We start from the raw sequence: 121,896 nt of genomic DNA on the forward strand, positions 1-121,896 counted from the left end.
AAATACAGTGAGATGCACTTGACAACTCATGGCATTACAGCTATTGAAGCAAGAGCAAAGCAGGGACAAGAAAAATACGTAAATTTTTACAGTGTTTGGCCTTGGAACATTAAATATGGTGCTAGCAAAGCTGAAGCATGGTCTCTGCAAATAAGAAACACATTTTACATGTTTTCTTGTCAAGCGTTTTTCTTCTCTTGATGATCCAATACAAAACTAGGCTGAAAACACTTATCTTTTAATGCATGTTGCATTTTATACAAGCTTGTAATAGTCATAATGATCATGAAAACCCCAGAGTTCAAGGCATTTTTGCACCTTTTTTCTCTCTCATCACCAGGATGAAAATGTAGTATGATAATGCCTTGAAAAATCTTTGTACAACATCCCTGAAGAGTAACTCTGACGTCAGGGTGGTCAAGAACAACATAAGCCAAAAACTTGTGCAAAAAATGGCAGAATTTGATCTGCAAAATGAGCATGAACATCAAGAATGGGTTAACGGAAGCCGCTTTGGAGTTGAGAAGGAGTTTGAAGAATGGATGTGTGAATTTCCAACCCACAACCTTGAATTTACTGCAGATCAGTACATTCAAGATTATGTTGTGGGGATAATTAACACAGACATATCCTCTGTTAAAGTCTTAGCAGTAGTTTTTGGAGACTTGAAAAATGACATTTGCTCAGTATGTACATAGGTGACATATGTATTTTATCATCTCATTCCTGAGGTAACTTTAGTTTCATTTGGCTCCATCACATTTTCCATGTGCTTTTTAGTTCAAGCTACAAATTACCATTTTCTAATTAATGCTAGTCTCTAAACCATTACAATAGTACACATAAATAATGCCTCCCAGTTTAAAGGGTTTGAACCTGGTGATTATTAACTTGAAACAGGATAACTGAATTTTGCATTAACACTATTATTTAGTATCAGGATGTTGTGAAGTCTTTGCTACAAACAGTATAAAAATTTTCTTCTATAATATTTTATTTACTTATCAGTCTTTAAAAATTAATCTATTTACTGAATAATCCCAATTTGCCCTTTCTGTTAATTCAATTACAGAAAATCAAGTGAATTAAACTACATTACAAATATTGGCAGTTCAGTGCTGTAGCATCTTTGGGTGGAACACAATCCTGAGTAAATCTACACTTTTTCTTTTGTCTTGTACAACTCTCACAGACTTGTCCGAGAGTCAGCCCTTACTTTCCTATCCTTTTTCTCCCACTCTAGCAATTGAGATCACTTAAAGGATAGTCACCACTTTTGCTCATACTAGATACAGCTCATGTTCTACTTTAGATTTTCATGTTTCCAATATACTGGAAATACTATTTTTAAAGATATAAGAACTTCAGGATCATCTGTGATTTCAGATGCTATAATGTCACTTTTTAAAAGGTGAGATTCAACATATATTTTGCAACCGTTGTCTTTTGCAAATTCTACAAGCAACTTACTGGGAATCACTTATTTGTTCACTTGAGACATTATCTACTTGACATATTTGCAGTCTATTCTGTTATTTAAAATTATGAACAAGGAAAAGTTTCTGCCACTTAAAACAGTCACACCCCAAGTCCAGGCAAAGTGAGCCCACGGTCCTTAAAGAGCTACCAGAGATAAACAAGCACTGACTACCTCCCCAGTGAAAGAAGGTACAAAACTACACAGAAAAGTGACAAAAAGCAGGACCGGCTCTGTAAAGAAGGTACAGAAGTTAGATGGGAGAAATTAGTAGAAGTGAAACTGGCAGTCATTAGAAGGAACAGAATAAAGGCAGCCACTTAAGAGCATTGAGGAAACAGAAAGGAAGAGCTGGATTAGACACTGTATACTGGTAAACTAGGGGCAAAGAAATAATTAGTTGGGATTGAAGAAAAATTAAGAGCAGAAAAAATGCTGGAGCAAACAGTAATAAATAAGTATTACTTGAGGAACAAGACAAATCTTAAATAAATGAATAATTCAAATCTTCATGAGTAAGTTATTCAGGTCCAAAAATGCATGTGGTGAACAAAAGAAATCCAAACCATTACTGTGGCTTTCACAGTACTGGACTATGACATTTCAAGGAATTCTGGTAAACGATTTTTTTTTATTCAACTTCAGAGAATAAAAATTATCTATAGATTCAACATAAATCACAGTGTTCTACCTTTAGCTGGCATGATACAATGACATACAGTTCTTCTTCACTTCAAGATCTTACTGTGTTTTTATTATTTTAAAACCAAACCAAAACACAACCTCCCTAGATACACACAAACCAACCAACCAAATACACACACACAAACCAACCTTGTTGCATCACTTCTGAAGAGTACATTTGCAGTTTATCAGTAGTTTCATTTGTTAAGATCAAGTGAGGTGAAAGGTACCAATAGAACATTCTTCAAAGAGAACCAGACTAGTAGCTTATCTTAGGTAAACATATGGTCACGTGGGAGAACAGACTACTTATATTTGTAAGGACAGCAAGTGGACATGCTACGAAAAAGATTGAAACAAAAAAATCTAGGAAAAACGATGCAAATACCTTTGTCCTTGTGTACCCTCTAGTGGCTGGCAAGGTTGTGCTGGCCTTACAGTAACTGAGCAGGCAATTTCCTCCACAAGGCAGAATCAGAGTGCTTACCTCTGCAATAATTCTCTTAAATAGATGGAGATTCATAAGATCCAGGTTATGAGCAAGCAAATGTATGGATTATTTGAAGTTTTAAGTTTACAGCCAATTCTGCCTTGTTAGCTTAACCCAGTGAATCCAGGTTTTTCACTTAAAGCATGGCAAAATATATTGAGCTATTCACACAGCAAGGATTCAGGGCATGTGTCTGTGTAACTGTGGCATGCATGGCATGCTGCACGCAAACTGCAGCACCATCGGGAAGGTAAGATGAGTATTAGTTCTCCCCAAGTCCTCTGAGGGTGGAAAAATCCAACACACAGGTTGGAGAGCCACATAAGAGCCAGTTATGTATGAAATAGCAGTGAACATTTCAAGACTACTGTAAAAACACCCTTTAAACTGGAACAGGCTGTTTTGTCTGTATGTGCTGAAGAACTGGATTACGTCAGGGACCAAAACTCGTCCACCATAAGAACATTATGCAAGAAAACAACTAACATTTAATTTAGTTCAGCTTAAACAAACATTAAAGACTGTAATACAGACATTTAAAATAAACCCACAAACCCCCCATCTCTCATACCCAAACTCTCCAACAAACAAAAGCAAAGGTCAGTACCCTAGTCAAGGTACCAAGACCTCTCCATGATGAAGCAAACCCCAAACCACCCCTCATTGTCATGACTTAGCAAAAGGATGTAAAGTGCATTCTGTTTTGTTGGTGGACCATGCATCTGGTGAAACACAAATATTACACCAACCAAAATGAGAATATACAGAGTAGGTTTTTAGCACCTCATGTCTATTTGTCTATGAACTGAAGATGCAATAGCTAGTTGCATCATTTAACTGAAGATGCAAGTCATTAAACAGTATCAGAAGAAACACCTTGACAGCTGCTGAAGCATTCAGGCTTCAATAAATCACTACACAATTAGTGTGAGAGGAAAGTATTTTGAGGCCTATTCTTATCCTGTGCCATGTAAATAAGGTGCTGACACTGCCAACAGTAGGAAGGCACAGAGTGAAGTAGTTAGACTGTATACCAATACCTACACATCATGAGGAAAAAAAATCAAAATACTGTCTTGAAATGACATGAGATAATGCATATTCAGAACGCACAAAACAGACACACATGTCAGAAGCAAACTGAATCCCAGGCCATATGTACAACAGACATCACTTTTAATAAAAAAGGTACTTTTATCTTCAGTACAGTATACAGACAGAGGCATCCAGTCAGTCCTCCAGGCAACTGAAATAGCTTCCCTTCACCAATTAAGAAGTCAGCAGCAAGAGAGCTGGCTCTACTCTACAGACTGCAGGTGTTTTTTCTGCACTTCAGATGCACATCAGAAAGAAGCCACATGATCAGACAGCCTAGGCAGCTCTTTGCTTATTCACCTGCATCATACAGGCATAGGCAGAAACACAAAAATCCTTCTTGCCATGTGTTTACAGATCGAGTTTAAGACAGTCCTTTTTCCATTTTTTAAGAGAACACCTGAACAACTCTATTGCCTGTTGTTCATCCCCATGCCTGAGTTTTGCAATAATGCAGTACTAGCTTGCCATCACTTCCAAAACACTGCAAGAAAACACAAAAACATGAGCTGTTACATTTATTCATGGGCTAGCATATACATGAAGCAAAACCCCTCCCATCAGGCAAAACGTATCATGGAATATTGTTACTGGTAAGAAAGCTCTCCATCACAACAGTAGGCATGACAACATACTGCATGTGAAAGAATGCATTTCCAGAGGCTGTGTGAAGCCACATCTCTTTAGACTGCATTCATACAGATCTGTGAATATCAACTACACTACATTAAATGCAAACTATTACTGCTGAGGGCAGTAACAGATTTCAAGTGCCAGAATTATACAGACAAATCCTGCTAAACACATTTGGAAAGGTTATTTAAGATGAAAGTCACCTCATAGAGGGTCCCAACTTCTTGGTCTGGAGATGGAGCAAAAGACTGGTTTACATATATGAACTGCAACAAAACAAAAGAGAAGAGATGGCGATCTCACATACATCTCATAGGGAATACAGCAGAAACATTCTGTATTCTTTTACAACCTTTACAGCCCACACCAGAACACTACCAATTAGTATCTTCACTTCAGCGTGGAGGGGTAACGACTTCCAGGAGTCACCTCTGTCTGCCCAACCAGACCAAGTCAAAGCAAGCATGCTGATTTCCTTTTCCTGCAAGCTGACCCATTAGCATCCCACACAGAAGCACAAAGTGAACTCACTGGCTTAGTTCTTACTCCTATTTCAAGCATCCAAACCATTCACACTATTCCAGATTTGCTCAATTAGAATTATTTCATTCTTTTTTCAGGTCATCCTTCTCACTTCCTACTCCAAATGCATTTACACATATAGTAGTGACTCCACAGTGTCAGAAAGGTCCTCTGCAGTGTGAGGTAGGAACAGGGAGTGAGGCCTCATGTGCTACTCCCAAATAACCACTATAAAATTCCTATGGCTTTGCTCCTGAAACCACATAGGAAGGCTATGTACTCCTTTTTTTTTTTTTTTCCCCTGAGAAATGAGATCACAGTTACTGAATCAAATTGTTGAGAATATCCATGAACAGTTAATTCCTGAACTATCACTTTTCTCTGAGATACTAAGCCCTGGGAAAGGGAAACCCAGCAAGATTTCCAGGTGAAAGAGAAGGCTAGTGAAATCCTTTATGGTTATATACTTAAATAAGACTCTGCAGACTAAGAACAGAATGATTTCATTTACACTTTAGTTGGCTACTTTAATGAATCTAGCTTTAACTTCATGTCTTAAATTAAAACTTTGAAGTTTATAGATATTAAAACAACAAAAGTTGTGCAATCGTATTTCCAGCTCTTCCAACATTATCACAAGGTCACTTGGGCTTGTGAAGGGTTCCACGGGAGGCAACCCATAAATAATAGTGGCAGTCTGCTGCCCAACTGTGAGCACTTCTCAGCTACCCATTTGAAAAGACAAATCGTCCTATGACAGTAACTAAACTGTTTGAGATGTAAGTTCTGAAGGAAACATACATTCATATTCAGAAGGTCAATCCCAAACACTTTGGACTTTTTCCCAAATACCACATCCGTGTACCCAACTTCCACAGGTGCAGTGTGCACAGAAATGGTTCCCTGATACGCAGCGCTGCCCAGTGGCCACACAGCTCTGCCTGGCAGTATCAAACATGGAGAAATGGAGATAAAAGCCCGAAGGTCAGAGCTGAGTACACCCGGGCTGCACTGCCACAGCTCCCCTCAGTGCTACACTTGGGATAGTTCTCCTGGTATGCCTCCTAAAAGCTTCCTGCTGGAAGCTGCAGCCTGGAATTCCAACAGTGTCCCTGCAAGGTGTGACAAGTCCCGCCCGGCGCCCGCCCGTACCAGCTGCTCGGAGGCCATCAGCTTGAGGAACTTCTTGATGAAGTCCACGAGGCCCTGGATGGTGCGGGTCCGCTCCACTGCCCACTTCTTGGTCTTCATGATGGGGGTGTCGCCCACGGCCTTCAGCAGCACGTCAACTGGGGGGAAGGGACGTGAGACCAGGGCCCGCCCCCGACACCGCCCATTGGCCCGCTCCGCCCGCCCCCCGTCGCCTATTGGCTGGTGCGAACGCCCGTCACCGCGCGCGCCCGCCCCGCCGGCAGCCCCCCCGCCCCATTACTTTTCTTCTTCGCGTCGCCCGCGGGCTCCTCGGTGCCCGGCGACCCGGCCGCGGGCGGCCCCTGCTCGGCGGCCCCCACCGCCGCTCCGCCCTCCGCGGCCTCCTCCCCGCCGTCGCTGCGGCCGCCGCTCTGCGGTGCGGCGGGCTGCTGCGGCTGCTGCTGCTGCTGCTCCTCCGCTTCCGCCATGATGGGGCCGCAGCTCCGCCTCCGCGGGCGGCGGGAAGTGACGACACGCCACCGCCTTTCTCGTCACGTGGGCACGCCGGGCGCGTCACGTGCGGCGCGAGCCGTCCCGCCGGCAGCGGCCGCGCCCCGCCCGGCACGTGGTGTGCGCGCGACCCCCCCCCGGAGACGTGGAGAGAGGAAGAGGAAGGAGGAGATAAAAAAGAAGGAAGGAGAGGAGGAGGAGGAATAGGAAGGGAGGGGGACACAGCACCGCGCAGCAGGCCCGGCCCCCGCCGCCGCCCCACCATGATCAAAGCCATCCTCATCTTCAACAACCACGGCAAGCCGCGGCTCTCCAAGTTCTACCAGCGCTATGTACGGGCAGGGCCGGGCCGGGCCGGGCCGGGCGGGGCGGGGCGGGCGGGGATCGCACACCGGGACACCTGGGCCGGCCCGGCCCTGCCGGCTGCGCTGGGCCCGGGGCAGCGCCAGGGGGAAGTGGAGGTGCTGAGACCGGCTGAACGAGGCTTCGAGGAAAGCTGTTCCTCTAGCCTGTGGTGTTCCCACTGGGAATTGCCCTTCAGTAGCTCTAAAGGTGAAGGGAGGGAGTTTAGTCCGGCAGCAGACCTGGCTCTGAGCTGCTGTTCTGAACGCAGCTGTGTTTTCAGCCTGATGTGCTGTAGGACTGTGCTGTTGCAGAGGGCTCAGAACCTCTGAGATGAGTTTATTGGGACTCACAGGTTCAGGAGGCAGAACCTTTTCCTTTGGAAACGCTCAGTATGCTGTAATAATACAGTCGACACGAAAATGTGATAAAATAGAAAATAATGTTCTTCTGCGTGGGAGAAAGTAAGTAGCAGAGCAGCTCTGAAAATGCAGCACAAAGCACTTGATCTGAATAAAAAGAAAGTGCAGACTCAGGGAACTGAGAAACAGTGTGGAAACTGTTGATTTTGTTCAAGGAAAAGAGATTTAGTTCAAGGAAAGAAATTTTAAGGTAGTGTTTTGAGCATTCTGTATTTCCCCGCAAATAGGCTAAAATCTACACGGTCTGGCCTTGATCATTGAAATACAAGAGAACAGCTGGTGCTTCTAAGAGTTGTATAAGCAAATTATTATTTTTCAGTAGTGCAGTTACTTACTTGGATTTGTGGCCACTTTCTTGCAATTCTGGCTGTTACAGAAATCACAGTTTTTTGAAACAGATGGATCTTACTTCTGCACCTCAGAGCAGAAATGATGACTGTCACACTTCAGTTTACACAGGCTTTGAATTGAAGGAGAGGAACTGATACAGGTCATTCCTATTAATGACTGAATTTGATCCCTTCTTCTTAGCCAATACTGGGAAATTTTAATAGAGCTTTGTGAACTTATTTTCTTTTTTCTGAGTTACCAAGTAGATGTCTTTAGTTTTCCATTTCTAATTTAAAAATTAGAACGGAATATTCTCACCTGCACATAAAGATGTGTCCATGCTCTGTTCTTGATAATTTCAATTGCAGAGCTACAGTAACTTAATAAGTTTCTATTTTTTCCCCTTTTCTTTCTTCTTCCTCCCCCCCCAATGTGCAGCTAGCAATTAAATTCACAGATGAAAGACTTTGGAAAGGTAAACTTGTATTAATATGTAAATTATTTCCATTCTCATTTTCATTCAAATGCAATTGCCTCTTTCTGTCTTCTGTTACTGTTGTGTACTCAGGAGTCCAGGAAGGGAGAAGAAGCAGGGGAAGAGAGGAGTAAATGGCCAGAGGGTACTAGATTTTTCTTGTAAAACCATTCTGCTCTATTACTTTCATAAATGGGCTTTGAACAAATTCTCAATGCTTAGAGTAGGGTAACATGTCTGTATAAACAGAACGCTTTGAAATTTTGAATAGCAAATGAAATTAAGAAATTATGGGATTAAGTGATTTCCCTAAAGCTTTGTGGTGCACGGAAACAGGTACAATTGTCTTGTTTATATTTTTGTGTGTGATTTCAATAAGTCGTTTATTTATGGCTCTTTTAAACTTGTACATTCTTTAGTGTTAATTGAACAAGTATTGGAGGCAAATCTCAACTTTTTTACGACAAGTGGAAGTGTCTCCTGCTTTCTAGACAGATTTATTTGGTCAGATCTGTGAAAGAAGTATTTGTTTGCTTTATGATACCAAAACTTATAAAATGTGTTTAACCCTTTTACCTGATATGTATGAGAATGGAAACTGCATGATATTAAGTTAGTAATATTTTGCAGTTAGGTAGCAAAATAATAATTTATGGCAGTTAGGTAGGAAGATACGTGTACCATCATTTTATCTTTCAAAATACATACCTGTGGCTGTAATTTCAAAGTTAAAGATAACTTTCGGAAGAGTCAGAAGAACTCAGAAGTGATGTTTCTGATTTGTTAACAGTTAAGTTCATGGCTTAGGAGAACCTATTGCTCATGATGCCCTTGTATTTTAAGCTACTTCGGAAAGAGTTATGTACTGTGGAATTTTTCACTTCCCCATGCCCTTCAAGCTTTGGAAAATTTGTTTTCCTCTCTGTTTATGGGTGAAAGTAGTTTCTGTAGCTGCTTAGACTGAGATACAAAAAATTCAGAATACTTGAGAAGGCTTCCAGTTTACTTGAAGAAATTACTTTTCGATGAATTTTTTAAGGAAGTTTCTTAAAACCAATCACTTTTCCACAGTTGTTTCTCAGTAATACATTCTTCTGCAAGTTGTAACTATGGCTTTTGGTGTTGAAATGACAAAAGCAATATGCAACTTGTTAACTGGTAGATTTGAACCTTAAGGGGTAGATAGTTTGAAGCTGCTGATACACTTTGTGTTCTGTTTATTAGCCGTGTGTGCTGTGCCTTGTCAATCCTTTTTAGCAAAGTATGTTTTTTTTCTTAGAGTGAAGATACGCAGCAACAAATTATCAGAGAAACTTTCCATTTAGTATCGAAACGTGATGAAAATGTCTGTAATTTTCTAGAAGGAGGACTGTAAGTATCAAGTTTGAAATAAACACCCAATACTTATTGACTTTCAAGTATTATTACTGCTGATTGTAATATAACTTTTTACAACTGTAATGTAAATACCATGTCACATTTTTTAATACACAAAGAGTGATGCACCAGCTGTATATCTTCTTTAGTAACTGAAGCATAGATATATGTATCCAAATGTGTTAGGCAATAAAACTACTCTTTTTCTAGTGCTGTATCTAGTGCCATGATTGTTTCAGACACAAAGATGGGGAAGGAACAAATAGATGATGTTTCCCTATAATCAAGCTAGAGATTTCTGGTCTCATTTTAAGAGGCATTGGCCTTTGCCATACCCACTGAGAAAATGAAAATATTTTAGATCTGGCAATTTGGCTTGAACTCCTAAAATTTGAGTGGACAGCCTCTGATAGTAGGGTTCCTTAGCCTTTTTATCAGTGTTTGGGCTTGCTATATAAACCAGGAAGAAAAAAAATAGGTTTTCTATGTGTTAACTAGTACAATTTCAACCAAGACTTTTAATTAATATAGGAAAAGCAAACTAGGAGGAAAGCCAGACTTATGTGTTGTGTCTCAAGAAGACAGACACTAAATATTCCTTCTTGAATCATCTAGGTGGTTTTTTGAAAGTGGTCTTAGTTTAGTCAAAGTGAAGAAATTCTGAAATGAAGATGTGCTTTATTTTGAGTTATTTATTAATCATCAAGAGTAAATAGTTTAAAAGCCACCTTCTAGGAAAAGGGGTCATAATTGTTGGAGAAAGCTTATGATCTCCAGTGTGTGACAGACATTATCTTAATCTGTTAAATATTATAGTTATGGAAACTTATGATTACTAAAGGTTAGTCGGCTGACACCTAGATTTTCTGTGTGCAGAGTCAGTTGGATGCTTAGCTGTAGCATGTCAGCTATGATATCTTTTTTCTCGATCAAGATGATTCTAGTTTTTTTTAATCACTATATTTTAAATTGAAATTGTTCTTTCCTAACTATTTGATCATTGATATGGTGATTCTATCATTAGGTTCTTGGAGATGATTTCAAGTTGGAAACAGGCTGGCTTGAATTCTGTAAGAGAAAGAAGCCATTTAGAGCTTTTTAAAAGAATCATAGCTGCTCAACAAAAATAAACTAAGACAGAACACAGATCTGGCTTTCCTCCTACTGCTCAATTCTAGGGTTACAATTTCAGTATATTTTTTCAGTTTTTTTTTTCTATGGGGACAGGGATCACTTTATAGTTTGCAGTTTACCCAGAGGCTGCAACAGTTTATATGTGGAACTGTATGTACTGAAGTGTATGAAAGAATTGGGTAAATAAGTCATAAAAGAGGAAACTTTAATTGCCATTTCTCTCCACTTCCCTATTTATTTGTAATATTTTTGTCTGATAAGTAAACATAGTTTCTGCTCTTCAGGAATGAAGGGTTTCCCTTCCCTTCACTGCCCCCACTCCCATTCCCTGCCAAGCATTAATGTGCTTAAGCAAAATGATCTGTAAGATTTATTGCTCTTTTTATTTTATTTTTATTTATTTATTTATTTGTATTCTTTCCCTATGATAGAGACAGAAAGTAAAGGGATGAGTTATGGTACTGGTGATTCATTTCTGGTGCAGAATTAAGGAATAATTATGATGTTCATGGCCATGTAGGTTCAGCCTAAAAATGTTTTCATTTCTAGATGACCAGGCCTCATACAGCTCAAAACAAATGTCAGTGAACTGATGTAGATCTCCTATTTAAGTGCCTTTTTTGGGAAGGCTGTGGCAGAAGAGTGGAAGAACATACCTCTTAAGACCTCTTCTTGTTCAGTGACTTGACAGTTAGTGAGTCCATGAAAACGTAATTGTTTCTGTGGCTGTAACATTGCATCATAAAATATTGGTTGTAGTACAGTCTTATTTCTTATGAAACATTTTATAGCACAAGTGTTACATGTTCTTGGTTATTAAGTCGATCATAAACCCAGTTTAAGGCTTTTTCTGTAATCCAAATGCCAATCTCCATTATAGTTTTCTTTTTCTGTTGATGCTCCTCTGAGAAGGGTAGGGAAGGATTCATAGGCATACACTCTTTTAATCTGTAAAGCAGATTAATCATTGGACAGTGCCTGCTAGTGTGGAATGCAAGTCCATTTAATACCTGTTTATGATCTGCATGAATTGATTTTAATAAAAAGGTTCTTATGTTGATGTTATCCATATGGGTAAGAATAACTGTGTTTGTATGGTAAATGTAACTGTCTTTTGGAATTATATCACAAAATAAAAGTAGTTATGATGTAGTTGGACTTGGGAATGGTCCAGGCTTTAACAATAGGACTTCTATTAACTGAAATAACTGTGAGGATTTGCCCAGCTTATCCTGAGATGCTAACTCAGCTTTCCTTTTTTCTTTCCTGTTTAGATTAATAGGTGGATCTGATAACAAACTAATTTATCGACACTATGCCACCTTGTACTTTGTCTTCTGTGTGGATTCTTCAGAAAGTGAGCTGGGTATTTTAGACCTCATACAAGTAAGGTTTTTTGCTGCTTTGTGGTTTTGGGTTTTTTTTCTTAGTAGGTGGAATTCAGCTTTGAAGTACCTTAGAACTTAAATATTTAACCGTGCCTTTTTTTGTAATATTTGGAAGTGAAGGTCACTTTCACACTTAAACCATACCTGAGTATTACTTTTAGATTATTTGCAGATTTCTGGGCATTGAAAAAGGTGTTTTCCAGGTTGATGAGAAAGTAAGAAAACTTTGGAACCTGCTGAACACAATCAGGAGCTATTTATTGCCTTAGCTTTTCAAGGCCTTGTTTTGGCTGCAGGTAAAAATGGTGCAGATCAAACATTTGCTAGACAAGTGTAGACTATGAGAACCTTGATACATAAAGCCCCATATATATATATGTGTTTATGTATACACAGTCAGAGAAACACACACGCACAGATAGATAGATAAATAGATAAATAAATATTCAGTACAAATGTATAATGGATAAAAAACCTCATCCAAAACCTCTTTGGATGAAACTTTCCTTGTGGCTTATGAGGTTTTTGCAGATACACCTTGGAAAGGGAATGCAAATGATCCCCTAGGTGTGTGTTCTGCACCGGGGGCTTGAAGTGGGTAGTGGGGGTTGGTCAGGAAAAGAAGGCTCATACAGGTTCTTTCTGTATCTCACTAAGAAAGGCTCAGTGATACAAATGGCTTAATAACTGCTTAATAGAACAGAATAAGATGAATGTAGATAGTAAATCTTACACCCCTTCAGATGCTGGGGATTCTGTGCTCAGGTGGCACACAGTGGAGCCCAGGTGGATTTTCCAATGGTGTGCTTTGCTGAGCAGATCCTGTGCATGGAGAGAAGCTCTTCCTTTTTTGGACCTTTGAGCTATTATATAATTTACTCCCAGGAAAACAACTCTTCCTAAAGGATTTTCTCAGGAGAACTTCTTGCTGCACTTTGAGGTACAGGCAAGGCCACTGAAGTGTCACGATCACTGGTACCAAGTGGGAGCTGCCTGCAGGCTCCTCTGTCACAGTGAACTGGCTGAGTTTATTCCTTAGCCAAGGAATTTGTGTAGCACAGCACAGACCTGTGCCTATTCATGTTGTGTTATCTGTGTCACTAACTCCTAAATATGCAACAGTTTCTTGATCAGGATCAATACATACCACTCTTTGATCCGCTACAGTTTATCATGCCGCAGGACATTATAGGTTATAGATTACATTAATAAAATACAGGCCCAATAGAGCAGACATGGCTGTTCAACATCACTAACTCCTCAAATACAGTGTCTTCTGCAAATCATATATGATTTGTATAAATACTTTATTTTTCTAACCTGCATGATTTTGTTTATAAATCATACAGTCTCACCGCAGTACCTGTAGCTGTTCAGTGTTCCTAAATCATGGTAATTCAACCATTCGATTATAGGGTAGAGTATACAGAGATTAGTTAAACGTTTTCAATTTTCAGTCTGGCTCACAAGAAGGATCTGTTTAATCCTCTTAGCAATAGCAATCAGAATTAAATGTATCTTACACTGGAAAAGTGCCCTCAGAAAGTTTATTATTACATCTCAACCCCATGTGCAATGCAGACTGGCAGTATATACACATACACATCCACTCAAGCAAATAAGCTTTGTTTGCTTTTTGTTGGGACATCTTTGTTTATTGTAGTTCAGAGACAATGCAGGTAACACATCTGGACTTTTTTATGAATCATACATATAATGAATTGTTTAAATAAGTAGATATGTAGAGGATCAGTTTGTGATGGAAAATAAACTGGTGATATGAACCTAGAAATCAGTATAACACTTAAGAGTTTTCTGTCTTGTAAACTGAATAAATCCATAGTAGATTAGACTACGTATGACAGTCTGCAGCTCTTTTCATCATGAAGTTGTAATTGTCATATAATTTCAGTATTCAATAAAGTTGTAATACTTAAGATACTTCTGTGAAGGCCAGTTGTGTCACCATTAGGTCAGAGCTGTTTCATAGTTAAGTCGTCTTGACTTGGGCTTAATGAATATGTATGTAGGTATGCCTTACAAATCGTAGACTGCCTCAGATTTGATACTGTGTTCAACTTGGATATCTATGCTTGAACACATAAGGCAAATTCATGTTGTTATTTTTTGTCCATTTACTTTGTTTTTTTTTTATATAAACAGAATTTTCTTTTTATTGTTTTTTGCTTTGTTGGTTTGGAAGATAGGTCAGCATCTCTGCTATGCTTGTTTTGCAGTCTTCTGGAGTCAGTGTAAATTATGTCATGAATTGTAGCTCTTTCAGACTCTTTTGTGTTAATCTGTGAAGTATAAGGTTTTAGTACATGGAAATAAAATACATAAGAAAATATAACTAGCTGTAGACTGCCATGAGGAGAATGAGGGACATTTACTATTACATTTTTACGTTACATTTACCTAACTATCTTATGGGCCCAAAAACTTACGTCAGCTCTAAGAATTTCTGAGTGTCTTGGCCCGTTGCTGTACTTTGAAGACATGAGGCTGTGAAGACAAACAGCAGTGGCTGTGAGATCAGTCTTCTGTGAAAATTTCTGTAGAGTCTTGCACAATAATGTTGTTCAGTAAGATGCATGAAGTGCAATTCATGTAAGATGTTTTTCTCAGTTCTTAAAGACAAAGCATCCTGACCAGATATGCTGCTTTTTGTGCTAGTTAAATAAAAAAGAGTGAGGCATATGACTGGGATGAGAACTCATCATGGGCAGATTGGATTAATTCTGTCCTCAAATTTGCCATTGCTGTTTAGCTAAGGAAGAAGGAGGGGATAATCTTGATATGATTCACCCCTGTTGTTTTTAGTTCATCCTTTGTACTTGCTTTTGATATTTGACATTTTCTATTCCCAGATACATTTAATTGATTAGATTTTCTGATTTTTCTGCTAGCCTTGTTATCTTCCCAATATTAATGTATTTTTTATTCCTTTGTTGTGTTACTTATTTTAAAAAGAAGCCCTTTATTGTAAAGGTGGCCAAATAGAGAGAGCTCCTGGCTTGTATATATCCAGTAACGATTCAGTGTTTTGTTGGTGTAGGGTTTTGGTTTTTTTTTCCCCCCTCCCCTTTTTTTCTTTTTACTTACATGGAGATGTGCATGAGTTTTTCTTTGAACTGTAAAAGATTATAGTTTCAAAAATGAAGCACAAGGGGGAGCTAGTAATTCATTGTGTGTGCATCCTTATTTTCCTGCTATTTGACTCATTTATTTATGTTACCCTTCCAATATAACATTACAAGGTGCATCTGAAGTGATGTGTGTGGAGGATACGTGTGTCCCAAACCAATTGATATGTTTTCTCTTTTGACTATTGATCTACAAGTCTGCAGCATCTGAAGTGATTACTAAAGTACTGAAATTCTATCACTGCTTGCCATAGCATGCGATTCATTTGACTCAACTAAAATTATGATGAAAGTGGCTCTAATTTTATTTACCATCTTGATAATTGAAGGCATCTTAAAATAGGCCAAGGATGTTAGTGTAAAAAAAATCTGTTTTACCTTACAGACTAACACTTTAAAAGACCAGTTATTCATAACAGATGTAAACGTTGTCACTGCTGGCTTTACTCTGAACTCTTCATTTTGAATGGAAGATTGAGGGAGTTTCCAAAGTTTCCATGAGAAATCCTTAACCAGTGAAAAATCTCTCTGAAGAATACTCAGTGCCAGCTGATTTCCTTGCTTAGATTAAAAAGCATTTGTTGTGCATTACTGGTCATGCATTGCAAGCAGAGATCTGAGAGTTCATTCAGTATGGGATGGTATTGCTATGTAATAGGTAAAGGTTTAAAAGTAGCCATTGTAACTATGAATCAAGTGTTGTTATAGAAGCCCTAGTTACTGGAAGAAGGTCACAAAAATAAAACTTTTGTAATGTTGATGCGTGAGCATGCATGCTGCTACTAAATACAGGTATCTGTGGGGAGCTTTTTTTAAGACTTCTGAATTGGTTTTAATATGTTCCTTTGTTTTCCAAGGAGCTAGACAAATGTTGAAGTCAGAGTATGTGAATTCATATGCAAACTTGGGGATATATATGAGGTATATTTTCTTTCAAAAATAGTGTCAAGCTGGTAGCTCTTGTAACTAAAACCACTGGAGGAAGCATTTAATTTACACTCTGTTTCCATACTTCTTCTTGCAGCTAATATCAAACAGCACTGTCCTTGTAATTGCAGTCTCCTAAGGTACAAGGAAAGTAAGAGAACATCTTTGGTCATTTGTCTTGCTGCACACGGTTGTCAAACATGTAGTTGTTCTGCTTAACATATAAGTTTTTCTGTTTGCTCACATCCCTTCTTTATCGAAGATTGTTATTGCCACAGCAAATTAACAAATTCTTTAAGAAAGAAAAATCTGCTTTGCTTAGCTTCAGTATAAATTAACAGAAGCATATTCATTTACTTAGTTAACTTGTCAGTGAACCTTATTGTCTTGAGTCTGCTTCTGAATATGCTCCATGTTCCTAGTTTTAAATTACAGATTTGTATTTTGATATTAAATAATAGTCCTTTTTCTAAACACATGTACTTTGACTTTAAAATGGACATCGATAATAGTAGTAATAGTAACAGCAGGGTGTGATCCTCTTCTCTTTTAGAGTATAAGTAGGATCTGAGAATCAGGGACTCAGATGTAAAAGTAATCTTTATGCATATGCCAGGTAGACACCTGGGAATGGCGTATGTCAAGTAAACCCATTTCACTGGATCTGTAGACATAAGTACATGTCTGTAGAAACAGGCCTTTATCCACAAAGAATGGTGTTGAATGGAGTTACATCCTACTGGCATCTGGTCACAAGTGGTGTTCCCCAGGGCTCAGTGATCTGGACGAGGGGATTGAGTGCTCACTCAGCCGGTTTGCAGGTGACCCTGACTTGGTTGGGAATGTTGATCTGCTGGAGGGTAGGAAGGCTCTGCAGAGGGGTCTGGACTGGCTGGATTGGTGGGCCAAGATCAAGTGCTGGATCCTGCCTTTGGACCACAACATTCCCCTGCAGCACCACAGACTGGGGGAGAGTGGCTAGAAAGCTGCCTGGCAGAAAAGGACCAGGGAGTGCTGGCCAACAGCAGCTGACCATGAATCAGCAGTGTGCCCAGGTAGCCAAGAAGGCCAAAGGCTGGCTTGGGTCAGCAATAGTGTGACCAGAGATCATCCCCCTGTACTTGGCACTGGTGAGCCTACACCTTGGAATCTTGTGTTCAGTTTTAGCCTATCACTACAAGAAAGTCATTGAGGTGCTGGAGGAAGTCCACAGAAAGGCAATGGAGATGACAAAGGGTCTGGACTTCAAGTCTTATGAGGAGTTGCTGAGGGAGCTGGGTGTGTTTAGCATGCTAAAAAAGAGGACTGGGGAGATCTTATTACTCTAGAATTCTAGAACTACGTGAAACAGAGAGGTCTGTTTCTTCTCCCAAAGAAGAAGTGATAGGACAAGAGGAAACAGCCTCAAATAGTGCCAGGGGAGGTTTAGGTTGGGTATTAGGAAAAAATTCTTCCCTGAAGGGCTGGTCAGGCATGGAAATGGGCTGCTCAGGGAAGTGATGGAGTCACCATTACTGGAAGTGTTCAAAAAACATTTAGAGGTGGTGCTTAGGGACATGGTTTAGAGCTAGATTTGGCAGTGCTGGATTAACTGTTTGACTAATTTATCTTAGAAATTGTTTCCAACCTAAATGAATTTGTGATCTATGTCAGAACATGGCTTCTGACATGGCTTCATTCCTATTCCTCTGGGCCTAGGCAGTTTGAAATCTGGTTCATCTCAAATACTAAGGTGGGATTAATAAATCATGTTGAATAAAGAATCAAAATTAGGTGTTTATCTTCCATATTGCTGCTTTAGGGTTTGGGTTTAGAATTGAAAAAAACCCCTGCATACAGTGACAGCTTAATAAATAATATTAAATGCTTATTGTGAGAAAATGGTTCTGAAACATATAAAACTGAGATTAAAATCTCCAACCAGTTGCAATTTATCTGTTTGTCATTAACAAATGGTCAGTAAATTCTTACAGAAATTCTTTTTAACTTCTAAGGCGCTAAGCTCTCAAACTCAAACTTAGAGAGGGTTAACACATCTATGTCTGTAGGAGTTATCCCATGCATAAAGGGAACTGTGCTTATACCTGTCTTAAGACTGGAGTCTTTGTCAGCACTCACCACAAGCACATGGTGATTGGCATTCCAGAGCTTAAGGAATGCATGTACAATCAGCATTTCATTGTCTGGCCTAATTGGATACTGTGGTGCTCTTGGTGTCAAAACAGGCAAACGTGAGTACCAGAGAACCTGTTAGTGTGCAGCAAAGTAGTGTACAGTCCGTATCTGGCAGGGAACATCGGCGGCTGGAGTTCAGCAGCTGCTCTGATTTTTCTACTTTGTCCTCTTATATTATAGATTCAGGGAGGGGTTATAAACTGCTAGACTTTTGTAAATTTGTGCCTGACAGGATCAGCAGATGTGACATTAAGACAGCTGCCTTTTTCCTTGGTCCACCCTGAATTCAATGGGTCTGAGTCAAGTGAAAACTGCTGTACTGCTGGAAGCAGTAATGTTGACAAACTTGTATGATGCTGACAGTTTGCATTGCACATGCCTGTGTAGCAAAAGTTAGCAGTAGTCTGGTTAACTGGGAGATACCTGCAAGGTAGTAATTGCTAAAAATAGTAACAGTAATAGAAAAGCTGACTTTTTTTTCTTTTTTTTTACTTAATAGTTGGGTTCTAATGAAAAGGGAAGGGACACTTTGAATCACAGCTGAGAAAATTGTAGCATTGGTGATGTTACTGTTTTTTCAAGATGTAACTTTTCTAAAACTTCATGAGTTTTAGCAAAGCATTGACATAAACTGGCTTGTGTGTACAGTTGTGACCTCTACGTAGATAACATTCTGTTGACATAATAATGTTAACCACATAATTTCTGTAGATGCTTTTAATGCCTTAAAATCTGACCTTTGTTTAATTTCTGTACTTGCTTTTCTCAAACCTCACACTTAATGAAATTATTGAATTTTTGTTAAAGCTTGACCTCTGGCTTTTTTTTTTTTCTTTACAGGTATTTGTGGAAACACTAGACAAATGTTTTGAAAATGTCTGTGAACTGGATTTAATTTTCCATGTAGACAAGGTACTGTGATGACCTCCTGTAATATATTTGTCAAGTAAAATATTTGGTTCAGCTGGTATTTGGTATGAAACTGCAGTGATTCTACTTTCCTGAGATCTCAGTGAAGCTGGTGAAGGGTCTAGAGAGTAAGTTTTATGAGGAACAGCTGAGGAAGGTGGGGTTTAGCCTGGAGAAAAGGAGGCTTGGGGGGACCTCATTGCTGTTTACTACTACCTCAAAGGAGCTTGTAGCAAGGTGGGGCTCAACCTCTTCTCCCAGGCAGCAAGTGACAGCACAAGAGAAAATGGCTTCAAGCTGTTGCAGGAGAGGTGTAGGCTGGACATGAGGAAGAATTTCTTCACTGAAAGGGTAGTCAAGCATTGGAATGGGCTGCCTGGGGAAGTGGTGCAATCACCATACCTGGAGGTGTTCATGAAACGACTGGATGTGGTACTTCATGCTGTGGTTTATTTGACATGGTAGTGGTCTATCAAAGGTTGAACTCAATGATCTTGGAGATCTTTTCCAACCTTAATGATTCTGTGATTTATTTATCAGTGAAATCTAGACCATTTCTGTTAAAATATTATTTTTATTGTTTGAAAGCTGTAGTGGAACCAGTGGAACATGTCTTTCTGAGGAACAATAAAATAATGTGGGAGATTTGCATAATAATATTGCACATTAAGTTGTAAAATCCAAGACATCTGAATATTCTTAGAGTAGGATTAGTTTCAAGAAATAATGTATTCTATTTTGTTTATGGTTAGGTATTGCATAATGCAGAACTGAAGTTACTACAGGTTTTCCAGTTAAGGTTGGCACTTGACTTTCATATGCTATGATTATGTAGCTTAAATGCTGTGTGGATCTTTCTGTTCCAAATCTCAAACAGACTTTATGTCTTTGTTTCTAAGTATTTGGAAAATCTTGTTTGAATGTTCCCATCTATAAGGAATAAGTGTTTTATTTATTAATCTAGTTTTGAGAAATGATGTTTCTATAGTAATCTTTCATTTAAAAGGACTTTGACATCTCTTGGTGTAATATCTAAAATGCTGAGCATGGAATATATAGTATTTATTCCTTCAGTTGCATTTTGTGCCTGCCACTGCTTTCAGTGCATTCACCTTTCCCTATCTGTGAACATCTTTTTGCATCAACAGCAAAAGATGTCAATGAAAATTAAGATAGAAAAAGTAGAATAAAAATCATACCAAATCAAATGTCTGAAATGGCCATTTCAAACTGACTCAGTTTGTTTCAAAATCAGAAACTCCTTTGGGAAGAAACACTTGTACCTTGACCAGACAGAGAAATGCATGTGACCTTCAGTTACTGTTTGAACTGATACATCGCTAATGAAAAGTCATTAGGATTTCTAGTCTGACTGGAACATGTTGGATATTTCCAAAATGGCAAATTAAAATACAAACCAATTTATTAGTGGCTTATATATGTGAGTCTTGGAGCTTAAAGAACAAAAATACTGCAGTCGTTTTGTGGGGAAGAGTTTGGTCTCTAGCTGAAGGATACTTTGGTTGATATGTACTCCAAACTGTTGCTTTGTAACATGTTTCATTCAGGATTATTTCTTAACACAGTAATCTTTTACATTTTACAGAAGAAACATAGAGAACTTAGGTGCTTCAAAATATTAAATTTCTTGAAGAATATTTTACTTTCTGTTGGGTGTGAGATGATACTTCCTTCTTGAAATTTATTTGTCAAATTGAAGAATTTTAACAGTTTCATTTTACTAAAAATTTGATTTACTAAAACCTAAAAATCTGCCTGAGAATCCTATTAAATGTTTAGACTAGAATTTTCAAACTCTGAGAAAAATGCGAACTCTAAATACTAGTTAGATATTTTATTCAAAGTAATCCGATTCCACAACAAAGGATCAGTGAAACCTTGAGTTAAAGAAATTTTGAGCATCACGTTAACGAGGGCAGTGATTTTTTTACTTGATCATAGATCAACAAAAGAATACTGTACTGAATACAGTGAAAAATAAAGAGAGCTGAACATCCGTTGTAAGGCAAGGCTGCTACCAGCTGTACAGTAGCATTAGTTGTGCAGTTGTAACTAATCTGATGTTGTCTCTATGCTTTCTTTTTTTTCCTCTAGTTTAAGTTCATCAGTGTTCTTGTAGGTCTGAGAACAAAACAGGAAGATGTATGTGTGAGAATGAAATTATAGTATTAAATTTCCTTTAAACTGCTGAAGCAGTCAAGAAGCAAAATGCATTGAGCCTTCTGAGTTACAGCACATTAACTTTCTCTCATCAGATATTTGTGGCCTAGTGTTAATGTATTGCAAGTGTGCAAAGGGGGGAAACAGCAAATGCTGCTGCATGTTTGGTCTAGACAGAATCTTACTTGTAATGGAGTAATGTGAGAGCTTTTTGGGGTGAAACCTTTCAAATCTTTGTGTTTTGAGTGGTCTGGTGTTGAGAAAAGTGAGGATTGGCTAGCTGATTTGGATAAGAATTTTTCTGTGTTTTCAGTTTTTGATGGAGCTGTAGAAAGTGGCTTTCTTGCCATTCTCTTGCTAGAGCTGCCTAAACACCAAGGAATACCTTTCCTGTAAAAAAATGATTTGGCATGTGAAAGAGTTAAACTATGTAGTCTCAACAGCTGTTACCTCTCTAGTAGCGTTTTGTTTGGTATTTCTATAAGAAAACATTTACCTTCATCAGGCCTTTATCATTGTACAGGATCCAGTGATGTCTGGGGTCAAGAGAGATGCTTATGCAAGGAATATTGGTATAGTACTAGAAGTTCATCTGAAGAGTGGAATATTGGTGGGAATGAGATAGTATTTCTAATGTGCTATAGCAAAGGAGGATTTGGGGTATTGGCTAGTGTAGTTTGTACATAGAAACAATTTGGATTCTCTTTAAAAATCATCTGTATTACAAGGAAACAAACAAACTTGCCATAGCTGAGCAAGGCATTTTCCAGAAGGGGAGGAGATTTATTTCAGTCCTGTACTGATTCCTACACTGAGTCCAGGAGTGTAATGCATTCTGATGGAAAAGGCATCATAGAAAGCTATCCTAAGAATATTTTACAATTAAAATAATAGAATGCATTCAGTTAGGGATGTAAGGAAATACTTTTATTTTTTCACAAGCTTTTTGGCATCTGTTGAAATATCCCTGGGAGTATCATGATCTCTTCCAAGAGTTTATTATCTGACCAGAACAGTAAACCCAGTGAATCAAATTGCTTAAAGACAAGAAAATGTGTTTGCTAAATTTTCCTGGGAGAGTTTTTTCTTGATGCATTCCTTCCCCCGTTTGCTAGGATATGTGTTTATGGTTTTAGAGAATACGTGGAACACAAATAGGAAGTTCTGTTGATTTTTGTAAAAACACCTCAAAATTTTTGTTACAAAAGAGCAATTTCAGATTTTGAAAAGCTGATGTTCTCAACTGTCAGATCTCTTTTGTAATATGAGGTCTATTCCCTGTGCCTTCAGTTTTTCACTTAAACACTGTTTGGAATAGACTGTTGAAGTGTATTTTGCACTTTGTTGTCACTTAATGCTTTTTTAGTTCAGATTTTTTTGTTTAGGAAAATAATTAGTGATTTTTTTCAATAAGAAAAATGAAAGTGATGTGTATTTGCTAATTATGTATTTACAATGAAAAAATAAAGAAAAACCAGTTAATATTAAAAATTTTTGTCTTGCTGCTGCTCATATATGGGCAAACTTATGTATTTAAGAGAAGGGAGTCAAAGGATTACAATAGTTACATAACAGTATGGGTCATAGCTGTGATATACAGATTAACAAATAAAATTAATGATATACTGTTATTTAGAAAATATTCTTCTCCCTTAAAAGAAAAATGGGGCAATTCAAAGAAAATGGTTAAACTTCTTTAAAGCAATCCATGCTTTAAACATTTTTAAATACTATGTGTTAGTCTTCAATATTGCATACTAAAAGTGTGAAAAAATACAGAGAAAGTATGATCCAAAGTATGAAAGAGTTTGCATGGAGGAAAAAGTTAAATATTCAAGATATTGGAGTCAGAGAAGCAAGAAGTATGTAGAAAAAAGGTGTGGGAAAACCAGAACAAGCCTGAAGAAAATGAACAACTGTGTCAGAAATAAAGAGCAGTGGGATATCAGATAAAATCTCAGGAAGTTTGAAACAAAGAAAATGTTTTTTTGTGGTTGATAACTAAATTACAGAATGTCACTGTTCCATTTTATCATAGATACCAAGAATATTTTAAGTAGGTTCAAAGGTAATTAACCAAAGAAGAAATTCTAACTGAAGCTATAAAATGCAATACTATACCAAGAAGCAGCAAGAAGTCTGTGTTTCAGAAATCCTTAAGTTGGAGATATTTGGAAGAAGAGAATTTGTATCAGGATAAGTACTACTGTTAAGATTTTTTTTAAGTCTCCACTGGTGAATCACTGAAAATAGATAATAAACTAGAATAAAGTTTTTCAAGTATGCATCATCATAGAATCACAGAATGGTTTCAGTTGGAATGGACCTTTAAGATCCAATAGTTCTAACCCTCCTGCCATGGACAGGGACACCTTCCACTAGACCAAGTTGCTCAAATCTGCACACACAAATATGAATACTTCCAGAACCAGGGCACCCACAACTTCTCTGGGCAACCTGTGCCAGTGCCTCACCATCTTCACAGTAAAGAATTTTCTCCAGATATCCTATCTGCCTTCTCTTGTCTAAAAGCCATTCCCCCTTGTCCTATTGCTATATATTCTGTGAAAGTCCATCTTCAGCTTTTTTGTGGGATTCCTCTATGTAGTGGAAGTCTTCAGGAAGTTCTCCCTAGAGCCTTCTCTTCTCCAAACTGAACAACTCTCAGCCTTTCCTCATAGCAGAGGTCTTCCAGCCCTCTAATCATCATTGTGACTCTTCTCGACTTGTTCCAACAGGTCTACATCTTTCTTGTCCTGGGGGCCCCAGAACTGGATGCAGAATTCAACTGAGGTCTCACAAGAACAGAGCAGAGTGTCAGAATCACTTCCCTTGACCTGCTGGCCACGCTGCTTTTGATGCAGCCCAGGATGGGGTTGATTTTCTGGACTGCAAATGCACATTGCTGGCTCATGTTAAGCTTCTCATCCACCAATGCTCCCAAGTCCTTGTCCCCAGGGCTGTTCTTGGTCCATTCTCTGCCCAGACTGTAGTTCTGCTCAGGACTGCCGAGACCCAGGTGCAGGATGTTGTACTTGACCTTGCTGAACTTCATGAGGTTCACTCAGACCCACCTCTCAGGCCTGTCCAGGTCCCTCCAGCGTCATCCCTTCCCTCCAGCATGTTGATGGCACCACACAGCCTTGTGTCATCAGTGAACTTGCTGAGGGTGCACTCCATCCCACTACCCATGTCACTGACAAAGATATTTAGCAGCACCAGTCCCAAGGTTCCCTGAGGAAGCCTCTCATCAATGGTCTCCACTTGGACATGGAGCTGCTGCAACTCTCTGAGTGTAAGCTTCCAGTTTTTTCCATATCCATCGAGTGGTCCAGATGTCAAGTCCGTGTCTCTCTGGTTTAGAGACAAGGATGTTGTGTGGGACAGTGTCAAATGCCTTACACAAGTCCAGGTAGATGAGGTCAGTCACTCTTTCTTCATCCACAGTCTCTGTAATCCTGTCGTAGAAGGCCACCAAATTTGTCAGGCATGATTTGTCATCAGTGAAGCCTGTCACCAATCAGCTCGGTATTTTCTGTGAGCCTTAGCATAGTTCCCAGGAGGATCAGCTCCGTGGTTTTGCCAGGCACTGGGGTAAGGCTGAGTGGCCTGTTGTTCCCTAGATCTTCCTTACTTCCCTTCTTAAAAATGGAGGTTAAGTTTCCTGTTTTTCAGTTGGTGGCAAGTTCACTGGACTGCCATGACTTCTCAAATATGATGGATAGTGTCTTAGCCAGTTCCCTCAGGATCCGTTGATGTATCTTATCAGGTCCCATGGACTTCTGCACCTTCAGTTTCCTTAAATGCTCTTGGATCCAATCTTCTCCTGCAGTGTGCAGTTCTTCATTCTCCTGCTCCCTACTTCTACCCTCTGCAACTTGGGTTGTGTGGCTTGACTATTGGCTGGTGAAGACTGAGGCAAAAAAGTTATTTACATCCTGGCTAACTAGGTCTCCTATATCCTTCCTGAGAGGACCCATATTTTCCCTAGTCTACCTTTTATCACCAGTGTACCTACAGAAGCTTTTTTTGTTAACCTTGATTTTGTTGGTCAGATTTACTTTTGTCAGTGCTTTGGCTTTCCTAACCAAGCATAATTTCATAATTTCAAAGCATAATTAGAAATTTCAGTTTTCATATTTTAAAGCAACTTGGATGATGGAAAGGCAAATGTTATGGTATATATCTTCTGGAATATGAAAGACTGTGAAATATCAGAAGAACTGCTAGGCGGTAATGTTTCTTTATGACTAAGAAGATTAAGGAGGGTGTTTTCTTAATGTTTTGATAGAGAAATACTAAGATTTCCTCTGTGAAGGAGTATGCTTTAGGAAAAAAAATTATATTCCTGCTGTTGTTTCCATGTAGTATTTGTAAATTTGCTTATGCAGTCTCAATTATGAGCAAATTTATTTGTGAGAAGCTGTATTCAGAATTGTATTCGTTCTTCTTCTTCACTGCATCCATCATAATAAGGATAGCATCAATAACTGCTGAGGGCTGAATGTTGACAACAGTATGCTGCAATTTTATATAGTTATGGCATCAGTGCTACAGCTGGCTGGAAGCCTAAAGTTTGCCTTCTACCCCTTTTTTGTCTGCAGAGAGTGCTCCCATATCAGTTCCTTCTTAATCTGTAGTTTGCTAGCATGTTGCAGACTTCTTTCAGAGTTTACACTAAGGGGAACTGATGCCTTGGTGAGATGCTTACTTGAACATGTAAATCCAATTCTTTCTCTTGGTTGTCAAGAAGTGGTTGCCTTGATCTGTTGTTGCAGTTGGGCTGCAACCTTACTTTTATTGTCTGTGGTCTATGTGCTCGAGAAGCCTCTTTTTTTATTATTACAGTTCATGTTTTTAATTCTTAGAATCGTGGAATAGTTTACGCTGAAAGGGACCTCTGAAGACCATATAATCTAGTTCTTATTGCTTAAGCTTGGCTGCTTCTTGAGTTTATGTGTGCCTCCTCATAGAAAAAATTCATCAGATAGGTTACATCATAGAGTTGTTCTCTGAACCGTCATGCATAACGTGTACTTACTGTAGAGACCTTGTACCAAACTTTGTGACCATCATGAGTGGTAGAGATGTGTTGTCTTCTAAATGCTGTTAGTGGTTATTGTTATTTTTTGGTTAATGAAAAAACCAATACCTTTTTTCGTGTATATATTTTATAATAGTTCCCATATTTGAACATACCCATTTCTTTAATGTCCTCAGCTGCTTTATATGGTCCTTCAGTTCAAGGTCTAGCTGTCAGTCTTAGTCCTAGATGCTGAAGTCTCCATATTTCTGGTGTAGCTCAGGAATGTCAATTCTACTTCCAAGACTAATCTTGGTACCCATGATGGGTGAGCATCATCTCTCTTCCTTTACAGGTGTAGCCCAAAGTAGTTTTTATGCCTCTATTTGTGAGTAATTAATTTCATCTCGTAGAACCTGCTCCCTAGGAGTATTACTGCTATTGATGCTAATTTGAATTTATGTCCATAATCATTGGATAGAAAACAGGAACTGAAAGAAAGAGGAATGTGAAAGTTTCTTCTGGCATTGATAAGTGAAATGGTGTAGAAGATGAGTTTGTAACAGATATGAGCAAAGAAGGTACTGGAGAAAGGAAAATTAAGTTGTGAGCTTTGTTCCCAAATGGTTTTAAATTAATTGCTAACATTAATTAAGTGATTTACAGAATATATGTTTTCCTGCATTGAGGAATCTGAATAACATCTCTCCAGATTGCGCGTAGGATGTCTTGCATTTTTAAATTCTCTTTTGGTCTCTTTTAGGTCCATAATATATTGGCCGAAATGGTCATGGGTGGAATGGTTTTGGAGACCAACATGAATGAAATTGTCACTCAAATTGATGCTCAAAATAAACTGGAGAAATCTGAGGTAAGAGTGATGCACTGTGTAGTTTGTAAACTGTAAAGTGGTTGTAGTAAGTGCATGCTATATAATGCTATTTGTCCTTCACTAGCAAACTATGTAGTATAAACTGCTTGCTTATAATGTCAGAAATTTACGAAGTATCTGAGGATGTTGTACCTTTCATCATAAGTAATAATTGCTTAGACTCACTGCTGATTAGTTTTTGCTATTTGTATCTAATAGCATTGTGTGCCATTGCTATTGAGATACTTCTGTAGTTGTCTTACAGAAACCCTTTATTTCCAACATGTATACTGTGCTGGACTACTGACTCTAACAAAATAAAATTAGATAAAGAAACAAGGTCTACAAAGTGTCTACAAAGACTACTGTCTGCGAGTATGTTTTGAGAACCTGAAATAAATGACAGCAGTAATACTGCAACACAAAAAAGTAAATCAGGCCGAAATGGACTAGATAGAATTTAAAGCCCAGTTTTAGACCCTTTAAAGTAAATATGAATTTTGCGGTTTTGGCAATCTGAACCTTTGGTGTTCAGTGAGTGAGAAAATTATATTCTCTATATACCTATAGTGGTCTGAGTGAGGGAGCTCACGTAAGTTGTGGGAATCCCTTTTCAATTCAAAAATTGTTGAACTTGTGTTTAGGAAAGACACTTAGACTAAGAAAGGATTTTAGAATGACTTTAATTATGACACAGAATATTATTGTTCCTTTAACGTCACCAGATATGCCTTAGAAGCCAAAATACTGCTAGTACATCTTAGCTAAGTCTGTGTTTGATTCTTATTGATGAGGGTAATTCCACAGAAGAGCACATCATCAGATTTTCAAAGCATAATATTAAAATTTCTCAACAAATCTTTGCTTGAATTGGAGACTATTTCTAAAGTTGAAGTCAGGTCAGTAGACTGAAAGTTTGCAGGTGGCATAAATATGAACTAAGTGACATTTTAGGAGATGACCCAGAGAACTTCCTTCAGTTTTAACTGAAATGCAGCAGAGAAATGAATTCTTCAGCTTTTTTTCTGGTACTGTGCATACTGTTCTCCTAATTCTGCAGTCTCACACTGTGCCACCTGAAGTTTTTTTCATACAATTAATTGTCTGTTTTACACAACTTCCAAATTGTATCCAAGAACAGGACAACAATATGTGAAAAACAAGAAAAAGCTAGGTATTGATATGATATAGTACGTAGCAATATGCATCTGGAAGTACTGCATTGTAGTTTTTTGAAGATGTCCAAAATGTTCATTTTAATATTTTTCTCAAATTTGGAGTTATCCTCATAAATTTTTACTATATTTGAATAACTTCTGAATACATTTTTTTTTATTTGCTGGAAAAGTAGCATAGTGTTCCCAAAAGCTGAACTCACTGAGCAGCTGTGTCCTACCATGTATTATGTACATATTGGTTTTACCCGAAAGCGCTTAATTACGTGAATTCTGTTACCAAATCAACTGTAGCCGAGTCTCTGACTGGTCATCTGAAACACATCAGTTCAGTGCAGCCAGCTGCAATACTTTGCTATTTACTATTATTCATCAGTAAGTCATTCTTTTAAAATACTTTTAGCATAAAAACTTCAATTTGGAATGTATATAAAGCAAATAGCAACTTGTTCTTTTACACTCAGCAATGAATTATAGAAGGTAAAGAAGTAGCAGTGATAAATTTAAACACTTGGTGACTAGGATGGAGTAGAACATTTCACAGGCTGCTCACAACAAATACTTTTTTTTTTTCTTAGTTCAGTGACTGTTTCTTTTCAAATTTAACAGTTACTGTAATGCTGAGATACATCAAAATACCTGGTAACTATTTCTTCAAATCATTAATCATTTGTTTCATATGTATCCACAGAAATTTCCTGATTGCTATTTCTTTTCCTTTTGTCTTTTTGATCAAGGTAGTAAATCTTCCAGTATGTCTTTCCTGAACACATATTTTCAAGATACAAGTAAATCCATGTAAATCACACTCAGTAATAACTTAATAAATTTTGAATGCTGGTCACTAAGAAATCAAAACTAGTGGATCTTCTTAGTTTTCTTTAATTTAAAAAAACGGATTATTTTTAAAATTTAGAAATTATTGATGTAGTCTGTAGTTTATAGGAATGCCTCCTGTGCTACAGAACTGTGGCTTTAGTCTCTTTGGCTTTTAGACCTCCATCATAGTTCTTGCATTCATAAAGCAGCTACTTCAAGGGTAATTTGCCTTTTCTTTTATAGCTGAAGTAATAAAACTAATAAAGTTGTAACTGAGTTGCATTTTAAGAAATATTTCAGTTTTTATTGTACCCACCTGGCTTCCAGTAATATACGGAATTTAGCCATTTGACATTAGGTATTTGTTTAGTTATGCACTAGATTTCTAATTAGGCTTTCAGTTAGAATTTAGTGAAGAAGACTGAATATATTTAATAAATTCACATATATTTGAACAAAGTTATCAGCTCAAAGAATTTGTTAATGCTTTCAACAGAGATTAATTGTTTAAGCCACTATAAGGGAGTCTCTAGCTTTGATTTGTGATTCAGCTCTTATATTGCTTGGATGGGCTACAAAGGAAACTATTTCTACCCTGAGAAATGTTGTCTTAATTGCATTTCCCTGCCTTTCAGTTTAGTATTTATCTTTGAATGGGTTTCTGGTCAATCCTTCTAGAACCAAAGGATTGTTGTGTAAAGGGAGGGAATTTTTCGGGAGAGGGGTCATTGGGATTTTATTCAGGGCCTCTGGAAGTATTGTAGGTAAACCTGGGCTACCTCTTCTCTATTTGGAGTATTCAACTGCGTGTGATTTAGACTTTTAAGTTGGGCCTCATTTTTTCCGAACCTCCTGATCTTTTCTAGCTCTTTCCATTCTTCTCTCTTACAGACCTTTATCTTTCAGTCTCCCAGACAGGACAGGTAGACAAAGGTATTGCTGACTTTTAGAAAAAATGTACTTTTAACAAAAAGGGAAAGCAAAATGATGTCAAAGGCAATAAATTATGTAGGCCAGACTCAAAAATTATGTGTAAAAATACCCATATTAGTCCTTGTAGCCTACTTTTTGTGCTAGTTTCTTGTAGTTCCCTCATCTTTTTATTGGCTATAGTGTATTTTGCTAGCTTTCCATTGACATCATATTTTTTATTTTGTTTCTCTTCCTGCATTTTAGAATTTAACTTTTCTTTGTATCATTGTTTAAGAAACAAAGGAGTATGAACTTGTGTGAATATTAACCAAAAACCCCACAAAATTAATCTCAATAAAAATTGAACACACAAATAACAAAATTATTATACGATGACATAGCTTTGTCATTGGGACAGTCTTGTCACTGATAATCTAAAATAAATAATGTGAACTCTTTTGCTTAACCATCTAGTATTTCCAAGTGAAAACAAAGAACTTTTACCTGCTTGCAAAAAGAAGTTTCAGAATAACCTTCAGATGAAGGAAACATTAACCCCTACCTCCCCAAAACCCACAAACCCAATAGTTTTATACATAGAGAATAAAATTATCAGTGCAATTTGTAAAGATGACATAGACATACCGAAGTTGATTATCCAACCTTAAGTATATCAAACATAAAATGAGAATGGCCGTCAGCATGTACTCAACTTCAGATGTACATTTGCTGTTGTTAAAATCTGAATCACTGGATTTTGCTCCAAGATACCTTGGTAACTGTAGTCACTGAACGTGAATATTAACAAGGAACAGAAAAAGGAGGAAAATATATGTTTGGAGTTCAGTTTATGGTCATTGTCACTTGTCATTTGTTGTTTGAACCATTGAGTTCAGCTCAACAGTTTGAATGTCAGTCAGTGTTAATGGCAGTACTTCAAAATTAATTTCCACTCATTTTAAGTCTATGTGTATTCAAACTGCAGGTATTTTAAATAGGTAGAATCTTAAGCAGATGAAGTTTATGTAATTTATGAATAGCTTTGCTCTTTTTATGTGATCTTTTTAGGATAAAGTACTGAAATACCTTTAAAATTCAACAAATATAATTCTGTAATTGGATTTAGTGGCACTGAGTTGTAAAAGCATTAGTTAAAAGTAGTTTTGGGTAGTATGCTACAGCATAATTTTGAAGTATGCTACAGCACATGAAGAAAATCAAGCACGTGATCTTTCTTTGCCTACTACATCAACACTTCTAACATATAGTCTGTATTTCATTGGTAACACTAGGGAGCTTGATTCGAAGATTTTGGTTTGGTTTCTTTTTTGTTTTTTTTTTTCTTTGTGCAAAGCTAGTTTTCTTTTTCTATGTTTTGCTCACACATATTCTGGTTTTATTTTTGGGTCTGGCAATGAAAAACAAACAAAGAAATAATTAATCATTCCCATCCATTACTCTTTTTGTGATTCAAGTGCTTAAAATTTCTAAGAGTATGTCTTAAGTCTTCTTATCTGTTTGGCCTCATTTTGATATACTTGCAGACTTCATTTTGGTTTTTCTCTAATTATGTTCATTTATTTAACCTCATAAGCAGGGGACATGATCATTCCTTTATATTATGTATTGCATCCTTTCATGATTTCATAACCCTGCTGCTTTGAAGTCATACTTGTTCTGAAAAGAAGCATTGCTCTGAAGCATCAGCAGCAGAGAGGTCCTGGTACCTCCAAAATGTCTGGAAAAGGGTGGCTTGTTGTGCAGAGTGTTAGCCTTCATTATTTTGTTTTCCAGTAGGCTGTGTATTCTTATATATTAGTGATAGCTAGCTTTGTGTAGAGTTATTTGGGATGACAGTTTGAATATTTTTTTTGATTTGTATGTGCATATTAACAGTGTTTGTGATGTGCAGCACTTTTCCCAAATGACCTGAATTTCTTTTTAAAGAGTAAAACCAAGGTTGCTGGGTTCACTTTTATATGAAGTTATCTGTGGGACGTTATGAGAAAGGATGATGATAAGAACAAAGAAAATTGATTTCTATAGTGATTAACAATGAACTAAGTAAATTAATGGCAGCTCATATTTCTCACTTGATAGTCCCGGACCAGTATAGTAAAAGTTCTGTTATTAAATATGTCTGTTTCAGTCTATAGAATGACATATTTTTTTTTCGTATATGTTATTGCTTTTTCACTTTAAAAGTGTATGAACATGTTTACAAGCGTTTTTTGCAGTAATGGAACTTGACATTTTAACGTGCAGCATTTCAACATAAAAGCACAACCTTCACTAACAAATTAAATTGAGAGTACAAAGCAGCTGCAGCAAAAATGTGATGTATTGGCTTATTGTAATACCAGCTGTATGCAATTTGTTTTGTATTTCTGAAATTTCATTAATATGTGTTAAGAAGTTTCATTTTCACTTGCTTCAGTCATTTGCTCTCTGTGACAGACAATTCATCATTCACTGCATGTTTAAAGCTTGCTACATGTTTTGATTTTATTCAAGTGAAACAGATTTTTTTCTTTACACCTTACCAACTTACCTGCTGAATTATGTGTTAAGAAAGACAATTGAAGCTTGTTGAGTTCAGTGTTAACGATGATGGCTCTTTTAATCAGGTACCTCTAGAAAACTCTTAAAAGGCACAGAGGGCTGGAAGTAAATATGGTTCACTTTGTGTACAAGAAATGATAAGTAAATGGAAGGACTGCGTACTAGTTCACTGTTAGACAGTCTAAAAAAGAATGCTAAGGAGTTCAGATAAAGTAGCATTTGAATTGTATTAGTTATCCAGCTTGGGAGTGCAAGTACTTTTCAGTCTTTTTATCCATTAGACATTTTTTATGAACTGTTTACTCTCTCTTAGAAATACTGTATTGTGTTTGACAGGGTTGTATTAATTGTGCTAAATAGCATTCTACTGTGCATATTATATGTACACTGTTCTACATACTCACTTAATACAGAGAAGTACAAGAGAAGAGAATGTAATAGTTTGAAAATCTTTACTCCAGCATATGATAGTGAAAGACAATCTTACTATCAAAGAAAGAGGTAATCTGACACTTGTAGCAGTTTTGGCAGGGATGTATGCTGATCCTGTTCCAAAATGGCCCTCATGAAAAATGACTATTGGAAGTTGTGACTGTATAGGGGGGTGGAAGGGCAATGGTCATGTCAATTGTGGTATTTTAAATAATTCTCAATTGTGTCTCCATTGTATCCTATGCCTTTGGGGCGGGAGGCAGGGACTGTAAGTCTGTATAAAGAGGATAGCTGCAGGTAGGTAAAAATGATGACCAGTTATACTAAAACTGTTATTTGTCTATTAAGAATAAATAACTTCCATTAAATTAGGGTAAAGAATCTCCATCCTAGTCACCCAGAAGGCATCTCTCTTTTGAGTTGCCAGCCATGCCTGTTTGTGTGGACCATGTCCATCACTTATGATATTTTTCCAATTTCCCATTGTTTCAGTTACAAATTGTATAATTCATTGCTTTTTAGTAGTATTTTCATCTTCTCAATGGAAAACAGTTTACATTGCCCCACTTTTGATTTTGCTTAAATAACTTTTCTCCAGTTACTGAATATAGAATTTAAAAGATTAAAAGCATTTATTGTTTTATCTAATAAAACTTCACTGGTAGTTACATCTTGATTTGAAGTTAGTATTTTCAAGTTCTCAAATATAAAAGAACAGTGTTGAGCAGCTTCATGCCTTCTGCACTGTTTTTTAATAAATAGTAAGAAATTGCAATATCTAATACTGCTCCTATAAGATATTGCAGGTTCAGGGATACAGGTTTTGGATACTTGTATTTCTTAATGCTACTACTGTTAGGTCCAGATTTTCCCCTTCTTGAAGATACTGCAATTGAAAGAGTCTCTGAAGTGAACAACTTGATCGACTTGATGATGATAAGGGAAACCAAGGAAAAAGAGGCTTTGAAAATACTTTTTTGCACCTTTTTAGTTTAACTTAGTCTGGGCTTCTGAGAACTGCTAACTTGGATTCTGTCAGGGCCAAAGTGAGAGTATTTGATTACATTAGAGATATAAGTTTCCTGAGCTTTCTCCGCTACACCCACATGCTTTTCGCAACTTTGGCGTGTCTCATAGAGGAGTGTTTGGCAGGGAAGATGTTGTTAGTAGATGACTCATGGCTTTCTGGTCTCTGTTCCCGGTACTGGGAATCCTCCTGTGACTAAGATCTAGGGATTTGTGATGCTTTAGCCTTTCCACGTGATATAAAAGGTTTAGTTCAAAATAAGAAACTTTAATCAGTTTTATTTTGACTATGGGTTATGTTTTTGAAGGGAAAAAGAAGAACAGTAAGTAGTATTTTAAGTGGAAATCTTACGTCAACTTGACCTTACATTTATTTCTCAGAGCGGTAGAAGGGAGAAAATATTTTTTTGCACAGCCTTTAAAAAGTAGAGTTGTTATATGAGAAGTGTATGGGATGTCTGTCTTCTTCTGAGCAGTAGTCTAGGTGGACACCATTGAAGTCAAGTGTACTCCTCAGTAATTTTATCAGGTAATTCCAATGAATTTCAATGAAAAGCAAGGATCAGAAAAGGTTATACTTTGAGCGGTAGCCATCTACCAACACTTTTCCATAACCAAATATGACACAACCTTCTCTAAGTTTTTCTTCTTGTTTTACTGTATTTCTTGTTCAGAATTATTTTATCTGCAAATGCACTGGTTTCTTTAGTTTTTGACAAACTTTTAATAAAAACCTTTCATTTATACAAGTTTAGTTTGGTTTTTTTAACAGTTTCTAGCATGTTGCTTTGTTTCTTGTGGATTGCTCCTTTTTACTGGACCTGCAAGATGCTACACTCTAAAACTGTAGTAATTCTGTAAATTGTGTAGTGGTTTTTATTATTTTTGAATATTATTAATCCTGCTTTTAAAATACCAAAATAAAAGCTAATTCTTTCTACATATTCACATAATTTGGAATATGCTGTTTTTTCTGCAAATAAGAGCTTGGTTTTTAAAATCTTCCACAGTTCTTTTTTCTTGCAAGAACAAAAATTATTTTTACACTTTTATGGCAAGCCTGAAGTAAAAGCACACAGCTAATTATAAATGCACAGAGAATCTAAACTTGTAGGGGAAACATTTCCATACTTAAAATTAGTATTATCTTTTTTCACATCAAATACAGTAACACTATTTAGGCTTTTTCTAGTAGTCCTTAAAATAACAAGGTTTTGGAGAGGTGTTCTTCTGAAGCAATAAGGAAGGATAATTTTCTTTATGTCTTAAGGCCTCTGAGCTATGAATTGTTAGCATTTCATAAGATATGCTAGTATGTAAACCTGGCAGTGACTTTTTCTGAAAGAGAATTGAGTGGAAGTCAATAATTCTATATTGTAAAACTTCTGTGTTTATACAGAAAGGCTCTAGCTTTGCATGAAGGGAGACTACATACGGTAGAGGGCTTTAATAAGAAATAAGTACTATTTAATTTAATTTAATAGTTTCATTAACTGGCATAACCAGGCATAATGAGGTTGTTATGTAATGTTCAAGTATGCCTGAGGGCTGCATATATTTTAGTGTATAACTAGATACTGTGGGACAGCAGATCATTCTAGTTGTTTGTAGAAATGATCTGTTGGCACAACTTTTATCACCCACAAATACAAGGTGTTTATCCTTTTCATCTTTGACTAAGCCACTTTGAAATACCTTTTACATATGTATATATGTGTGTGTGTGTGTGTGTGTATATATATATATATGTAGTCATTGATTCGACTGACATTCAGCACCTTGTTACTTTGAGGTCACATATTCTGAACCTGTAACCAATGTTAGTCAACAGTGAAACATGAACTTTTAGAATAGGTAAGAGGCAGACAGCACATTGGACATCCGGCATCAAGATTGTCTGTTCTAGAACGTGCACATTACATTGTGCTTTGATAAGCCTCCTATTCCTCCCCTTCATACTTTTCCATCAAGTTGACATTACATGTTTTACCATATAAAAAGGAATATGTGAACTGTTTTCTCTTTCTGGTTTAATATTTCCAAGTAACCCATTTCATTCCAAACACAATTACCATCTAGTCTTTCTAACTGTGTTACCATGGAATTACTTGAAAAGTTAGTTGTCTACTTATATTGCTAGTGAATCTTCTTGTTACCAACTTTCCTGACTTGCATTTTTCCTCACTTTATATACAGGCTGGTTTAGCAGGAGCTCCAGCCCGGGCTGTTTCAGCTGTAAAGAATATGAATCTGCCAGAGATCCCAAGAAATATTAATATCGGTGACATCAGTATAAAAGTACCAAACCTACCCACTTTTAAATAACATGACTATTCCAGGTAATACCAAGGAAGAAATGTAATAGAGATTTACCGCATAATTGTTTACTAATAAACGTGTCTAACTTTTACTATTTGGATAAAACTCAAGGTACTGCATAGATATAATCTGAAAAATCAGTGTGTGGAGTTGAATGTTGCTTTTGTCTTGTTTGTAAAATTAAAGGAAAGGGGTAGGTCTCATGTGATTTCTAAATTACATTCCTATGCCCTTTTAAGGCATATCACTGTGTCTCAGCTGCTGCAGTATTTTTGGGAAGTATTCAAGATGTTCTTTACTTTGTATAACCTATAATACTGAGGTTTTTTTGTATATTCACCAAGGTCTATAATTAGTGCATTCTTTAACTACTTCTGTTTGTCATGATTATTTAAGATTTAAGTGCAAATGTTGCATGAAAACGTTAAACTCATGTTTTGTTTAAATAAAATCATAACAAACTGGACTTCTAAATACCTATTTGTCTGAAGTCTACTGTTTGCAATAAAACACCTATTTCCTTTCCATGGAGCCAATTGCCTATATATAAATACTGTTGTAGCAGGCATTAATGTTGTAGTTTATCTCTGAAGGGCTTACACAGGGGTATTGTGTTGAACATATTGGCTCTTTACATTTCTCACAAAAGCTGTTTGTTATTATTCTGAAGGAAGAAACTGCCTTTACTGAAGATCTAATTACTTCTGTTTACATATAGATGTTGATACTTACACAGTCTGATAGACTTTCCCTGATGGTCTTACTTTGTTTTGGGACAAAGGGCCTCTGTGGTTGCTCTGTGTGTTATGAGAAGCACAGAATGGGCTGAAGAGATTGGGCAGCTCAGATCTGTAAATGTGAGTCTGTCAAATAATGGGAGAAGGAAAGGCACTTTGGAAAGATAAATGGGGATACTTTATTAAGGCTTCTGTGCCTGGTGACCTTTGTGATTCTCTACTTCCCGAATTAGATTTATGAGATACATAGTATTGTCAAGACCTCAGAGAAATCTAAGTGCTATCACCTCTGTGTAAGTTACTCAGCTCTTAAACTCTTCTGTGATTTAAAAAACATAAAGGGGGATAGTGATTGTTTTTTATAATCATGCTCTTAAGCTCTGTGTGATGTACAAGTCTGTTTAAAATAATAATAAAAGTATCATTGGGATATTTAAGAATTCCTCTAAAGCCTTTTTTTTCCTCAAAAAAGTATTCTGTTAATACTGTATATAAAAATACAGTAGTATTGTATCAAGGACTGCACATTTCAGGACTAGTCTGAGAAGTCTTGCATAACTTCAGAAATTTGGATTTGATGTAAACCAAGTGTTCTTTTCAGTTGAATGTTAAGACAAAGCCCATGAGATAAACTTTGAATCACATCACTGTGAATCACATAGTAACTAACATTGGTGCCCCTTGGGAGCATTTGGCAGAGAAAAAGAAAGAAAAATTATTTTTTAATTAGAAAATATGATACAGTCCAAGGAATTTTAATGTTTTTCTTAAGGCAGGGGTGGTGGTGGGGAACAACAACTTCTTATATATTCTTTGTATTGCATTTAGAATGCGTCAAGTAACATATACTGTTTTTAAAATGTTTTTGAAAACAGAGTTGCTCTTTCCATACCTCTTGAAATGAATATTTATTCTTCTGTGTCAGCTTTCTTAGTTTGAAGCTTCAGACAATTCAGGTGGCGTATAATTAGTAAACTGCCTCTTTATCATTTCTGCTGAAGAAATTAAGAGAATTAAACACACAGGCTTTTTTTTTTCACCTATGAGCTATTCTTTGCTATTCCCAAGTTAGACAGCTTACCTAGTACAAATCTGGAACTTATAATTTCACCTGCTTTTGCCAACTTTTGTTTTTCTTATTAATGCATGGACCATGTGACATTCAAAGTAAAGATGTTGAAAATTTTCCACATTGTTCCCTGTGTGAGGATTTAGTTAGTTCTACTGCCAAAGGATAAATAGGAAATTTTGAAACATTTGGTGCTCTGACCTACAGAATGTTCTTTGGGATATTCGTGAAAGGACCTCACAATTTTGGAAAGTCTTCGAAGTCCTCAATTTTTTTGTCTCACTTTTTTCCCTCTGGTTCATTTTCAAATTTGTAAGCTTATGTAGTTAAGACATTTTACATTCCTTGTAGAGAAATATTTTCTGGTTTTATTTGAATCAAACATCCAAAGTCTTAAAGAAAATATGTCTGCATCTTGACATGAAGCGTGTTTCAGGTTAATTTCTCACTTCTCATCTGTCAATGGCCAGGCTGTCATTCATTTTAGAGAACTGGGTCTTTGCTTTTAACAATTACATGACCACTTTAAACTCTTTTGTTTTAATTTTGTGGGTTTTGTTACTGTTGTCTGTGCTACTTTTCTCCAACCTGACATGTCTTCTACCAGAAAAGATTCTTCTCTGGACAGCCCTTCCATCGACACAGAGCTTTTCAAGGAGCTTCTCTGTTTGTGACAAACCAGCAAGTATTTAATTGTGAGGCTGTAGCTTACAGCTGTTGCTTCCTTACTAAGAAAATCCTTGCATGGGAAGAAATGCTTTATCAGATTTTTCACAGTAAAATAGCACTCCTTTCAAAGTGAAATTCTCTCTCACCCTCAGAAGAGGTGAGAGCCTCTTTTCCTTAGGTAAAAAGCACTTTTTCCTGAGGTAAACAGAGATAATATGACAATTTGGGCTTCCTGAGTGTATCTGAACCTGTGCCGGGAGAGTGTCTTTAGTCTGACAGGGGAGATACTGTCCTCTTACCATGTCATTTGACACTGCTGGGCCTTGAAGTAAAGCCTAACAGAGGAAGGTGAGATACTTGATTGATAAAAATTATGAAAATGGTATCCTTTCTCTTTAACTTTTAGGGCTTGTCTTGTGTTATATTCAAATATATATAGGCTTGCCACAATGCTGATCTGCTTTTGTTCTTCACCTTCATGAGAATGATGTGCCTTTTGAATTCTTTCTCCTATTTCATCAGTTTCCTCTTATCTACCGCTTAGATTTTAAAATGGAAATATGCTGTGGGCTCTAAATAATTAAGCTCTTGATTATAAATTTAGACAGTTTTAGTGCTTTTATAAAAGAAAAAAAACATGCTTAGCATATACGTATTTGTGTGTGTATATATATGTATGTAGATATATATAACATCAGTCATTTGCACTGGATGTCGTTTAAAAGGAGAAAAGGTCATCTTGGGTCATATTTCAGCTGCAGAAGACAAGCAACTAATTTGCAATACTCCACCTCCGTAGGGCCTGCCTTTTAAATGGTGGTTATCAGGGTACCAGCATGTGTAAATGAATCACTGAAAGCCATTTTTTCCTAACTCTAGGCATCTCTTAGAACTGCAAGATGGATTTTTCTAAAAAAATAGAAACAGCAGAAAGGATAAAATTTCAGTAGGGTGAGTAGGCGTTATCATCTGCCTCCATAGGCTTGAAACAGAACAGCTAGTTTTCCTACTGGGGCAGGGGCAGTAAGTACTGCTGAAAAAATCTTTTGACTCTTTTTTTGTTAAAAGGTAAGTGTTTCATGTTGGCAGGGAATGCTGTCTGTGATATCAGCAGCACAGACAGTACAGGTGCTGTGTCTCCTCTCCTCCCTGAATAGTGAACCACTGTTTTGAATATATTTTGGGAAAAGGGAATATTTTACATTGCAAGTGTATACAAAATTCTCCCTCTTAAACAGATGTTGCTGCTGTGATTCATTCTGCTTGACAGGAATTGGTGCTGCTTTCCTGTGAGTACACATTTGACCTTTTCTTTCTAGTAGCACATTCCAATAACTGCTAAAATTAGTCCTGAGTTTTACTTAGGCCTCTAATAGCTGAATGGGAACTTGGCTAGTAGGGCATACTGAAGGAACTGGAAATTAAAATGTCAATTAACATCAGATAATTATCTGTTTGTAGCTATTAAACAGAGCCTAAGTCTTGCAGAAAATATACTTCTCAACTTCTGCAGAGAGTATTCATAGTTTTTACTAGGAGGAAGAAAAGCAGCCAAGTACTGCCAAAACTTGACTAAAGGTGAACAAGTAATTTCACAAAAAATAATCCTTTGTTATTTACGGTTATGATTATCATAACAAATCATAAATCTCTCTTCCTTTCTCCATTAAGGGAAATGATCTGTCCCTGAGGTTTTTGGTGTTCAGTGATTACCTCAAAATACTGTGGTAATGATTTTGCTTCCAACCTGTGGGTGAAAACACAAAGATAGTCTCACTGCAATGTCAATTTAGCAGCCAAATTTCTTGTCTGTAGAGGTTTTGGCCCTGTGACACAGTAGGAGTGTGGTCTGACTTGGGAGGAACTGGAGATTGAGACGACCTCTCTTTTTATGTCTGTGACTGGAGTCTGGGGACATTTGAGTTGATCTGGCATCGATCCCATGAGGCAGATTGACAGGCACACTTGAGAACATATTCCACTGGTTTCCTGCCCAGTTTTGATCTTCTGAAACTGAGCAGCACACCAGGCCTTTCATGTCCTGTTCTGAGCTGGCTCTGCTGTCCAGCCAGCCAGGACTGCAGAAAGAGTGGAGCAAATTCCTCTCCAGATTCTTTCTGAACAGGACTATAAGCATTTTACCAGAGCTGGATATAAGAACAGGCCAGTAATGATGATTGTGATGAGCTGCTTGATGGACAAGTCTGTGGTCTCACTGTTTTCTGTTAGATTTCACAGATCAATCCACAGGCCTCTTCTCTGAGCATTTTCAGCACTCAACCAGGAGAGTTGCTGTGGGACGCAAGTTGAATTTCACAGCTTCAGATGATTGCAAGGTTAACTGCATAACCCAGGTGTTTGGTAGTGTATCTGCATGATCAGTAGTCTGTGTGTGCACCTAAAAAACTTCTGCCATTGGTGTAGCCATGGTACGTGGCACCTGCGTCTCCACTAAAGTCTCACCCAAACAAGTTTGACCAAGCCATCTGCAAAAGAGAGAAGCAAAACTTGAAATAGCCTTTATTATTGTAAAGGCGTTTGCTTTGCTGATATGTGTCAGAATAGCAAACGTGGTGATTAGGGACATGGACTTCACGTGATGGTGAGACCAAAGACATTTATTAATTATTTCAGTAAGCTTTTTATGCCTTTTTCACAATTGGCTGTAATTGTTCATTCAGGCCGCATGTGTGTCCTTGCTGCTAGCTACAATATTATAACATTTTTACCTATTAGCAACATTAGTTCCTTTCATCCTTTGTTCGAGTTCCTCTTTCTGCCCTACGGAACTGCTTCTCCTTACTTTTCTCATGGCTTCCTTCCCACCAGAGTGACAACGTCCATTTCTTGCTGTTTTCCCATATTAGAAATCCCTACAAGCAAAGATCTTTCATAATTCAAACAGCCATCCCATTCCCAAGTTATGGGTGCTGTTTCAATTCATGTTCGAAATTGTTTGGATCACCCTAGGACAAAACTCATAATTCCTTTTATTCCTGAGACACTCTGACATCTCGTGTCATTGCCTGCCTGCATCTCTGTACAAAGTCTGTTTCAACAGCGAGGGCTGTCTATGTGTCTTTCTTTTGTGTGTTTTCAGGGTGGGTATCATCACAGATACCTCCAGCAAAGTCCAGCAGGGCATATCCTGGCTGCTGTCCCTCTTCAAAGGATTGAGCACTCATTCATGATGTGCTTGCCCTTGCAACATTTAGATTCAAACTGAAAGACAGTAGGTTTAGATTACATATTAGGAAAAAATTCTGTGCTGTGAGGGTGGTGAGGCACTGAAACAAGTTTCCCAGAGAAGTTGTGGATGCCCCTCCCTGGAAGTGTTTAAGGCCAGCTTAGATGGAGCTCTGAGCAATCTGGTTTAGTGAAAGGTGTCCCTGCCCGTGGAAGGAGGGTTGGAAACAGATGATCTTTATGGTCCCTTCCAACCCCAACCATTCTATGATTCTGTGAATATGTTGCTATATACAACTGTGTATATACAGGCATCTGCATCCTGGCTCAGGTTTCCCTTGCTCCTTTAAAATCAAGGACAGGTGACTGTTGGTTAGAGACAAGGCCTTATGTGGACCTGTATGCTGGAGTCATAGTGCAGGCAAAGGAAGGAGAAAGAAAGTTAGTGCAAGAGCCTCTTGCCAATGGATAACTTGAGTTTGTAGTATAGGACTGAAAATCTGAGGAAGCCTCTTGAGGTGTTACAATTGTCCTAGGTCGTGTGAGGCTACACAAAAGGCCTGAATTGCAGCTCTTCGGCAAGAGGTGTTATTACCGAGATGATCTTCAGGAAAAAATCAGCAGGTAAGAACAGAGAGAGCATTTTACAATTTAGAGTCACGCAGGAAATCAGAAGCAAGATAAGAAACAGTACTCGTCCTTTCCGTCCTGGCATCAGTGCAACAGATTCCAAAAAGCTTGCAAGTATTACCCCATTAAATGAGCCTCCTTGGCTCAGGAAATTTAAGTTCTGCGGAATCTGTTACAGCTCGTTTAAGTAGTTTAATGCCACTATATATATTTTCAGTTTGTTAGGTTGCAGTTTACTAAAATACTCATATCCGAGCTCTGTGGGTTAGCACAATATGAATTAACACATGGCCTGGCTGTGTCCCCTCCCAGTCCCTTGGTCACTCCCAGCCTGCTGGAAGTGGGATGGTGTCAGAGAAGTGGGATGTTAGAAAAGACCTTGCTTGGTGCTGTGACAGCACTGCTCAGCAGTAGCTGAAACAGGGGTATGTGGTTTTGTTTGCTAAAACATGGCACCATATGTGCTTCCATGACGAAAATCAAGTCTATCCCAACCAAACCCAAGAAAATAGTAAGAGAGTTAGTGGGATGAGAGAAGACAAGGTGGTAGGATAGTAACTCAATAGGACTTTGCATCATGCACGAAGTCATTATTTTAAATTCATTCCTAACTAAGCATAGTGAAAGGCTTCCTGCTGAATCTCACTTAGGTTTTCCAGGAGAGAAATATTGTGGAGAGGCCTTGGGCAAAAGAAATTGGTAGTTTGCAGAGCAGCTTAAAAAGGATGCTACCTAAGAGAAGAGCTGTAAGGAAAACAAAGTATAAGGAAAGTTGTAACAGGAGCAGCTGAACAGGTATTTTTATAATCTGAGGATAAAAATGTGACAGAATTGAGAAATAATTTAATGAGTTAACTGATATTTACATGAAAACAGACAAGCCATTGCAAAAACAGATCTTTTTTTGGGTAAAGTCAAAGGCAGTGAGTTTTAAACTGCTAAAATATGTGTGTTTTTTCTGACAGTGCTGGTTAGTCTAATTTTACTTTTCCGACAAACATTTATCTAAAGGCAGCGTGGGTCGTGAGGAATCACTATCAAAGAAAGACAAAAAGCAAATGGATTTGAATCTGAGAAAAGAGAAGACTTGCTCTTTCTTAGTAAGTGCTATGTAGTGTGTATATACATAGTAGTGTTTGTGAACATAAGAAAGTATTTACACTATGTTTGTGCACTTTCTTATGCAAAACAGTAATAGGGCTGCTGGTGGAGTGAATATTCAAGGTGTGTGATGGTAACAGATGAGTTCCCTAGTCTCCCCTTTCTCCTAGCCCCATTCTAGCAGTACTACCTATTAAGTAAATGACAGGCTAAAAGGAGCAGAGGGTTGGATTCCTTCAGCATGTATGTTAATTTCAGTGCCAGGAATCTGGAATTCCAAAGTGATACTTCCTCTTCAGAAAATTTCTCTCCTGCTCACCAAAAGAATGAATAGTATTCCACAGTCATTTAGTTTGCTTGGCACCATTTTTTTTCAATTTTTTAGATATTATTTAGATTTCTAAGAATATAAGCAACACAAAGCCTTTTGATAGAAAGCAAAAATGAGAATAACCAGTTGTTTCGTACTTCAGAGGTGTATTTAGCAATTCTTCTGTTATATCTTCTTCTCTGAGCTTGACTGTAGTGGTATATAACATCCACTCACTGTTTGATGTGCACTGTGGCAGTCATACCTGTTTCTTAGGAGGACACGCTTCCATAATTCCAAATGTCTCTCCTTGTTCTTTCCACTCATCATTTCTTCCTCATCATGTTTTATCAACAAAATTCCAAATAGCAATTCAGATATGCTGGGAAGATTGCACCATTTGAAAGGGCTGTAATTGCTAATGGAGATGACAAGAATTATAAGTGAATTTTCAAAGTGGAGGCACTTCACTCACTTCCTCCCAGGCTAGTCCTGTGGAATGTATCTTCATTAGCTGGAGATAGGTGGAACATTAGCACCTGATTTCTTTAGAAGAGCTAAAGAAACTGCAGTCTCCAGTGAGCCCTTCAACATTACTGTGTGTGAGAGTCCTGCAAGGGCTGAGGATGTGCTACTGTGGCTTCTGGCTGCAGACCCACCCCACACTGGATGGCAAAAGCAGGGCTGTGTCTAGACAGCAGCAGGGAGGCTGAATGCAGGATGTTTCAAGTTACAGAGAACAGTAAAGAAAAGGGAGACAGTCCATCACCAGAAGACATGCTAGTGGCTTTTCACTTATTTAGTCTTTATATTACATTTAAATATTGTGCTGAAGGTTTGGGAGTTTCAGTGACATTTAATGGCCAAACAAAGATCTGTTTAGCACACAGAGTTTTAGCATGGGCCCAGTGCAAATGCAGTATAATATGATTTTGTTTTGTCCCCGAGTTAATTATTACACCATATATTTCCTTTGCCTTAACAAAATTGTTCTCTTTTCCCCTTCTTAGTTTCAGTATATAAAAAAAAAATCTATCCCCTCATTCAGGGTTTTTGTAGAGATAGGGTTGCTATCAGCAGCAGCAGCATTATGATCAGTATTGTTGTTATTATAGATTTAGCAGATGAGGGTTTGGGGGAGGCAGTTCAAGTGAAACATTGGTTTATAGGTGGTCCAATGGACAGCTAGGGTCCACAGGTTCACACATGGGAAGACCCTCTGAGTCACTGGCTCACAGCACAAGTGGGGAGCTGCAGCTCCCATCTAGCTTTAGCTGGAGAGGCAACCGTAACTCCAGTGTTTCTACATGAGAACCATTGAGCTTCCTTGCCTGGGAATCAGACAGGAGTTTATTTTTGACACAATCCATTAGTTTAATGGATTCAAATGAAAGAAATAGTAAACTTCAGGATTGGAGTAGAAACTGGAAAGAGGAGTTTCTTGACAAGGACAGGAAGGGAAGAAAAAAACCAGATGACTCACAAATGTAGGATGGGAGGGTAGGAATAAAAATGCTACTGTAAGACTTTGTGGCATGAGGTGAAGTTTGTCAGAGGACTGCCAGATGAGAAATTCAGGAAGGGCTGTGACTTTGCTGCAGAGTCATTTGACTGGATGAACAATATGGATCCTGTCAAGCCCCTGGGGAAAATTATGGGGGAAATTTTCAGACCGCTCTGAAATGTCTTCTCCAGGTGGATAGACTTTTCCACCATAAATGAAATCTTAATACCAAACACACATTTATTCTGTTTTGTGAACACAGTAATTGCCACAGAATAAAATCACTTTTATTCATGTTAAAGAATTTGCATGAGTTATGCTAGCGTATTTGCCAAAGTATACATATCCAAATGGGAGCTATAAAGCTTCTTAGCCTTGGAGTGAATGTGTAAAAATTGTGTTGTTTTTATTTGTGCATTGATTTAGTATAAACTTACAGTTAAATGGTATTGCATGTGCCTTTCTGGTTATGGAACTTCTTGGGTGGAGGGACTAGCAGAGAGAGGAATGTGAATCAAAGAAGGGCTCTAGGAGTTATTGCTGATGCTTATGGAGGAAAATGGGTTCTGATATATACTGGAAATTCATTAACTTGTGGCATTTCTCAATTGTCTCTAAGTGTGCAGGAATGGATTTAAGAGGGAGATCGAGCGATTGATAGATAGATAGAAGTACAGTAATTACTTTTTCTACTACTTCTCTAAACTCTTTTTATAACTATGAAAAAGTACTTTGTCCAAGATGAATAAATTATAGCCTTACATGGCAGTTTCATCAAGGCACCTCTGCAGTGTAAACATAGAGTACCATTGCTTGGTGACCGAGGAATAATCCCAACTGTCATAATTAATTTGTCATGATTTCTGTGCAGCTTAAAGCAACAACCCCTCCTCATGCCCGTAAAAAAAAAAAAAAGGTACCCACACAAAACTTCTAATTTAAGTAACCTCTCTTCTCTTTCCTGTATTTTTTACTGAGCAGAATCTTACAAAAGTAAAGCACTCAGAAAGTTAGAGTTCTCGCTGTCTAAAATGCATTTCTAGTCTGAAAATTCATTTACCCCTAATGAAGAAGTAATAGCATGCAAAAAATCCACCCATAAGAGGTAGCAAAGACCATTATACTTAAATCCCTCGGGTTTATGTTTTTAAGTTTGTTTTTTATTTAAATTTGTTCTCTTGTGTGTCCTTTTCATTATGACAACAGCCTTGAAAAATTTTTAAATGTTTTTGAGTTTAAGGTGATCTGAGCAGGTGGGATGTTTTCAGATCTACTTATTTAGTAGTATACTTGTTAAGCTCTGCCACGGTCAAGCAGTCATACCCCTTGGCACATCCAGCAAGGACTGCATTACTTCCCTGGGTAGTGCTTTGCAGTGACAGTATAAATGTCCTCATGTAAGAGACATTCAGGATTGTGACCTGAACTATCCCAACTGTGCTGATCAGCGAATGCTGGTCTGTGATCAACTGTGCTTGGGGAAAGGAAGAACGACAAGCAACTGTTTTTTGAAGAGGTTGTAGAACTTCAGGCGCACAAAACTATCTTATTAACCCGAACTCTATTGTGACTCACTGATGTAATTAGAAACACACTGTGTTTATTTGTATCCCTAAAACTAATCAGCTTAAATTGCTCCTCCTTTAGGAATATTAAGGTCCATCTCATGTTTCAGTGGATTACAATCAGAGGCTAGTATTTTCATGCTCAACATCATTGTTTACTTAGAAATGTCACAATGACCTACCACGTAGTAATTCCCAAATGTAACCACTTGTAAATCAATACAGAGCAGTTTGTTTATCTGGAGAGAGCAGTGTCGATTCAACAGATTATGAATTTTGCAAAATAAGAGTTTTATAAAATAAGAGTTTTGTAAAATGGTGCTTAGTTGTGACCAAAGCTGTTAATGAGTGAATCAGAGTTGACAGGAATTTTTGCTGACAGTTTTTGCTGCATGCAATTATTGCTTAAAACCAAAGGAACTACCAAAGCAGCACTGGTGCATGGACAGGTGATGTCCTGCACTCAAGCAGTAGTTCCAATAACAAAATGTTATTCTCTACTCTGAACTTCTCACTCCCTGTTTCTTTGCAGGAACTCTTGAAAAATCTTGTATTTCTCCTTGAATGGAACAGGAACAGTTTTCAAAGTTGGAAAAGTTTGCAGGCACTCCTCTTAAACACTTCTGAACTGCAGTTGTCTTGATACTATCTTCCTTAATTTTACTAGCAAAACTTAGACAATACCTGCCAAGTCATATTCACTAAAGATGACTTACAACATTTATTTTTATCATACATTTTCCTAGTGAAACACAAATGCAGGAGTTAAGGTAAAATACGGCATCATTAAGACCTGGATCATGAGGAGGTTACTGGGGTTTAGCAAGACAAGATGTTTCAAATGTAGCCATTTTGAATGAACAGTCTGAATCAGACTTATGTAAGAAAGTCATGTATGATAAACAATTTTTCACTATTAGATCCTAATGATTCACATCAGCCCACAGTGAAGGTTTTTCCTTGTTATGTATTATTTCCTTGTATGTTAGTATTTAGAAAATAAAGGTGCATTTTTTTCGAGTTTTCACTCTTCAAATTTTTTTCCAGTTTTTGTGATTGTGATTGAGACTGATTGTGTTGGTTGTCAGTACATTCCCTATTTTATAAATATGTGATTTTGAAATGCAATACATTACAGTGCTTACTTTAGTGTAATATAACTACTCCACCATAAAAACAGTTTGTTCCCCCAAGATCCAAACAAACAAAATATGTTCTGTGTTTACTTCATGGGTTCAACCACAAGAAATTTGACCTTTACTTAATTTGCATGGTTTTTCTCTGTTTGAAAACATGCAACATCCGACACATTCATCTAACTTGTATTAAAACCTCTATAGAAGATGATTTTTTTTCTGTATTTAACATCTCAAACTAATAGAAATGGAACATTTTTATTTTCTTTATAATGCAATAGCAAAAATGTAATATTTTCAAAAGGTAGAGAAGATTCTTTATTTCAGGTGGCAGTTAATATTATACAGAGAGAAAGGTGCCTGTATTTATAGTTACCATTATTTGTTTATCTAAAACATTTCTTTATATTATTCTTCATATCCCTTCAACTTAATTTAAGTTATGAGGGTTGTAGGAAGAGGTTACAAGCCAGACTATTGATTTTGCCACTTTATACAATCTGAGGTTTTTATTCCTTAGTCTTTGGTACCAGGAAATGACGGAGAGAATGTGTGTTTCAAAAAAATCACTCTAGTTTTAACAAAATATAGAGCTGAACTTTTCCCATTTGGGGCTCCACTTAGAATCAGTGGAAGCCATAAGTCTGTATAGCCGCACGTTGGGAAAGAAACCAATAAACCTGCAAATTATGTTTCTAAGGCTGAGCAAAAACCAGCTTCCTTGACATTCTTGCACCTCAGTGGATAGGACTGTGAAAGGAACAATGGAAAGTAAAAGCTAGATCTTGCTGTGAAGCTTTATTTAACTGAGTAATTTTTTGACCGAGTAAGGGGTTATGCAAGTTTCATGAAGGGTCTCAAAAGTAAGATGAGGTGCTGAATCCCATGATCAAATTTACCAGTGTTGTTCCATGCATTTTTTTACTCTTTAGTATTCTTCTGAGACCTCTGTGATTCTGGAAGCCTTTTAGATGTTACAGTTTGCACAAACTCCTCTAAAAAGTGCCAAGATTATCAAAGACTGGCGAAGAATGATCTAAACATATCTGTCTGTCTCTCCAGGGTAACCTCAATGACAAGTTCAGCATCATTTTGAAACCACAGACCATATCAAACCACAAATCATAACATTCCTAAGTGGTTCAAAATATGGCTGTGTGTGCAAAGACAAGAAGGTCCATAAGACCATATTTAAAAGCCATTTGAACTCCTAACTACTGTTGTCATAAGCAAAGGTTCATTAAATAGCTTTGGACTTCTGCTTTTGGTGATATTTTTTCTAGGAGCAGTTTGTTTCCAAACAGTAAAGGTCTCAGAGAAGCAAAATAAATTGAAATTCTTTCCTTCACAAAGAAAAACCCCTGTCTGTAATCTGCCCAGCTGTAGGTAAATGAACTAATGATAGGCTCTGCCTTAATGTAAGGAACTGCAGCGCTCCATCCACCTACTTACTTTGATTGGTTTCCAGAGTTCAGAAAAAACAAAATGTCAAACATGATTTAAAACAAGGAGAGAGGTTTGGAGTGCCTTTCTGCCACCTGGATTTCATGGCCCAGTTTCTCCAGTGAATTTAGAGAGCCAGGCTTCTGAAAGTCTATCCACCAAAGCAAGATAATGCATGGGAAGATAATCACTAGAGAATGCTGAGGAAAGAAACAAGGATTAAGTGTTAAAAAAAAGCCCAGCAACCAATGCCTGGGTGAATGCGTTTTCCTGAGCATATCACATGGCTGAGTATACCCTTGTTAACCACTCACTGGCAAGATGCCAACATCCAGGACACCAAAACAAGTGATTCTTAAAGGTGCTGCATACCCTGAGGCAGCTACTACCTGGTGCTTTTCAGGGTTCCCTAAGCATCCTGACTTGGGGTTTGTTCCCTTGCCAAGCTGACTGACAGTTGTGAAGGCAAACAAAACGTAGGTTGGTCGGAGTGTCATGTGAGTACATTGGATTTTGAGCAGGGTAAAGGTGTAGTAGTATTTCTAGTCCTAAATTAACATGAATAAATCTAAAACAATTTATTCTAGTTGCAAGAGGGATGGAGACAGGTGCACAATAATCTCAGTTTTCCTGTTAAATAGAAGTAAATGAATGACTGCAAAAGGGAGAAATTATCTCTTTGGGGTTTTTTAGGAGTGGGGAGGCACTTACATGCTGCAACAGGGACATTTTTCTCAGCTGAAGCCTTCCTTATTTGGGATTTGTAAATGTGTTTGCCTCCTACTTCCCACGCAGCTGGACATGTGTGTTGCCTCCTGGAATTGGAATGATCACCCATTCTTATCCCAGCATTTAGCAAAGCATCACTTTTGAGCAGCAGTATCTTAGGACAATTCAATCTATAGAAGAAGACAACCTATATTAGAATGCAGTTCCTAAATATTTTACCAGTTTTGAAAATGCTATTAGAGTAGTGACGTTCCTTACGCTTGCTGAAACATGACAAGTAAAACAGTAGGAAAGACAAGTTATTCCATGAGCAGCAGAACTAGTGAAGCCTGATTTCCTTCAAATCTGTGCACTTTGCTATCCAACACCACTCCCTGGAATAATTCCCTTCCACTATCCCATGAGATATGCATCTCAGTAACTCGAGATCTTCCTGTGCTCACAGCGTTTCCAGTTCAGCACTCGCCTCTATATTCTTGGCTCTTTTTCCATCCCCTGTGTCTGAGGTAAGGGGAGAAATACGAGCTACAGTTTGGAATGAGCTAGTGAGCCAGGCAGTGCCACATGCCAAGGGGCCAGTCAAAGCACATGGGATGGATGGCCTGCCACCCCATGCCAGAGGGGGTAGGGTATAGCAGTTCTCTCAGCAAGAATACTGGATTCTGTTTTCTCTCTCTGTAGATACATAACATGTGGATATTTAAATATCTTTGAGATGTCTGGTTTTGTCGTGCAGGCTGAAATGGATCAACTTATTCAAAAGTGAGAAGGAGAAACTGAAAAAGCTTTCTTCCAAGGACAGATATACTGATAATACTAGTAGCAATATCTGCCATTTAGCACTGACAAATATAACATTAGCTGTTTGAAACATCTAGATGGCATGTAATGATTGTGGTATAGAAACTCAAATAAATTAAAAAAAATATTAATCTAGTAGAGTTTTTCAATGGCAATTCAATAGGTATGAAGTTTAGCATAAAAGCCAAAAGACTGCCACCTCATGTCATTGAACTGGAGGGTTCATCTATACATTGGTAAATGGACTCAGTGTCTGCTCTTAGTTCCTTAGTCTTAATTACATGATATATAAAGAACAAAATTTGAGCTCTACAGGCTCTTTTCTCAAAATTTTTGAACTGTTTAATAGAGTAACCAAATCTGTCTGACTTCCCAGAAGAGTATTATTTAGCATTGGATAAATGTATTTAGTGTTTGGGAAGTTTTATTTGTTTGCTTCACTCAGCCGTGACAACTGTATTTTAATAAATGAACATTGAAGTAATTTTTTTAAAAAATTCTAATAGATTGTGTTTATGGGAGTTCTGATGCCATAACCACATTGAATATGTTATTATCATGAGATCTTCATCTGCAGAGGAAAAAGAGAAGTGTATTTTAACCCTTCCATGAATACTAATCCTGATACTTCTTGTATGAATTTATTTACTCCCATTATCTGTAATTTTTCTTTCGCTATGGATTCTCATATAAGGCAATGGTTCATTTTAAGTCCTTTCTGCTGTTTCTTGCTAGGACTTAAAACTTTACTTGTATGCTTTATATAATCCACATCACTATAAGTTCTGTGACTTGATTACTCTCAGGAGGTCTTTTCGTGTTGATCATATTGGGAGAGCTCTATTCATGTGACTAAGGTAATTATATTAAAATTTCAAGAAACAAGACTCTATGCTTTGAAAAGTGGCTATTTTAACTGGATCCAAGAGTATAAACTATTCAGTAGAAGTAAGCTCATATAATGTAAACATAAAAATAACTAACTCAAAAGATTAAAAATTATGCTTTTCTTACAGCTCACAAAATAACTTAATAATTGCTAATACAGCTGGTATAGATAAAATGTGTTTCTGATTCAGTTGCTTACCATTTTTGATGACAAAGTTACTTATACAGACAGCCCTTTGCCATCAAAGAAGTTCAAAATCATGCATAATTAAATATCTATCTATTTATTGTGAAGAAAATTAAGTATCTATCTATTTCAACTAAAATACTTGATTCACTCTCTGAATAAGACTACAGCAAAGTCTGCTACTCTGTGCAGGTGAAAAATTCTGTTTGTTTTTCCTAATCCTCAGCCCTCCCGTTTTACTCTCTTCCCTTTTGTATCAAATACAAAAAGTTCATTTGTCTTTGAAAAATGAATGGACCATCCATGTCCACTGTACCATTTTAGTAGCCTTTAGTAGTTTGTAGTTTTAGTAGCCTCTAGTGATTACTTCTACTCGTTATTTTTCAGTAGTTTTAGTAGCCTTTAGCTATTGTTCCTACTCATTATTACCTTGCCTTACCTGCCTGGAGAGAGGCAGCTGCTGCCTCTGTCTGTGTCATAAAATGCTCTTCAGAACAGATAGATTTTACCATAACATGACATTACTCCTTTATAAAGTCTACACCTAGGTTTTGTCATTTGTGCATGATGGACTTTCAGATTGCTCACAAGTCTGAGATTCTGTGCTGACTGATTGTGCTAAAGGGTCTCCTGCCTCCCTTCTCCTGTCTCAGCAATCCATTAAAAAGGGCAAGTGTAAGACAGATAAGCCACAAGACGAAGTGGAAATGAAAAGGGTCTCCTGAGAGGAGTTGCAGCAACAGGTGCAGTACAGAAAGTGTGAAAGGGTAATTTAAGACAACAACCTTGTGCTGCTTCTCAGCTTTTTATAGGATTTGGAGCATGCAAATACATCCCTAAACAGTATCTCTGCTTTTCCATGACCTTTGAGCATAGAAAAGAATTGCTGGCCTGTGCCCTATAACTGTGTAGCTTAACTATGTTTTGATGTGTTTGGCTTTATTGGTTACTGAATAACAATAAAAGATTGCAAATCTTGGACTAAGTTTTCTCCCCAAAGCTCTCTATTCCCATGATACCCTGTTTGCAAAAGCTTCTACAGCTGAGACCACATCTTACTCTCACTTGTCAAACCAAGATAAATTAACTGTGGGATCACTAAACCCAAAGGGACCTCCTGTCTTTCTTGGTATGAAGCTGAATGAACCTGATGAACTACATCAGACATTTTATTGGAACAGTTTTCAAGTGTTTTCTAAGTCTTCACATTTAGAAATGGGCTGATGTCTGTTTTAAGCAACAACAAGTTAATATAGAGAGAGCCAAACAATGGGCCATTTGGGATGCTCCTGTGGCAGTATATGCTGTATAATCTTTCTGAGAAGTTTGGGCATGCAGCTGGTTTATTTAAATGTAACTAAGACTGGGGTGAAGTTCTCTCTGTTAAACAGCTTAAGATGATAAATGCTAAAGTGGTAAAACACTAAAAAGTATGGTTCTGGAACCAAGTGTTTTCAAGCACAGAGAGCGTCTGTGGCTGTTTCACTATATCCTGTCTCTCAATCAAAAACAAAAGCTTGCTATGGCCTATAGATTGTGCAGAAGCCTTTCCAACCGTTCCATAAATCCTTTCCATTTTTTCACATACAGATGGTTTACATTTTCCATTCTCTGTTATATCTGCAATGGGATAAAGTTTTTTATCTTACAGTGACTTCAATTGAAAAATAAACATCCGTCCATTACACCATGTTTCTTCAGTTGAGAAAGGATCTGAGGAGACGTCTTAACGCTTATTACCTTTGCCTTAGAAATCTTAGGACTATGTAAACCTCTTTGACATGAAGTACTCATTGTAGGGTCTGCAAGAGCATACAATAAGTTGAGAATCAATGATAATTTATGGGGTGTTCCTCCAGCCAAAAACCTCAAAGGTGGGGGATAATATTTTTCTCTTGACTCTTCTGGGCTTAGAAGAAATTGTAATATTGATGTAATTGAGAAAAAGGTGATTTGGTGCCTTTCCCATTGGCTCCTCTGAGGATGCTTTCTTTGTTTTAATGTTTTTATAACAGACAAGTGCCTACTTCAGCCAATGCTGCCCAGAAATGGGTGTAGCTTCCATGCACATAATTAATTCATTAATTTAAAAGAATCTAAACACAAAATTTAGAAGGCAAAATTGTATCATTTGCAGTAATTTGGCTTTATCCCAATATTTGTGTTAAGAATCCAGGTTTGTTTTGCTAACCTAGGGTTTACTCTAGCCTGTCAGCCCTTGAAGGTCTGGATTTTAAGTGGGAAGAGTACCATGCTATACTGTTACTCAGAAAATGATGCTGCACAGGTATTTACAATATTTACATGGACTTTAGAGAAGCAGGTAATTCATTAAATATGAGTGGGAGGCAATTAACACTTCATCACTGCTTCCCTTCTTCCACTCTCTGTATTTCCTCTTTAAGGGGACAGAGGGGGGTTCATGTTCTTTCCTTTTGCTCTCACAGACCAGAACTTTGGCTCAGCACAGGAGGGGGTGCACAGCTGTACGGAGGTAGGAATAAATAGTCAAGACTGAAGGAGGACATGAAATTTTAAAACCAGTTCTGCCACTAGAGACATGTAAGATGAAATTGCACCTTCCACAGAGCTGAAGATTTGCTAATGTACCAGAAGTCTCACAGTGACATTCTTGCTTGTGTGTCTCACATCCCCAGAAAGCACGGAATAAGCTGCAGCAAGAAATCCAATCTGCGAAAAATTTCCAGCATTTCAACATATTTTTCTTTTCACTTTAGTTGAAGGGTCTTTGCTGAACTCTAAATGCTTCACTTTGAATTTAGAGCTTTTTAGATATTTTTCCTTATCTTTATAGTATATATATTTTAAGTAATCATTTTATTATATAACTGTTCAAAATTATTTTATTAGAATTACTGTAAATATTTTTATAATAAGTATATTAAATTTTACTCAGTAAATTAATTTCAGGAGTTAGGAAATTATGTTCAGGTATTTAATTGTTGTTCACTGTTTCATAATTGATATTATATCAGATAATATGACTATATAAAATTAAAATGTGAGCATTAAAAGCACACCTAAAAATTAAAATGATTTTGAAATTATACAGTCTGATACTTTTGCAATGGTTTGCTTCATATTAACTCAACGTGTTGCTTTCATATTTTTCACCAAAATTTATATTTCCTCTTTGCCACTGAAGATATACACATATTCTACCACTGCTATGTAGAAAGATTTGCCTTAGTAAGTGTGCTGACTAACAGTTGTACCCATGAACTTTTATCTGCAGTGAGTGAGAGTAAATCTGAAGATTCAGCATTGAGTATGCCATCTCAGTTTTGAGAGGCTCTTGAGAGTAAGTAAAGAAACAACAGAATTAAAAAAAAAAGACAAGAAGAAGAAACTATGATACCAGCATGGTGGATGTAAGCCCCTGGTATTATTTTACTGTTTGCAATCTCTGTTGCTGGGTTGTTTGGTACTTACCTATTATGCTGAACTGCAGCAATTTGTCCTCTTGCACAGCTTTTCTTCTTTTCATCAGACGGTTCCAGTGAATTGCATGGTCGAGATCTGATTCCTGAGGCTGTTGAAGGGGCTGGTCCTTTCTGTATGGTTGGGTGCTTACTTAGCTCTATTTGTACGTTTTCTGTTACTGCAGTCATTTTGTTGTAATCAGTTTTAGACAAAAGAGATTAGATACTTTTGGAAGCAACCACAAAGACTTTCTAGTTTAATTAGAGGTGTGTATATTTGCATGAAACTTTTATTGTAAAAGATGTAACATTAGACCTTTGCTGGTTTCTCTTTTGGTTTTGAGGCATCAATCTTTCTACAAACATTAAAATATATAATGTAAGTAAGCAAACAGATGTTCAGAATTTCCTCTTTTATTTCTACCCCTCCTTTTGGAACTCTATTGTTCCAGCTCTCTGATTATTTGGACCATTCCTTGAATTCTTGTTTTTAACTTAAAAATTCCAGAAATGTTGTGCTGCTTGTCTGCATCTTTCTTCTCAGTTGCAAACAAAATCACTTTGCTGACAGTACTTACAATACAGAATAAGAGAATCTGTAACTGCCTGTAACCAGCTGTGTATGTTCACATTCAATAATTTTTCTAATAGTAAAGTTTGTGCAAAAGATGTGACATTTTTTAAAGCTATCATAAGATCTATTTCAATATCAGCCAGCAGAGAAGTAACAATGTGTATATACTTACAGCAGTGTGATGCCAAACTTTTGAAAAGGGTTCGTCAGAAATTTGTGCTGTCTCAGTTGGCAATATCTATGACGTTCCTCAATTAGAGATATGTGGATGCCTTCCTTTGCCATATAACGTTCATACTTTGCCATACCTTCATCCCATACTTCTTTTGAAATCTGAATTTGTTAGTCAGTTCCCAACACAGTGTCTCTTTCACCTTCTGCTGATTTCAGGAATGCTTCTTTGTTTGACACAACAGTCGTGGCAGTGGCAGTGTTGGTGTGACAAACCACTACACCAGCCATGCTGGGTACCCTCAGATTTCTGCATGTGAGGCATTTGCATCTGGCAGGTTTAATGGTTCATGGGGCAATAGGCTCACTTTTGTTTGTGTGACCTGTTGTTTCCTTCAGACTGCTGGTTAGTATCATTATTTCACAATTGCTAGGTAGATAGTTTGATGATAAAAATTTTAAGCTGCTTTTTGGTACTGGGTATATCAACAACACTCTAATGAGAGTTCAGGCAAGGAAAACTGATGGCTGTGGAAGTGGAAGATGTCTCCTCTAGGAGAACTTACAGCTTGACCCTATCTTTCCTGTGCAGTGGTAGCAGTGGATTAGCTGAGCTGTATGTGCTGGGGTATTGGCAACCTGCTTGAATCAACCCTTTCTAATGGTAGTAAGGGATACAGCACAGCAAGAGAGATGGCATTAACAATAAGCACAATTATTTGGCAAAAGTTAGCTTGTCTGCTAGTTTCAGAAGGACAGTCCGGATATTAAATGAAGTCACTGTTCCCCATGGTGAAGTCTTTAGCTCTTGCCTATTATGATCATATCACTTTGTTTAGGGATGACACAATGAGTTTGGGAAGAGTGCTGAGATAATTCCTGGGATGCACTCCAAACTTTATTATTTCTGCTACATACGACCCGCAACAAGGAATCATTAGATGTTTGAAGCAATCCCAGACTGCCATTTTATGATACAATAAAATACATTTATGCAACTGAATTATCTGTTATGTGAGAGAAGGAAAAGAATGATTAAGCAGTATAACAAAAGTGGCATAATGCCAGGGATTTGGCTCACTTGATTTTTTTAATAAATACCATTGTGTTAACAAACTTTGAAAATATTCCCAGTTTGAGACATAACCCCCCCAAAAAGTGAATATATGCAGTGAATATATTCTGGTTTTGAGATGGAGTCCTGAGTAGCTGCATTTGGTTCAACAAATTTATTTGGGATATTTCCCCTAATATTCCTTTGAAAAACTACTTATTATTGTAGAAGATTCTGTAGCAATAGAATTAATCCCATAATGTACCAAATCTGATCATGAGGATGTAAAGAAACTGAGAATGGAGTAAACCACTGTAATGTGGCGTTCATTACAGAATTTAAGGGGAACTTAATCACTAGGTTTACTTTACTAAAGGGAGAGAAGACATATCAGGAGAGGCAGGTACTGAAGAGGTAATGGAAGGCGTAAGATGAGACAGCTCTTTCTTTGGAAGGTGTGTTGTCCACTGTGCTCTGAGTTACTTTTTACACTTGACAGCACCTTTCTGGCCCAGAGAAGTAGTTAAATACTGTACACCCATATAACACCAAATTAATCGCATTGCTGTCCATACTCATTTCCTGACTAGCCTGCACCCACTCTGTATCTTATGACAGCATCAAATAGGAATTATGATCCAGAAACCTGCATAAAGGACTCATTGATAAGAGATCTGCCTTTTGTGCTTCTCAAATCTAAATGAAGACAGGATGATAGGGTTCAACATGTGAGGTTTCTGTTTATTTTGAAATTAGATTGGACAGATTGTTGTGAAGGTTTAGGTTCTACTATATTGTTGTTTGTATCCAACTTTAAGAAACTACTCAGAGCCTAAACAACAAAAACATGAAAAGAGGAGTAAGAATGAAGGAGAATAGAACCAGATCTCTTAGAAGGGTCAAAGTTTGCATTTGGAGTTATTAATGTTTTGCAAAGTCAACCATCCTGGGAGTTCAAGAAACATTTATAATGGCTAGTCCACCCTGTATCACAGTGAAGGAAACTAGAAAATGAAAACAGAGGTTTTTAGAGCATGTCTACTGGATGATGTTATCATGATTCGTCAGATCCACCTATGAGTTTTGTGAATCCCAAATGGTGCCTATGAAGTGTTCATAATGAGCTGTCTGTCTAAACAAGTTCTCAGGGACTAACTCCGTGTTAGCAACATGCTAAAGTGAGAAAAGTGGTGGACAAAAGGGGTGAATAGAACTCAAAGTGATTATTTTGACCGGTGCTTCTTCATCCTTTACAAAGTCCATACTGTTCTTGCCTATCAGTAAAGAACAGAAGTTAATCTGATGGAGTAAATGGGATATACTAAATGAATATAAGACAAAAAAAAGATCTCTTTGTTCAATATAGGTGAGATGTCTCAGCCTTTACTTTTGCCATAGCTGGGGGAAATGTTTGCTGAATATACTTTAATGTAACCCATGCAAAACAGGGACATCCCAATTACATGTTGTGTGTCATTTGAAATATGTTATCTCCATCTAATCAAGATGCAGAGAAAGCAAAAGGGGAATCAGCAAAATGTGTGTAATATTACACTACACAGTGGTTTCCAAAGTTTGCTGCAGTAGAAGTCCAGTGCTAGTGTCATTTTTTGACGGCCCTGGAAATATTCTCTTGACTTCCATCATTCATGCTAAAATTATTCTGTGTTTTTGTACTTTCGCTTTTCTTGTTACTCATTTCTCTGTATTTTGAAATGCCTTGATTTATGGAAAAATACCCTACCAAGGCTCAAGGTAGCTATAAACTCAAGATGTTGCATGTACTGTCTATGCTGGGCTTTATCTTTATTGAGAACCTTTACTAAGTGTCTGTTTATAACTTCTGAGGTGGCATCAGCTGAAGGAGAGTATGGAACAGTAGTCAACTGAAAGGAAAAGGGAACACTTTGTTCTGTTACAGAAAGAAACACTTCAGAGTTCATATTTTGTTGGCTTATACACTATTTTGTGCACGTGGTAAGGGAAGAAGTCATGCAATGAGGGACTGAGGGAATATTAAATGAGTTGATGGATTGAAGAGGTGCTTGAAAGGAGTAATCAAAACCAGGAGGATTTGTTACTTCAGAAGAGGAAATACTACAAAGCATAGACTGTTCATCCTGGACACTATTTGGAACATGCGTAAAATGGGTGTGGGTTTGGTAATAAAAGCTGAGCCTGCTTGAAAAACTTCCAGTAGCTTCCCATGAGGTTCGTAGAACAAAAGTTATTTAAAATTTCCCTTTTGTAAGTGATCCCATGATAATCCTGCTCTAGATATGCTGGACATCTGCTTGAGCTTTGAGATTTATTTCTTCTGCAGGGGGTACAACATGGATCTTGTGGGGTTCAGGTTTTAAGTTCTGATTAAAATTGCAGTTGTGATCATAATTCCTTCATTCCTATCAGAAGTGACTCCAGGAAAGACAATTAAGACTCATTCATAATGTTAGGGAAAGGAACTGAAAATGTGTGCATATGTCCTATTGTTGTCCATTATTGTTCTTATGCAAGAGCCCTTTTTTTTGTCACTGGAGCACTGGAGCCTCCCCTGGAAATGCCTCCATCCATTTTCTTAATTTTGCCTTGTACTTTGCTAGATCTAGGTATTAGAGTGATGCTGTTGGGAGAGAATGTGATCTTCTCAAACTGTAAGAAAATACATGATCTGTTCAGTTGTCCCTCCAGAACCAGGTGTGACTGATGTAAGGATAAGGGTAGTGCATGATGCTAGCAATGAATCCATGGGAAAAAGTGAGATCTAGTGATGTGCTGGTATTTAAAGATGATTCTGAGTCAATATGATACCAGAGCGGTAAAGGAAGTATAGTGAGTCAAAGAATTCCTTCAAGATATGAATGAAACGAGTTTGGGACAACTATGGGACAAGGACTAAAGTTCATAAAAAATACAACAAGCATTTTTCTGTCCAAGTAACTGAGTGGATTATGTGATTCCCAGAAGTCATTAGCTGGCAATTTAACAAGTAATACTGGTGTGTGATGCAGACAGACGTGGGAGAGAAAGACAGGTGGCTTGTTCAGTTTGTTGTGGAACAGCTTCTCTTTATGCCAAGTTGAAGAACAAAATTTTCTAAAACCTGTCTGAATGGCTCACTGTGTGAGGTCCAGTCATCACAGCAGTTCATCTCAAATGCTTGCCAGGCAGTGGGAAGGGAAGAATCGCAGGGCCTCCCTTCTTTTGAGTGGCTGACACTACAAAACCAAGCTCTTCTCCGATGTTGGCATCGAGCTTCTCATAGCCTGAAGTTTTAAATGCTTTGCCAGGATGCCCTTGCTTTTTCCTTGGTATTTGTTTTTGTTTATCTGCCTGCTATGCTTCCCTCTTTTCTTACCTTGAAGCTAGATTTGCTAATTTCGGTGAAGAATGTGGCTAGCAGCCCATTTCTCTACTTTATTGATGTCAATCTGTTTTCAAAACAAATTAGTAACATACATTGTGTGCACCTAAGCTTTCTCAGGTTGAACTTGCCTTAGTTTACAGTCATGTCTCAGTTGTGGTATTTTTTTGACATAGAGACTCTGCTTCTATCACCTCTGTAGCAGACATGAAGAATTTGGTGACGTGTCCCTCTGTCCCTCATAGAGATTTGGTAATTTCATGGCTTAGGTTGACCATAATGGCACAAGTTCCCCATCTTGACTTTGACATAAAACTAGTATTCCTACAACTTAACTTCAATCAGTCAGAAATTATCCCCTGAATAAACTAATGGTACAACCTGTTGCCTTCTAGCCCCTGTGGCTTTCTGCCATTTCTTCACACCTTGCCATCAGATGGGAGTTGTCCTCTCACTGTTCCTCGTATCAATATTGCCATCTTCCTCAGAAGTGCATCCTGACTGTGCTCTCCTAAGACTTTTCCCATATCACCTCAAAAACCATCGCAGCACACTTAGGCACTGGTGACATGGATCAGCCTGCAGTCCCACACAACTCTAGAAAATGAAAGATCAGAAATATTTCCCCTACTATATTGTTGTCACTGAGCTATCCTCAGAGGCGTCTACTATGTCATTAGTCCGGCAAGAACATCTGTAGCTTTTTAAACGCAGACAAATGAACAGAACTGTTGTGTTGGGGTTTTTTATTTGTTTGGTTTGGGGTTTTTTTGGTTGGTTGGTTATTTTTTCATTAATAGAAGGAACCATTCAGAGGTTCATCCACATCCTTTATTCTGTTATGATCTTTTCTGCACTAAAGACAGGGTCTAGTAGCCAGCAACATTATTATTTTACACACATTCATTTTAAGTGAAAAATGTATTCCTATCCTGCTGTGAGTAGGGACATCCTATTTCCTATTCTATGTCACATTCTTTGTAGAAAACTGATTTATACCAGAATACAGGGTAAATTCCCTCCATGGGTCCATCCACACAAACACAAAAGATTTATTACTTATAATTCATATATTTTGAGACACTTCCATGACCATGATACATGTTTTCTTGAGACAAGTTACATGTCACAACTACAGAGATTTGCCAAAAAATACTGAAACTCTTTTCCAGCTAATCATACAGGCTTCAGAAGAGTTTGGGTTTTTTTCTTTTCCTTTTATTTTTTAATCATCTGATTGGATCAGAGCATTTGGAGACGAGATCAGATTTAGGGTTTGTCAGAGCAAACCTGGGAAGTAGAAATGGAGAACTGCACTGGGATTGCAAGCTGCACCAAGACAGGAATTCTAAATGGGTACTGTGTTCTGAGGTGCCAGAACAAGATACTAGAGGGTTAAACTGGAGACCTGTTTTATTCTATTAATAAATCAGGCTCAAACTGTAGTACATTTCTGCCAAAGGGCTGCCAGAAAGAGGCCCTGGAAAACAGGCTGTCTAAGGTCTGCAGGGATGTACAGAGCTCTGGCCAATTTGATCACAAGTTGACATGTAGCCACATTCTTCAGTGAAGCACAGGTTTATTGGACCAGTAAGGAATTGGAGAGTGTTTTGTGAACTTCTTCAAGAAGTATATCTTGCAAAATACGATACCCAGAATCTAGGGATAAAGACAACCTGTGAGCTTTAAATCTGTTGAAGTCTTGAGTGTTTAGGCCTCTGCCAGCATGTGAATTCTCACCAGCAGCCTTCAGGTAGTAGTTTGACTAGTTTAATGAAGATTTTAATAGGAAAAAAATATGAGGAAACAATTGCCCTCATTTTTCAGTATTTTTTTAAAATCTGACACATCATAAAATGTGGCAAACAGTTTATGAACTAAGAGGACAGATAAAACAATATTTCAGTATGTAAAGTATAATTATTTTTTTTAAGATGACAAATCAGTGGAGCTTGCTGTAGTTACACAGTAATAATGCTCTGTTGCAGAGCTAACTCCCAGCACAGAAAAAGCTGGCAGTTTCCTAGGACAGCGGACCAAGAAAGATTAAGTTGGGATTTACAGATACAGTGATCCTAAAGAAGTGGATCTGTCGAGCAAAGCAGTTGTTACAGAGGGCCCAGTCCCCAAAACATGTGCATTTCCAGGGAGTTAATTTTGGAATAGCTGTAGTGCCCTGGACCTCTCTCTTCTGGTGTCCTGGACCAAATGCCCATCAGTGGTTGAAGTGCACAAGGTGCCCCTGGCTAAAAAAGTCCTGACTAAAGACTGAGCACTGCCCACTGCTCTGGACAGCTGGGCTGGCTGGCACCTGCCTAGTGCAGATGAGGAGGTTACTTCCAGTAGGAAAAGCCATTGCTTTCTCTTCCGCTATCCTTCTCGTGGTAACAGGAGAGCAAGCTGGATGCACAATGGTTATTTCCCTTTCAGCGCCCCTCTAGGGCTGAAGTAAGCTTTGTGAAGCATTTCCTGTACTTGGCTGTTGCAATCTTAGGTTTGCATACCATCCAAGAGCCCTACTTGCAACAAAAGCAGATGAAATGAGAGAAGATCCTTGATCCAACTCTGTTGGTCCAACTCCATGGGTGAGAAAAAGTTTACAGTATCTCCATACATGAATTCTTCAAACTTTTACTTGATATTCCTCCTAGAGAGCTGATAATTCTCAGTATGAAAAGCACTCAGGAGACAAATTCTACGTTCCTGGTTAATTTCAGTGAAGCTCCCAGAAAAATGATAGGTATCTGAAAGCTTGTAAAACACGTAATAAGGAGGGCCAACAGCTTTGAAAATGTCTACTGACCACTTCCATACAGCCTGATTGAGCACAAGCCTGAAAATGTTGGCATATTTGGAAAAAGCTGATATTCAAGTTGTTTTAAGTGCAGTAACAATCAGAAAACATGTAATTTCACAAGAGAAAAAGTAAAATGATGTCTAGAGCAAAGTTTTGTTCTGTGCAAATGCCTACACTCATCCTTTTCTTATTAAATCCTCAAAAATTTTCTTTCAAAACTTCATTCCAGTTAAGAGTGCATTGTTACAGTAGGGTTTTTTTCTTGCTAAGCAAACTGGTGAAAATGTGATACATTTCTTTCCCACACATCCTCAGTAGCAAGACTTAGTTTATCAGTCCTATTTACCTGCCACAGCTTCAAAGCCAACTGATACCCACTCTACAAAATATTTCTTATAAAACTGCAACCTCCTTAATTGTCATCTCCTGCTCATATTCTGGTTACTGGTTTTCATGTCTGATGCTCTTAATTCTTGGTTAGTTTTCATACTGTTCTGTGGATCTTCTCATGTTCCCTGGAGATGCTTTCCTGACCATCCCTGAGAAGGAGGTGGTTATCGCATGTACCATACCTTCAAACAGGGCTGCAGGCCATTCTAGCTTCTTTGGTCCCTCTTTCGAGGGAGTCTTCAGCAGCTCTGAGTGTGACTGTGCTCATTTTGTTAACCCCAAGTTTTATGTTTAATCACTGTTCCATTTTACCCATACCATTTAAGGACTACTCTGTTATCTTTCACAAGCAGAAGTACTCAGAGAAATAGCTTTGTTTTGCTCCAGTTGCTGTGTTTTCTCCAGTGGTGAGAGCTGTTGCTGCTACCTACCTTTTGCTGTACCATTGCATTGATACATAGCTCCACAGAGGCAGTCAGCGAGGCCCTGGCAAACAGCTCACAGCTGGTCCATCAAACCAGAGCAGAATTTACAAACAAATTTGTGCATGATTTCCTTGCCTTCCAGACAGAGGATTATCAGTGGCCTGTCAGTCTGAAACACCAAGCAACATGTTTTAATTAAAGCACAGGTAGAAAATATTCATTTGTATGTATATATATATATGTATATATATATTCAATTATAGATCAGACATTATTAACAGTAATGGTAACATTTCAAGTAGGCTTCCCTACATACAACTTTTTAATTAGACGGAGAACTTGCTATGGTGAAAGCACTTTATTTGCTCTCATAGTGACCACCATGCAATGACATCTCACTCCAAACCATTAATCTGAGTTTTCAATATCATGCTGTTTGATGATATTCTAATGCTTGGTCAAATTTGCCCATTTTAAATTGGAAGTCTTATCCACATTGCCTTTCTGTATTGCCTTGTACTGACCAGTTAGAATAGTCATGTCAATACAAGTCCAGCTCCATATTCAGTTGCTACTGTGATAGCTTGTAAACTTTAAATCTGACAATTCTATAGGAGTTGTAAACAAAGTTTCAGGAATGCTGGTCAGCCTTGACTGATTGCTGGAATTGCTATACATGCTATCACTCAGAACTTCTCAAATTAGATTGAACAAATGACTAGTAATGTGATTTAGGGAAACATCTTTCAGCATAAAAATTATTTTGCATTGCTTAAACACATTATTTTCCTTTTTCTTGGCATTCAATACGTATGATTTATGATGATATCACAATATTTTTAATGAAAGCAATACTATTAGCCTGAAAAATCTTGAGAAAGTTTAAAGAAGGGTCACTATAATATTTTGCTCTTTGAAATATCATGTCAAACTTCCTGGTCAGCTGCTACATGAAGTGCTGTTTACCTCACTGCACCTGAATGGATAGTAGATCCCATGCTGTCATATGTAACCTTTTTCTATTGTTCAAAATTTAGTGGACATCAATAGGACTTTGAACAACTAGTGAGTATGGCAGACCCCGTTGCCTATACCAAGACAATAAAGTTTGCCAGATGCTTTGGCGTCCTTCAAAGCAACAGAGCTGTCTGACTTCTTTTATAACAGGTGATTTGTTTCTACCGTCATATATGTACCAGAGCCTTCTTCTGACTTAAATACAAGCCTCCTGTTTCTGTCCAAGGTCAGGATTTTATCTGTGCTATGGCCCAAATAAAAAACTGTGCCTGACTTTCTGTTGCCAGGGTGCCTGTCCTGGCCCAGGACCTCCTGCCTCTTCCAGGAGCATGTCATTCAGATGTCTAAACTTTGCAACTAAGTTCAGCAGAAGGGATGAACTTTTGCATCAGAAGCTACTCACATTTAGTACTGGATGCAAACTATTTTCCCATGGCTAACATTTCCTGGTATGTATGTTACCACCAGGAGAGGGATGCCTTCACCCATCAGTTACTTTGTGAGATATAAATTATTTTATGGGAAAAAGTAGCTAAACAACACTTCTTAAAACATTTATTCTAAGTTATAACTATTGTGGGTTTATTGTGTGTCATTGGAGGAAAGGAGCAAGTTTGAATTCTCCATTGAAAACAAGAGAAAATAAACTGTTTTATAGATATGAACTGTAAACTTTAAAACATATCCTGCACTGTTAATAAGGGCAACCTTCCCATGGGGTCTACACTACTTACAGGCTTATCACTGAGTGGTTCTGCTTGTTTTCACAGGCGTGGAATGAAATGCCTTGGTTTTAATGTTGCCTGTGCCTTGTTTTGAGGTGTTAAGTTGATGAACATGGCCTTACTGAACCATGTTGATGGTGTACTCAAAAAATAGGAAAGCAGGACATTGAAATCCTCCATAATTTTCTGCAATATCTGTGCTCTTGCCCTAGAAATAGTGAGATAGTGATCTCTTCTTGCTGTCACATCCTTCTTTGCAGTGCTGTCCTTTCTCTTCTGGTATTTCTGGGAGCTCGTTCTTCTTACCTGGTCTCCCTATTGTGTCAGCTTCCACGGACTGGCACAACAAACTGTTTCCCAGAGTTACAATGACAGTAAGAGGGAAAAGATACTTTCCTAAACACCTGAATACATCTTCTGTGAAGTCTTTTAAGCGACATGCAGCAGGTCGCACCTGGAGGGTGGTCAGTTCAGGGCTGCAGGTTCAGTGACCTCCAAGAAGTTTGCTGGAGACTGTTGTAATGTCTTAATAGGAGAGCAGTATAATGGATGTTGCAAAACATGCTAGGAGAAAAGGGAGGGGCTGCTGATGTTCAAGATGAAGAGTAAAGTTATGTAAGGCATGTGCAAGGATGGTGGGTTAATTGGAAAGAGTACAGAGGGCTGAACCAGAAAAACAGAAAAAGATCCCAGGGTGTGGGTAGGGAGAACTGGGGTAAATTAGAACAAAACGAGAAAAGAAGCACAGAAACAGAAACATACAAGTCAAATTGTGAAGGGAAAAAAAGAAAAAAAAAAAAAAGAAGAAGAGAGGCCAGCACCAGAGGACAGCCTGTTGGAAATCTAATGGACATCAACAGCAAAGACATTGGGGCAGGCAGCATATGAGGCAAGAAGAGTGGGAGAGAGGCGACCAGCAAGACAGGCTCTCAGAGAGGATCTCCTCCATCCCTCAAGTGACAGGAAAAAAACCAGTCTTCTACTGGAACAAGAAATTTTCATAGTTCAGTGACTCAGACCTGTAGCAGCCAGATCTGCTGTACCCAGCATGAGGAAAGCAATACTGTATTCTGTACAGGACAACAGGGAAAGTTATCTCTCTCAATTAACAAATAAATTAGCAAGAGAAATAAGCTTTAGTGCTGGTTATTGAGGTGAATTTGCTTTAACTCCAATGACAAAACAGACTGCAATACCTAATCCAATGCCTCAATTCTGCAAACAGAGCTGTTTGGAGTTGTGGGTGGCTGTTGTGTGGACTGTAAATCCAAGGATATTGACTTGGGTTCAAAACAATGTGGGGGGTTGTGTTTGTTGGTTGGAAGAGAATTACAAAAAAAAAGGAGGGGAACCTGGTTGTAATCCAGATTACAAAGTGTCTGAGACAGTGGTACACAAGAGCCACTGTTCTGGCTTCTGCTCCCGTTGGTACATGGCTCATAGTGATTTCAAAAAGTAGCTGCAACTGAGAAAAATCAACAGGCAAGTTTTACAAGGTGGCAAAGGTTGCATTTTGCAATCCGGCTGGCAATCCGTCCCCAACTGGCAAACCCTTTAAGTATGTGTTTAACTGGGAAGACAGGATTAATCCTATTGATTGTAACAGGGTTAACTACATAGGTACAGTGCAGTGATGTTTACAGCCTCAACCAAACTACGCAGAGAAGCGAGGCTCTAAACGAGGACTATTTATTAAAAATCCACTTTGGTCGTGCTTTTATGTACCAAAGATTTTTCAGACTCGATCTTTTAACTTGTAGATTTCCCTCAAGAGCTGCTCCGTTCTAACCACAACACTTTGCGCATCTCAAGCAGTGACCTTCCATTTTCCCATCCTTCCTCTTGCCATGGTGGTGAAAAACGTAAGAATATGTGCGGGTTTAGTGTTTTGTTTTTTTTTTTCCTTTTCTGGCCAGTTCGCGGGCAGGCCTCATCTCTAGCTCGACGGTTGCCTTCGATGCTGGGGCTTTCCGCAGCCCCGAGCCACCGCCCTGCGCTCAGCCTCGGCCGGGAGAGCCCAGGTTCGGTCCCGGCAGTGCCGCCTATCCGGGCAGCGCCGTGATCGCTCATCCGCGAGGGGTACTCGGCATCCATCATCACCCGTCCAGCATCGCCGCTCAGCCGCGACTCCCTTCACATCCCCTCTCGGGCTTTAGGAGGGGCTGCTCGGCTGCTCGGGTGCTTGCCGAGGCAGTCGGGACGGGGGCAGCCCACCCCCCCGGAGCAGCGCTCCGTGGAGACGCTTTCCCAGCACCGCGTGGGAACCCATCTCCCCTGGCCCGGCGCGTCCCGCCCTCGGGCGCGCTCACTCCCCCGCCCCGTAAGTAGCGGCGGCAGCGGCCGTCGGGGCGCAGAGCGGGGATGGGGGCCCGCGGTGCCGGGCTGTACGTGGGGCGCAGGGCGGCCGCCCTTGGGGCCGCGCTGCTGCTGGCGCTCCTGGCCGCGCTGCTGGCGCTCGCCGCTCTCTACGGGCGCTGCCGGCAGGAGGAGGCACCGCCGCCGCCCTCGCCCGCCGCCCCCAGCACCCCCGCCCCGCCACCGGCTCCCACCGCCGGCCCCGTCCGCCGCCTACCCCGCCACCTCCTGCCGCTCCGCTACGAGCTGGAGCTGTGGCCGCGGGTGCGGCCGGGCCAAGCCGGGCCATTCTCCTTCAGAGGGCAGGTGAACATCACTGTGCTGTGCCGGCAGGACACGGACGCGGCGGTGCTGCACAGCGCCGGGCTCCAGAGCCGCGGGGCCGCCGTGCGCGGGCCCCTGCCCGGGCTGAGCGCCGCCGTGGAGGTGGCGGGGCTGCGGCAGGAGGAGGAGGACGAGGTGGCGGTGCTGGAGCTGCGCGGGCGGCTGCGGGCCGGGAGCCGCTACGTCCTGCAGCTTGGCTTCCAGGGCCTCCTGGAGGACGACCTGGTCGGGCTGTTCCTCACCCGCTACACCGACCAGGGACGGAGCAGGTAGGCGGCGGCGGCCGCCCCGCGGACTCCGCGCCCCTTCACCGCGGCAGCGGAACTCCCACGGTCCCGCGTCGAGGCCGCCCGTGGCGGTGGAGGCTGCGGGACGCGGCTGCAGGAGCTGGCACAGAGCTGGCGCTGAGCTGGGCGGCACCGGGGCGAGCTGCTCGCTGCCCGGGCGCAGGAGAGGCGGCCGCTTCTCGCCCCTCCCCGGGAGAGCATCGCAGGATGCAAAAAGCGTGCCAGAAACTCCGGTCTGTGCTCCGGGATGGTCGCTCTCCTCTCCGGAGAGCCTTGGCCGTGCTGCCCTGTCTCTCCGTCGGCAACTGACTTCCCCCGTAGCACCGGCTGGACAATTTCTGGTCTCGCTTTCAGTGCCTTTGGCAGCGAGGGGGGCAGACAGTTCCTATGCCCAATTCCCGGGAGCCGCAGTCCATCTCAGAAACTTCATGCCGGCCCCACACATATCTGTGTAACAGCGACAACTCCTCATTTCCTCAACCTGTGTCTGTGAGGAGGACGTCTTTGTCAAGAATCCGGGATTTTGTCGATGTATTTGGGCATGAGTTTAGAGACGCCGATCACATGCAGTTTCAGAAATAAGGGGGAGTAGGATGAGTGACTGCTTTAGACATCTGTACTTTGTAGGTGCTATTCGCATGAAGTTGTTTGGCTGTCATCAAACAATCCATGATTTCCGTAGGGAGTGCTATTAGGATGCTTTCCTTTTCTTTTGAACTGCAAAACCGGTGCTGGAGCTGTGTGAGCTAATCAAGCAGTCAAAGGTCTAAAACATATTTTCACCCTCAAAATGATGCTTGTTTATCTTTTTTTTTTTTTAATTTTGGATCTTCCCAACATGAATTTCATTCTCAACTTCTGGACACGAAACTTGCTGAGAGAAGTGAAATTTAAGATCAGAATTTAAGTACTTCTAGTGGCAGGCAAGTTTCTCAAAATAGAAGTTTGAAGAAGAGACAGATAAATCACTCGTTTTAAAGTTATTTCATTTTTAATATTTAAAGCACCAAACAGTGAGTCGAAAGGAAAACTGGAGTTAAATTTAAGTATTCTTGTCTACCACCCTATCAATGAGTCTACTAAAATGCGTGGGTTCATAGGCTTCTTGGTTGGTTGGGTAATGTAATAAAATATGCAGTTACTTTCAAGATCCATACATGCAAGCCTCCATATGAGTAGTTGTAATATGAAAACACAAAATGAAGTTGATAATTTTTTTGAAATGGAGAAAGACTGTGTGGCTTTTCTGCAACAAGTTGGCTTTTCAGCTGCCAGCTCTTGTATAAATCTCGATACCAATGTCTGCCACATCTGGAAAATGTAACTTAGATGGACTTTTTTTTTTTCTTTTAACAAAGAGGAGATAAGTTGGTAAACCTTAGAGAAAAATGCAGTAAAGTAAAAAATATTTTAGGAAGCATATTCTGTTTTTCTCCAGTTGCTGTTTCTTCATTCACTGATTGTTCTTCATGGGATTATTTGTGCAACTTTTGAAGAAAGGAGAATCTAGAACAATTTACTTAATTTACATAATTTTTAAAGAAAGGAACAAACCTTAATACTGTATTGGTATGCTTTCTGATGCTGTATTAATTCAAACAAGTCCTATGTAGGAAACACAGAATTAGATTATGACATTTTCTGATTCAGACTGTATAAAATTCAGAGTATCTGAGGAAAAAAAAGCTATTGTCAGCTGCCACAGTAGAAAATAAGAAAAATTTTTTTAAATAATTCAAATAATGTGTATAGCTCAATTTCCAATTGTTTAGAGAGTTTATTACGAAGGTCCCATTTCGTTCTTAGTTCATCATGAAGCACTAATGAAATGTGAGACTACAGTCTGGTTAAAGAGATCACAGTGGTAGTCAGACAGTGGAATAAATTAAAGGAAATCCACTGATGGCAGATATAATGTATAATTTTTGTTACTTGTTTGTGCACCCATTTCTGATATTTTTGAATGGATTTTGCGTAATTTTTTGCTCTAAAAAAGGCTTTCTCTGAATCGAGAGTATATAGTAATATCTTGTTATTTTTCCTTCACTAAGAATTAAGTCACCACTTAACCAGCCATTTCCTAATCTGATAGGGTCCACTAACACTGAAGGGTTTTGCATTCTTATTTTGGAGGAAATAGGTTTTGAGTGATATGTAAGCTCTGTCAAGCTATTAACAATGGAAAAAGTTGGATTCTAAAGGATTGCATAGATCAGGAGTGCTTTAAAACCATTCAGTGCCCTTTGGCTATCAGTACAAAGCCAGTTACCCAGCTACTGTTCTGCAAGGAAACCTCCATCTCCAGCAGACTGTCCCATAGCTTTTCTAAAGTGACTTGTACCAGTCTTCAACAGACCTTCAGGGTCTGCTTCCTGCAGAGGTTTTCTGATTTCAGCACCTCACTTAAACTGCCAACTGTAACAGACAATGTGACATCTATCTGTGGTCATGCAGACTCCTGTATTTCTTGCATGCACTAGAAGTCTTCGTGGGTTTTGTAATTTGTGCTTGTGGAACCCTAGAGACCTCTTGTCTCAGAAGAGTTTAAGCAGATAAGTGCAAGCTTTTGGTAGACACCTTGATCCTAATGAGACGTGAAATCCCTGAAATGTTTGTTCCATCTGGACTTTGGCACTGTCATATTTCTCAGTCAGATATCCCCATTGCTCTTGGTAGACTGGCAGAATGAGCGAGTTGACACAAACTGTCAGTCCCTGTCTTTTTTTGAAGTCAGAGCTGTTGTACACTGGCAAGGTGGTTTCACAGAAACAGCTATTTTCAGAAGTCCTAACCTGACCTCCATGGAAAACATAATAAACCAATTTTGCTGAATTTTCAAGAAAGAAATTTTTAGGTATCAGTTTGATCATTGATGACTGCATATGTTTTACTGTTGTTGACAATTTGTACTGCCCACCTGATCAGGTCTTACACACAAAAGATAACTCTGAAACATGGGAGCACTTGTTATGGATAACAAGCAGCCCATGTCTCCACTGCTTGCAGGAGCAAAGGAAGTGAAAAGGAAAGATGCTCCCACTTCTCCAGCACTAAGTGTTTGAAGGCTCTCCTGTTGAAATGAGGAATCAGTATTCTGCATATAGCTGTGATAGTCCATACCAGGATCTGGGTAGGCAAAAAGATACAGAAACCACCTTTGCTCTCCTTCTCTAGCACTGCTGGCTCAAACTTACATGATGCAGGAGTTTTGCTTCTATCGTTCTGCACAGGGATCTTGCACGGCCGTGGATGAGCTCGTGGGTGCTACTCCAGGATTAGAGGGTTCCTGTGGGGTGTACGATGAAGTGCAGGCTGTATGCAGGTCACTGTTCAGGTCAATGTTTCAAAATCCTTTGAGAATTTTACTTGGTAGCCACTCTGCACATGCCCCGTGCAATTTCTGTAAAATACTTGACTGGATAGGGCTGGTATTAACAGGCATCCCAACACAATATCCAAACACAATGTTTGCACAGATTTTTATCAGTTGCTTCTGCACCAATTCCTAGGATGAGAGTAAAGGGGTTAGAACAGCACTAGTACAGTTAATTTTGCCTCAGAGCAGAGGACATGCAGTTCTTCTTAGCTCTGTTTTCTATGACTCTGTGAGTAAGACTGTCAAAGGAGTGAGACAGAAATCAGAACAAGTAAGATGTGTGGTGTTTCTTTGTGTTGCATGTTAGTATCAAGCACTGTTCACCTGAAAAAAATGTTTGGGTGTTGGGGACAAGATTCTACTCACTGTAAAACTCCATTATTTTTAGCCACTACAGGGTTTGTTTTACAGTTTAATTATTTTATGTTTGTAAAAATGGAAGAAATTAAATATAAAAGATGTTAACACAAATACCAATTATGCTATCAGTATGAAAAATAACTCATGAGAAAGCATTTTTAGAATGTCTCCTTTTTTGCATCAAATAAAACATTTCATCTACAATTATCCTGTTTATTAATCAGGTGAAATGTGATCTACTAGGCGTTCATGTACTATGCAGAACGTATTCCTCATTTTCCTTTTCTTTTTTCAGACAGTAACTGAAAAAAACCCAATATGAACCTACATATACTACAATTTATGTGTAGTATAAATTGTCTAATATTTAGGCTAAGAGATCCTTTTATCTGTTTGTTTCTCATTGTTTGAAAGTATCATGTGGAATTACATGATCCGTATGAAAAAAGAAAATGAAATCTATTTGAAAAACTGTAGACTTAAGGGAGGGATTAATTTGTCTTCTTGGGCATTGTTAGACTTTCTAAAAAAATTATTTCCTTTTGGGCAATTTGTTTTGTGATAATACTGCAGTGTATTAAAAAAAATTGCTAGTGATTCAGTTCATGCTAATACCTTCACCTTGAAAAAAACCCCAACAAACAAACCAAACCACAAGAAAAAAAGCTCCAACTATTGTCTATGCTGACAGATTATATGAGGTAATATGTGTTTTAAACACCAGTTATTTGTGTAATATGCATGAAATATTCCTATTTTTCTTTTTTATCTGGAGTCCTGCTGGAAAACAACATTTAATATGTCCTCATACTTTTTTTTATCACATTGCCTTGGTCACAATATGCTATTTTGTATTCTTGAACAAGAATTTCTTGAGGGCAAATTTGCCAAGTATCTGCATTGGTTGCTGCCAGTACAGAGCCTCCAGAGGGAGTGATGGCACTGATGTGGGGGAATTCACAGTCATGGACTTACTCAGTGTTTCCTAGAACCAAGCTGCAATTGACTGCACAAAGGAATGAACAAAAGCATACTTTGCTCCATGGGAGGAAGAAGATATTTTCAGTGATTGACTTCCTAGATGAAGTGGCCTATCACTATTGCTGCTCCTGTGCAACCCTGGCAGAAGTTTGTCACTTTCCATCATTGGACAGGATAAAGGAGAAGAGGTGCTACTTCTGTCTCAGGTGGAGCTTCAGCTCATTTGGCAAGGCAGCTGGTGGCTGGTACAGCACAGATTTGACTCTGCAGGGAATCAGGTCCATAAAGAAAATCTTCCCTTACCAACAGTCAAGAAGTCAAATACAAAGTGCTGCTCCTTCTCACGCTATTCCTCACTTCAAAATAGGCATTGTGGTCTCAATAGTCACTGTGCAACAACATACTCAGTATGGGTTCTTTGGTCATGGGTTATGTTTATAGTACAGCATCAGATATGTCTGTTAAATGCAAAATGTACCATGTTTTAAGAGTGTAGTGCTTTTACACAGTCATCTTGTTGATATTAACTTAGTTCCCCCAACATCAGCAATGTGGATGCAGATGAGGCAATGGCACTTTCAGCACTGGGTTATTTGATCAACCTTGAGCAGAGTTAAATAGCACAGCTATTAAAAATGCCAGCACTTGGACATCTTTCAAAAGAAAAGGGGCCCTAGTAGGCCAACCTTGGGACCTTTCCGGAAAGCACTTCTGACTTTGGTCAGTGAAAGCAGGAAGCTAATGACTCAGTACCTTGGGTTAAATCACACACAATACAAATGATGCAAAGCGATCAAGTAAAAGTAAATATCAATGGAAAGCTGATCCATTAATTTCAATTTCCAAAAAAAGGATATCCTGTAACAAGCAACCTTAAGTTTTGGACATGGTTCAGTGCTACAGGTCACAATTAGTCGCAGTCATGCTTGTAGGGTAGACCTGATTTGTTACTCCACTGTGTAGTGCAGATCTGACTCATTACATACTGCTACTTAATGTATGGATGCTATCTTGATGGCTCCTGGCTTGTTTGGGATGTCTCAGTGCTAAGAATAAGCATTTGTGAACCTGGTGTGGATACACTGTTAGGGAACACCTCAACTGCAGATGAAAAACATTTGCCATGTTAGTATTGAGGTCACTGAAACAGGAGATTAGGCCATGCTTGTGTGCCCAGTTGCTGGCTACTACTTGGCTAACACATATAGAGCTTTGAGGAACATTGCACATGTATTTTTAAACATTCTTGATAAGGATGCCCTTACGTGAACAGCTCAGATGTACAACTTTTTGAAACTTCTGCTGCGAGACACTGTGATTTATCTTTTGATTCCAGCGAGTGTGTGTTGCAGGAGAAGAGTCAGAGATCACTCCAACAGATCTATCCAAGTAGTTTATTAAGTTCTAATCAGTAAATTTAGGTGTACAGATGGATTGGTAGTCAGTGCTCTGCACTAAGGTACACAAATATTATTGTGTAAGTTTCTTATACATATCTTAAATGTTGCATGCATGCAAATATGTCACCAACTCATTGATGTCTGGTGTCAGACAAAGGGTCTTTCAGCCTCAAGGGTAACCTTGAGAGGCATACCTCCTTGAGGGGAGATCACCACTCTGCAGACAGGTGCTATGGATGGAGAGTTCAACAGACTCTGATAGCTGCAGATATTTACAGTAAAGTGGTTGATTTGTGGTCAGTTTTTCTGCTACTGATACGCTTTCCTCCACTTATCAATCCTGTCTCCATCCAGACCTGTAGTTTTGATTTGCTGCTGAATTCTTAATGGCAGTCTCACACAGCAGGATTAACTTTGGTCAGATCTACTTGGTGAACATCAGACTGGACCAAAGTTTACTTAGGTCAAATAGGACGAGTGCATCCATCACAGTATGCCGCAGAGGCAACTGAGGCAAAGCTCCTTTGCATAAGGTACAAAAGGGTCCTTTTGAATATTTTCTGGTTTTGCCAGTGTACTGGGACAGCGTTGATGCTGTTTTCACAGGGGTTCTTCTCTATTGGATTTGACAGAAGGATGCAAGTGCATGCATACACAGTTCACTAGCAGTTATTACTATTTTTTATTAAAATATACCAGTAATTAATTAACAAGAATGCATGCATAAAGGAGAGCAGCAGGTGTACAGAGATATTCTAATCATGACAATAAAGTTGGGCATTGTATCTCTTGAGCACTGGTCTGCTGTGTGCAAAACTTCAATCAATTCTGTCTTAATAAACAAAGTAGGAAAGCTCAAATATTTAAAATATGATATCCGGAAAAGGCCTGTGAGGGGGAAAAAAAAATCTAATTAAAAAAGACTGCTTTTCTCCACAAGCATCCAAACTGAACTGGTTGTTGAGCACACAGATTTAGTCATGGCTTTAAATAATAGGCAAAACTTTTCCAAATCTTCATATTTACATGATTCACTTCCTGGTTTTTCTGATTTGTTGTCTTTATGTGCTATATATGGATTTTGATGAGCTGTAGCATGCTGGATTAATCTTACTTGTATTTTTAATACAGTATGCTCATTGCCTCCCAAATGGAACCAACGTATGCCAGGAGAGTGTACCCATGTTTTGATGAACCTGCCATGAAGGCCACATTCAATATCAGAATTGTCCATGACCCAAGCTATGTGGCTCTTTCCAACATGCCTGCTATTGGTAGGTAAACAGCAAGTCAACTTAAGGGTTTTTTTCCCCTAAATTACTTTTTAAAAGGGTGCAATTTATCTGAGCAGACTATGTCATCTGATACAGTGTATTGTCCACGTGCTAATGTCTTCAAAGGGCACACAAAATCTATGTCTATAAACTTAAACATTTGGATACTGTTATTCATAATTAATGTCTCTGATGGCAATAATTCCATCAAATAGTTTTGTTAGTTGTGATGTGCTCTCCTCTGGCTGCTGCAGGCTGCATAGGGTTTGATTCCTGTTATTTACTGCTTAGTCAGTGTGTCTGTCTTACGTGTGACATCTTTTTAAAACCAAATGGCATCCTCAAGTATTCAAGGCCTGTATTTGTGACATCTAGGGATTCCTTTAATTCTAAGTAGATTTTAAGACATATTTACAACATACAAAAAATTGTTTTCCCAGGTGGAGACACTATAACCTCCTGTGTATATGAAGAATTACAAAAAGCACACTATAACGCTCTGGAGATGCTACTCCTGACCCTTTCTGGGATCTCATGTGGGATGTCTGTGGGGTATAAGGTTCCAAACAAACTCTCTAAGTTAGTGTTCCTACAGAAATCTGTTGGGTCTTTTGTCTTCTTCCTAAAAGCTCTTTTTCTGCAGTTCAATGCCATGAATCTCTATTTTTCAACTAAATAATTTCAGCCATAAAAAGTAAGTTTTACGAGATCTGCATGGAAGATAAGTAACTAAGGAATATAGATGGGGTCTCAGTGAGAATTGCCGGAAGCATTTTCTACCCCTGAGAATCCTGTCCATATCCTTCTTATTTAGAAGGAAGGTATCTGATTTAGTATTTCATAATTCTTAGGCACACATGTATTTGAATTATAATAGATCAGATTTAGAGATATCAGTTTTAGAGATATGCAGCATGGAATAAAATGTCCACGTATTAAAGCTGACACAGTTTGATATCCTTCCAAGACTTCATTTAAGAAGCTTAAGAGTGGATTTTTGGTGTTTGCATGGAAGGTCACAACTCTGATACATGTCAGTAGCAATGAGTCTGGCTGCTTTCCTTCTATCAGAAACATATGAAGTTAGCACAGGAATACAGCATATTGAAGAGAGGGGTAAAAAAACATGCAGAAAACATAAAATTCCTTGTTTATTATGGATGAGCATTGGTTTGAATATTTTTTGATTTTTTTCCTAGGTGTATCTGAAATGAAGGATGAAAATGGAAGCCTATGGACTGTTACCACATTTAACACTTCACTGAAAATGTCGACTTATTTGACTGCTTTTGTGGTCTGTGATTTTGATTATGTCACCAGAACGGAGCGGGGAAACAAGGTAAATATGAGGCTGCATAACACATTATAGCATTTTACAACAGAAGCTGGCTCTGTGGTGCATCATGTGCTTTAGAAGATACCACAAAAATTAACTGTGTTTTCCATTCCCAAACTATTTGCTGATGTGGCAAAACTGCTAACATTTATCCTGTAGATATTTCTGCAGAAACCTTTCCTTTAGGACAATTAGTTTATTGTCTTGTCCTGTTCATTTCAGACAGCTGCAGAAGTAGGTATGGGCTGTGTATGTTAAAAATTTGGAGCAGCTACTCTGCAGAAAGTACTGGTCATAATTCAGGGTCTTCTTACTTTCTTAGCTGTCTTAGTTGGAAAAAATATCAGTTTCCACTGCTGTGACAAAACACTGATGTTTGGTGCCTTGTTCTTCAAGACCCCTTGAGGACCACCACCATGACATCAGTAAGAGTAACACTGTGCTCCAAGCATTTTGTATACTAGTATTTTAACCTTTTATTCAGAAGCGGTCACATTTTTTTTAGCCTTCAGAAGTCCCTGTTTTGTGTTTGAAGCTTCTTCATCTGTGAGTATTCAGTTTTGCTCTTACTGTACAATGGCCAAAGCTTCTTGAGAGAAGCTGTAAAAAAATGTACTGTGTTGGCACCAGTTGTTTCTCTTTCCTTCTTTTGGTCAAAGTCAACAGGGAAAGATATATCAAGTTGTTCCAAAATAAATAGTAAATTCAAGTATACAGCTATTAAAGGTAGCATTTACTTGATCTCCTTAATAAATGAGAAAACTGCATGGTTAGTTCACCGTCATCCTACTAGAGAAAGGTGGGACAACATGAGAGGACAGTGCACAGATCACCTAGGAAGCACAGTACTGGCTCTTTTTTAAAGTGAAGATTGGACTTGGTATGTCATACCTGTCGCCTTCTGTCTTGAACATGTTGGATGCTTACAGTTATGACGGTGCCTTTTTCTTGGGCTGATGTGTACTGACAGTAGTTAGCAAAGCAGAGCATTCAAACGAGCTTTTATTCAGAGGGAAGAGGCACCACCTGTGTTCTGTGACATAGAGGAAGACAGTGTTTCACCCCTTGGTTTTAGACGGAGATACTCAGTTTATGCCTCCACAACATTTGTGTGAACATAGTCATTTGTGCCTATTTTTGACATTTCTGCTAAGTAATTTCCAATCTGAAGCAGGGATGTTGTAACTCAAAGCTGATATGAGGATTAGGATTTTAAGATGTTTAGGTTTTGCAAATTAAGTGATCTGGTCTTTGAATCTCCTCTGAAGCCTTGGCTGAAAAGAGGGCCTCAGAGGTTGAGGACACCGCATTGGCTGAATATGCTAATTTTTTTTTCCCTTATAAATTAAATCCCAGTGCTTCCCAACTGTGCTCTTAGCGTTTGGCTGTGCAGCTTCTTGTGAGACCATGTATAGCACTTAGATGCAAGAAATGTCGAGGTTTTGAGCTGATAGGCACGTGGAGGGGGTCTTTCATTCAGAAATGTATGGTGGAGACAAACCTTTTCTAAGCCTACTCCATCACTCTTGAGCAAGGAGCTGTCCTTTCCAGTACAAAACAAAAGGGCAGAGGAGGGGAAAGCTTTGCTTGTGGTCGCAGTTTCTGTTACTCAGAGGTACAGATGTTCTCTGCTCAGATGCCATCTGCTCTCCTTAGCAGAGAGGGAGGCCAGTGGTCTGTTTCAGGCTGTGAGAAAGTTCAAGAGGAGAGATGTGTATCTTTGGACTGCAAACACTCTCTAGAAGTTCATTTCTCTCTCATTAGGTGGGCTAAAAGAGAGCTTATCACCCAAACTCACTGGCTGGCATACATTGGCTTAAGATGTGTGATTCTATATAGTTTTACAGTATTTTCCACTTAATAAAAGAAAAACTATGAGATTGTTTGTTCCAACAACATATAGTTGGATTCAAATCTTCATCCTTTCAAAGTACCGGAACTCTCCTAGGTTTTAGCAGGAGCATGTTCTTTGACACATTTTGTTAGGTCCAGTAAAACTTGGTTTCTTTTAAAGATTAAATTAAAAGCTTCGTTGCATGATTTGGTGTGGACAGACAGCATTTTTTCCAACAATGATTCACAAAAGAGAAACAAAGAGAATGAAAATATGAGGGTTGTTTAAACGAACTCTTCCTTGTTTTATTGCAGATACGTATTTGGGCTCGGAAAGAAGCAATTGGAAATGGATATCTTGACTATGCTTTAAGTATCATTGGTCCAATATTTTCATTTCTGGAAGATGTACTTAACATCAGCTACCCTCTGCCAAAGACAGGTGAGATGACTTATTTTCTGAAAGGAACAAGAAATGGCTGCTGATGATATACCATTCACAGAAGCAATGTGTTCTTTTGCAGTATTCTCCTTTTACAGCTTACTACATTCTGTACCATTGAATACACCACCTAAACTTTAACTCACTGAATTTTCCTTTCTGCATCATGGCTTTTATTAATCTGTAACTCAGCATTCTTACTTTCACATCCTACTCATTCTTTTAAAGCATAATTTCCTAATAAAGGGGCAGTTGGGACAACAAAGTGGGTAGAAAGAAGTATTTCAGTCATGTGGCTATTTCTGGGATGCATAGACCATAACATGTAAGGATGTTGTAGTTCCTATGTCCTCCTAGTAGATCCATGTTTGCTCTAATAACATGTGTCCCCCCAAAGCATTCCTTGCTTTTTTTGGTATGTCCCCCTGTCTTACCTGTGAGTTGTGTGTATGTTCCTCCCGCACGTTCCTCCCCAGAAAAAAAGTCTCCTGCAGAAAAACATTGTTTCTGCTTAAAATGGACAACAGATAAGTCAGTTAAGTCAAATTTCAGTCAAGAAGGAAGGATGCTATCATGTAATTTCACTGTAAAGTTTGTTTGTTACTTGCACTTGGATTCCCAAGCGTTTCAGCATGAATATTATGGGGAAATGGGCTCTTTTATAGATATTAGGAAAATATTGGGAGCACAGAAAGCAATTCTTACTTGAAATGAGTTTTGAAACTGTCCATGATTTTAGCAGATTACAGGATTGGGGGGAAAGAATTTCCTTCTTTTCTTGACTGAATAATTTGCTGACTTGTCAAATCTGTATTTTGGCACTTGAAAGAAATAAATGTTATTCTGTGTAAATGTATTATCTCCCAGTGTATTTCTATTAACTTGCGGAATTTCTCACTACCCTTCTTGTGAAAAATATATTATATGCAGTCTTCACTTCTTAATTTTTCTGATCTTAGTAATCATACAAGCTGCTCAAGGGCTGTAGATGATATTTTTTCATGCTTGTGTTCTTTTGTTTATCAGCAATGTTGACACATTAATTAATTAATATAAAACTATTACAAAAATGAAGTAGAAGAACAGTATGGTAGACTTCCTGTTAGGAAAGATTTCAGTTTCGCAGAAGGCTGTAATACCATTACAGTCCTGACTGTAATGCCTTGGAATATCCACTGGATTTCCCAGTGTCTTTATTAGAAGTTTTGCCTAAAAATCAGTAGGATTAGATCAACCAAGAGTAGCTCATTGTAAATGCTAGAGATTTCTTTTGCAAACTCAGAATGTGAGATTAAGAATAAACACATTTAAAATCAGGGATGTTTTAGGGTTTGTCTTCACCTGATTTTAATGCAATTATAAGGTTGCCCCAAGCTGGCTGGATGAGGGCTGTCTCACCAAAAGTGAATTACTTTTGCTGTAGACTCAAGGTGAGATGTAGCTGAGATCAGTCTGCCTGTGCTGGGGTTCAGCACCATGCTTTCATTACTTGTCTAGCTTTTGGACTGGAGCTTTCTCATAGTTCCCTAATTTGGAATACAAGCTTGTGTCAATTTCTAAATGCTTGGTATACTTTTTCCAGATTTTGATTTTTGCTGCCAAGTTTAAACTCTTTAAACAGTCTCTTCCTTTGAGACCCTGATTTTTTGTCCAGCTCTCACATTTGAACTGGAAAACTGTTCTCTGTGCATAAGGCAGAAGGGCAATACAGAGGTAACAGTCGTATTGTGTAAAAAAAAGAGATGATGTTTCTAAGGTGCCTTTCAAAGAAGAGTAGAAAGGATATCTCTACTCACACAACTGAAAGAGCAAGATTTTTTTTATTATTATCTGTTGCTAGGCTGAAGATAAAGATAAGTGTAATCTTCTCCAAACATGGGAGAAACTCAAGTCAGAAAAAGATTTCTGACAGCCATCAGTGAATATATTCTCTCCTAGCCTTCATTTTCAGTCAGAACATTTGCATGTACAAGATACAGTACAGATCTGGGCTTTGTGGGAATTTATGTGGCTTCCTGAAAGAATGGCAATCACAGGTGAAAAGTGTGACAAGAAGAAACTTCAGAGACCATTGGCAAATTTTGACATAATACCACAAAGAACCACTAAAATGTAGTATCCTTTAATTGGACGTTGAATCAGTGTGAGAACTAAAATCATGTGATCCCTTTATTTTCAAAGTGTTAAAGATACCTTTTTTTTTTTTTGTCTGTTTGAATCGATTTAGATCTGGTTGCACTGCCTGAGTTTGGAGCAGGTGGTATGGAAAACTGGGGGCTAGTGACTTTCCAAGAATCAACATTGATGTACCTCCCGAGCGATAAATTCGCCAGCAGAAAGGCAATGATTGCCTTAATTGTGTCACATGAGCTAGGACACCAGGCATGTGGTAAAAAATTCTGTGCATTTATTTATCTATGATATTCTTTCCTTCCAGTTGCTGATGATGCAGTCACTGATTAGTAGAAGAAAATAATTACTTGATAGTAGGGGGTGTGAGCACTAGAGTACTGAAAGCCTATTTAATCGTATGTTTCGCTGATAAAACAATATTAAAAGCAGGTGCTGTCATATTACAGGCTGTACACATTGCACAGGACTCACTGATACAAAACTGTTAATGGGCTACTTGTTTTTTTCTTACACAGGACTTGAATACCACTCAAGGGTGTGGGGATAACACAGTACTCTCTCTATACAGTATACTTACTACTTTGGTGGGAGAACTATATGGAGTTCGTCAGTATTTTTTGTAGTGGCAGTGTGTGTGCATATTGCAAAAAGTATTTCTTTTTCTGTAAGAAAAAGCCTATGGTATGATAGAACAAAATTAACATGGAACTGTAACTGTATCTTTGTCCAGCTTTCACAGAGATTTTCAAATTTTTTCTCACTTGATTTGAAATGATAATGCAGTTTCACTTCTTTATTGACTATCTTTAATTTACTGTTTTTTGCCTGAGCAACAACTCTTTGCACTTGGTCAACAAAGCTAGTAAAAGAGTTTAGCTTGGCTAGTGCACTTGTATGCCTTTCTGACAAGGTCTGTAACTTTTCAGATCTTCAGATGAGCAGTATTTTTATTGTAGACCTATAAAATAAATGTCAATACTTAACAAAACTCCGTTTTAAAATAAAGTTGTAGTTCAGGTTTTTAAGAATTAGTAAATAAAATATAAATCAACAAGTGATCAGTTTTTGTTAAATATGAACTGCCAAATATGAGTACACAGCAGATGTTGTGGAAATTTTATACTTGCCAGGATAGGGATTTGCTGTTTTTGGAAATGGTTATTTTGTTTACCATTCCTCTGACAATTTCATTCTGTTAAGAACATGGAAAAATGTCTTTTTAATTGTTTGATAAATGCCTTACTTTTAATCATAGCCTGAAATGATATTTTAGATATTTAAATTATATTGACAAGTGTTTGAAATGAAATATCCTTAAAGAATGACATAAAGCACTGAGATCCACACTCCTGGTATGAAATTGTAGATGAAGCGATTTAAAAATAATTGCCCTGAATGTCTGACTTTTTCGAAGGTACATGTTTTCCTACTGAATTTTCACTATCTGAAGGACTATTCAGCAATTTATTCAATTAACATGTACACAATAAATAAAGTTACTTCATCATAAGTATGTGTACTTAATCTGCAAAAAAATGAGAAGAGCAGACCAAGGACACTTTGAGATACTTTTTCTTTCTATTTAAGTGGTTTGGAAATCTGGTTACAATGAACTGGTGGAATGATCTGTGGCTTAATGAGGGACTGGCATCTTACTTTGAGTACCTGGGAGCTACCTTTGTTGACCCCAAGCTTTCACTGGTAAGTACTAATGCTTACATGCAAAGTTCCACCACGTAACAAAGACGTAGGAGATGGGATTTAATTAAACAGTGTTATTAGTAACTTAACTCCAGTAGGTCTTGATTCTTCCTTGATAAGTTTCCATCTGTTGGGGGGCCATGACCATACCCAGCTCTTCTACAGCTGATGCAGAGGACAGGTGGACAGCTGTGATTCTGCAGTGACAAGGAGCTGGTGTTTTGTGCTGGATCTGTCATGTAGCAAACCCAGATTTCTCTCCTGGGTCCTGTTGTAGCTGATAGTTTGCCTCCCTGCCTGCCAAGCTCTTTTCCAAGCGTCCTGTGCCTCAGGTATCTTTATGACACAGTAATTAAGGTGGTTTGTTTTGAGTCTGTTTACCCTACTGGGTCCCTGGATGTCTGGTTGTAGATAAGGCAAATATAATGCACATAGCTAATCCAAGAGCAGGGTAAAATTCCTTCCTGTTCTGCCCAAGTGGGAATAAGCATAAATCCTGTAGTATATTAGCAAAATCCATGCATTGTTAAACTCTTGAGACAGGTGGATAGTTGCTGCTAATTGCAGTCATGACATGAGGTGCACTTGCCTGTGCAATCTTAAATGTCTATATAGTGCCCTCAGCTTCCGAAGAAAGGAAAAGCCTTTAATACCACTGAAAAGTGTAAAAGCCACCAGATTTTAAATTGGAAATAGATTCTTGACTTCTTTTTAATTTTAAACCTTTAATTTAGAGGTTTGCCTTTCTAGAAATCAACAATTGACATTTGTGTCCATAAAGTAAACTTTTATATTGGGCAGTAATTCTATTTGATAAATTACAATTAGGTGATGTGCCTCTAGGAAATCCAGAGTAAATCACACAGGTGTGAGAATACAGGTCTTTCTTGTGCAGTTTTGTGGGCCATATACATTCACAATTACAGAATGGCTGAGGTTAGAAGGGACCTCTGGAGGTCATCTTGTCCAACGCCCTTGCTCAAACATGGCCACCCAACAGCCAGTTGCCCAGGACCGTGTCCAGACAGCTTTTGAATATCTCCAAGGATGGAGACTCCATAATCTCTCATGGCAACCTGTGCAAGTGCTCGGTCACCCTCACAATGAAAAAGTGTTTTCTGATGTTCAGAGAGAACTTCCTGTGTTTCAGTGTATGCCCGTTGCCTCTGGTCCTGTCACTGGAAAGGGCCTGACTCTGTCCTCTGTGCAGCCTTCCTTCAAGTAGATATATACATTGATAAGATCCCTCTGAGCCCTCTCTTCCCCAGGCTGAACAGTTCTGGCTCTCTCCACCTTTCCTCATAAGAGAGATGCTCCAGTCCCTTCACCATCTTTGTGACATTTGCTAAGCTCTCTCTAGTAGCTCTATATCTTTTCTGTACTTGGGAGCTCAGAATTGGACCCAGCATTTCAGGTGTGTCCTCATCAGTGCTGAGTAGAGGGGAAGGATCATCTCTTTTAACCCGCTGGCAGTATTACTTCTAATGCAGCCTTGGATACCATTAGCCTTTGCTGCAAGGGTACATTGCTGGCTCATGTTCAACTTCAAATTGAACTCTGAAAATAAAATTTACTGGCTGTTTACAAGGAGAAAAGTTGGTCAACAACTTTGATGCCATTAATTGGAAGACTGTGATCTTCTCCTTGGAAAAGAAGTGCTCAAAGTGGCCTACAGTGTTTAAAAAAATTGGGTTTCTGTCTTTATCTTTGTAATTATGTTATTTTCCATTCTGTCTTAAGACAGCTAGGGGAAACTGAATCATCATTTGACAAAAAGACAACTTCGCTGATTTATCACAAAATCATAAAAGAGCTTGAGTTTGAAAGTAACTTTAAGATTGTCTAATTCCAATGCTCCTGACATGGTCAGGGACACCTTCCACTAGTGCAGGTGGCTCAAAACCCCCTCCAACCTGGCCTTGAACAGTACCAGCGATGGTACACAACTTCTCTGGACAACATGTTCCAGCCCCTCACCACCCTGACAGTAAAGAATTTTTCCCAAGATCTAATCTAAATCTCTCCTCCTTAATTTAAATTTTTTCCCTTTTCTCCTGTCATTCCTGTGTCAAAGGTTGCTTTTCCTCTTTTTTATAAGTCCCCTTTAGGTACTGTAAGGCTGCAATGAGGTCTCCTGGATGCTTCTCAGTACTGAACAATGTCAGCTCTCTCAGCCCGTCTTCATAGAAGAGGTATTCCAGCCCTCTGATCATCTTTGTGGTCCCACTCTGGACTTAGTCTAACAGATCTATGTCCTTCCTGTGCTGAAGACCCCAGTGCTGGCGGCAGTACTCCGGGTGGGCTCTTACCAGAGCAGAGTAGAGGGGCAGAATTACCTCCCTTGACCTGTTGGCCACACTTGGACTGAGGCAGTCCAGGATGGGGTTTGTTTTCTGGGGTGCCAGTGACTCCTGTTGCCTCATACAGCTTTTTGTCCATGAGAACCCCCAAGTCCTTCTCCACATGATGGGTCTCGGTGGTTCGTCTCCTAGTCTGTAATCACATCCGGGATTACCCTGACTCAGATGCAGCACCTTGCACTTGGTCTTGTTGAACTGCATTAGGTTCCCATGGGCCCACTTCTCAAGTTTGTTCAGGTCTCTGTGGATGGCATAACATCCTTCTGTTGTGTTAACTGCACCATTCAGCTTCATGCCATCAGTGGACTTACTGAGGTCACACTCAATTCCTTTGTCTGCGTCATTGATGAAGTTACTAAATAGCACTGGTCCCAAACCAGAGCCCTGAGGGACACCACTTGTCACTGATCTCCATTGGGACTGTGAACTGTTGACCATGGTAGATGGCATTTACTCCTGAGGAGCCATTTTCCCTCCATATTTCTCACTGGGTGACAGCAGAAATGCCTCATAACTTTGGTACCCTCAGTAGCTTAGGTTTTAGGTTGTTGGTTAGGGTTGCAGAAGGAGAAACATGGAATTTAGGAGGAACGTGCTGGCATATTCGTGGCATACAGATGTAAATGAGATACAGGCTTTCAGTTTTCAGTATTTGTTCTGCTGTTTAGTATAGTTGACTTATTTGTCCTTGAGCATTACACTGTAACTGACTTTGTCAGGCCCAAGCCCACAGTATTCTCAGATGCAAAATTTTCTTTAATTACTGATGTTGCATGTGGAAAATGTTAGGATCAGGTATGTTGTCCCTTGTCCTTCATGAGAAAGTTAGAGAGTGGGGGAAGAGGATCATTCCTTGCTTATGGACAAACGATTTGTAATAGTGCTAATTCCATGTTGTCTCCTGAGAATTAGTATCTTCTGATCAGCTCACCTAGATTTTTCTTTTTCTTGCAGGATAAAATCTTTTATGATCATGTTGTGCAACCTGTCTTAAGGGAAGACAGTGAAATAATTCGATCACTGTCAGAGAGCGAAGACAAGATCAAAGGATCATTTTCTTTAACATCTCTGTTTGACAGCATCACATACAACAAGGTTAAAAAATATAAAATTCTTTCCATTTCTCACAGATTCTAAATTAATAGTACAAAGTAGGTTTGAGAGGAACCGTTGAACAGAACTGTTTTGTCATTCAAAAGTCGTTTCTGCTGTACGCACAAATTTATTGGGTGTTGTTATTTATTTGGCTACAAAGGAAATGGTGGAAGCATCTTTAACCTCTGTGAAATATGAAGTGTAGGAGTAGCCTGACTAACTTCTCTGAAATACAGTTTGAAGAAATATTTCAACAAAAATTGCAATAATAATTCTTTTTTTTCTCATGCTTTTTTTTGGTTTTTTTTTTGTACTCCAGGGAGCTTCTATAACCTGGATGCTTTCTGGTTTCCTGACTGAAAAGTTGTTCATCAGAGCACTTACTGTAAGTTTGAAAAGAAACCCCCTCATCTTGATTTATGAGCTTGAAAATGACAATTGTACACATTGCTGTTTGCCTTGCTGATGGTTTTCATTGAACCCTCATGAATTCTGATGCTTCTCTTTGTTTCTGCACAGTTGTATCTGAAAGAATTTTCCTTCTCAAATGCTAATCAAGATGATCTCTGGACCCACATCCAGATGGTACTTATTTTATATCTCTAGAATTCTTTCTCTGGTGTTTGGCACAGTCCAAATTTGGGGTATATACTATTTGTAGAAGGCTGCACTAGAATGTGACTATCCCTAGTGCAGTCTTTCTCTCACATGAAGTTTACTTTGCTGATTTTTTCAGCTAATGTCCTCTCAAGTGCTTATTTGTCTGCTTTACTGCACCTGAGATCAGTGGAACTAAGTACAAGGAATAGAGAGATGAGATGGGGAGGCTGAGTTTTGAGTTCCATGGTGATTGCATAAGCCTACGTGAAATTGCATAGCCTGTTGTTCTGGAGCTTAAGTTTTGTCAGATCAGAGTGTGTGATGTCCTGGGCTTGATGATCAGAGATGCTGATATGTCACAGATCCAGCAAAGTTTATACTCAGGGCAGCAGCTCAGCATTTCATTCTTTGATGGTTTTCACAGAAATCTGATTGAGAACACAAATCCTAATAATAGGTTTATTTTTTTTAAAATCCACTTTCCTGTTCCTCTAAAGAAGGCTTCTATTGTGTTGTAGATGCTGGCTTAAGTTAAGAATGAGAGTCCTACAATTTCAGATGTGCAAGTTTATCACATCTCTGAAACCAGTGAAGACTGCATCAATTCACACTAGTTTGGACTCTAGTTCAGTATCTTTTTCAATTTGTCTTCACTATTCAATTTGTTCATTAGGACACTTAAAAATCTTTGTGTTCTGGTAGCTTTATTTGAAAGAAATTAACAAATCAAGTCTGTCATAGCCATACAGGGGTTGTAAGTGTATTAACACTAAAAAGAGAAAAGTTAGCAGTCAGGTTACAGAATGAGAAATATCTCAGTATTTCATAATTCCTGAAAAAGGCTTATGCTGTCTTTATTATAATGTCAAAAATGTCCTTGGGACTTTGTTACATTTATTTTTTGCATAAGCCAAAGACCATCAAACTGCTAAGCAGCTATTTTCTCTGGTATGTTAGAACAACTCTCAAAGTGTTGCTGAAGAAATGTCAATAAGTAGCTGTTTATCATAAATATTTCTCATTCCTCTTTCTCTTGCAGGTCATAGATGCACAGGATGAAGTTCAGTTGCCAGCATCTGTAAAGCAAATAATGGATTCCTGGACATGCCAAAATGGGTTTCCAGTTTTAACATTAAATATAACCACTGGAACAATCACACAGGAACAATTCATTAATAAAAAGAATAGAAGGAGTACTGATCCTAACAAGTATGTTTAGCTTGTGTTTTCCTTGTATGCTTATACCACGTTTTTTCAGGAAACTGTTCAGTTAGCACATTATGTTTTGATGATCTGATTTTTTTAACTTGTTGATTTACTTACTTGTTGATTTTTCACTTGTTGTGAGCCGTTAAGTAAAATCTGTTTAAGAGTGGACCTTGCAATAGTTCAAACTCTGCTTGTTTTGCCAAAAGAGTGCTTTCCTCTGGAATAGTGACTTTTCCAGCCACATAATAGTAACAACGAACACAGATCCTGAATATGTTACAGGCAGGATTTTTGCTTGGCATTTTCTTCTTTCCTCATCCCTCAGGTCTACAGACTGGGAATCTGGATGAACCATGCTGTAGCTTCTTTCCAGTGCACATGTTCCCAGCCTCTTCCTCCTGACAAGGATAAAAGGGTTGCGTTTAAATACTTTTGTAATTGGCCCCTTTCTCAGAAAGTGCTGATAACTGATGTGCAGTTTAGAGCTCCTGTCAGTGAGCATTGCTGAGTGCCTTTTGAAAGCTGTGCTGCTTGTTTAGGTGTCTAAAAATGGTGATAGAAGGAGCTACCTTTGGTGACCCACTTTGGAAACTCCTGGCTAGAGTTTGAACGCTCACGAAATTCAGCAGATGACATGAGTATTGAGGTGCATGGAAGGAACCAATGAGATCACGTGGGGGAAAAGTGTAAAGGTACAAATAGGCAAATAAATTTTGACAAAAGCCACAGAATTTCCTTTTCCTCCCAAGCTCCAGGAATTGCAGAGCATTAGTCCATCCAGTATTTTTGGTTATCTCAGATAAGAAATTCCAAGTTACAATTATGAAGTCCTTTACAGTTAACAAAAGCAAATTACCAGGTGAATGTAAGAAAATTCAGGGCATGTATTGTGGAATATTTAAGGGGTTTGAAGCTTTCATCTGTTTCACCAGGAGCTTTATATTTCATCAGAAAAGAAATTAGAGTTGTTTGAATCACAGTTGTGTTGCTTGCATGGGGCTTTGTTTTAGTAGATACCCTTCTGAAAAGCAGCTTTAAGTTCTCCAGAAATAGGATGAAGTGTAATAGGTGAGGACAATTACTGCCTGAAGAGGGAAAGAGAGCAGAGAGAGACAATGCTATTCAAATACCTAGCATTGAACAATATTGTTGATATGAGTGCCTATTTAAAGCCATGCTAAAATTCCCTTATGATGAATCTAAATGCTGACCCAGCATTTAGTACTACCATCTGATGAGGTTTCATGCATCAGAGAGGAGACAAGATAGATGGATATTCTTGTAACAAGGAACTAATTTGCAATGCCATTTAGCATGAGCTAAAAAGGGTTTTTTTAAGCATAAGATTTAATCTTATTATATCTTTTTTTTTTGTTAAGTAACACATGGATTATTCCTATTTCTTGGATGAGAAATGGATCATCACAACCCTTAATGTGGCTAGATAAAAGCAGCAGTGAGTAATGTATTTGTTTATACATTCTAGAATCAAACTAACAAAACCACTCCAAACTCTTCTATAAACAGAGGATATATTTGAATTTAATAGGGAGATAAAACTTTAATACAGAAATGTTTATCTTTATCCATTGTGATGATTTTGTGTTACAATACCAGTAGATTTTCAATTAGGTCAATATAATGGGGTTTTTTCCTATGTTGCATCAAACTTCAATGTATGTTTTTAATAATATGGTACAACACATATTATGAGTAGAGATTTCCACAGTAATTTTGATTTTGTCATTTTTTTTTTACGTAAATTCAAACTCCTAGGACCTCAGGCTTCTGTATTATTCTTACCCCAACAGATTCCATTGATGTTAATGCCAGGTTTTGAGTATAGATAGGATTTCAGCTGTGAAATACCAGAAAATTTTCAGCTCATGGAGTAGATACAAAACTGAAAAAATTAAAACCAGCTGTGGGAAGTGACTCAACATAATTCCACATGAATATCTGTAACAACAGAAAATTAATATTTTTAACACCATTTAATTTAATTTGTTTATGCAAATTAAATGAAAAAATACTCATCAAAAGAGTAAGATGTTAAAAAGTTTAAAAGTCTTATATTAGAAAAGTGAGTTTATGGGCATCTCCAATCAAATAAAAAATTCTGTTCTTTCCCAACTCAGTGCTTTCCAATAAACAGCTATATTTTTTATAGAAGAAGAAAAGAAGAAATGTAATCTTTAGAATGGGGTAATCATATTCTTTGTTAAGTCAGCCCCAGACTCCTTCAGGTTTTAGATCAGTTACAAAGAGATGCAGAGACTAATGCATTGGAATGCTTAGGAAGAAAAACTACAATACACTATGTGTGTATTGCAGCTCTTCATCCTCTGTTTGCAGTGGTTAGAAGTTAATTCCCTTCTTTTTTAGATAACAGGATAGCTTGAGTGTTCATTAATTTCATAGTATACAGACAAGTAAATAAACAGAAAAGGGATGTGCACTTCTCTGAATACAGGATGAATCCTGTGATACTTGCTTTGTCTAAACATTGAGGTCTCAGCCTTCTGTTCAGAATAAAGCAGTGCTGGGTCTAGACTACTCACCAGTATTGACTTACTGTCTTAAGAGTTTGTCTTCTCAAATCAGGATGACTGTAGCCAGTTAAACCAGCATTTGAATACTCTTCTGATGAGGCAGCTTAGACCCTTCAAGGCTTCACTGGCTCTTTGAAATGCACTATCTGTTTTGATTTGGATGTCCATTTATGTGAATACTGGTAAGATCAGTTATTCTGTAAAGTATGGAGCACTGTGTTTTAGAGCAGCACTGGGAGCAACAGGTGTGCTGAGGGCGCATGCCCTACAGCAGGCATGAGAGGGTATTGCTCCCATCCAGAGAGTTTGTTCTTGGGTAAATTTTCTGAACTCTCACAGCTGCCTATGAGCTAAAGGGTAGGAGCAAAATGGGTCTTCAGCCTCCCCTTTGCAATTTCAAGGTGCTCAGTACCAGAGGAGTCAGTGGCTAGTTGAAGTTCTTCCGCTGAGCAGAGCAGAGATCACAAATGCACTGAGCTTTCGAGGGGTTCTCTTTGAGTCCAGCCTCAAACTCCCACCTCAGATCTCAGAGGAGCACCAAGTCTAGTGTTTATAAATGCAAGACAATTTAGTGCTTAGAAAATAAAATTATATACTCTAATGTCACTTCACAGAAGTGTTTCCTGAAATGCAAGTATTGGAGTCAGAATATGACTGGATCCTGCTAAATGTAAATTTAACTGGATACTACAGGGTGAACTATGACCAATTAAACTTGAAAAGATTAGCACACTTGCTTGAAAATGATCCAAAGGTAAGATCGTGTTTGTTTTCTAAGCTTATAAGAAGACTCTTTCCATGTATTTCTTCTTGCAGTTCTTACCCAGAATCACATTGGTGAAAACCGGGAATAATGAGAAACTCACATATTACATAAGAAGAAATGATCCACCATTGCACCACTAAAGTCACTGGCAGCCTTTTATAGAGAAGTGGACAGGCCTAAACAGTTTCACACAGGCATGAAAAATAATTTTACATCACATTCTATCTTAAAAGTTGTCTTAACAACTTGTGGTTCTTCCAGTCTCTTCAAATCTGGCTCAAGGAGTTACCAGTATGAATGTGTAACTGAGCTTCATCTGGTATTAGGCAACTATGGAGAAGCAAAGCTGAGAGAAAGCTTTTTATTTCCTCATTTCTTCAAACCACAATGTTTCTGCACCGAAATTTCAAAAAAAATCCTCTGGCTTAGGTTTTATATGTGGGGGGGTTTTTTGTTTGTTTGTTTGTTTTTGTTTGGGGCGTTTTGTTTGTTTTGTATGTGTGTTTTGGTTTTGTTTTTTGTTTTGTGGAAAATGTTTTTAAAAGTTCCAATCAATTCTACTTGGGCTCTTTGAGTCTTCTATAAACACTAACTCAGAGTAGATTTCATTCCACCTCTGACTTGCCACAGACTGAACTGAAAGTGAAAGCGGTACAGAACAACTGTGACTGTATATGGCATTGCTCAGCATCCAGTGTTGCCTAATCTGACAGTGAGACGAAGGTCAGGTCACTGGTTTCGGCAACAACAGTAAGAAAATTTAACCTTTCAACATAATAGTAATCAATGCAGTCGGACTTCTCTAGAAAGTTTGGACATGATCAGAGCGCATTAAACCTTTCTACAGCACACTGGCTTCCTTTCCTATAGACTTTTTTCTTTCACAGCAAATCTAAGTCAGCAGGAAATTAGGTGGGTGCAGACTTGGAGCCATTTTTTGGCACCACGCAGTCTTGTAAAGACATAACTATAGGTCTGATATGAGGTTCATGAATAGTCTCTTAACTACAGGCCTGGTGACATTCAAGCAAGGCAGTCAGGTTTCAAATAGCGCAGGTTATTAAATGCAACATATGCAGTTCTTTTGAATTGCTAATGATAAATGCATTAACTGCAGAACAGCTGTATATAAACTAACAAAACGATTGCAATCACAAGCTTAATTTCCAGAGTGAAAACACTTGGTGTGGCCAAGGACGCGAGCCTTACCAAAAGGTGTCCCTTCTGGGAAGAATGGGGAGGATGAACAGTCTGTCCCTACAATTTTGTGTCAGACTCTCATTCCCCAGTTAGGTGGGAAATCAGGGTACATTCTATACCTTATTAACTACTATTGTGCAAAGTGCTGTAGGTGGGACTGTGGTCAAACTGTCTGTTCTTTGTGGGAATATTTCTTGGTAGGAAAGTGTTCTTGGTAGCAGTTGTGCAAAAGCATCCATTCTTTGCAGTTGTGTTATACAGAATATTTCTTGATATCAAGAAGAAGAACGAGATCATGCAGCTCCTGCCCCACTTCACATTCATCCCTGGTGGATGGCAACACAAACCACCTGACCTCCACCCAGTTTCAACACTGCACATTGAGCTTTGCATTTCTGCCCTGCTTTATGCTTCCAGCAGTCAGTGGTGGGAATATTTGCTCAAGCAGTGGGCAAGCTGAAGGGGCATGGAATAGGGAGGAGACAAAGAGGACCAGTAGTCCTCAAAAGAGCATGAGCTGTAGGCAGGTTCACCCATGGCTGTGCCTTGGTCTTTTAATTCATGATAGTGCGAAACACTCTGCTTTGGACTGAATACCTATTCTGAATTTACACCTCAAAAGGATAAAAAGAGTACCAAAGTTATATAACTAGGATATTTTAGGAAATGTGTTATTTCTATACTTTATTTTTATGACAATGTGCAAGTATGAGGGGTCTTGAAGTTCTATGCTTGATGTACTGTAGTTGTATATTTATATATAAAACTATATTATGTAGCTTGTGTATATATATAAATATATATATAAACACAAACATCTCTAAAAGCACATAAATAATTTCAGCTTAAAATGCAGAAGCCATTTTGTAGACTTACTTTGACTTAGAAAAACTGCTCGGGACTTGTCTTATCCTTCTGTAACATAGTAAAGCTTTTTTAAACTCTTAATGACATGTTTAGATCTACTAATACTACGTGAATGCTTTCTGCAGGCTATTCCCGCTGTCAGCAGATTCCAGCTGATAGATGATGTTTTCGTTTTGACAAAGTAAGTATGTTTCGAATATGTCACAGAAAATGATTAAACAACATGATTGCATTCAAGATTGCTATTTCTTTCCCTCATTCCTATCCATATGTATCTCGTAAGAACAACTGCTTTGACAAAAGGATGAGGGAATTATTTAATCCCTTCCTTTGTCAGTGCTAAGTGATTTATTTCAAAATTTCTTTTAACTTTTGTTCCAGATCTTAGAAAATTATTTTAAATAATGGCACTGCCACGAGTTCTTTAGGGACTAACCTGTATTTGCTGTAACCCAAAAATTATTCCAAATGTAGATTCTGAATTTTCTATAATTTATTCTGGGATATCTCAGCTATGCTGCTGTACTGCATCACTCTTAATACCTCATTCATTTCTGTTGCTGATGCATGACTTGGTTGTTCATGTCCATGGTGCCAGAGAGGTCAGCAATATTGTAGGGAGCTGAAGAAGCATTAAGTGTATCTGTGCCTCAAACATACCAGAGGTCCCAAAAGCGTCTCTGAGTGACCTCAGAGACAAGGTGGCCAAAGCATACTGCCCCCCTCCCTTCAGGTCCTGTCGAGGTAGCTCTGAAAGGAGGAAGTAAAAATTCCTATTCCTTCTCTCATACAAATGTCCTTTCTCATGAGAGCTCAAAACTGGCATTTAATTAGGAATGTAACTGTGAAGTATAGAAGTATCCTCAAATGTGTTTGGGGTTTTTTGTTTGGTTGGTTTTTTTTTTCCCACATAGGTTTGGATATGTTGAGATTGAAACAGCACTTGAACTAACAAAGTACCTTGCCAGAGAAGATGAACTCTTCATATGGAATATGGTATTGTTAAACCTAGTACCCAAGAATTTGGAAAGTACACTGAAGAACTACGAAGTATATCCACTTTTAAAGGTATGACCTTTTTTGTTAGATAGCAAAGATACTAGATCATGTAAATACATCAGTCTAAAATTAATGCTTTTTAAATTCTCAAGAATGAAATGATGACTATGATGTACCAGAATTCTTGTCATTCCTTTTGCATGATTTTGTCAAATTGTTTTTTTTTTAATAGGAGGAGGTACTTAATTGTGTATATTAGTCAATTATAAGTATTGAGCAATTCTTAGCATAAAACAGAAATATATTTACATTCTTTACATTAAGCTTCATTCTTGGGTTTTGTAAAACTGGGAATCTGGAAAATATGGCTATCAGTATTAAGTGAAAGGACTAGCACTGCTGTGTATAAAGGGCATACATTGTGTTTGTGCTCTGTGGTTTGAACTGCCTTTCAGCTCATCTTCATGGAGAGAAAGAAGGAATTGGCTTTGGATACTAAACGAGACGATTCTCTCCCATATTTGACTCCCTGAGGTCATACTGTCATATTAATTTCCCTGACTTCTATTTGAAGATTTCACTTTTGTTTAAAGTACAATCCCACAGTATTAGTTCTCTTAAGTTCTAGAAAATAGAGGTAGGTTTAAAATACATGAGACTAACAAAGTACTTCATGTCGAGAAGGTTGTTTTCTTTTTCTCTGAGAATGAGTATTTGTTTTCTTTCTTAATGATTTCAAAGGTCCTAGTAATGTGAAATGGTAACTTGCCAGTTTGAACTGATGTACAGGTTTATTGAATTTTAGATCCACTTTTTATTTTATTTTAATGTGCTGTATTGTCAAGAAATTAATAGTGGTAAATATTTAGCATAAATCTGAGTATATAAGAAACACAGAAAAATAAAAACTTGCATCTAAATGAAAGTAATTTTTCTTTCCCTTCTTTTAAAAGAAATACCTTTTAAAGAGAATGTTGCCAATATACCATTATTATGCAGGTTTTATTCATAAAAATATTGATGCTTTGGAAGATGACTATTTTGCTCAGTAAGTATTTTGCTTTTCTCAAAAGTTTGTTCTAGTGTGATTGGATCTGATGCATTGCAGCTTGCTTGTGTAAATTTAAATACAAGATACAGGAATAATTCTCTAATTAATGTGAACGTAGCTGACTTGTTATTTTTACTGTCCTATAAGTGTGTATTAATTATGATGACACCTCCAATGAAAATGCAATATCAGAATAGGAGCATAAAAGATGATAGTTTGAGGATCTGAGTGGTAGCTTTTTGTTTATCAGAGAAGAGGCTCAGCAGGCTGCCACTAGTTGGAGCAAAACCGACAGCAGTGAACTTAAGATATAATTTATGGATCAATCTGTAAAACTTTAAAATACTTCATTTTGCAAGGCCACTGCTGCCACTGGCTTGAATATCAGAATGATTTTCTTAAAACCAGGACCTTAAAACTAGCAAAGAAGATATAAACCACACAAAAAAATAAGAAAAAAATATAGTACATTTGTTGCCTCACTAATATTAATTATATTAATGTCAGGAGTCCATTGTTGACTGTTTGATTATTTTATTAAACCTCAGCTGTTCCTAGCAGAGGTTCTCTTGGGTTAATGACATCATGTACTGAGACTGTGGTAGTCAAACACAGTTCAAGTACTCCAAATGTGGAATGCATATCTTTTATTCTTACTATTTTGGTTTCCTTTCAAGAATATATTTGGAAAAACTTTTTGCAACAGCGTGCTGGCTGGGCCTCCAAGATTGTTTGGACCTGTCAGGTGAACTGTATGCTAAGTGGATGGACAACCCTGAATACAAGTAAGAATGTTGATTTGTTCTTAGAGGTGTGCATGCCTAAGTGAGCTGGAAAGTTAAAGGGGGGAGGCAAAACCAGAAATGCCTTTGTACACTGCTCTTATTTCTTGACATAATGACAGAATTTAAGACTGTGTCACCCCCAGCCCCCTTCTCTTCCCCAAATCCCAGCTTTATGATGATTTCATAATTACTGCTTTTTCCCTAGACTTTACAGGCTGGAGGATGCAGATTTTGCCATGAAGACCAAAATCTGGTTAGCCATGTAACAGGTGAACCTCATATTACTGCTAAAATCCCATCTGGTCCAGTGCCTTTGCTGCAATACAGCCTTAGGCTTATCATGTATATAAACTCATCTTCTAAGCTTCTCTTTGCAATACTGAGTGAAATGGTGTTTGTATGATACAGACATCTGCCCATGGTGAGCTCACCAAATTGCCTTGCATGTTCTCTGTTCAAGTAAAGAGGTGTTGGGAACAGCTGTCAGTTCTTATGTTGTTACTGGAGCCTAGTGGTCAGGTGCCTGGTCTGTAAGAGTGGAGTCTGGACTCCACCAGAAATAATCTTTCTGTATTCAAGTATTGCACGGTTAAAGATTTACAGTATATTGAAATTCTTATTCTCTTTTCCTCCCTTTTCTTTTGATGTCTTTCTATGCAATTGTCAAATAGTATTGGCACTGGTGAGTGAATATTTAAAGTCTATTTTTATTTGTTGTAGTTGGGATAAATATTTTGTTGTTATTTGCATCTCCATTGATATACGTAGTTGGCTAAGTAAACTGAACTTGTACTTTTAAGTTTGTGTTTTTAAAATAGCTTCATAGTGATCATCCTCATAAAAACCCAGTTGAGCTTTGCAGTTAGACCGAATATTTAAACAGCCTAAATACATTCTGTTACTTTCCAGAGAGAATATTCTTATTATTGCACACTAGAAGCAACAATATTATGCAGAATTCTCAATCTGTTTTCAAAATAGTCATTTATCTTCTCCTGTTAATAATATTTGAGGGTTTTTTTCTGGTGGAATGCTACATGCCTTATTTGTCTTGACAAGACAGTCTGTGAAATATTAGTATATTGGGGGTTGAATTAGATGAAGAATATTAATTTTGGTGTCCTCCTTAGCACTGAGATAAGTACAAAAGGACTTTACAGGTCTGTAAGTGTGGAGAAAAATGCAACTCTGAATTTTGTTAAGAATAAAAAAAAAGACCACGTTTTAAGGAAAAAAAAAAAAACAAGAGGAGATAGGACCCTTAGATTTCAAGTGACAGGTCACAGTTACCATGGAGTTAAAGAGAATTCCATATGCTGGGTAGGAAAGGAAAAGGGCACAATACACTTTTGACTCACATTTCACAGACAGATCCCTTTAGATGCTTTAATGTTCTCCATTTTGAGAGCAAATTCATAATAGGACACTACAGCTGTTCAGCCAAAGGTGGAACCCAGTAGAATTTTCACATCTGTGGAAGGGAATAATGCTTTTTGTTTTAAACTGTGCAATTGACTTTCAGCTAAACATCTCCAAACAGTTTCTGGCAAAACTTAACTGGACATGTTACAGTGCATTTTTATCTGTTTCATGAAAATAACAAGCCAAGAGCTGTGATTCCCAGCCAGTTTCTCAGTTTTACTCTTTTTTTAGTAGTATAGTGGAACTTGCTTAATTAATGTTTTCTCAGTGGTGCTATTACTGGCTTGTCTTCTTCTGACAGAAGGAAATTAGCCTAGAGGGAGGGACAGTGTTGCTGTACATTTTATTTATTTACTAAAGGTTCCCATATTCTGCTGTCACCCTCAAAAGTTCAGAAATCACTACATCACTTCTGCATTGGCTCCAAGAAACAATGTAAAATAACCTACCCTGCATTCCAGCAGCTTTTTGTATCTTCCCTAAGGTCCAGAAATGAGAGAATCCTGGCAGGCCAGTAATATCAAACCATACAATCACTCCCGGGAAAAATATCAAGATTAATAACTCACATCTTTCAAGCTCCAAAGTTCCTTTGTACTGTACTGACTCTGCTTGGGAACTACACAACATAACCACTTCAGGGCCATCATAGATGTCACCAGCCAGCAGACCATTGTCCCACAGCAGGCTGCATGTTCAGCCTGCCTTGAATGCTGAACATCGGAGCTACAGCCAAATGATACACAGAACTTGTCTATTTGCACTTGAACTACAACAACTTTACACATAGTAACCAAAATTTTCCTGCAACTATTGGAATCGCTGCAGTTGCAAAATAAATAGATGCACTTTGGGCAATAGAGCTTTACTCTGTTATTACCTTACTGTGACCCCTTACTGCAACATTATGAAATGATTATTGAACAAATTACTAGATCCTGTAACTCAAATAAGATCTGTCATAGAAGGATTCATCACAGGACTATTCTTTATCCTATCATAACCACGCAATCTCAGTAAGCATCATTCTTGCTGGCAAACTCCTTACATTACAGCAACTATCTAGGTAAATGAATACAAAGTATTTTTTGAAATAAATATTAAATCTGCCCCCACTTTCTGTTATTATGCCAGTGAAATCCCCCACCCACAACAGGACTACCAAAATCCCTGCATCTTGCATTTTCACTTCTTAACTAGTGATGTCTGTCATTCAAAACACCCAGCTGTCTCCCTCTTTCCCACTAGTCCTTCATTTCCAGAGTTTATAACTTTTTGCTTTGAAGATTGGTTTCATATATCCATCCATCTGGCTAACATTGGCTCTCTTTCCGCTGACATCATCCTCATTTTCTCTAGGATGGTCTACTGAAACTCAGGAATTTTTCTCAAATTGTATTTAAATTTGAAATTCTTGTTTCAAATTTTGGGCCTGAAGACTGGCTTTTGTGACCAGAAACTTGCTTGTTTTTCCAAGTGTATCTCCTGATGGAAGATAGTTTTTACACCTCTACTTACAATCTTGGTCTAATGTAATGATGAGCAGATTAACAATATGCTATTGAAAAGTTAAATGTTTTATTTGTAGCAATGGGAACTATTCTTCTACAGAGAATTAGTCCAAAATACCATTAGTTGGAACTGTTTTCAGATAGCCTGCAAAGTAGAATACCGAAGTCACTGGAAAGTGTTGACAATGTCTTAATGTCAGAGACACATCATCACCACAGCAGAAATTTTCTATTCAGCCTTTGTGCATGGAGTATTACACTGATCACGTTTGCATTCGGTTTCTGTTATGAAATTCATTGCCATGTTGAGGACTCTCCCCTGGGGTGGGTGTAATAGGGGACTGCCTGTTGCATGGAGAAATGTCCCTCTGTTTCCATTTGTGCTGCAAATGGACCTTCCTACTAGATGCATTCACTGAAGAAATTTTAAAAAGGCATGTCTGGGATGATGCCATTTCCTAGGCTGTGATGGGAAACAGTGGCATCGTACAAAAAAATAGCTTAGTTCAACAGTCCTAAAAAATGTGGAGTGTTTTGGTTTTCCTTTAAACTGCATGCTTTTTCAATACTTAAATAATGAAAAAAAGCAATCAAATTTCCCACCTTTATTTACATTGTTATTTTATATTTTCATTCATGTCTATCTTTTAACTGTAAATGAACATTTGCTTTCCATTATGCATTAACAACTGGGTTTGCCTCTACAACAGTACAATATCTTTTAATCTTACTTTGCCTTGCAGAATTCCCTATTTAATTAGAGGAACAGTGTGCTGCTATGGTGTTGCTCTGGGAAGTGCTAAAGAATGGAATTTTGCATGGGAAATGTATACCCATACTGACTCCACAGAGGACGATAAAGACATCCTGCTCTCTGCCATGAGCTGTGCCAAAGAGTCATGGTTACTTTACAGGTGACCCTGATCAAAGCATATCTCTGTGTATGTAGAAGTAAATAATAAGAACATAAGTACCGTGCTGTGCAAATCTGATGGAGGTTTGTCTGCCTCAGAAGTATGTGTCTTGTTGACCACTGGACGAATCATAAGTTTTCTTATGGAGCAGGTATAATAAACAGGGCAAACATAAATAAATGATCCTTCTGCAGATGCAACAGCGGTGTCATGTTCAGCATTGGGCCTGTCTTCCATCAATATATCTAGTGACCTTTTTGAACTAAAATGAATTATTTTGTGTTGGTTTTTAACTTGAAACCCATGGGCTGCCCACACCCTATGCACCATAAGAAACAGTAATTATAATTTGCTTTGACATTTTTCCTTATCATTTATGATTTTACATAATTTTCCCCAACTCCTTCACTTCTGCTTATTTTGTTTCCAAACGGAAGTGTCATAGCCTATTAGCCTCTGTGCGGAAGCAAATTCACCCAGGTTAAAGGCAAAGGTGCAAATAGACTTAGCTTTTCACCATTTGAAGTGCAAATTCAACTGAAAACTAGTGGGGTTTTAAATTTCCAGCTTCGCAGAGTGATAGAATCATGTGATATGCTGAGTTGGAAGGGGTCCATGTGGGTCATCAAGTCTACCTCCTGACTCCATGGGGGGCAACCAAAAAGTTAAGACAAATATCTAAGAGTCTTGCCCAAATGCTTTCGGAACACAAAGTTTGGAATACAGTGTTAATTTTCTTTTACTGACATCCATCTCTTTATCAGTAAAAAGATTCTGATGTTGAATTCTCTAATCTGTCATGTTTACATTACCTAAAGCATTTGTTAAAAGATGCAAATTTGGCAATGTAATGATGATCATCCAAGAGTTTACATGAATTCCATGGGTCTAAAGCTCTGGAAGTAGCAGAGATTTTACTCCTTCCAGCCACCTGCTCTAGTGATGGTGGTCATTTGAAAAGACAGAAAAAATATGCCTGAGATTAACGCAAGAAGTGTTGCAAAGAGATACCCCATCAGCTATGCTGATTTCCCCCCTAACCTATGATCCTTTATTGTTCAGGGAGTCATGATGAGCTGCTTCCTCCCTGTGCCTTAGTAGCCGATATGCCAATTGGGTTTTTTCAAATGCCACCCTGAAAGTTTTTTGGGGTGCTTCTCCTGGCCCTCAGAATGTTTTCTTCATTATGTTAAGCGTAGTGGTGGCATGCAAATGGGAGAAACCCAGCTCAACTACTATACTCAAAAAGCAGCTGCCTGCAAGACCTTATGAGAAGAATAACTCTAGAAGTGTTCCTTTGAAAATAGGAGCATGAAAGCTGTGAAAGATTGAGGCAACAAAGAAAATACTTACCTTCTCAAGATATTCAGGCAGTCACTGCCACTGACATCACTGGCTGGTAGTTCTTATAATACTTCTGGAACCCTGCCTTAACCCCCATGAAAAAGCTTCTTCCTGGGTCTTCTTGTAGGGAACCCTTATAAACAGGTCACCTCTGTGTAACAGTGTGTCTGCCGCCATACTCTCTAGGCTCCACCTGTGTCACAGCAAAGTGAACCTCCTGAAAGTGACAAGCAGTTTGCCCTTCTTTGGCTTGTCTGGTAGGAGCAGTTACCTTTCTGTAACAAAGATAAGAAATGCCTGTATGCCCACCTGGTATGCTATGCCCTCACTTTACTAAGACATGAAGAGTTAGTGTGCAAGAATGGGATTTCACCAATGTTAAGGACAAAACCCAAGTTGAACACACAGCTCAGAGTGACACCAACTTTGGTATAACCTTCCACATGCTGATATTTTTTGAGATATATTTCCAGATCATTGGCATGATCAGCAGCAAGTGACTGGTGCATTTCTTACCTCCTTTTCTATCAGATACTTGCAATATGGACTCAGTGATACATTATTTTCTTCTAACTGTACTTCAACCGTCATCTTAAATGTGGTGGCTAAGGATATTGGGCATCGTATGGCCTGGGAATTTGTTACTGAAAATTGGTCACTTTTAAGTGAAAGGTAAGTAACCAGCTTTGGCTTCCTTTTATTTCTGTGGCCCTTTGGCTTCTTCCTCCATCTTTATGTTTAAGCTGTAAAATTCAGGTGCAGATTTTCCTTCCACAGGTGGCTATTTGTAATGATTGATTCAATTTCTAAAGTGTGCAGAACAGAGTTTTCAGAGGATTCAACTACAATCATGGCTTAATGTCAAAGAAGAGCTCGTGTCAAACATAGAACGCTTTAAAAATTAGTCTGTTCATGACTGTTTCAGTGCTTTTAAGTGTTAGGTTCCTTGGAAACTCTGACTCTAGAAATGGGTTTATCTACTAGCGTTTCACAAGCATGGGTGTAAAATGATGGAATAAGATCGTAACCTCTTTTCCAAAGAAAGTAGGGATAGATGGGGGATTAGAGCATGCAGGTCTGCAAGCACTGCTAGGACAAACTACAATATTATTCCTTGACTTAAGTCCTAATCCACCTCCAGCCTACCTGCACTGCTGTAGGTAAACTGGAGGTGAGGTTGGGCTACCTGTCTTGAGCAAAGCAAGTATTCTGATGTCTGTTTGAAGACTCCCTCTCTCCTTGGCACTGGTGAAAAGCAGTAGGGCTGTCACAGAGTACATTCCAGGTGCTTGGTGGCAGAGGAGGTCATTGTGATCCATCAGTGGCAGCATAACCAAAACCAGCCACTTTGTACATTCAAATGTGTAACTTTATTGCTAACACTAGGAAAGGCAAGCTGTAGCAGATTTGCATCATACCAACAAAGCTTTTCTGTATTGATGAAAAATTTGCTAGGAAATTGACCCATTATTTTCAAACTAAAAGAACAGTGCGAGTTTATTTATACACCATCCTCAGATATCAACAGAAACACAAACTGGTTAGAATCAGTACTGCTTAGCCTTTCTAGCTCAGTTTGGCTGTGTGGGTTCACAATATCAGTAAAAATACCAGATCTTACTGGGAAATGGAAATGAAGGATAATTATTGTGCTTCATCCTGCTCAAATGTCTAAACTGAATGTTAACGGTATTTCTTTAAAAGGGAAAAAGAATACACAATTACAAAGTTCAGCTTAGTTGGTATCTGCAACATAGTGAATAATCACTAACTAGTGTAAGTATTTTCAAATGAGATGAAATTTAGTATATTTGCTAGCATGCTGTTTGAAGGACCTTTATCTCAATTTTGCAGATATGGGCAGGAATTGTTGCATGATGTATTAAAAGTCATGGGAAGATTTGTCAATACAGATGTACAGATCCAAGAGGTAAACCAGAGAAGCTTTATTGCCAGTTTTAACTTTATTGCCAGTTTGTAAATACAGTTTTTTACATCTCTTGTTTTTTAAAGAAATCATAGGACATAATTTTGATGTGTTCCAAACCTTCAAGTTTGGAGCTGAGTCCCAATAAATTCTATCAAAACTATCTCATTTTTCTCTATAAAATCTATCTGTAGAGATAACCTTTGCTATGATGTCTACAGAAAATGTACCAAAGTTGGGCTGCTGGTGCATTAGGTTGTCATACTGGGATCTGTTTAATTTCTCATATTGTTTGTTCACCGCTCCCCCCCTATATTTCTTCACTATTTTTCAGTACTCTCTTTTCTTTTGCTTATTAGACTGATGAGAAAGATTTCTCGTTCTGTGAATGTAAAACAGGCAGCACAAGAGGATTCTGCTACCCAACTAGTCCTAGACAGTGTGGTACCAGTGAAGTTGGCTGCATTTGAAAGGATTTTTAGAGGAACAGCAAAAGGGCACATTCTTGATATGTAAGGAGTTTTCCAACCGTAGTGTAAATCAGTAAGCTTGCCCCATCCCCTCTTTAGTCTCTGTCATCTCCTTCTTTTCTTGCACTTCTGTCTAAAGCATCTGCCAGGCACTCAGTTGCTTGCTGCAAGTGAAGTTATGTGAACTAAGCTCATGCATTTATTTCTTCAGTTGCAAGTTTTTTATAATGCTACGCTGGAAGAGGACGAGAGAGAGGCTACTACTCTGCTACTGGAATCTACAAAATCTGAAAATATTGAAAGGAAAAAACTACTAATCAAAGTTGCCAGCTGGTTAGAGAAAAATGTAGATGATTGACTTGGAAAACAATTTCCAGTATATTTTAAAGCGTGATTCAGTATCATCTGAGTATTCATTTTAAGCTGTAATTAAAGATAAAGCACATTTTTATGAGTTCCGTGGTTGTTTTCCCATCTGAAAAGTCAGGCTAAAATAATTCACATAGAAAAGAAAGATTCAGCAAAAGAAAGTATAAACATATTTGCATATTATATCTAAATTAATTTCCTACTGGATGAGATTTAGTAGGGATGCATTGCTAATGATGATCTAATGTACAGATACAGTTCTAAATCCTTCATTTTTTCTCAATATCCAAATGAAAGGTGTGGTAAAAGTTGGTGGCAAAAACATATGAGGAAGATGGAAAAGGTTATATTCCGTACTTCTGTTGAGCACACAGGTTTGGAGAGTGGTAACTGAGAAATGCAGCAAGGGAAGGAGAGGTGCATGGGAGGAATCCAGGACAAGCTGGGAAAGCTACTTTATTGCAAAGAGAGTTGGAATGAAAGGAAGTTCATTGAAAATGAGTATGAGGACATGGATTGGAGTCCAGGAAATGAACTTTAATAGTACCTATGAGGTCTGTGCTACGGGATGTAATTGTGAAGATGTGCATGTACAGGGCGATTTCCAGTGAAAAAAGCTGAGTCATTGATACCCAGGATGCATCCAGTAGGCCCTGGGGCAGAAAAAAATACATTTGATGAAAAAAGATCAGCTTTTTGCCTTAAGTCCTGCTCTCTGCCTTGAGAGTGTGGAAGTCAAAAGTTACACTTGTTCTTCCTTTACCGCATCCATGTGTGACAGGGCAGCACACTTTGGAGCTGGCAACAATGCATGTCAAGCAGTTCCCAGTAGAAACAGAGACTTAGCGCTGTTTAAGACAAGGTTCAAGGGTACCAGCCAACTTCTCCTCTGCACCTCCTGACATAGTTGCCCTGCTGCCCCATTCTGCCTGCATCTCCTTTCAATCCTGGCACCCTAAGAAGCCTCCCAGGCAGATGAGGAGAAAGCAGCTGGTTGTGGGGCCTAGGTGGCCAAAGTGCAAGCCCCATGCCTCCTGGCTGCATGATGGCACGCATGGATGAGGTGGGTGGAGCAGCCTTCTGCTTCTTTCAGGGTTGTTCCAAATCCCAGAAGGGTCAGTATGAGGTAGGCAAAAGGAATGGGGACTAAAATGCCATAAAATGAACTGAGATGTGGCCTTGCCACATTTCTGCTTTGCAAAGACTCACAAAATACAAAAAATACTGTCATCTCTGCATCCCCTGGCCCAAAGGTGAAGGGGGTCCTCTGGAGCCAGGTGAGATGGATGGACCCAACCCCTTGGCCAAACTAACAGTAGTTTGGTTAAGGCTCCAAAGGCAGGAAAGGCATAGACCATGACTTGGCTAAGAACGTCCCTAGTGTCAAGCTGTTCTCTGATAGCCCACGCAGGAACAGGGTGACATGGTGAACGTTGATGCATTTGAGCTTGGAAACTGGAACATCCAATATGTGACTAACACAATAGCAGGTGGTTCTTCCAAGACTCATTTGTCAAGGAACACAGGGAGCTGTAGATACAAGGAGTCTCAAAGTTACCTTTTCCATCACCTGTAATTTGGCTGTGAGCCAACTGCTTTATTCCATAAATATTACAGCTTAAGAGAGCCTTCTCTGAGCTCTCCCTGCTAAGCAGCTTGCTGCATGGGGTAATCTGCCTTGGAGGTGGGACACCTCTCAGGTTGCTTCTAGAGGCTGAAACACCCTTTACCAACCGCTTTGGTAAATGACCAATATAGTGCACAACCCTGTATTATAGCACACTAAGATTTTGCATTGGTAACTTTGAATCATAACTCTGTGCAGTAAATAACAGAATGAAACTTGCCCTTTGTTAAGTTTTACTTTTACAATATCTTAGTTCAATAAAATCACTACTGCTGATACCTCTGGCAATGGTTCTTTAAGTGGTAAAAATCTTCCCCATGACAGAGGGACAATGGGTTCCGGTCTTTTGGAGGTTGTTGTCTGTGATTCTTTGTGACGGGATTTATGAGACAAGGACATGAGTGGGGATGGGCAGGTTGACTTTGGCTATCCGTGAAATACCCATCCTGATGCTCTCCCACTCCTGAACAGGATGCAGGGAGAAAATGAGGTGAAATAGCTCATGTAGGGAGATAACTTACCGATTACCATCAGGGGCATGTTGTGGTTTGGAAATGGTACTCCCCAGTTTAGTACTCCCACTGAGACTCTCCAAGCCATGTGCCACTCACTCACTCATTCCCTGTTCTCCCTCCCCTTCCCACTGCAGTTGGCTGGTGAGGAGAGCTGGAGGCAGAAAAAGGTGAGATAAAAACAATTTACTGGAAACAGGAGTGAGATAAAAATACCAAACAGTAACAGCAGCAATACTAATGACAGAGGGTACAAGAAAGAGGCAAAAAGACACTGGATTGCTCCCTCTGCCTTGCTACGCTAACTCAGAAGGGACTCCCTTTTTCGCTGCCCCCCTTGTGAGGTGGTATAAAATAACATCGGCGTCCTGGCCATGCCAGGGGTCCTGGCTACCGCAAAAATTACCTTGTTAATGGCTGGAACCGGGCCTATTAAAATAGATGTCTAGTATTTCTGGCCTATTAAAATAGACTTCGATAGTAAGAAACAAAACCAAAAATTAAAACATCGCCATTCCCCACACATTCCCTTTTTCCCAGGCTCATCTTCATTCCCAACTCTTCCACTTCCTCCCGTGGAGCAGCCCAGCGACAAGAAGGAACGGGGGTTGGGGTCAGCCCACAACCACTCCTCGCTCGCACTCCGTCCCGCTCCTCACGCCGCTTCCCTGCTCCAGGGTCCCTCCTACAGGCCGCAGTTCCTCCAACGAACACCATCCACCTGCTCGGCCCTGCGAGCCCCCGCCGCGGTCACTCACCTCGGCGCTCGCACCGCCGTTCCTCCCTTTGCGGTTTCCCCCTCGCTCCCCTGCCCACCCGGCGCTTTTGTCCTTTCCCAAGCGGGTTTTCCCCGAGGCGGGCCGGCTCGGCTAACGGCTGGGGCCGCGCAGAGCGGACAGCGCGACAAGAGGGAGCCTTGGGGCCGCTGCACAGCGCGCGAGGAACACCGGGGAGAACCGGGAAGGACCGGCGAGGCAGGCGAGTGAGGGCGGAGCGTGTGCGAGCCGAGAGCGCCAGCGGCCCCCTGCGGCCGGGAGGGAGCAGGGAACGGGCGGGGATCCCGCCCGGGGACCGCCCCGGTCCCGGTGGCAGCAGCGCTGTGAGGTGAGGGGGGTAGGAATGTGCCTCTGCGGCCGAGGCAGCTCTGTGGACACGGGCCACGGGGGAGATAAAACCGCAGCTCTGCTGTGGGCTCAGCCACACGGCGCGAGTCGGTGGGAGCGGCTGCATTTGCCTGAGGGAGACACGGAGACAGGCGAGGCACGGGGGGGGTCTCTCCGCAGCTGGAGTGCCCGGCCGGGCAAGGAGCATTAACAGCGTTCTCTGGAGAAGGGGGGCTTGTTCTGGCCTTTGTGCCTCACACAAGCCTTTCACACCCTCCTCGCCTGGGCATCTCGGCTACTGAACTCACCTCCCGCACTTCGTGTGCTTTTTCCCCGTCTGTTCCGCCCCTTGCCCACGCCCCGCAGGGGCTGTTGCTGATTTGAAAGAAAAACAAAGAAAGAAACAAGAGGCAGAAATACCTGATAAACTCAGTTGTTTGGAAAAAATGGAGATGAGGGGAGAAGGGGGCAAATTAGCTCTCAAATGTGAGGACCACCAGCTGTGGCCTCACGCTGTGTCAACATTGTAACAACGAAATCGTAGAACTCCAAGGAACTGTTTTCCAATGCGACAAGAACATCACAGGTTAATTTTTTACACCGAAAAATGTGGTGTTTTTCTCTTCAGCTGCCCCATTTTTCTGGCTGCAGGAAGCTCAACAGAAATTCGACACATCTGCTCCCCCCTTTTCCCATCTCCCTTCCCAACAGTAGGGATATTTGTATTATATCTACCCATGTGTATTCACAGTCATGTGCTCATGGTGGGGAAGACTTGTCCCTGTAGGAACCCCACCAGCTAAATCAAGCTCTCTAAATGCCAACTAAGATTTTAATCCTTGTACATGTGCATCCCTGTAGCCTAACATCCACCCAGTAAAAGCTACTTTGAGCTGATTGAAGGCTGTGTGTTATCATGTATGCCATGATAAACAAGTATAACTCATGCACAAACAATTCAGGAAAAGGTCAGATACACGTGTACTTAGTAAAATGGAAGAAAATATTAAGCATAAGATAGTTTAATTGTAACATGTGTACTGATAGAGTTAATTCCTGTTTTCTCCCTCATGTAGAATATGAAGAAATCAGAACCTTGGAAAAATATATGACAGTAAAACCACTTGTAGGATTTTTGATTTTGGCTTGTTGTTGTATGAGTACCTTGGAGATTGTGATTTTTTTTTTCTCTTGAGGGATTTCTGTTTGTTTTTCACAGCAAAAAACCCCCAACAAACTGTGGAACAAAATGAAGGAGTGTTTATTCGCATTTACATCACCTAACTAACTTCTGTTGCTAGAATGCTACATCAGCTTTTGGTTTTAAAAGTTCTCGAAGGGAAAGAAAATAGTACTGTAAATAATAAATCTCTTGCCCTCAGACTGAGTTGTGAAATACCTCAGAGAATCGGTGGGTACAGCTGATGAAGATAAAAGGACATGCTGGACTATTTGTCTAAGCCACAACAGGAGAGTTTATATGACTTGACAATTTCAGGTGCTTGTTAGGATTAAGGTGTGTTCTAGAGAAGCATAATGAGAGCCATTAGTGATTGTAGGATGCTGAAAATTGGCATCTAGAGGGATCAGGAGGAGACTGAGTTGTCTGCACTAGTGCAAAAAATAAACCTGAAAGGCAGCAAGCTGAACCATGAGGTTGCATGTCACTTTAGTTATCGAGGAGTATGTTTATATATTGACTTTTGGAAACAGTGAATAGAATCCAGAACATTTTGTCAAGAATGGTAAAACATTTCTTTACTTCATCCATGTTCTAAAAATATCTCTGTTTTTAAAAAAACTTAAAATTAAAAAAATGCAGTGGTTTATTACAGGTTTTTTGTTTACTTAGCTCTAAGGGGAAAAAAAGGTGCTAAGAAATACATTTGCTCTGTTTTTCACAGATGCAAATGAGAAATGAGGACTCATTCCAGTTTATAGAATTTCTCTATTTCCATTCTTTGTGCTAAGTACTATTTAAAAGCCATAATTAATGAGACAGAAAGTGTGAGGTCCTATAAGACAGTTACCTGGTATTGTCTTCAACCTTCTTCTCTGGGGAGCTCTAGTTTGATTATTTGTCTTCTGTTTCAGTCACTCTGGGACTTACTGTGCAGCAGTAAATCTACGCTGTGCCATCCCCTCTCCTTGATAAGTACAATCTAAAATTAAGGAGAACCTCCTATCTCTCATGTTGGCTGCTCTGAACTGAATATACACCCTTCAGAACTGCATGTTTTCAGAAGGTAAGTCTGGCAGGTCTCTTCTGCCTCTTGCATGACAACCAGAAGATGCACATGATGTTATAATTAACTCTTACACTTCAGCTACAGGATCCTTCACAGATACAACAGAAAGTCTCTGGGTTTGAGAGGGAGAACTCATGAGGATTTGTTTTATTTTACTGGGGGAGGGATGTATTTGCTCCTCTGGATCCTGTCACACAATAGGCCATTGCTCTGTCACCATGTTTGTCAGTTTTCTGGGAAACCAGCTGAGTTATAGGGGATGAGACCTATTTCTTCATCTAATCTGTGTTTCCTAGCTCACTTCAAGGCTGTCTTCTGAACATACAAGCACATTTGGGGCTTGAGAGAAGGCACAGACTAGATGGTAAATGGTCTTTCCACGCCTTTACAGCTTAGTTGATCCTAAGATTAATATATTCCCATTCTTAATTTGAGTGGCACAAGATGGCCTATAGAAATTCCAAGATGTGTACTTGAATGTGCCACAAACCTGAGTGCTGGTTCCTGAACCCACAGACATCTCTGCAGAACTACGCTGTGAGGAAGATGGGACTGCTGCAATAGGCCAGTTAAATCCATGTGGGAATAGGGAGATTAAAACCACAGGGACAACATCTTATCTTGCACTGGTGAAGGTGATGAACGTGCTTTCATATCTCAGATGGAACCTCTCCAGTGACACAAAAAAATACAACTTGAAAACAATGTCCATTCACTCTGGCAAGCCCTGCAGAGACACTAGCTTAAGGCTGCTGATATCAGGCAGCTTGAAGTGTCTAGTATGCCAGTCACCACATTTCAGATTTCCCAGAATATTCTGTGTTGGAAGGGATCCACTCGTCAGCTGAAATATTTAGCTGTGTAATCTGCAAGGATCATAAATAGAATATTAAATTTTGAAAGAGCAGATACAGGAAAATATTTCTTATATGATTATCATAAGCAAATGCAGTTCCTTCCAAATCCCAACATCTTCTGAATCTGTTCTCTGAGCAGAAACATCTGTGTCATGGGTAAGACTCTTTTAATATAGCACAGATTCTGATTTTCTTCCTTCCTTAATCTCCTTTTAGCCTTGTCAGCTGTTTCAAGGCTCTGCTGAAATTGCTGGTTCTTAGCCATATGCTGTGGCCACAGCGGGATATTGAGCTGTGGATGATCACGTCCAAGAAGTACTTGCTGTATGCAAAAAGCGTGGGAGAACACAGGTTTTGGTGGAGAAACAGTGCACTTGATGCTTGTCCTCAGAGTTGAAATTATTATGGAAGAGATGAGTGTCAAATGCACTGCCCCTGGATTATCAGTACAGTCAACCCAAAAGCAGTAGACAAAACCCCTCTGTTTCAGGATCAAGAATATTTTCCTTTGGATAATCAGGTTCTGCAAACGTGATAGTGGATGTCTGAGTCTCCCTCATTTTCCTATCCCCCTTCAGAACACACTACGGAAGGTAATTAGTCTGTGAGTCTCACTAATTTCTGAAATTTGCGCACTTTCCTAGTCATATTCTACTTCATTTTTTTGGTATCGTTCCTGTGATTAAAATTCAACACTATATATTTACAGTGTATATGAAGACAGAAATGTGCTACGTTCTTTGTGTAGGATATTTTTGCTGAGGTGCAAGGGCATTGGGAACACATATTTGGAACAAGACACTTGTTCTTTTTTGTCAGTATTTAAAATGCGGCCTCTGATTTTAGGTGTTTGGTTCCAGATAACTGCTAGAACCTAGTTGCCAAAGGAGTTGAATTTTTACACAGCAGAGGACATGCAAGAATTCTGCCTGCTTACACTGGTAGCTGCTGATGGCTGTTCTGCTCCTGAACCGTGCATACTGTAATATGACAGGCATGGATGATGATCATGAGTACTCATAAAGTGCTTTAACAATGTATGGTTGGACATAACAGGAGACGTAGGAAGCAAATCCTTACCAGGACTTCAACTTGGGTGCAAATGAAGAGCAATACTCACCTTCTCTGGAGTGGTTCTTGTTTCATTTATGGACCCCTAGCAAATTTCCAGTAGGAATGCAGCTCCCCCATACAGCAAATATTAACTGCCTGATAATAGATTTCCTTTTCTAATCCTGAAATGACACCCAAGTCCCAGGATTAAAAGTGATGTTATACTGTGAATGGTGCCACATCTGTCATTCTTCAGGCCACTGAAGAGGAAAAAGGGAAACCCCCTCCGAAACAGGCTGAGGGCTGTTCTTTTCACTTCTTAAAAAAAAAAAATTCCCTCCTGTTACTACAAGATCTCTCCCTTCTCATTCCTATTCCCACTTCACTGCAGGAAGTGGCTGCGACGGAAGAAACTTAGAGCTTGGACTCCTGTTTCTCTTAGAGAGGTTCTGGCACTTTGACAGTGGTGAAATGAAGATCTTTGGGACAGGGCTTGGACAGCAATCCTGAAGTGCAGAGTAAACTGACAGAGACCACTGTGCTACCTTTCAGAGCTAATGGGAGAAACTGGGCAGCAACTGGGGAAGAGTTGGATGAACTCCAAAAATCTTAAATATTTCTGGTTGTGTTTGTGGTTAAAATCTGGGGCACTGGAACTGCATATATTGCATAAAAAGTTTTAACTAACTATGTTCACAAAGTGGGTAAAAAGAAGTAGCTATCATCCATCCTGAACAGCTGCCACCACCGTTTCTGTGTTGACAGCAGAGAGGTGATGGACGACATTTGCGGGATAGACTTACAGAACCCGTGGTCCTCCCTGGGTACTTTGTAAGCAGGGAAATGCACTTTTTTCTGTTAAACCTACAAGTTACACATTTTATTTCTTTTTAAAATACTAGATGTTTCGCGAAACATCTAAATGAGATTTAAAAGCCAAGATTTAAAAGCTTACTTCTGGTCCGCTGGTTGAAATCTTCAGGGAGAAAACTGAATCCGCCGGGAAGCCTGGCTGCTATGGACGCGGCCTCTCAGTGTCACCTGCTGGTGAACGCGGGCACTGCGGGCCCCGCGGCATTCCCGCCGTGTGCTCCGTGTGGACACAGCTCCGCACCCCCTGGCAGAAACACGGGGCAACGTCCCTTCGATTTCTGGGTCATTTAAAGGCAAGGATTTTCCGGCATTTGCTTCAGGAATTACGAAGTGTCTTGGGTGATACAGCTTTTGTATATGCTCGTTATATTATCGTAGCACGGTTTTAAAATCAAGGCTGTTACTGAGCCACATTTTGTTCTGAATTTACTCTTGGTCAATAATCCATAAAAGCCTAGTATGGATATCAACTGCTTGTCTTAGAACCTTAAATTACAAGTCTGTGTATACTATTTTATATGTCTAACACATATGTACGTATTTCACAAGGCGGGTCAAATGAGCGATCTTGTGGAAGAAAACTGCAAAGAAAGCCATTCTTCCCAGGAAACACCTGCAGAAGAAAATGTCTCTTCTGCTAAGACCTGCTCAATAGGACACAAAAAACTGGTATGACTTCTCCAGTACTATTTTATTATCAAGATAATTACCATTGCCTTCACTTTCTTCAATCGTTACAAAAATAAAAAGCTGGAGTCAAGAGGGAAATATCAGTAATAACAACTGTGAAATAAATCAAGTTTGCAGTGCAGTGATTCAGAGGGCTAAGAGCACTTCTAAGCTCAAATGAAACTGTAAATAGGGAAATAGGAGAGTAATCTTAGAGGGAGGACAATCTCCATAGCTTATTATTTGTTTCCAACTTAAAATTGCCTAATTTATGGTCATGGAGAGTGATGATGCTGAATGTCTACCCTGGACTCCAAAGCATAACTGTCCGAACAATGTAGGTACATGAGATTGCTCTGTAGGTTTTCCAGGGGGTGCAACTGAAGGTGTACAGCATCAACCACCTCAAAAACAACTGCACTCAAGTGTACAGATATTCTAAATCACTGTGTCAGCAGATTGGACAGAATTACCACTGCTTTCCACATGAGAAGCAATGAAAGTGCTCAGTTTTTTGTGGAAAATCACTGTGGACTCTGAAAGGAATGATACCTTCCAGGGCAGCTGATAGGTGGCAAGGCAACTGCATTTACCTAAGAGGAGAAAAGATAAATTTGTATGTATTTTTGTGCCTTTATAATGGCAAGCGTATGGTCAAAGTCTACAGTCATTGTCCAAGGGGAAATTGCTTCCTTAGACACAACTGTTAACATACATAGGCTAAGTAGAATAATAATACGTAGATATAATGTTTTAACTTCCAAAAGTATTCAGCAGTTTCAGCTAATTTCAAACATAAAGTCCATAAAATTGGCAGGAAAATGCTTCCTCCTATTTCTCAGAAAATTATACTGTGGGGTTTTTTTTTGTTTGGTTGGGGGTTTTTTTGGGTTTTTTTGGTTTGGTTTTTTTTTTTCTGTACTTCTCATCTGTGCAAATGCATCCTTACTATATTAGACATTTTCCTTGCCCCCCCACATTGTTTGAACAGAGATGATTTCTAGGCATCTGGTGGAACAGTGAAGATAAGAATGAATCCATTTGAGATGCTTATAATCATAGTACTTGTTTTTACATTATAGATGAAGTTGAAGAACAAAACATATAAATCTACCTCTCACAAGACAACTTGTAAACTCCATACCACTGTACCAGAGCCATGTATTCAGAGTCATGGTTGTTCCATCTCCTGTCAGGATGCACAGTTGGTAAAAGGAATACTCAATTAACAGTTAGACAAGCAAACATTTTAAACAATGTGATCTTAATTGCTTCCTTTTCCAACCTGTGTACCTTATCAAGAATATTAATTTTAATATTATTCAAAAGCCAGTGAGGACACTTAGCAGCTAATAAATATATTTTTCAGTTGTACTGATTACAAACTTTCTGTTGTTTATTTATAGCAAAAACTTGAGAAACAATTAAAATGCTTAGCCTTTCAAAATCCAGGACCTCAGCTAGCTGACTTCAATCCTGAAACTAGGCAGCAGAAAAAGAAAGCATGCATGTCACAGATGAAGCAAAATATTTTTTATGAGTCCAAGTAAGATTGCTAATTTATTACATACTTTACTTTAAAAAAGGGCTAGTATGCTGTTTACTGAATCTAAATGAAATTAATCAAAGCATTATTTTTTTGCAGAGAGATTTCTAATTACACATGAAAGCTGTGTTGGGAATACCAGATTTTTCTGTGCGATTTAAGAGAATTTTTATATACTTCTTTGGCATTCTTCTTTTATTACTAATGGTGGTTGCAATTAGGATATAGTGCTGGTATTTCATTATGCTGTGAGTTTGTTAAAGAGTAAATACTTGTTCCTGTTCAGATATTGTCCACATTTTTTTGGTTTAGTCTCTGAATGTGTTGAAACTTTCTCTAAGAATCACTTTTTGTTCTTTCTCACAGATTTACAAAGAAGTATGACAAACATGGCAAGCTGCTTTGTAACGACATTGACTTGTGTGATTGCTTGGAAATGGACTGCCTGGGTTGCTTCTATCCTTGCCCCAAATGTAATTCAAACAAATGTGGACCAGAATGTCGCTGTAATAGAAAATGGGTTTATGATACAATTGAGACTGAAGCTGGGAATGTGATAAGTGTGCTGCCATTTTTTGTCCCTGACTGATTACGTTCTGTTAGTTTTTATGTCTGAGCAATGTTTTTTTTTTTTTTGTCACGTTTTATTAAAGTAAATTTTGGTTTTATGAATTGCCTCTACTCAAGTACCTGGCAGGGGTTCTTGTGCTTCTTTATTGCTGCCTATCTAGCAAACTTTAACCTTCCCCATCGAGTAAAAGTGTATGTTCCATTCTTCCTCATGTTTGTGAGCTCTGCTGAGGCACCTAGCCAGTCCTTTCTAAATCTTGACTTTCTAAAATTAAAGGTATCAGGACTGCTGTGGAAAGATAATTTTCTTAACCTGGGAAGATGAACCACATTACTTGTAATGAAGGGTTTTTTGCTGATTTCTCTGCTTGTTCATTTACTCACATGTGTGACACAGCTCTTTCTTTTATGAAGACCAGTCTGAGTGTCTTTTCCTTTTGATGCACTCATGCCTTGTGTAGATGAGGCAGGAGTCATTTGAGGTATCACTGTTCTTTAAACTGTATCACTGTTCAGTACTTTCCATGTTCCTCTGTATCTAAAGCAGATGAGATTGGAAACAACTGTATTTCTTTCTTGCTGCCCAGGCTAAAAGACTGAAACCAGCATGTTCAGTCAGCACTTGCTTTTTTTACAGCGTTTGGCACATTAAACCTTTACCAGTCAGTAATTATACAGCTAAACAGATTGTATATTTTTTCCTTCTGGACAGAAAAGTCTCTTCAGTTCCAGGAGTTTCCTCTCCATGCAAGATATGAGATTTCAAATAGCATGACTTACACCCAGTAGTCTTATGAGGTAGGTCTTTTCATTCATGATGGGTGCTCACACTCTTTTTGAGGAGTGAAAGTCCCTTTGGATCTTAAAGGGGAGAAGGCTGCAGATGGTTGCAAGTGATTTCCATGAGCATGCTGCTAGCAGGGGAATCATTCCTTGGGCCTAGTCCTTCCTATTCTTCAGAAGACCCTCCCAACTCTGAATGTGGCAACATTTTTCTCCCTTACAAGAGGCCATTCTCTGTGGAAAAAACCTCCTGCTCCAAGGCAACAACAACTGCATGAAGATGGGGGAAGAGTGCCTGGAAAGCTGCCTGGCAGGAAAGAACCTGGGGATGCTTGTTGACAGCCAGCTGAACACGAGCCAACAGCGTTCCCAGGTGGCCAGGAAGGCTAAGGGCATCCTGGTTTGTACCAGCAATAATGTGTCCAACAGAACCAGGAAAATGACCATCCACTTGTACTCAGCAGTGGTGAAACCACTCCTTGAATCCTGTGTCCTGTTTTGGGGCCCTCACTAAAAGAAAGACACTGAGATACTGGAGCTTGTCCAGAGAAGGGCAACAGGTTTGGTGAAGGATCTGAAGCACAAGTCTGATGAGGAGCAGCTGAGGGAGCTGGGGTTGTTTACACTGGAGAAAAGAAGTCTCAGGGGAGACCTCATCACTCTCTACAACTACCTGAAAGGAGGTTGTAGCCAGCTGGGGGTCAACCTATTCTTCCAGGTAACAAGTGAGAGGACAAGAGGAAATGATCTCAGGTTGCAGCAGGGGAGGTTTAGATTAGATAGTAGGAAAAATTTCTTCACTGAAAGGGTAGTCAGACATTGAAATAGGCTGCCCAGGGAAGTGATGGAATCACCATCCCTGGAAGTATTCAAAAGGCATATGGATATGGCACTTGGGGACATACTTTAGTGGTGAATACAGTGTTGCTAAATAAACAGTTGGACTCGATCTTAGAGGTCTTTTCCAACCTAAACAATTCTATGATTCTATGAAAACATCCTGTACAAAAAAAAAGGAAAAAAAAAAGAAAAAAAGAAATTCATAGGAATAATATCTTCTATGGTAGTTAAAACACTTGTTAATTGGATCTAGTGGTATTCTCTCATATACCTCACTGGTCCCAAAGTATCCTTTGATTTCTGAGAGCCCACATCATCTCTGAGCTAAAATTCTTAAGGTAAGTGGAAATCCTGCCAGTGAGTGGGGAGTTAGGGATTGGTTTCTTGTTCCAGATGTACCATAGACTCATTCTTGACTTGATGGAACCAACAGCTCTTCAAGAAGATGAAGTGGATTTAAATCAACAGGAAGATGGCAGCATTCCTTTGACATAACCTCAAGATCTGAAATGGACAGGTTTGAATTAGTTTCTCTTTCTTTCCACTTAAAGGCAAAAACCTAAATAGTTTCTCATGTGGATTCCTGTGGTAAGGCTAGATGTTACATTTTTTGAGTAATGTGGTTAAACCCAGATTGATATAAATCTCATCATTGAATTAATTTGTGTTACTTTGTGGTTTTTAAAAGGGATTGTGACTCAGTCATAGCCAAATGCAAAGTATAAGAGAACTCCATCACAAACACACTTAGTGCAACCTTAAAATGGGGAACAAAACCTGAAAAAAACAAAGGTGAGAGCCAAGATAAGCATAAAGAATTAAAAGGATGTGACGGAGGCAGTTTTTCTGTGGTTTGAGAATGACTGAGTTGTTGCAATGGTCCTGCTAACTTTTTCCTCAGTTCCAAATGATCAATTGACAGTGCACAAGTATAATCCCTACTAAGGCAGATGTAAATGGGTAAGAAAAAAACATGTTATACATATTTGTATGTGGATTGTGAAAGTCAGTGGTAGATACAAATAACAACACAGTGCCCATATCTGATAGTTTTTTTGGTAATTACACAATGCCACAGTGCACAACATTGTGGTTTTAAATAAAACCTCTTACGAGAAAAGACAGAGAACATTTCTTAGTCTCTTGTGAAACTAGTTATGCTCCAGATGACAACAGATCATCTTACACCTTATAAATCAGTCTAAACAGAATATGATTTTCCCTAGGGAATAAGTTTGCTTTAGTAAACTGTTTAAAATAGGGGGAATCAGATCAATTAACTCTTCTATAAGGTCTGTTAGTCCTTTTCTCTCTCCCCATTCTATCCCTCCCTAGACTATGCAAGTTAAACAGTTTGTGATGCTGTGAATTTACTTTACCTGTCTTTTCCATGTTCATGTGGCTGCTTTGCTCAGGCTACCAGTGATCTCTTTGTGGCTTAAGGAATGATGAGAGTACAGATACATATTAAACTACTCCCTAGCTAAGATACTGTCACTAAGTCTCTTCCCTAAAAATTGATTAAGCTTGTTTAATGTGTCTTCCACTGTATTTGCCTTGCTTACAATCATTGTTTATCTGGAAGGAGATATTCACCCTCTGCTTTATTAGATGTTATTACTACAAAGCAATCAATTTCATGGAAATGAATAGTGTGCTCCCACATGTGTGGGTTTTTTTTTAATGTAGATAAAGATAGTTCTTCCCCTACTAGGCTCCTATTGGGCATTGCCTTTTTGGAAACCTGTTGATTCCAAAGGCTGCACTGTGCATCTCCTGCTATTTACAAATTGAAAACTCAGAAAATCAAATAAGAGCTATGCACAGCATTTTGTTGTTTGCCTCCATTGCCCTGAGTCAGGCTTTGAGCCAGAATCTCTGACTTTTCTATATCTGAAGTTGACACAGCTTTGAGGAAAAAACCACAATACCTGTCTTTTGATATTGCATTGGATACTTACAGCTGCTTCTAAAACGATGGACAATTTAAAGGAAATACTAATAAAAGTATTAGCATGTGGCTCAGAAGGGGCAAAGGCAAGGGCCATTAAATAGTACAACTTTTAAGATGTGAAGGTTTGCTAAAGACTACAAACATTCAAGGCTTTATCAGATAAGTTAAGCATTGGGAGTTTTGAATAAGGCAGACCAAAGCTATATTGGGGCACAAAGCTGACTAGCTAGCCAGCTGTAGCAAGGCCCCCACTCTCTTACCTATCTCTGCTTCTTTGTGAATAAATGGGAAAAATGATGCTGATTTTCTCTTGCTCAGTGTTTACAAATCCTTCATTAAATGTTCCACAATTAAAAATTGTATAACAGTACTTCTGAAACACAGACTAGGAATACAATAGAACTGTAAAACAACAGGCAGAAAATGGAAATCTTTTTTCCCAAAGTTCTCAAATTTTATATGAAAAGTATTATGGGATTCCTGTCCAAATGGGACTTAATGTTAGGTAACTCCAGTAAACCACGTGGTATTCAATTTACCTTCAGTGCTTTAAAAGCAACAAAGAATGATCAATCCTGAGAGAAGTCAGATCTGTGGTTCCAAAGATACAGTCACAGCCCAAAACCACTAAACAGTTCCTCCTGGCTTAAAATGGACTTCTGCATATGGCGAGGTGCCATTCAATCCCCCTGCATTATTAAAGTGTTAAAAAAATACACTTTGAACTCTTTCCCAGCCAATTTTTGTGATCCTTTTAAACATCTCCTATTAGAGATTGAAATTTCTCTCTATCTGTCCACACCAGGGTAGAATACAGATTTGATTCACTTCAGGGGGAAAACCAAAAAAAGATGGACTAAAGAAATATAGATTGATACTTTCTGAATAAATATTCAAATATTCTTAGACAAACATTTACAACAAATGCATTACAGTTGCTGCAGCTCTGTTAAGTTGGCATGGCAGGATGGGTTGATGCAGGGAGAGCAGCCTACCTCAGCTTCAGCAAGGCTTTTGACAGTGTCTCCCATAACATCCTCGTAGGTAACCTCAGGAAATGTGGCTTGAATGGACAGAGGAGGTGGAACAAGAACTGGCTGAATGGCAGAGCTCAGAAGGTCATGACAGTGGAATAGAATCCAATTGGAGGCCTGTAGTCAGTGGTGTTTCCCAGGGATCACTACTGTGTCCGGTCTTACTCAGCTTGTTTGTCAACAACCTGGATGAAGTAATACAATGTACCCTACATAAGGCTGCTGATGATACAACACTGGGGGAAGCAGCTGGTACACCTGAAAGCTGTTGTTGCCTCAGTAGGACCTTGGTAGCCTGGAGAACTGGGTGTAGAGGAACCTAATGCGGTTCAACAAGGGCAAATGTAATGTCCTGCACCTGGGGAGGAATAACCCCAAATACCAGCACAGGTTGTGGGGGCAAATCTGTTAAAGGACAGCTCTGCAGAGAGGGACCCATGAGTCTTGGTGGGTGACAAGCTGACCATGAGCCAGCAGTGTGCCCTTGTGGTCAAGGGGCAAATGGTATCCTGGGGTACATTGGGAAGAGTGGGGCAGCAGGTTGAGGGAGGTGATCCTCTCCCCTCTAGTCGGCCTTAGTGAGA

General features: G+C 38.9%; 4 protein-coding genes and 2 long non-coding RNA genes across 11 annotated transcripts; 3 read left to right on the forward strand and 3 right to left on the reverse strand.

Annotated features, from left to right (window-relative positions):
• Positions 1–3,796: 3,796 nt before the first annotated feature.
• ATG12 (autophagy related 12) lies at positions 3,797–6,543 on the reverse strand. The gene is made up of 4 exons (XM_027652518.1): positions 6,334–6,543; positions 6,054–6,190; positions 4,583–4,645; positions 3,797–4,230 (listed from the first exon to the last, which is right to left on the reverse strand). Exons 1-4 carry the CDS (start codon positions 6,518–6,520, stop codon positions 4,171–4,173), a joined length of 447 nt encoding a protein of 148 aa, XP_027508319.1. The 5' UTR covers positions 6,521–6,543; the 3' UTR covers positions 3,797–4,170.
• Positions 6,544–6,600: 57 nt separating this feature from the next.
• AP3S1 (adaptor related protein complex 3 subunit sigma 1) lies at positions 6,601–37,661 on the forward strand. Of its 5 annotated transcripts, none has more exons than XM_027652514.1 (7): positions 6,601–6,874; positions 8,068–8,111; positions 9,391–9,482; positions 11,897–12,008; positions 19,099–19,170; positions 27,135–27,242; positions 36,365–37,661. In XM_027652514.1, the coding sequence occupies exons 2-7, from the start codon at positions 8,094–8,096 to the stop codon at positions 36,491–36,493; spliced, it is 531 nt and encodes a 176-aa protein (XP_027508315.1). In that variant the 5' UTR covers positions 6,601–6,874; positions 8,068–8,093; the 3' UTR covers positions 36,494–37,661. The 5 variants fall into 5 exon arrangements, with proteins under 5 accessions (XP_027508315.1, XP_027508316.1, XP_027508317.1 ...); XM_027652515.1 differs by having other exon boundaries at positions 8,075–8,111; XM_027652516.1 differs by lacking the exon at positions 8,068–8,111 and adding an exon at positions 30,128–30,169 and having other exon boundaries at positions 36,365–36,475.
• Positions 37,662–53,071: 15,410 nt separating this feature from the next.
• Positions 53,072–68,013, reverse strand: LOC113951490. Its single transcript, XR_003529169.1, has 3 exons — positions 67,786–68,013; positions 56,356–56,360; positions 53,072–53,083 (listed from the first exon to the last, which is right to left on the reverse strand). It is a non-coding gene; the product is annotated as an uncharacterized LOC113951490 (long non-coding RNA).
• Positions 68,014–68,760: 747 nt separating this feature from the next.
• On the forward strand, positions 68,761–105,908 carry LVRN (laeverin). The gene is made up of 20 exons (XM_027652519.1): positions 68,761–69,347; positions 76,614–76,756; positions 77,956–78,095; positions 80,241–80,367; positions 82,595–82,749; positions 84,088–84,201; positions 87,516–87,656; positions 87,976–88,041; positions 88,176–88,241; positions 89,296–89,465; positions 90,845–90,921; positions 92,632–92,771; positions 94,976–95,031; positions 95,765–95,918; positions 96,803–96,897; positions 97,578–97,685; positions 101,362–101,532; positions 103,408–103,548; positions 104,731–104,806; positions 105,485–105,908. The coding sequence occupies exons 1-20, from the start codon at positions 68,761–68,763 to the stop codon at positions 105,629–105,631; spliced, it is 2,874 nt and encodes a 957-aa protein (XP_027508320.1). The 3' UTR covers positions 105,632–105,908.
• On the reverse strand, positions 84,305–108,753 carry LOC113951489. Its single transcript, XR_003529168.1, has 3 exons — positions 107,791–108,753; positions 89,580–89,863; positions 84,305–85,416 (listed from the first exon to the last, which is right to left on the reverse strand). It is a non-coding gene; the product is annotated as an uncharacterized LOC113951489 (long non-coding RNA).
• Positions 108,754–112,679: 3,926 nt separating this feature from the next.
• Positions 112,680–116,803, forward strand: ARL14EPL (ADP ribosylation factor like GTPase 14 effector protein like). 2 transcript variants are annotated; one of them, XM_027652521.1, is made up of 5 exons: positions 112,680–112,931; positions 114,466–114,585; positions 115,668–115,793; positions 115,992–116,131; positions 116,498–116,803. In XM_027652521.1, the coding sequence occupies exons 1-5, from the start codon at positions 112,905–112,907 to the stop codon at positions 116,718–116,720; spliced, it is 636 nt and encodes a 211-aa protein (XP_027508322.1). In that variant the 5' UTR covers positions 112,680–112,904; the 3' UTR covers positions 116,721–116,803. The 2 variants fall into 2 exon arrangements, with proteins under 2 accessions (XP_027508322.1, XP_027508321.1); XM_027652520.1 differs by lacking the exon at positions 115,668–115,793 and having other exon boundaries at positions 112,726–112,931.
• Positions 116,804–121,896: the final 5,093 nt, after the last annotated feature.

The sequence above is a fragment of the Corapipo altera genome, unplaced genomic scaffold (assembly GCF_003945725.1).
Source record: "Corapipo altera isolate COAL_440 unplaced genomic scaffold, ASM394572v1 61286, whole genome shotgun sequence".
In the NCBI taxonomy this organism is placed as follows: domain Eukaryota; kingdom Metazoa; phylum Chordata; class Aves; order Passeriformes; family Pipridae; genus Corapipo; species Corapipo altera.

Coding starts and splice junctions, on each gene's coding strand:
- ATG12 (XM_027652518.1), bottom strand. CDS start 6,520: ATGGCGGAAGCGGAGGAGCAGCAGCAGCAGCAGCCGCAGCAGCCCGCC. Junction 4,646..6,053: donor TGATGGCCTCCGAGCAGCTG/GTACGGGCGGGC, acceptor GTTTTGTTGCAG/TTCATATATGTAAACCAGTC. Junction 4,231..4,582: donor AAGTTGGGACCCTCTATGAG/GTGACTTTCATC, acceptor GTTTTCTTGCAG/TGTTTTGGAAGTGATGGCAA.
- AP3S1 (XM_027652512.1), top strand. CDS start 6,806: ATGATCAAAGCCATCCTCATCTTCAACAACCACGGCAAGCCGCGGCTC. Junction 12,009..19,098: donor GTATTTTAGACCTCATACAA/GTAAGGTTTTTT, acceptor TTTTCTTTACAG/GTATTTGTGGAAACACTAGA. Junction 19,171..27,134: donor TAATTTTCCATGTAGACAAG/GTACTGTGATGA, acceptor GGTCTCTTTTAG/GTCCATAATATATTGGCCGA.
- LVRN (XM_027652519.1), top strand. CDS start 68,761: ATGGGGGCCCGCGGTGCCGGGCTGTACGTGGGGCGCAGGGCGGCCGCC. Junction 88,042..88,175: donor TGTTCATCAGAGCACTTACT/GTAAGTTTGAAA, acceptor GTTTCTGCACAG/TTGTATCTGAAAGAATTTTC. Junction 95,919..96,802: donor AAGTATATCCACTTTTAAAG/GTATGACCTTTT, acceptor TTCTTTTAAAAG/AAATACCTTTTAAAGAGAAT.
- ARL14EPL (XM_027652521.1), top strand. CDS start 112,905: ATGCAAGAATTCTGCCTGCTTACACTG. Junction 112,932..114,465: donor AATTCTGCCTGCTTACACTG/GTAGCTGCTGAT, acceptor GTATTTCACAAG/GCGGGTCAAATGAGCGATCT. Junction 116,132..116,497: donor AATATTTTTTATGAGTCCAA/GTAAGATTGCTA, acceptor TCTTTCTCACAG/ATTTACAAAGAAGTATGACA.